Consider the following 137,148-nt stretch of genomic DNA (forward strand, 5'->3'; position numbering starts at 1 on the left):
TTTATGTGGGATTCCTGTAGTTTAGTCTTTAGTTTTCTATGTTGTGTCTTTTGTACTTTTATTTTACTGTTTGTCGTTTTATTCTTTAGCCATGGCGTTGTCAGTTTTATTTTCGATCTATCAGTTTGACTGTCTCTCTGCTACCTTCCACCCCTCTACTATGAAGATTGGTTGTAATGGTATAACGCAGGTGCTCGTCAGACTCCCTTAGCAGGTAAGTACAAGCCGAATATCTTACGATATCTTACCAGTTGAAGCTATCATCATTAAATACGATGAGGTATTAAAATAATACAGCGGATCTTCATATATTGTTGGGCTATCTTCTAAATGGTCAAAAAAGCTAAAAATATATAATTAAAGACAATGCTTCGAATCTGTGATTTCTGTTGATTGCGTATAACATAACATATTCAGTGATATATTTAACCTAATTCCACTAGTATTTTTTAGAAGCATAATTTTTAAAAGTTGTTAATTGTGTAGGTTAAAATGGTCGAGTCTATAAAGTAAAATTAATAACATAACATATTATTTTGAATATATTGTTTTCAATTTGGTAAACTTCTCTATTCATGGATAGTGATGACATAGAATACGACTGATTACTCTTCACGATGTATGTCACTAGTGGAGAGGAAACTACCCTAACACCGGAGTTTCTTCGTATATTATGTTGGAGATTTGTGATTCTAAATCTTACTGTGTCTTTTATGGAATGTTTTTCATCTGTTCGTCGTCTCTTATGTGTTTCTCTCAGTTGTAGTTTCTGACCCGGGTTTGTATTATGACTGTTGCACAACAGCATACTACTGCTGTCTTTTTTTTTTCTTTCTGGTTGTTAATTCGACTTAAATCTGAATATTTGTCAAATTAATGAAAACGTTTTTTTTTATATCTTCCATTTGCGTTAGCAAATATTGCATGTCACTGATAGTTATACGACAGTGAGTTTATGTACTGCGCTGTCATCGCCAAAAAATAAACATCGGTCTTTAAAGTGTTTGTGAGATTTACGAGCAGTTCGCGGTAGGACTTTTCTTTTGCTGACACATTGTATTCAATATAATGGAATTTTATGCGACTGGCATACAAGTGAAAGGTTAAGCAAGATATAAAACAAGATTTTATCCATCCTATTCTACTTAAGGAAATGTCTGTACCAAGTCAGGAATATGACAGCTTTCCATTTGTTTGACGTCTTTTAACTTTTTGATTTTGCCAATTGATGGATGACTTCCGTTTAAATTTTTCATGGCGTTCTGTATTTTTATTTACTTTTTTTGAGCTTGGATACATACATAACATTTTATAACACAAACTAACGTTTGTTTCAACCGGTGAAAATGGTCTTTAAATCTTATTTATATATCATTGTTTGATAATAGAAACATAAAATAATCAAAATTCTGAAATTAAATTGCTCTGTTATCGATATATATATAACATGATAAATGGAATACTTGTTACTATGTTTATATTGAAATATCGTAAATAATTCTTTTCAAAATGATTGCTATTTTTGTTACGGCACAGTACAATATAATTATTGACCCATAATCCCGGTTTAATGTACGAAATATTGAACGACTGTTGTTAAAAAAAATGGAAGCAATATAAGTACAAAATATATTAATGCGTTATAAATATGAACAATGCTTTGTGTAAGACACGCTGGGTCGGATTTTTAAAATACTAGTTCATCAGGTTACCGATGAAATAAATGTCAGTATAACCGAAACATTTTTCGGACTCTGTGTCGACCAGCATTTGCTCTAACTCCTTAATGATGCTGAGTGCTTAGCAGAGAAGCAGCAAATACTAGTTTCAAATCTATGATTTGGCCAGCTCACAACTAAATCTGTGATCTCCTGTAGACCTCCTGTATTTGAGATGAACACGCTACAAAATTACATCCGAGGTGTTTTATTTGTAATGAGGAACGACCTTTATAAAACATGTCTTTCAAAGAAAATTCGAATTATTTAAAACCAATAAACAAAGGATAGATACAATGAAATACGCACACAAACATATACATATATAATCACTAGAAATGTCCTTAACAATTTAAATCAATGTGGTTTAAGTACTATATTAAGAAGATTTGCAACTGTTATACACGGCCGACACTCGGCTAACCGAGAGATTGGTCGGTTAATCTATATTGAGTATGCGGCTATATCGGCGGTTGGTCTGTTAATCGGGTTGGTTATACGTCTTTTAAGAGTAAAACGCACATTTTAATGTTAAACTCTGTTAAATATACAAATTTTTTGCATATTATAAGAACCAAATCAAAAAAGAAAAAGTGTCTGACAAAATTATATCTTTCATAGAATATTTTCCACCTGTTAAAAAAATTCATAGTCGGCGCATTTTATAGTAAAACTAAAAGGCGACGCGCAAGTATGTAGTATTTATGCTTATACGTATAGCATTTTTTTAATAAAAGGCGAAACAAACAATTGTATATATCATTTAAAGGACACAAAATAGTACTTTGGTTCTAAAAAAAAAATTGACATTAGTAAATATTTCATAATTGTAATATAACGTGAATAAAACACCGTTTTAGTTAAAACTGTAGGAATAAAGTCTGTTAATGGGTTGGACAATTAAAATTGTGTCAGTTAAGAGTTATTTAGCCACGACAATAGTTTTGCTACCTTTATATTTCCCCATTGAACAAGTTAAGAATGAGATGTTCTTCAGTTAGAAAAAATAACAATATGGTGCAACAGTATCCTTCTATTCAGAGCATATTAGTTTTGACCTTTTGTGCATTTTATTGAAGAGTGTTTCACTTTAATATAGCGTGATATGGATTGGCCGCTGGAATATGCATTAATTTATTATTAACGATTCAATCAGCCTTTATTTTTAAGTCTGTTCAAAGTAGTACTATCTAAAATCCGACTGAAAATGTCTTTCTAATACAACACTGTATATATTGTTATCATATGCACATAATATGTGTCTCTGGATGTTTAACCCTAATTCGACTGGTTATTTTCTTCTATTACTTAATCATATGTTGTTTACAAATCATCCTAAAGAAGTTAATGGAAAGAAGCGAATGCAACTACATTTGGTTATTTTAAGTTTTAATTCATTTTATTCCGTTTAGTTCCTTTCTACATAAGTGAAGAGGAGAACTGCAGTTGTCCGCGTATAAACTTCTCGTTTGAATTGTTTCACATTATTATTTCGGGGCCTTTTATAGCTGACAATGCGGTATTGACTTTTTTCATTGTTGAAGGCCGTACGGGTACCTATAATTGTTAATTTCTGTGTCATTTTGGTCTCTTGTGGAGAGTTGTCTCATTAGTAATCATATCACATCTTCTTTTTTCACCAATTTGAGTACATCGCAATCCGTTACTGTTTCAACACCCAGGGTTTTCTCTTTTTTAAGCAACGCATCACTCTCTACTATCCTTAAAATAGATATAGGAAGATGTGGTGTGAGTGCCAATGAGACAACTCTCCATACAAATAACAATTTAAAAAGTAAACCATTATAGGTTAAAGTACGGCCTTCAACACGGAGCTTTGGCTCACACCGAACAACAAGATATAAAGGGCCCCAAAATTACTAGTGTAAAACCATTCAAACGGGAAAACCAACGGTCTAATCTATATAAACAAAACGAGAAACGAGAAACACGTATATATTACATAAACAAACGACAACTACTGTACATCAGATTCCTGACTTAGGACAGGTGCAAACATTTGCAGCGGGATTAAACGTTTTAATGGATCCAAACCTTCTCCCTTTTTCTGAAACAATAGCATAACATCACAACAAAGAAAAACATACGATAAAATATCAATTGGCAGACTTAACTCAATCAAAAAACGTATGATTAAACAATGAACGAATAAATTTGATCTGCATATTGTCTTTTATTCTCCAGATTCTTCGCGTGTATACCATGAAGGTCCGGATTGGGGGTGTTTTTTTTATTTTTGTATTCTTTAGATTGTTATGTCACTTTTCTCTACATTTAATTTGATACTCATTTATTCTTTCTCTTTTCTTTATATTATGATCCCAATATATTTTACTTACTGATGTTTAGTTACATTACGACGTTTATCTCTGATTTATATACTGGTTACCAATGTAGATGACAAAGTGGTATCATTCATGACAATTTAACAGAATCTACATGATATATGGGACCATACTTGAATGAAATTAATATTACTTTAATATTACATTTTTTGAAACCATTTTTATCAAATTTCAATTTCCATTGTCTAAATTGTTCATTGTTCATGTGTTGTTTGCGTATATTTTATGTTTCATTCTTCATATGTTTTTTTCCATATATTTTAGCCGCTCTTCTTGAGCCTACCCATTTGATCCGATAACACCCCATATAGCAATAAAATTATGCTTTACTGCCATTCATTACTCTGAACAGACCAATTAACAGACCTGGTTTTATACATCCGACCCATTAACAGTCCAGGTTTTAAATAAAAATTGATTAATGTCACCAAAAGTCAGATTTTCGTGTAGATTTTTCACACAATGATATTAATGTAGTTAAAAAACATAATGCCTGTCTTTTTTCGATGTTCAAAATATTGCATGCAAGTAAATTCAACCAACATGTCTTTTTGTGTACATTTTGTGTGTATTAAATGTGTATGAATTTATTGGCGAGTAACCCGCCTTTTCATTTAATAGATCGTTTATCGAAGCTAGACAAAATATAATTACATCACTGGATTCAGTACATTGAATTGTTTTGTCAGACATGAATAATTTTTATGATAAAAATATATTTAAAAAGTTATATAATAAAACATACTGAACTTGCAATGATTTTCTCGATAACACCTGATTAACAGACATTAGCCAACCCGATTAACAGACCAACCGCCGATATAGCCTTATACTCAATATAGATTAACCGACCAATCTCTCGGTTAGCCGAGTGTCGGCCGTGTTATAACTATTTCTAATTAAATGGCCATTCAACTATTGTTACGACCCGTTTTGTTCTATTCTGTGTGAGCCTTTATAACAATATGATTTATCTGACCTACTTTGATTATTATTTTATATTTGGATTATTCCAATATAAAACAGATTTTCTTCATGCAAATAATATAACATTGTCAGGGGAATGATAACACAATGTTGAAAATTTCAAAGATTTTAAAACAAAATCAGTAGTTTTAGTTGTAAATGTATTATATTTATATAAAAAGGCAAATATAAATGATGGGTGCGATTTTCTTCGGCGAACGTTCTTAACCGATCAATATCATAATTATCTAAAACATGATATACAGATTTAATTTTGTATATAATGGCATACTGTTGCAAGAATCCGAGAAAGACATTTTTTTACAGTATATTAGTTATTATAAATCTTACAAAGTTTTGCATGTTTAATTCATTCTTTTTTAAATGATAAGGAATCTATTTTCACGTTCTGCTATTTTTTTCCTTTCTATTAATTGTCTTCATGCTATTAACGTTGATCTTAAAAGACCATCATAAGTGATATTACAAAATTATTGAAGCACCATGACAGCCGCCTGTATCTTTTTTTTTCGAACCGATGACAATCGGTTTGCATTGTGTCAATATGAATTCATTTTCTATAGGGGATATAACTCGCGCTGAACATACCTCATTATACTCCAAATACCAACCAACAATCCGTGTAGTAACGACACAGACAGGTTTCTCCATAACCACGAATCATACACTGAAGATGATGATGACTTCGGTGTTCCATAATGTTTGATTAATCTATTTGTAACTGCAAAGAAAATTACAACAAGAGCAAAGAAAATATACGTGTACCAGAATTCGAAATCTCTAACTCCTTGTTCATGACCAATGTCGTCATCTGACATCTTGTTTCGAATAAACACTGTATTTACACGTTCTTTTCCTGAATCCATATTTCATATAATAAAACACATAACAGTAATACAAAAATGGCTTGTAACAGGATTTACATTTTCACGGTTGAAACACCGTATCGCTACACATGACCAACTGTTGTATGAACATGTTATAATATAAATGTAATCTTATTCCTACATATTGGTTATTTAAAGTATTAGAATTATTTTCTATACAATTGATAGCCACTGTGATTTTTATGGATAAAGTTAATACGATAGTACTTTGTTGTTGACTGACCTGATGGGATACGTAAATTTGACAACAATGCAGACATTTAAATACATAAAGTATATCAGTGGCGGATACAGATCGTACGAAAAGTAGTTGACTGGTTGAATTAGATATGTAAATTCGACTTTCATACACATATTTAAATATAGAAATATCTATTTATATATCGGTAAGTATTCTTCTAAGTATTATCACATGCTGCTTTACTATAAGTGTATCGCATAGTTATATGAAACATAAATCCAGTACACATGTACGGAACTAGGTATAAGTACATGAATGTATAGTTCGACAAAGGTTAAATAACAATGGTACGTGTGTTAATTTTTGTTACCAGTATCAATAAATTTCTTTACGACAGGTCTATAGAGAAAGCATTGCAATCCAAGTTTAAATTCTAGTTTTGTTTGGAATAATTATAAATAGAAACATGGGATAACTATAACATGATTTTCAATTCAGTAAATGTATAAATAATTGAAAACATTTGCATATCAAGTTTGGAATATGATAAAGAATCAAAATAAGGCTTATTAGTACGTCATTTCATGTGATTAAAAATATTTTTTTAATATGCCGAACATTTTTGGGGTTAACATCTTAATATCGACTCTTTGTTCAATTTTTTTTTATGTTTAACAACCTTACTTAATACAATATATTCTAGTATTGTGTCTGATATAAAACAGGCTGAAAAAAATAATTTTGATCTTTCATTTCCAATTTAAATTGCTTATTTATCAGTCGTACAGGAGTAAATTCAGTAAAAAATCTCCCATTGACTTTAATGCTAATCTATGTATGGAAATAAATTTATACCTGATTTACTTTTAGAAATTAGAAACTTTCATATATCATTCATGAAAGTACAAATGTAGCCCTATCTTTTGCAACAATAAAAACATAGGATCATGCGGCATTTTTGGGCATTCACATGGCCTTGTTTGCAAACAATGTAGATTCACACTGAATTCCTATAGTGACCCCCATTACTTTTCAACCCTGTAGGGGAAAAAATTAGTACATTCAGCATTTATTTTTAATTTTTTTTCAACTCTAGTTTTGAACCATCTACCAAAAAATATTTATTACAAACATTATCTACCAACCAGAAGAGCACATGACTTCAGTTTTGTACAGAAAGCTCTCCCCTAAATGGACGGTCCCTGATGACATCTATTTATTTACTGAATTTACTCCTATAAGGAACTTTTTTACTTCTTTTCCCACTTTTTTTGTAATAAACATGTTATGTATCCAATTTTTAATTTCCAGTTTCAATACAACATTCATAAATCCTGAATTTGTAAAGATGGAGTAAAATTTATACTAAAGCCCATACCGCGGACAATGTATATTTGGTATATAAAGTTGCACATTGACTATTTTTAAAAGAATGGTGTAAAATACTATGTGTAATAAATATGAATTGTTTTCTGTGTTTGCTTTGACCAGTATTGCAAGTACATCTTAAAACTAAAGTTTTGGTGTACTCTTAGTTAAATTTTTCCTTATATGGAAGTTTTTCATTAAATACCATGAAAAGACCACAAAAAGACTTTTCAAAGGCTTTTTTAAGCAGTTTCATGCCAAATAAAACAACAATTATGTTTCATTCTACTACATCTGTGTTTTAATTACTTGTAAAGTTCACAAAATGTCATTGACAATCACTCTGCAGAAATTCCTGTTACCCCAACATCAGGATGGGTTCTTCGCCAAAACTAGACGGCCAGAACTGAAGTAGAAAAAAGTGCCAAATATGAAAAAAATTAGACTAGATATGACCAAACTTTGCATTTGGAAGATTAAAGTAACAATTTAGAATATTTAAAAGCAATTTTTTAACATAAAAATCCAATTACAAAGATTTCAACACTAGTTTCATAGATGAAGGACATGTAATCATGAAAAGTTGTCTAGTATATCTTTTAAATAAAGAAACACAATGCGTTATGTAAAAATAAAAGAATACCTTCATACGGTCAGATTACTTGAGTGTTAAAATACTAGAAAAGTGCTTATTTACCACTTGTTCTACAACTTAACAAGGGGAACACAGCTAAAAAAAAACACTATGTCAAAGGGAGGTAATCCATTTTTTTCATATAATTTTATACATTATGAGGAGAAATATGTGCAAACTGTGATGTAAATTAGGAGAATATTTATGCCTTTCATTGATATCATAACTCTCAAGTGTAATTTCTATTGTTTCTTTCAATCTGGACACAAAAACTGATTTTTACCATATACCCCATGCTTCTCTCACGGGACACTCAGTGCATCCTGGATAGCCGCAGTTAAAGATAGAAATTTGTGTGCATATTTTCCTATAGGGGTAAATTCAGTAAAAAATCTCCCATTGACTTTAATGCTAATCTATGTATGGAAATAAATGTATACCTGATTTACCTTTAGAAATTAGAAACTTTCATATATCATTCATGAAAGTACAAATGTAGCCCTATCTTTTGCAACAATAAAAACATAGGGTCATGCGGCATTTTTGGGCATTCACATGGCCTTGTTTACAAACAATGTAGATTCGCACTGAATTGCTATAGTGACCACCCATTACTTTTCAACCCTGTTGGGAAAAAAAATAGTACATTCAGCATATATTTTTAATTTTTTTTAACTCTAGTTGTGATCCATCTACCAAAAAATATTTATTACAAACATTATCTACCAATCAGAAGAGCACATGACTTCAGTTTTGTACAGAAAGCTCTCCCCTAAATGGGCGGTCCCTGATGACGTCTATTTATTTACTGATTTTACCCCTACAGCGCATAAGACTTGTAATACATTTTAGTACAAGTCTCATAGGTCAATATAAAAAATGCGAAGTAGTTGTCGTGTGGTTTTTTATTTAAATTATTTCCAAGTTTTCTTGATAACCATAATTGCTCATGTCCATATTATTAGTTTTGTTATGACTAGAAAACTTTTCGCAATCATACCACATATATCCATTTTTTCTTTTAATATATTTGTTAAAACCAGAACAGATTATATTAATATTGATTTAATAATATATGTGTACTTCTATTTGTCCTTATCTATAGATATGCATGTTGGTCAAGTGCAATTAGAAATATAGTGCAAATACATTTAATTCCTGTTGAAACTATTTTCATTAAATAGGATTACATTTTAAAGTACTAGCAATATATTAACATTTTTGTGATTACCTACACGTATTAAAGTTCACTCCTAGTTCTCGGTGTATATTAAGTGTTTTTCTTTGATTTTGATTTAGTGTAGTTGTCTTTCATGTCATTTTTCTTCCTTTAGCCTTGTATTGTCCGTATTAGGAAAGGACATTCATGGCGAATGTGGGTTTACATGTATAAGTGCATTTCGAACGCAAGATGTTTTTGTAGTGTTGCTTTTCTTTTGTTTACCTTTGGTTAGAATTTTACTGAATTTATACTTTATCAATTTGTTTGCATTTTTTCAGTATGATTTTTGTTTATACAGTTTTTGCTGCTGCATCCAAATTATAATTATGTTGACCTTTTGTATAAAGTAATATAACAAAAAAATACTGAACTCCGAAGAAAATTCAAAACGAAAATTCCCTATTCAAATGATAAAACACATCAAATGAATGAACAACAACTGTCATATTCCTGACTTGGTACAGGCATTCTCAAATGTAGAAAATGGTGGATAGAACCTGGCTATATAGAACTAAACCTCTCACTTGTATGATATGTTTGGATTGCTCATACAGTCTTGGCACTATAAAGTAACGCTTATGATAAATAAATGTCATATACATGGGTGGTTTAGCTAGTTATAAAAATCAGGTTTAACCTACCATTTTCGTCGGAAAACGCCAGATCTAAGTAAGTTATATGACGGTTCGTTTCGTCGGTTGATAGGCTCTAGTTTGATTTTGACAATGTGTAAGGAATATTCATTTCTGAATTTACTTTGGCGTTCGGTATTTGTGTTTTACTTTTTTATTCAATATATGACTTCGGGTTGCCCTGCTTGGGTTTGTCTCTCTCATTTTTTAGACTAAAAGTTCCAAGTTAAACTTATCTAAAACAACATTGATAACCTTTATAGACGTATGTTTTCTCTGTAGTGTTAATAAGGTAATAAGGATCAAATAAAAAATGGGGGTCATGTGGCAGTGAGTTTATAGACAACACCGTCATCACCTAAATAAAAAAGGCATGTTTTAATAGTTTCGGAAAATTACCTTACAGTCCATACTATTACATTCGCATTGGGGTTACATGAATGGTTTGTTATATTTACAAATATGCATATACCTATAAAACTATATAAAAAGTCCGGGAAAGGGAGTTAAAAAAGAGTAAATAGAGAAATAGATTTTTGTTTACCTCTTATGTCAAATTATTTGAAATACTGATAAAAATAAAGATACCAAAGATATACGCACAAACACACACATAGGCAACTTTTATATGGCAGTTGTTATTAAATAGTTCGTTTCTATGTATTATGTAGCATTCAATTTGGTGTTTGTTTTTGTAGTACCAAGTCAGAAATATGACAGTTGTTATCCATTCGTTTTAAGTGTTTGAGCGTTTGATTATGAACTTTCCTTTTTGAATTTTCCTCGGAGTTTAGTATTCTTGTGAAATAAAATCAGTGTTTCTGTTGTTCCGGTTTTTTTTTCTTATAGTTGATGTGTTTTCCTTGGTTTTAGTTTGTAGCCCGGATTTGATTTTTCTCACTCGATTTATGACTTTTTAACAGCGGTACACTTCTGTTGCCTTTATTTGTAGCCGGCTATATTATATATACGGTATATTTTTTCTCATTGTTGAAGGTCGTACGGTTGCCTACTATTGCTTACATCGACTTCATTGAACTTTGTTGGATAATTGTCTTATTGGCAATCATGTTTAAAAATCCTTAATTTTATAAAGAGGAATTTATTATTGTTGTCTAACTTATTACGATTGATATATCTCTGGTAACACAAAGCCATATGACAGTTCTTGTCCATTCGTTTTTAATGTGTTTTGTCATTTGATTTTGCCATGTGATGAGGGACTTTCCGATTTGATTTTCCTCTGAGCTCAGTATTTTTGTGATTTTACTTTTTTCTAAATACGTTTTTAACTCCTACAAAGTCATCTGACCAGTAAAGTCATTTCACAGGTTAGAACGATTTAAATTAAAGGATTTAAATTATTAATAAGTGTGGATGTGATTAACAACGCCATTGAAATGGCCATAAAGCAATTGGTATTATTCGTACATTAATTCGATCAGTCACAGCTTGCTCTTTAATTGTATACAGATTTAATTTAACCTGACCTTCTTTTGTAGGTCACAACAAAGCGTATACCCCATTTTAATATCGATTTAAGTAATAAATAAAACAGATTGTTATAAAAATACAATTACAAATACAAAAATGTATACATATATCTCATGTAAATCAAGTAATGGACGGGATGGTTTTCGTTCAACTGTTAAACATTAAAACCCTTTCAATAATATATTATCGACCGTGCATGCTCTGACTGTTTTCATCTTGTCTTTTGGTCTCTGTTGGATAGTAGTCTCATTGGCAATCATCTCGCATCTTCATACTTTTGGATTTAAATTCATTTCATCTTTGTCAATATCCCAACGTAATATTTGGTTTATGTGTATGAAGTTATTTCAAATCTTTTGTACATGGACCGATAAGAGAGTATTGTTGCTGATGTTTCGTGATACATTACATTATTGCAGGTACCTCTTGGAGAGAGTTATTTATCGACCAAATTACACAAATCGTAAGCTCGACTTTAAGCCTTTTAAATGCTCTTACTTGATCTAGTACCAGAAGGTTTTACATCTGCCCTGCCAAAACATTATATACTCGGCAGTCAAACTTATGTAGTATAAAAATGCTCTATAATTATCGTCAGCAAGTATTTGGCACAATTTTGGGGAATTTTGGATCCTCAATGCTCTTCAACTTTGCACTTGTTTGGCTTTATAAATATTTTGATATGAGCGTCACTGATGAGTCTTATGTAGACGAAACGCGCGTCTGACGTACTAAATTATAATCCTGGTACCTTTGATAACTATTATAGAAAAATAAACAACAGAAATGTTCTGTAATAATCTTCGAATTGCTATTAAGGCATCGAGTATATTTTAAAGTATTGTTTATACAATATATATGACTAAAAGTAAATGAATACTGGACTGATTAAACTGTATCCAGAAATTTGGTAAATATTATCATTTGCCAATGTTCCGATTGAAACATATAGTAATATGTCATTTGTGTTTCCTGGAGCTATTGCGTCGTATAAAATCTGTATTTAATAGTCTGACAAAGAATCCGACATTAATTAAAAATATGACTATCACGGATATTGAAAGGAAACAAAAATACGCAACATGTCTTCGCATAAGAAAATATTCTGGATAAATCCTTGTGACGCAAAATCCTAGAGGTATTAAACGGAATATAAAAAATGCAACCACATTGATAATTGAAAGGATGCGGGACTTTAGTGAGTCCGATGAAAATCTAGTTATACGTAAAAGTTTCCTGGCATGGAGAAAGAAGCTGCTGGGTTCCGATAGAAGGCATAAATGTGTATATCCAATTCCATGTCTATCATGCCATAGATATACAAAGGAAGTAAAGATCTGTAAAAAAAATAAAAAATAAATATCAAGATCATCTCACAAACATTATATTCAATTCAATTCAAATCAAATCTTTATTGCCATATAAAACTACATATTAATAGTATGTGACATAACATAACAAAATGAAAATAAAAATAACAACAACTGAACAAGATCATTAATATACATAATAGAAGTAAATATTTCAAGAATTCCCTGTCCTAGACTGTTTTAAAAAGGATTCTAACTGATTTACCTGATTGTGTGATCTAGGGTTGAGTATATATGTAATTTTATCTATTTCATTAAAGACTTCGTAAAATTCTGTTCTGTTACAATAATAAAAACAGTCTTATATTTCGTTAAATCTTGTTTTTTTTTTAAACAAAAGTTCTTGCAATTATATTTTGAAGCACTGCCAGGTTCATAAATTTTGATTCTCTGAAATATTTCAATTTTATCTAATTAGACTTACGAGAAAATGGTGCACCAGTACTTCCTTATTTTTCTTCCACATATTTCTAACTAAAATGTCTAGTGTATCATAAAAGAAATAAGCTGAAACAATGAAAAAAGAGATAAATAAATAATCAATAAGAGTATAATATACAGTTTGCTCCTATGCTGTTTAGAAAGAGAGTGATCGCTCACAAATATGTTTTAAGAATTGAATGCTTTTTTTCTTTAATTTATTAGGGTGTAAAACCGTTGACCGAAGTACATTTTGTATGATGCGCGGAAGCGCTTTATTCTAAAAATGCGCGCACGATCAACGCTTTTACAACCCTATGAAATTACAAAAAGAAGCATTTAATACTTATAATTACATTTTTTATCTAAGATCATGAAAACACGGTCTCTTTCAAGTTTGTTTTTCTAATTTACCTGTGTACGTTATTTTGGAACCTCGTGTCATCATAAATGATAAATTTCAATGAGTAATAAATGTCAATTTCAGAAGGACGAAAATTTGCTCTTTGCCAATCAAAATAACGTAATATAATGATCCATACATGCAAATGTAATTATTAAAGTATGATCATTCTATACATGCATGTTTCCGTTCAAATCTTGGAATCTGTAAACCAATGATTGTAGAATTATTGTCAAATTCTTCTATTCAGATCTAACAATAATATATTTTTTAAATATTATTTTCAGTTGAGGTCAATTATTAAAATTAGCAAATAAAAAAATGGCATCACCGACTAATGATCACGAAAAGTTAATTTCCCCGATTTTTTTATGTTTTATGTTGTTTTCATATAAGTAATGGACAATTCAATCCCTATTTATTCGCTGTTTTGCTAGTTGTGTGTTGTAAATAAACATTAATATACACATTCAAAAGTCGAAAACAATGCGTTATGCGATCATCTAGAATAAAAAAATTTGATAATAATTTTTATGTTTAAAAAAAAAAGAAATTCGATTTTAAGCATCGAATTCTTTTTATATATATAATTATATGAACAGCGAAATAAAAGTACAAATTTTATGAATATTAACTACATAAATAGTAAAAGCAGATCCAGTGTCAAATAGACTGTATGCAGAATTACAAGATGGACCCTAGTTAATATACATACGTTGTATCTTAAACTGGTCTATGTATTTTCAAATCCTCTGCAATTATGCTAGCCTTTTCTTTTTAAAAAATGTGACAGGCAATTGACAAATATACTATAAGAATATAATTCTTCAAAATATGTTATGAGTTTGGACAATATCTCATAGTTAACAGTCATGTTTTCGTAGAATTTTGCATCAAAAGAATACAATTCAGTTAAAGTATATCTGAAAGACAAAACAGGGCAATGCTTTTGATATGATTTCAGTTTTGGTTAAGAATGTCAGCTCCTTTTCCTTTGGACGATTACTACTTAAAATTAACCGAATTCTAACATAATTGCCGTTATAATATTATCACATGTTTAGAAATACGCTGCACTGTTGCTATATTCTCAGTGATATACACACACATTCGCCTGTTATACTTTGCTTTTATTCCAATGACTTTAGCATGAAATAGATTACATAGGAACCTAGTCCGACCTATATTTTATATGATCTTATATATACTCTCGTAATTGATATTCATTCCTCTGTTCTTCTTTTCGACAACTTTTGAACAAAGACACGTTCATGTTTGATACACAAAACTGTGCACATTTCACCTGAAAATGTTGATGTGCCATTTCACAAGCGTTTAACTCTGCAAATCGGAACAGGATGGTTACATAATCAAAAATAAAACCGGAGCATTATACGACCATGGTTGTGTTCAATATCGTAACGGCTCCGTAGTGATTCATAGATTTATCACTATTGAACGTGTAGCTAACCTAGCTGCTAAGTAGATATTGATACCAGGGTTGCGTTCAATATCATAGCAGCTAAATAGTGCTACGTAGATCTACATAGATTTTTGACTATTGAACGAGTAGCTAGCCTAGCTGCTATCAATATCTAACTAAACGTAAAATAGTCATAAATCTACGTAGCCCTATGTAGCCGCTATGATATTGAACGCAAACCCAGCTATGCTAACTACTCGTTCAGTAGACAAAAATCTACGTAGCACTACGTAGCCGCTACGATATTGAACGCGACCCATACAACATATTCCGTTTTTTTTTTCTATGTAGCAAAATTCCTAGATCGTCTGCAGATGCACAATATGTTTCCCATTTGGATTAAAGAGCTTGATTTTTCAATCATGATTTTCTTGATCCTTACCTTAGTATTATTTTTTTTTCTGATCTTAAAATCAATATTCATAAAATTATCTATCAAAATATATTGGTTTTTTTTTTTAGTTTCTCTTAATATTACTTTTTTAATATGCAATTCAAATGTCAAAATGATTACAGTTTCATAAATACTATGTTCTCTACGTATTTTTACTAGCCTTACCTGTTGAGACTATCATAAATACTATGTTCTCTACGTATTTTTACTAGCCTTACCTGTTGAGACTATCATAAATACTATGTTCTATAAGTATTTTTACTAGCCTTACCTGTTGAGACTATCATCATCAAGAATGAAGATGTATTGAAAAATAAAAAGGGATCTTCAAAAAGCCCCGGATGATCTTCATAATGATAAAGGAAGCTGAAAATAGTAAAAATTTACAAGTATGTATTGTAATGAGTAATAATTTATGACTAAAATAAACAAAGACCCATCGAAACAACATCTGATACAAAAATTTAATAACAGTTTTAGATATTTGATGAATATATTGGCTCTCAATAATGACGACTTCAGTATGTGCACTAAAGAGATTTATCCTGCTGAACTGACTTTAAATAAAGCTAAAACTAACAATGAACACTACCCTTTCCTGGATCTTCATATCTATATCTTTAACGGGAGGCTTAATACCAAAATTTACGATAAAGAGATGATTTTTTATTTCCTATATTGTTAATTATCCATTTTTAGATGGTGACGTTCTCTTGTCGCCATCTTATGGTGTTCATATATCTCAACTTGTTCGATTCGATCGTGTATGTAACAAAGTATTTGATTTTAACGAAATAAATTACATAAAAATTATTACAACAGGGTTTCAGATATCACAAACTAGTCAAAACAGTTATTAAATTTAACATCGGTACAAGGACATCATTCGTAAATATGGAGCAATGTGCAGGCATCTTATACGTTCAGATATTTACGATACTGTTATGAGTTTAGTCTGACATCCATTTTTACATTTTTATTTGTTCCGGGGGCAGCTGAAACCCCACCCCGGGTGCGGGATTTTCTCGATGTGTTGAAGACCCATTGGTGGCCTAGTGCTGTACTATGCTCTTTGTCGGGTTGTTGCCTTTTTGACGCATTACCCATTTCCATAATCAATTTATTTTATGAATATAAAATAAGAAGAGATGTGTTGGATTGCCAATAAGACAACTCTCCTACAGAATCCAATAACTCGGGTTAAATAAATACTAATACTCTTATTTTAGCGATTTACTCTTAGTATACATGTTGGTACATTCAGTCTGTAAATTAAAAAAATGTGTAACTGAAAAAAGCAAACGAGGAAGATAAACTGTCAACATTCGTCTCAACTCGGCCGATTCCGTACCTTCATAGAAGGAGAGTAGCGTATTCTACCGAGGATTGCCGAATGAAACTGTCAAATGAGTAATAATTATTATTGCAAATATTATTTTTACATCGGATGACCGTGAGTGCATTCCGGTGTATTGCTGTCGCCTTTTTTTCCATTACGAAACTTTCGTGTTGGGGATGTAACCGATCTATAAACATGAGTGCAAAATAACATTCCTTATTGCTTGTTATTAATTCGTTTTTTCAATGGATAGTCCTAAAAATAGTTTTTTATAACTTAAATTAATATTATGTTTTGTCGTTAGAAATATATATATTAAGTAAAAAATCCTTAAAATCTATGCACACGTACAGAAAGGTAAAATGTGCATCACTTTATCAGTGGAAAGTGAAATTAAATATTGCAAAAATTGTCAATGTGAAAGCATTGGTTATAGTTGATTTAACTACAATTTTGAACAATGGGACATAACTCAAATTTTTAAAGATGACTTTAACAATAAATCATTTATATTTTTAAAACAGATAGTTGATTCCTGTACCTTGCACAAGTTGTGTAATTTTTTTGACAGGCTAGTGTAACATTGTTTTAAATATCTGAGCATATATATATTACACTGAAAAATATCTGGAAATGTTCATAGATAGGATGTATAGAATGTTTTAATCAATGTACTATATGTTGTGTACCAAAAAGGTAGTGGTAAGCCTTGGAAAATTTATTTATCAAGTCAGTAATTATAAACATAGGGTTTTGATTGCATTTCAAAATGTGCAATATTGTCAGATTTATGGCACTGCAGAAAAAAAAATAAAAGATTACCGTCTAGTTCTTCATTATTTCCACTTTTACTATAATTAAGACAAAGGCCATGTTCATTTAAATTAGATAATTCATGTTTTAATGGGCGTTTGATGAGTTACTGAAAATCTCCGTGCATAGGCTTGCCTTTTGCTGTGTGCATCGTTTTAATTATTCAAACGACAGGATATGTAATGATGTATAGACATCTTGAAATCAAGCTATTATCCTTCCCGAGCAACTGCTCTCCATTTGACGGACATTGCACCGAACGAATATTTGACATGTGGGCAAAAAAGATGGACTTCATTAAGATGATATACTTTCGCATGCTATATGGTTAAACCGCGTGTATGACATGACGGGTGCATTAAAATTGATATTTTATGGTTAATGTCACTCCATTTAAATTCCAAATATCCTTTTAAATCAATGTTATAACAAAATACCAAAAACAATCAAAGTGCTTGTAGGCACTGATGGGTAAAGATTGCTTTAATTTATCCAAGGATTTATATAGTAAGATCCTTGATTTATCAGTGGGAAGTAAAATTAAATATTGCATTGTATAAAGCATTGGTTGTAGTTATGGACAAAGGAAGATAACTCCATCTTTTAAGATGTTCTAACAATGGCATCATTGATATTTTAGAACAGATATAAAGATTCCTGCACCTAGCAAAAGTTAAGTAATTTTCTTGAGAAGTATATCATTTTGTGACTTGAATATCTGACATATATTTCCTTGATATATTTCAGGAAATGTTCATGGATAGGATGTATAGAAATGTATGATCAACGCACTATATTTTGTGTATCTCAAAGGTAGTGATAAACCTTGGAAGATTTAGAAATCAAGTTAGTCATAGGGTTTTAGTTGCATTTCATGCAATCTTTACCAATAAAAATGATATCTTTGAGTTACTGTAAACCTACTTATTTTCACGAGCGATTTATCTTCATGACTTTAGGGATTAGAAAAATATAAATCGTCGCGAATATTGCAAACGTGGATCTTTTTTATTTAACTAAATTAAGTAAATTTGAAAATCGGGAAATTAAATCGCCTCAAAATTTGCTAGATTAAGGCTAAACACGAAATAAAGTATACGCGAAAATAAGTTGGTTTACATTAAGTATTTATGTCACTTTTTACACTTAGGGCTTCTAATGTCATTCTAGATTTTATACATTGAACTTTTTTCCATTCCAGAAACTACAACAGTCCTCACAAAATCACAAAACTGTAATATTTAATACTGTGTTAAGTGACTTGGTCCAATATGTATGGGAGATTGGATTTGGTCAAGCATTAAAGTCGGGGCTGGCTTTATTCAGACTGTGGAATATATATAATCCATCGTACGAATGATATAATAATGTGGATTCATTTAGTTTCGTGGGAACCAGTTTTCGTGGATTGAGGAAATCTTGCATTTCCGAGGATATTTGATTTCGTGGTTTTTCAAAAATTTGCATTAATTCCTATACAAAATTTGTAATTTGTTTGACATTTACAACGAAATCCACGAAAATTCGTATCCAACGAAAATTAATGAATCCACAGTTATCGTGTCTTTTTTTTTAACTACAATGCATGATCAAAAGGAAACACTAAGCAAACTGACCAAAATATTCTCGAGCATCCAACAAAAGTAATAACAAAAACAACAGCAAATTTAACCATACTAGTAAACACCTTTAAAACTTATGTATGTTTAACATATTCAACAGTGTAGTTTTCTTTTAATATGAAATGTACGGTTCCTGCATTCAAACATCGTGTTTCTGTTATTGTCGTAGTAATAATTGCAATTGGGTTTTCTTTTTTAAATGTTTTCACATTTTGTTAATTCGTGGGTCAGTAAACGGCGTGGGGTTTGTTCATTTTTGACGTCCTTACAATGACTCCCCCTTTTTCAAATGGCTAGATCCGCCCCTGGTATTCAAATAAAGTGACATAAAAAAAAACATCGTTTCTGACTTAACGTGTTAAATCATACCTTATAATGCTCCAAATACCAACAATGAATCCATGGATTAGTGATACACATAAATTCGCCCATAACCAGGAATCGTACACTGTATTCGATGTCTTCGGTGTACCATAACGTTTGATTATTTGATTTACTATGAAGAAGAACACAATAGTAAAACCAAACAAAATATATGTATACCAGAAATCGAAATGAATAATTCTTTGTTCATGTAGAAAATGATCGTCTGTCATATCCTTATTCTAAGTATTCCTTTCTCTAATGTCTTGTATATTCATGCAATTCGTCAATATTTTTTTCTTTTATAAAGTCAATTAGTGTACCGTATACAACGTTCACGCTTGACATACAAGGTCATTTTGATCATACACCGTTGCATCTTTAAAGTATTCACGGTCTAGATCTTGCACACATCACCGTCTGACTGAATTCAAGTGAATAATAAATATTTTAGATTTTTTTGTTAAATGAAGTGAATTATTTAATATTGGACAAATTATATCAACCTCAAGAGATGGATAATTCTATGTTAAGAGGGTCTATAATTCAGTTTTACAGATCATCAGACATACTAATTTTTTACCTTTTAATCTGGACAAACTACTTTTCTTCAAAATACATTTTATAATATTTTGATAAAATTAAATATATATTTAGAAAGTTTAAGATAAAATTTGCACTTTCGAAAATCAAAGGACGATAACTGTGTCCTGGCTCAGACCACCTTCATAATGTTGCCGAAGTTATATATGTCTTTGTTGAATATATTGATTTAAAAAGAATCCACATTCTTGTATATTTGTTTGCAACAAAACGTTTGTAATACAAGGGTGGCTATTGGGAAAGGTGGATGGGAGCGATCGTCCTGCTGTATATCTGGACTCCTGTTTTTTGTTTTTAAATCTGGAAAGTGTATACAATATTTCTGTACAGTGTCTTGTCAATATTGCGATGTGTCTCTATTGTTTTAATTACGGTACCACCTCTATTTCTTTCTTTCTTTCTTCAGACTTTGCTGCACTCATATATATCTCATCTATAGATACTATTAAACGAGAAGACCTCATTTTTTGTCGCTTCTGTTCCTTCCACGATCAATTAATCATAATGCCTCTGTGTTCTATATGTAACATGCATAGTCGAATTTGTCATCCATTCTTATGATTATTCAGATTGAGTTATTTTTGGAGAAAAACGACAAAAAAAGAGTCCGGATATTGATTCCGTCATCAGACTGACTTTTAGTCATAGATAAGACTTCCGGTTTGAAACATGCACAAGTGCAACCAATCGTATGATAGATAACAAAAGTGAATTATTACTATGATAAGCCAATCAGAGCGTTCTCGATATCATGGTGTTTAGAACGCAAGAACCACAACTATTATACCTCCTTAGAGTGGACAATTATTTTTCGCGTTTATCTACATGTAAACTACGATTTTACTACTTTTATATATATAGAGAGACTCTCTGTATTCTGTCTACTGTTTTCTTTGAAATGTTTACTATCTATAAGGGGTCATACCAGTTGCATATATATTAAAATAAGTAAAACATGTGGAAACAAGAATGTGTCCATAGTACACGGATGCCACATCGGCAATATATTTAATAGGTTTCGAGTTGATTGGACTTCAACTTCATCAAAAACTTCATCGACTAAACACTTTAACCTGAAGCGGGACAGACGGACGAACGAACAAACGCACGAACGCACGGCGCACGGATGTACAGACTAGAAAACCGTGATAATGCCCATAAGGCAGCAACCATTTGATTTTCGGGGGGGGGGGGGGGGCTATGGTATTTTTTTCTGTACAAACTTTTTTCTTCGCCTTCGAAAACAATTTTTTTTCTTTCAATTTTAGCATTACATATAGTGGCAGCTGAGGGGGTAACAAACAATTGTTGAAAGTGAAAGTAGTAATTTGGCAAAAATGAAAGTAGAAAGAGTATTCTGTTCCACATTCTATGTTTATTTCTTGTTTTCATTTTATCCGGAACAAATTGAACTGGACCGATTTCTTAAATCACCGTATTTATCGACCACTTTTAATTTCTGTGACACCGTCCGCATCAATATTTCAACACATGGAAAATGGACGACATTTCTACTTTCTGAGGAAATCGTGACATACCACTGTCAAGTACGTTTGATTCATTCATAAACTGTGATAAATTAATTTGTTTAACTCCGATATTTTTGGATAAGTGATTTATAAATACATACGAACTGTAAGTTATTTATTTCCGAGAAATGAACTGTAAATTCTACTTTCGTTTTTGACTCGATTAATAATCTTGTATTTAACTTTCATATTTAATTCGTACACATTGTAAAATATTGTATTTTTATTTCTTTCAGTTTACCAATCTACTGACTATTATGTAACCCTTTCTGGTGGAAGTTATAATTACAATTTCAAACAAGTTGTGTTCGTTATATCTTCATCGAGATTGCGATTGCAGTCACCTGGTTAAGCTAGTTGAGTCCGGCTCAGCATAGTAAATTGACAACAACTTGTCTACACATCTCCTGATCAGGAAATACAACGGAGCATCGTTCGTAGCTGTTACATCGACACTACGCAACACAGCTTGTGCGTCCTAGGCAGCAAACCAACAACGTTGAACAATAATTGCCGATTTACATCATGGATCCCAGTCACGCGGAACAGCAAGAAGAGGTTCAGCCCCCAGAGGGAGATGTCACTGAAGAACCTATAGAGAATCCGTCTATAACCACACATATAGATGAAAATCCCGAGACGAGGCGAGTACGCGACCTCACAGAAAAAGGTAAAGGAGTTTACACAGAAAAACGTAACAAGTTCTGTGAGGAACTAGAGGCCCTTTGGTCAGATATAACAACCCAGTTATTGGAAATCACCACACCTCCCAATGAACTTCAGCAAGTCTTAACAACTCAGGACAATCTTGTAAAAGCCTGTACAAATTATCGTAGGCTCACAGACGAGTATCTGGACTTCCTAAAAAGGACCAGAACGTTGGACAGTCAAAAAGACATCGACGCATGTAACCTCACATTGGATCTTCGTCTGTCCAAAGTGGAACTGGCCATGGAATCTCTACACGAGCATCGCCTTGCCCTCACTAAGGCTAAATCAACTAAAACAAGGACCTCAGGCTCAAAGGGTAAGAAAACCTCACACAGCGGTAGCTCTAACGTATCGGATATGTCAAGCCTAGCACGGAGGAAGCGTGCCAAAGCAGAGGCCGCTAAATCAAAAATAGCCTTTGTTGAACAACATTCACTTATCCTACAACAAGAGGCAATGATAGAGGAACAAGCCCTGTTCAGACAATCTGAAATGGAACAGGAAGCAGCGCGCAAAAAGGCTGAAATGGAACAGGAAGCCACACTTAAAAAGGCTGAAATGGAACGGGAAACCACACTTAAAAAGGCCAATATGGAACATGAGGCAGAACAAGAGGCCATACGCAGAAAAGCGCAAATCAAACAAGAGGCTGCACGTGTTAGCCGAGAAAAAGCCGAGCTGAAGGCCCAGTTAAACCTTCTAGAAGCACGCAGAGAGGCTGCAGCCGCAGAAGCCGAGGCTCGTATCCTGGAATACGACGACAGCCAAGCGTTTAGCGATCTCCCTAACGAAAAGGAAGACCCGCTCCAGCGTGTGCAAGATTTCGTAAATAAACTTCCTGTATCAACTGCTGTAAAAGAAGTAACAGGACCTCAAAAGAAAAAACAAATTCCTGTTCATATCGAGCTGAGTCACGAAGCACCAGCGTTCGTGCCATCCGTGGCACTGAACTTACTGTCACAGACATCTGCTGTCTTGCCTTCCGATACTAAGTCACCGGAAGTTACCTCTATCCCAGATCTGGGATTAGTAACTGGCATGCAAAAACTAGGCCTTTCAGATGAGATCCCTGCTGAACACCAAAAACAGGGTGTTAAAGAAGCGATCCCTGTCTTACGCACAAAACAAGACGTTATAGAAGAGATCCCTGTTTCACACCAAAAACAAGGCGTAATAGAAGAGATCCCTGTTGCACACCAGCAACAAATCAACCCAACATCGGAGATTACTAGATTTCTCTTGCGTAAGGACCTGCTTTTCTCCCGATTAACAAGCTTTAACGATCGGGCAGAATCCTTCCATACATGGAAAGCAAGCTTTAAAAACGTGACAGACGAGTTACAAGTATCTGACTCAGAACAGATTGATTTATTGATCAAGTGGCTCGGTCCTGAGTCTGCCAAACATGCCATAAGCATAAGAGCGTCGAACGCCAATAATCCTACAATAGGTATACAAAGATTATGGAAGAGGCTTGACGAGCGGTATGGTGCTCCAGAAATGTTGGAAGCCTCTCTCAGGAGTAAACTTGACAAATTCCCAACCTTGACGAATAAGGACAACGCACGTCTTTATGAACTGTCTGACATTCTATCAGAAATAGAATACCACAAGGAAAATCCCAAGCTGGGATGTCTGCTAGCTTATTTTGATTCACCGACCGGAATAAACCCTGTCATTGAAAAACTACCATATGGACTTCAGGAAAAGTGGATTACAAGGGCGTCTAGATACAAATCTAAACACGGTGCTGCCTTTCCTCCTTTTACAGAGTTATCTGCTTTCATCAGTGAAATCAGTAGAATTAAAAACGATCCTGGATTCATCTTTGGTTCAAAGGTCACACCAAATACAAAAGGTGCTGCGCCAAGGTTCACATCTTACCCCAAGACTAAAGTTGGTACTCATAAAACAGCGGTTGAACAGCAATCCGGAGACGCCAGCAAACAAGGTCTTTGTATTCTGCACAATACAAAGCATTCCTTAAATGAATGTCGAGCGTTCCGAGCCAAATCAATAGAGGAACGCAAAGGTCTTTTGAAAGAAAACAATGTCTGTTACAAGTGTTGTGATTCTACCAAACACAGAAGCCGGGAGTGCAATGCACGCATAAGTTGTAAAGAATGTGGAAGTAAACAACACACTACCGCACTACACATCACTAGACCACAGCAACCAGCAAGTTCTCAGTCTAGCTCACCTAAGCAAGCCTACGGCGGGGAGCCTACAGAATCGGCTGAAACTAAGTCAACCTCAGTTAACTCTATCTGTACTGAGATCTGCAAAGATACATATAGCGGGAAATCGTGTGCTAAAATACTTCCTGTGAATGTTTATCACAAAGATAACCAGTACAAAGTTATTCGCATGTACGCCATCATTGATGACCAAAGCAACCGGTCACTAGCATCGCCCGAATTCTTTAATCTTTTCGACGTCAAAGATAAACCGGAGAACTATACTCTATCAACATGCTCCGGCAAAGTAGTCACTTCCGGGAAAAGAGGAAGAGGTTTCGTCATGGAATCAATCAATGGTAATGACAAGTTTGATCTTCCTGTACTGATTGAATGTGATCATGTTCCCAATAATAGGGACGAAATACCTACTCCTGAAGTTACAATGCATCATCCTCATTTAAGAGAACTTAGGGCTAGCATTCCACCAATAGAGGAAAATTGCCAAATTCTTCTTTTAATTGGCAGAGACCTTATAGAGGCACACCATGTCCTTGACCAGCGCATAGGACCACCCAGAACTCCATATGCACAACAATTGAAACTGGGTTGGGTAGTGATAGGAGAAACTTGCATTAACAAGCAGCATGTGCCTCTTGAGTTAAATGTCAAAATAACTAACATTTTACCTACAGGACAACCTTCAACGTTTCAACCATGTACAAGCAAATTTGACATTCGGGAAAACTACACAGACCTCGTTAAGAAAGATTTACAATCGCCACTCTTTGAAAAAACAAAGGACGATGATAAGCCTGGAATGTCATATGAAGACAAAATGTTCATGAGACAGATGGACAACGAATTTGTCAGAGACTCGGAAGGAAGTTGGGTAGCACCGTTACCGTTCCGAGTGCCAAGACAGCCATTGCCAAGCAACAAACCACAGGCTCTTCATCGTGCTAACATGTTAGACGCCAGTCTAAATAGAAACCCAGTAAAGCGGGAACATTTTCTTACATTTATGAGTAAAATCTTAGATAATAATCATGCAGAGCTCGCACCACCGTTGGGCGAACATGAAGAGTGCTGGTATTTACCATTGTTTGGTGTTTATCACCCGAAGAAACCCGATCAGATTAGGGGTGTGTTTGATTCTTCCGCCAAATGTAATGGAGTTTCACTCAACAGCGTTCTGCTAACAGGTCCAGACTTGACCAATGATCTCTTGGGAGTACTGCTGCGTTTCCGGAAAGAAATGGTCGCAGTAACTGCAGACGTTCAACACATGTTTCACTGCTTTGTAGTGAGAAAAGACCACCGAAATTATCTGAGATTTTTATGGCATAAAAACAACGACCTACAAGAGAACCTTGTCGAATTCCGCATGAGAGTTCATGTTTTTGGAAATAGTCCGTCACCTGCCGTTGCTACGCTTGGACTCAGAAAAGCAGCTCAGGCATCAGAACAAGAGTTCGGCAGTCACGTGACTAGCTTTGTTACAAGAGACTTCTACGTTGACGACGGTCTTACGTCATGTCCTACCAAAGAGGAAGCTGTTAAGCTCATGAAGGACACACAGCAAGCATTAGCAAAATATGGAAACTTACGCCTTCACAAGTTTGCCTCTAATTGTGCGGAAGTTATGTCTGCATTTCATGCCAGTGATTTGGCTTCAAATCTTAAAGATCTAGACTTAGAATGCGACAGCAAACCCTTACAACGTAGCCTTGGACTCAGTTGGGATGTAAACACTGACAATTTCTTATTTCAATTATCATCTGAAAACAAACCAATAACTCGGAGAGGAATTTTATCGACGATAAACAGTCTCTACGATCCTCTTGGATTTTTGGCTCCGGTGATTATAAAAGGGAAACTACTATTAAGGAAAATAGTATCTGAAACCGTCGACTGGGACCAACCTCTCTCTGATGACACAGCAGCTGAGTGGAAATCTTGGAGAGATACTTTAAATGATATCGAAACATTGCGCATGCCACGTACTTACGTGCCGTATCTCAGCAAAACAACCACAAAGGAGTTGCATGTCTTCTCTGATGCATCAGAAAAAGCCATAGCAGCTGTTGCATATCTACGCACGACCAACAGTAGTGGTGAACCTAACATAGGGTTTATTCTTGGGAAAGCTAAAGTTGCACCAACGAGCGGTCACACTATTCCACGACTTGAATTATCTGCTGCTGTATTAGCAGTTGAGATTACACAAACCATTGTGGATAATTTAGATTTACATATAGACACCGTGAAATTCTACACAGACAGTAAAGTTGTCTTAGGTTACATCAGTAATGAGACAAGAAGGTTCTTTATCTATGTCGCCAATAGAGTAGAGAAAATAAGGAAATTTAGCTCTCCAAGTCAATGGAATTACGTACCAACTAACCGTAATCCCGCAGATTCGGGAACAAGGTCCGTACCAGCCCACGAAATTCATAGCAGTGAATGGTTATTGGGACCAAGACAACTTCTTTCCTCAGAACAGAAGAATTCTGAGGACATATATCAGCTAATAGATCCAGAGAAAGATGGAGAAATTCGTACAACTGTTAATGTTGCAAAAACATTTGCAACACTTGAGCATAAAGGTATCGGAACTGAAAGATTCAACAGATTCTCAAACTGGACATCACTTGTGCGAGCGATAGCCTTTTTAGAACGTTTCTCCCGTTTACACAGGTCAAAACAGGCAGCACCAGTGACCTCTCTGGAAGGCTTTTCGAATGCCGAAAATTTCATCTTAATATCTGCTCAATATGAAGTTTACGGCGATGAAATAGATTGCATTAAACGTCGGGAACAAATTCATAAGCGGAGCCCGATAGCTAACCTCAATCCGTTTGTGGACGAACGAGGACTATTACGAGTAGGAGGCCGTATTGCCAAATCTGACTTAAACCTCCGTGAAAAGAAACCATTGATCGTCCCTGGACGCCATCATATAGCGACATTATTAGTTCGACACTACCACGACACGATAAAACATCAAGGTCGCCATTTTACAGATGGAGCGATTCGTTCCGCAGGATTCTGGATCGTCGGAGCTAAACGCTTGATCTCTTCTATCATTCACAAATGTGTGACATGCCGCAAACTAAGAGGAAAAACTGAGATTCAAATCATGTCTGATTTGCCAGAGGACCGTCTTGAACCGTCACCTCCGTTTACCAACGTTGGAATAGACACATTTGGACCTTGGACAATTGTTTCACGTAAAACACGTGGTGGATACGCAAACTCAAAACGTTGGGCAATTCTTTTCACATGCTTAGTGACTAGAGCTGTTCACATTGAACTAATCGAGGAAATGAGCTCTTCAGCCTTCATAAACGCCGTCAGAAGATTCGCCGCTATAAGAGGTCAAGTTAAAATTTTCCGATCCGACCGTGGAACAAACTTTATTGGCGCAATCGACGATTTAAAGATTGACTCAATCAACGTTGAAGATGGACCCTTCAAGAACTTTCTGTACAATTCTGGTACAACTTGGATCTTCAATCCGCCACATTCGTCCCACATGGGTGGAGCGTGGGAGAGAATGATTGGTATCACCAGGAGAATTCTTGATTCTATGCTTCTAAATGCAGCCGGAAAAAGCCTTACGCATGACGTGCTCAACACACTAATGGCAGAAGTTTCAGCAATAGTGAACTCTAGACCTCTGGTACCGGTTTCAACAGATCCAGAGAATCCGTTAATATTAACTCCGGCTATGTTATTGACACAGAAAACCGACTACATATTCACCTCAGATCATCTTGGAGAATTCGATAAACGAGATCTATGTCTTGCCGAATGGAGACGAGTACAGGCTCTTGCCAGTGTTTTCTGGTCCCGTTGGAGGAAAGAGTACCTGCCGTTACTACAACGAAGACGAAAATGGACCGAAGATCGCCGTGATCTCATCGAAGGAGACGTCATTCTTCTAAAGGACAAAAACCTTTGTCGTACCCAATGGCCCGTTGGAATTATAGTGAACTCATTTAAAAGTTCAGACGAACATGTCCGAAAAGCAGAAGTGCGAGTAATCGTTAATGGAAAAGCCACAACCTACACACGCCCTATCGTGGACATGATTCTTCTCATCGAGAATGACTGTGTATGATAAATATTATAGTGATACTTTGGATTTATATAATCAGATATTTTAGTGTGTGATATATTTGAAATAGTGATATCAGTTAGACATCAGACGGGGAGTATTCTGTTCCACATTCTATGTTTATTTCTTGTTTTCATTTTATCCGGAACAAATTGAACTGGACCGATTTCTTAAATCACCGTATTTATCGACCACTTTTAATTTCTGTGACACCGTCCGCATCAATATTTCAACACATGGAAAATGGACGACATTTCTACTTTCTGAGGAAATCGTGACATACCACTGTCAAGTACGTTTGATTCATTCATAAACTGTGATAAATTAATTTGTTTAACTCCGATATTTTTGGATAAGTGATTTATAAATACATACGAACTGTAAGTTATTTATTTCCGAGAAATGAACTGTAAATTCTACTTTCGTTTTTGACTCGATTAATAATCTTGTATTTAACTTTCATATTTAATTCGTACACATTGTAAAATATTGTATTTTTATTTCTTTCAGTTTACCAATCTACTGACTATTATGTAACCCTTTCTGGTGGAAGTTATAATTACAATTTCAAACAAGTTGTGTTCGTTATATCTTCATCGAGATTGCGATTGCAGTCACCTGGTTAAGCTAGTTGAGTCCGGCTCAGCATAAAGAGATTATAGAGGGAGGCAGGACCTTTTTCGAAACGTCGGGATCGGGTGTTTTTATGCTTAGGGGGATCCGGGAATATATTTTTCGATTTCGGGATTTCGGGATATGAATTTCTTTAAATTCTGCATCTCGGGATTTCATGTTTTTAAGCCCGGGATTTCGGAATCACGATCCCTCCAACCACCCCTCAATCAGCCTTAGACGGTCTTAGTCATTTATACAAGATTCATAACCTACCATTGGCATGTTAATAAGGCTCTCAAAAGAAAAATCACTGATGGGTGTCCCAGAAGCATATTTTATTAGACTACTAATGGTCTATATATAAGCAGTTACATTTATTGCATGTTTGAAACGGTGCAATTTTTTAATTCAATTTGACTTTTACCAAAAGATGCATTGTAGCAAAGGAGAAGAATAATTATTGTGGTCTGAGTCCAGAAACACGAAAATAATTGAATTTAACAGAAAAGAAACAAATATCGGACTTTGGAAAAAGGGAGAGGGCTTTTGATAACTTTTATGAAATTCTCCATACATAATATGTTTTACAAAAAAAACCATCCTACAACAGTTCACAAGCTGTAACTGCCCGCGATTTCGCGAGTGTGTTCTAGTCTGATTTAAAATTCAAATTAAAATTCTATTTATTACAAAATCCACACAATCAAACGTACGCCTCAGTTTGGTACGGGTTTGTTCCTGAGTGTCTGAGAAGTCTAGGGATTGCCTATTTCTAGAACTTGAACAACCATTAGATGGTATAATTCAAAAAGTCACCACGACCAATATTTACATGACTTCTTTCTTAATCAAATGCCCCTGGTATGTCTGCATTTAACAAACAAAAACAGTGATCCATATTTTCAGTTGTTATGTTTGTGATAAGATAACAAAGAAAATATCATTACACAGTACAGAACTATGTTTATTTTCAATCTATGAGTTTGAATGTCCCTAGCTCTGGTATCTTTCGTTCCTCTGTTGATCCAAATACTGCAAATTCAGAAAGCAAAACACTTTTTAGCAGTGTTGCAAGTTAAAGAATGACTAGATAAATGTCAAAGCAGAATTAATAGTACAGGGATGTCATACTCGCACTATCAATAATGTGTCCCCAGTACACGGATGCCCCATCCCCACTATCATTTTCTATGTTCAGTGGACCGTGAAAATGGGATAACAAGAATGTGCTCATAGTACACGGATGCCCCACTCGCACCATCATTTTCTATGTTTAGTGGAACCTGAAAGTGGGTTAAAATCTCTAATTTGGCATTTAAATTTGAAAGATCATATCATAGGAAACATGCATACTAAGTTTCAAGTTGATTGGAATACAACTTCATCAAAAACTATCTTGACCAAAAACTTTAACATGAAATTTGCACTATCATTTTCTATGTTCAGTGAACCATGAAATTGGGATCAAAACTCTAATTTGGCATTAAAATTAGAAAGATCATATCATAGGGCACATGTGTCCTAAGTTGTTGATTGGACACAAAAACTACCTTGACCAGAAAATTTAACCTTAAGCGGGACAGACGGATGAACGGACGGATGAACGAACCAGACCAGAAAACATAATGCCCCTCTACTATCGTAGGTGGGGCATAAAAATCTCTAATTTGGCATTAAAATTAGAAAGATCATATCATAGGGAACATGTTTACTAAGTTTCAAGTTGATTGGACTAAACCTTTATCAAAAACAACCTCGACCAAAAACTTTAACCCGAAGCGGGACGAACAAACGGGAGAACGGACGGACGAACTGACGGACGAACAGACGGATGAACGGACGAACGAACGGATGCACAGATCAGAAAACATAATGCCCATAAATGGGGCATAATAAAATACGTATTAGGAGTCAATTGAAATAATACAAGTCAAAGGCAACCCCAACAGCGAGACATCGAACGATAGTACAATACAATAATACATTACAAATATTTTTATTATAATAACATTGTGCATAACAAGAATATGTGTAATATTGAAATATTTCAATTGAATGACACCCGGCCCAACGGACCTATTGCTACAAGTCACTTTGAATAGATACTATTATTCATACAGTTTTTGAATATTTTTGTGACTTAAATAATTTATAATTTTTTGAACATATTTTGATATCCTATGGCGTCGTATTGATTGTCTACAGTTTTAAACCATTTTAGTTTTATATGTTAATATCAGTCATTGTTGTTTCTGTCTTCTAAATGTTGGTGAAAATGGTATAAATCTTGTGAAAGATATTCTTTCAAGAAGGCGAGTGATGGCGGGTATCTCATAAACCTCCGCTGAATCTTCTGTTTCTCCCATTGGTTCTCCACATTCTTCCTCTATCCCTCCTGTAGCCCAACCCACCAGGCCTCTCTCTTTCAAAGTTCCTTAAATTAAAATTTTCTTATAGTGATTTGTACATTCATCATTCAAACTATAATTTATAGTATAAACCTTATTTTGCATGTTAAGTTTTGCTAATAGATATAGGAAGGTGTGGTATGAGTGCCAATGAGACAACTCTCCATCCAAGTCACAATTTATAAAAGTAAACATAATTACACTCTCCACAATCATATACTAGAATCTGTTACATCTGCTAAGTACTTAGGCATCACATTACAATCAAACCTTAAATGGGACAAACACATAGATGACAATATATCAAAGGCCAACAAAACTCTCAGCTTCCTTCGAAGAAATCTGAAAACATCAAATCAAAACATCAAGAGCCAGGCATACCAAGCACTTGTCCGTCCCAAACTCGAATACTCTTGCTCAGTTTGGGACCCCCACACTTCAGAATCTATTTCAAAGATAGAGATGGTCCAAAGGCGAGCTGCTCGGTATGCCTGCAACAGGTATCATAATACTAGTAGTGTATCAAACATGCTGAACACACTAAACTGGCCTATTTTGACACAACGCAGACTGCGTGCACGACTGGTTATGATGTACAAGATCACACATCAACTTGTTGCTATACCATCTAGCACAATTCTCATTCCATCAGACTCAAGAACCAGAAAACATCATCCTCACACCTTCAGACATATTTATACATCAAAAGACTCGTACAGATTTTCATTCTTCCCATACACAATAACTCAATGGAATCTTTTACCAACCACAGTAGTAAATACACAGACAGTCGACTCTTTCAGAGATCAGCTAACATATGCTGTTCTCTCCACTATTATTTAAAAAACTTCATCTCATGTACATAGTTTTAATCACTACATCTGTTCTTTGCACTGTTTGTAAATATAACTTAATTTTAATAAATAGGCCACGTATGCACCAGTTATTAATCATCTTTATTCAGATGGAAAACTGGAAAACTTAAAGAAGAAGAAGAAGAAACCATTATAGGTCAAGGTACGGTCTTCAACACGGAGACTGTATACCAATCTTTCAATTAGATAGTCTTCGTGCGTGTGGCCTTCAACAATGAACAAAACCCACACCGCACAGTAAACTATTTATGTTATAAAAGGTCCCGAAACTGGTCAAGGCCACTATGAAAACATTGACTGATTAACGGATATTATCCCCGGAGAAGTGTTTTTTTTTTATGTTTTTCGTATGAATTACATTTGAGAGTATAAATTGGATTTACAGAATAGAGACAAATAGGATTAAATATAGAATAAAGGACCTGAAATATTATCAAAAGAGAAAACTGAAAATAACCAATAATGAATAAGGGATAACGGGGTTCTGAAGTATAAAGAATAGAGAAAAATGGCGAAAATGAACAAAAAATAGAAAATGTGATGGTCTAAAATTTAAAGAAAAAACACGAAGGACTCCCAATCCAGACTTCTCATATAGCAAATAATGGACACTTATACTCACCAGGAACTGTGTTATCAAGGAAACATGCTGTAAATCCACCAGAAAGATTAGGATTGCTCAGTACCATTTCCAAAAATTCATCAAGCTCTTGAATTCCTGAAGCACAAATAGGAAAAATGTTCACTCGAGTAAAATATATAAGAGTATGATATAAAAATGAACATGCATGAGCTGAAATACAGGAACAGACAAAAGTCCGAATATTTCAAAATGAATCTCACATAAAGATAGTCGTTATAAATTGAAGCATTTGATGAATTTGAAGACTATGCGAGTGAAACAAAATTCAGTAAAATTTACTATACATTTTATTTTTAAACACCCACTTATAGTGCACACCTACAGTTACTAACCTTCTATATAGTTTGACCTCTGGTGGAGGGTTGTCTCATTTTAAATCATACTACAGAGTGGTGTGTTTAAAATATGTAGGTCTCGATGTAGGTGCGCTACTCACCTGTTTTTATAGAAGCCACGTTATTTGAAGCCCAGAAAGGTATCATCAATCCAATCATTATGGCAATGCCAATAATAGACAAATTCCTACTTGAATTTATGTCTATATACTGTACATTTGACATTATTAATCCTATAAACATTCCAAATCCTAAAACTTGCACTCCTCCTAATACTGGATAAGGTATAGTTATAAACACAGCAGCGAATTTACCAACTATCGCACAAACTATCAACATCAGAGCAAATACCTGATAAACAAAACGACTGGCAACCTGGAAAACAAAAAAAAAAAAATCATTGTCAAAACTAATAGGTTTAGCCAATCTTTTTCTTCAGATAATGTCTATCAGGAATATGACAATTGTAAGTATGCATTCGTTCCATTGGTTAATATCGATGATCGTTTGATTTTGTCTTGTTTAAAGGACTATTGATTAGTTCTCGTCCTGTACATGCATGAAATGTTTGCCACTGGACGATAATTAATCATTAATCAATTAAATGGATTGAAATGCTACTGTTTTTCGGTCCAACTGTATATTGCTTCCTCAGACAAAACTCATTTATTTTCTCACAAATATTCTTTTAAAATGTTAATTGAATAAAACCTATAGTGCTAAGATATAAAAATGACATCAAACATCATATCTTAACAGGAGAAGAATAGCACTAAAAGGATATAGATAACCTTCTCATGCCTGACCCATCTCAATCTTTTATGGAATAACACTTTTTTTTTTAAAGCGCTTAAATATCTTTTTCAAATTGTAACGATTTAATATAGCTGTTTATTTCTTGTTCATTTTTCCATTATCGTTTCTACGGACGGTATCCAAGTGCAAGTTTTATTTACTCTACCCTCTCTACCTACTCCTTTTTGTACCCACTTAACATAATTTATACATAATTATCATAATATAAATTCATGTAGTTTATTAAATCGAAAACAATTCTTTTATAATGGCCATCAAATTGGTAGCCTTATCAAAGCAAATACCCGTGTTATACCAATACAGCCGATGTGAGACCCAAATGTTGTTGTTCCATGTCCAGTTCCGAAGATTCCGGAAACAGCACACATAATTCCTTCTACACTGATTCCTCGATTAACTGCATGCACGGGTGGAGGAGGGATATGTGACATTTTGGCACATGCGTAATAGTCTGCAATCGAGTCTACTACCGATGTAAATGTTGCAGTTAAGTATGCAACGAATATTCCAGAATTAAAACCGATGCCACCAAATTGCCCTGTAAGAAATAAAAACACTTAAATAAGAACATTTAAAACATACTATGGAGACTTAAACAGTTCTAAAGAGGACAGTTGCCAATGTTGAATTTGGTGTCGTTATATTGTTTTGATTCGAGCAAAAAATCAATAAAGCAACGGAATATCTTATTATCCGCCTAGTTCTTAAAAAATATTGAAGATATATTTGTTTTCTTCATTTTTAAAAGCCATATATAAGTGGTATGTTTCAGATAACATTCAGATAGCGCGCAATATATTCCTTGTGCATTATCTTTTTTTTTTTCCCTTAGCCTAACTTCTAAATTAAATTTCATCGTAAAATTAGGGCAACATTAGTTCAATTATCAAGAATTAATAAAGATGAAATACACCCAGGCAAACAAAAAAATGGAGCTAGACTGCATAAGTCACCAAGGCTAGCGTCACCTATACCATGCCTGCTTCGCCTGCCGTATGAATCATGACTCAGTCAAAACTTTCCAATCGAGACAAGAGAAAATCGGTTAAATTGCAATCTTCCATTTTCTGTGGAATGTTTTCATCTTTCTTTTTTCCTTCTTTTCTTCATGGTGCTTATTGTCATTTTTTCCTTTGTTTCTTCAAGGTTCTGATTATCTTTTACCTAGTTGTTTCCATGGTGCTAATCGTCATTTTTCTTTGTTTTCTTCGTGGTGCTTATTGTCCTTTTTTCCGTTGTTTTTCTTCAAGGTGCCGATTGTCCTTTTTCGAGTTTTCTTCATTGTGCTGATTGTCTTTTCCTTGTTTTGTTAATTGTTCTGATTGTCAGTTTTCCTTGTTTTCTTCATGGTGCTAATTGTCATTTTTCTCTTGTTTTCTTCATGGTTCTGATTGTCATTTTTTCCTAGTTTTCTTCGTAATGTTGATTTGTCTTTTTTTTCGACTTATTATTTTAACCTCAATCTTTGTCGTTATTGTTGTTCTTGTGTTGAAAGTTCTTTTTCATTTCATTTCAATGAATGTTTTTTTTTTTAAATGTACCTGGATGGGGCAAATAAAACCAAGGCGTTGTTTCAATAACATGACTTCTAGCATCTGTTCTGGCTTCGTATTCTTTCTGGGTTTTATCATTTGATAGGACTCCTGCTGATGTAAATATTGCAGCAATGCTCCAGCCTACCAATATGGCGATCAACATCTGCATAATATAACAGACTAATTTAGAATTAATTATAACATGATTGAGATGGGATGTGAGAAGCAATCAAAACATAACTTTTTGTCTTACAAGTAAACTTTGAGACGACAACACACAACAAACAAGCAGAATACTTCAGTTTTTAATATTAATTAATTATGGGGAAAACCTGTTTTCTAATTCGACATAGAACTTTATTACATAGGTAACAAGCGTGGACACAGATGAGTGTGGATAGTATGTTTGGATGTTTGACAGTGTCTTATGACAAAAGGAGTTCTATGTTTTTCCTATATGGTGTTATTAACTGTGTTGCATGATGACAACTAATCTGAGCATAAGAAGTGTTGTTTATTTAATAGTTAGTTTTTATGCTAAAGACGGGCATGGAAGAGACAGTAATTACATTACTTACCAAATGATTATGATAGAATATGTTCCACATGTTTGATTTTGGATACATTTTGTAGCTAGGAGAGCAACGCAAGATAGGTTCATTTGTTCATGTTTTTTTTCTTAATGGGAGATGATACCTAGATTTTTACATGGGTAACAAAATTAGTGTCGGTATCATATGAAGAGTAAATACTAAGAAAATACATTCAAACGGACCTATCACATTATTATAATAATTATTTGTAGATTTGTGAATCAAATGACATAAAAGTTACATACAGATAAAACTTGTTGTAACGGATATCTAACGATGTGAAATCCTCTGTCACTTGTCCAGAAAGGTAATGGCATTCTCCATCCAGCTAAGTATAAAGATGTGATCAAGGAAATTATCACTGACCTGTAAAACAAAAGTGCGCTTATGTATTTATTTTTATACTGCAATTAGCCAACTATAGTACACATGTACCACATTTATACATACAAATTGGAATTGTACAAATAGAGCCTCGATCATGTTTGCCTACTTTATTGTTTAGCGAACAGCAATGTTAATAGGCTTTAGTTTACGATGTTTTGTTATATTTTGGATGAATAAATATCAAAATTGCGCTGTTGGACTATCTTCAAGCTTTCCTAATTTGGTGATCTGTTTAGCAATCATTTAGAATGTTAGAGTCTACACAATAAACTGTGACACTGTAATTTGAAGTGAAGATTGGAAGCCTCTTTGAAAATGACATCTGCCTTAAATTTCTTGAATATGATCATTACTGAAAAGATCTAAAACTTGACCATTTTGGCATTTTCCACCATTTTAATAAACTATTTTAGTGCGTATACTTGCTTTTTATGTCAGCTTCTTAATATGTGCTAGGTTTTTGCTGTTTGTAATTATTTATTTGCATGCCAGACTTTATTTTATTTGCTGCTGAACTACAACCAGACGCTCCAAATAGCTTTCCATAGACAGTTGTGCCATATAGGCCGTTGTTTGAGATTAGACATAAACCCCAACGTAAGAGGCTCCGTGTAAACGTTCATGTCACCGTGGTCGTGGTAACCCTAGTAGAAACTTGTTGGATATGTTATTATTATACTACTTTTTGTATAAGTTTTTATATTCGATACAAAAAAATCATTTGACATCATGTTTGATATCATGCCGAATTCACTGAAATTCTACCATATTTGAAATAGGTATTTCTTAGAAAACCATGGTCTCACCCTGAAATCTTATTCAAAACAAGCAAATATATAAAATCAATCCAACAGAAGTATTTATCTTACATGCTAGATATACCCCAGTGTATAGCACAAAAGTTCGCCATTATTTTAAAAACGGCTAAGGCAATGAGCAGAATGGTTGGAATGACTGTGATTGGTCCAATAAATCTCATCAGAAATCCTACCATTCCTGTTAATCCTAAAAATGCGTGAATACATCCTGCTGCAATTAAGGATCCTGAAAGCTGTAAATAATAAAACATTTAACACATAGTCGGTCACTGCATGGTCAAAATTATTTTTTTTAATCATTTTTTATACAAAGCAAGGTCAAGAGACTAAAACTGTTTACAGAGTGCTATTAGTTTTGTCTATTAGTGTTTTTAAGGAAATGCACGGCTTTAAAAAAATAAAGCTATTGTTTGTTTTACTAAAATTATCTTATGTTTGCTGCTTATAGAGTAAGAGTTTGCAGATCTAGAGAGAACATTGTTTGTTCATAATGTTTATTGACAATGCATTGTCATCTTTGCTATGCTCTTTTAGTAATTCAAGGAGGGTTGAACAGAGCAGTTCCAACGTTTGATAATGCTAGTGGAAGACATGCAGATAACGGATGCATCTCATTAACTTCAATCATCTTACTAAGTATGGTTTTTGGCTATCTACTTTGTGTATGTTGATATTGATTTCAATTAACCGTTCATATTTTTCAAATTCAAAATACCACATTCATTATGTATACTCACAATTGTAAACCTTGGATATATTATCGTCTCTCGTATATGTTCTTTTGTGTTGTTAAAATATGCAAAACTTTGGTTTACTAAAAAACAAGACATTTTTCAATTAAAATAGTTGATTTGTTAACAAAATATTATTGTTTTGAAGAAACTTAGATCGAGTTATTTGTGAATTTTTGTCAGGATTTAAAACAAGGAATATTAAAACATTAAAATGTATTGTTCTCGCAAGGTTTTCAAACACCCAATGCATAAATATCAATTTAAGACAAACTTATACATAGGAAAGACATATGTAACCACTTTTTAGAATCTATATTAAAAGTGATAACAAATTATATAATAAGGGTGTTTTAATACTGTACTCAGCCACGTTCGGTCTGGTTTTCAAATGCGTCCATGTGCGTAAAAGATGGATCTGCATGACAGTTTAAACTTTTGATCCTGTATATTGAAAAAAAAAACTATATTTCAAGTGGCAGACACAATTACCCTCTCTGTATCTGTGTGACTATTTTTTCAGATTCTATGACATGGGTTTTCAGGACGAAGTCAATAACACAGCCTTTGAAAACTAAAACAGCCATTGAAAACTAAAAGAGTAAAAAAAAAACACAATGCAAACTTATATTTAGAAGCAGAAGCAATAACAATCAATTTAGATCTAAAGTAGAGATAAACCTCCTGCAGTCCAAAAAAGGCACCCGTATTCGTTGCAAGTAAAAATTAAAAGTTCATGCATTAAATTATTCAAGTTTACCTTTCGATGGAGAAAAATAACCTACCGCCTGTGTTGTTCAGAAAACTATTGTGATCTGAGTTACATTTCCACTCTTCTAGGTTTGTTATAGCTAGTAGCGGTATAATGTAGGATGTTGTTGGTCCTTGATAAACAGGCATTCTGAAAGTGTAATGAGTAATGATAATTGAATCCATCAAAAGTGGAAAGCAATAGGGATATCAGAATAAGTGTATAAAGGAACAAGCTTAATAAATCACAATAATCGAAATCGCATCATCGATTCCCGAATAATTAGATTGTTAGACAGTTTTGGAATGGATCCATATTGTTGTAGGTTGTAATTGCCATATACAATATGGGTTTTGGTCTTGTTAAAGATTGGTACCATATACGTTGTGAGTATATTGGTGTTTGTTGTAGGATGTTACAATATACAGTATGGGTATTGGTCTTTGTTGAAGGTTTTAACCATATACAGTAGGGGTATTGTTCTATATTCCGAACACACAAGAATAAAGTGGAACTCGTCCTAAATACATTGACTACATACTAATGATACTTTGCGTAAACGATTCATTACGGTTACATTCAGCTAATTACCTTACACCAAATGTAACTTGTACAAATGTTGTCAAACCACTCAATAAAATTGTAGTTGATAATAATCTAGCTTTCAATTCGTCATCATCCCGAGCACAAGTTACCTCTGCTACCAATATTACAAGTGTCAGATTCCATGGCAATGCCAACAGTGTGTTCTAAAAATACAACCAAAGCTAAAAGATGATATATGATGATGTCCAAAAATGACTTCGATCTGTTTACGGGAATCCAAGAAAATTCGCCATCACGTCACAAAATTGCAATGATTTAACCTGAATTCATCCACTTTACTTTTGTACAGATATAAACTTTACTCTTTGTCTTTTAGTAGAGTGCACAAAGAAGAAAAATATCTCCTGATTTTGCAGATAATTAAGATAAGAAGCTTATTTTCAATCTTTAGTTAGTTAATTTACATATAGCTACCTTTTGATTTCAACATGCTCGCAAAACGAGTATTGATAGATCCGAATCACTGAATTCTTAATTCAGATAAGTCTATTTTTCATTTTCCCCCACAAAATGATTCATGTGTAGTTAATTTTTTTACTATCTTAAACTAGAAAAAATGAAACTGTCCAGCAAAACAGTGGTTTTGATTTGTTATCCGTTAATGTCGTTCCAAGTTCATAGCAGGATTTGGTGAAAATATAGGACGAGGTATGTTAAATCTAATTCTGTGATATAAACTTTTTTCAAGGTAATTGAACTTAAACTTCTGTGACCATGAATATATATCCAATACTAACATCACAGATGAAACAATATGATTGAAGGTCACAACAATACTGCATCATGGTCACAGCAATACGGTATCGGTTTTGTTTTCTGATATGTTTTAAAAGAAAATTTCCCTCATGCAAAGCGCTGATTCCTTTCACGGATTTGGCTATACTTTTTGGACTTTTTGGATTATAGCTCTTCATCTTTTATATAAGCTTTGGATTTCAAATATTTTGGCCACGAGCATCACTGAAGAGACATGTATTGTCGAAATGCGCATCTGGTGCAAGAAAATTGGTACCGTTGATTTTATTTTAAAACAAACTCTTTATAGGTGTTCAATACTGTTCGAGACCAAACTTCAATTGTTATTCCCAAAATAAATACATTTGTTATTCCCAAACTTCATACAATTGTTATTACCAAAATAAATACATTTGTTATTCCCAAAATTCATACAATTGTTATTTCCAAACTTTATACCATTGTTGACTGAACTTGTACCGGCATTAAAGTTGCATGTGCCATGCAGGTAGACCAGATGTTGAAAACTTTAGACATACACACGACAGCACAAATTTACCTAGAAAAAATGTAAACCACACCACATAGCCAAAACGGAAATATATATAGTCGCAAAACAATAAACCATTGCAGAAAAAGTAACAAAATTGATACGGAAAAGTATTGACAGGGAAAATGTTCATAATTTATCAAATAAATATCATTTCGGAATATACATACTCTGTACAATTATATGCACAATGAGTATATATAGGCTCAGGCATTTTGAATTTAGAGCTTTTCATTTAAATATTATTATAATAGTTATACTTATAGAAATGGGTATTAAAATAATCGAACTATATAAAGATTCTCACCTGAAAAGCAAAGAAAAGGGTGGACTGCAATGCCGGTCTGTCGCTTACTTTATACAACAACTTAGCTGATTGGTCTTCTATCACAACAGAGTCAGATTCAGGGTCTTTCTTTTCCTTTAGATTTGAATGAATAAGACAGTACTCCTCTTGGTTTTCTGAATCACAGTTCTCTATTGACCGCTCTTTGGTCATTTGGAGTTGCTCGTTTTTTAACCCCTCTGTCATGTCTTTAATCTGAGTCTTATAGATTGGTGCAATTCCTTCACTGTTCTTTATCATTCTATTATCTATTTTATGGACATCATCATTGAATAAGTCATTCTCTGATGTCATTTCGAATTACAATAGTGTATGCTTATTTACCTTATGTAAGACCAAATACTATTATTAACACTTCTTACTGTATATTTGTTTTCGGTAGCCATGTACTCAAGTTATCAAGGAGTGATAGTGAATATTTTTTCTACATTATGCATAGATCAAGGCCAAATCTAGGTTGACTTTAAGCATGTTAAGCCATGATTTGTTTACTAGTATATGGTTATGGTAATTTAGTGCACCGATTTTGACCCTGTATGCTGCAAATTAAAAGTGGCTAAATAATGCAATATGATTTTGTTTAGATTAAAATGCCGTGGCACGAGTAAAGCCACCATGTTCTAACTGTTTTTAATGGGAACAGTGTATCTAATTATATTTCTGTTCCTGGTATTAAATTAAGCTTTTGTTTAGATAAAGAAAATCTGAATAAGGTGTTTTGTGTCAAACTGATTTATCTTACCATTACAACCATTTTACAGTAAGAAAAGATAACATGTAGACTTTATAGTGAATGTACAGTAACACGCTGTGTTTTATAATTGCAAGCCAAATGTTGAAAAAGAAAAAAAAATAATACCAATATACCTTGGGTTGTACATGTCAAGTTTAATACTTCTATATATATGCTTATTTTATTATTTTTTATGTGAATTGAACAATTCTTATATACTCGGTCCGTGTAACACTTATCAATTCAAACTTTAAAAAAGTTTTGAAATTTTAGATTTTTGGAATTTTGATCAAAGTTTTAAAATATTAAAATTTCAAATTGTGCAAAAGTTTTGAAATTTTGAAATTTCAACCAAATAAATAATTAAAATATCAAAATTCTAAATGTCGTTTTTAAATCTGATAGTTTAGAAATTTGATCAAACTTTTAAAATACTAAACCTAACGGTCCGTGTAACACTTATCAATTCAAAGTTTTAAAAAGTTTTGAAACTTTAGATTTTTAGAATTTTGATCAAAGTTTTAAAATATCAAAATTTCAAATTGTGTAAAAGTTTCGAAATTTTGAAATTTTAACCAAATTATTAAAATATTAAAATTCTAAATATCGTTTATAAATTTGATAGTTTACGAATTTGATCAAACTTTAAAAATACTAAACCTAACGTGCAATTTTGATTATTTCACTTTTTGAAAGTTTGATTTTTTAATTTTTGATTAAAATATCAAAAATAGAAAGGGGTTAAAAGAGGGGTACCTGTAAACTCTGATGTAAACACGACTCTGATAACAATCATTCTTAGTTATAAATAAATAACACGAAATATATCAAATCATTTTTAATTACAAAATAAATAATGGAAAGAAGAAGCCCTTTTATATATATATATATAAAACATATTAGACATCACATGGGATAACAGTATCCTGAAATTTTAAGGTTGTGCATCTATCAAAAAAAAAATTGTTAACCCTATTTAAACCATAATTAAATAAGTTGATTTAAATCTCTTATATAAAGTTAGCGTTTGAGATAAATAATTCAGAGCTATTTGGTGTTCCCAGTGCCCAACATTTAGAAGTAACAGTGAAAACTGACCAACTCACAGTAAACCAAATAGTATTATTCGCCTTTTTGACGTTCCTGATGAAGGTAGTTCCAGAAAAAGCGCTTCGGTCGCATGCAACTTTAAACGTTTTGTTTTCTTTTTTGTCGATTGCATGACGATAATATATTGCCTTTTTATGATCTACTTCAGTTCCAAGAAATAACACGGAAGGAATACTTTTAAAATGTATAGCTTCGCAATGAACGTTGTGCTAGGCGCGCTTCAGCTGGCCCCTAGAAAAAGTGTATTGGTTCAGTGATTATAGACGTCATACTAAACTTCGAAATATAACAATAAACTAAAATTAAAATCATACAAGACTTAAAAGGACAGAGGCTCCCGAATTGGGACAGGCGCACAAATGCGACGGAGTTAAACATGTTTCGTGAGATAACAACCCTCCTCTACACCTCTAGCCAATAAAGAATGAAAAACACATAGTAATACGAACAGTTAAACGCACTTGAAAAGGAAATGCAAGTCCTATGTCAGAATAGGAAACAAACGAAACTAATCAAAATGACAATGATAACAAATTAACAAAGGACTTAGTGTATTATATATAAAGCTAGCAGTTACTGTCATACGCCAGCTCCAGACATCAATTAAACTGATTGAAAGGTTATGTCTTCATTAATTTCTATGCACACTCTCTCCCTGTTGTATTTATTGCTAATTTGTTCCGGAACATTCATGAGATATGCGTCACTGGCAACAAAAACTCGATAATTTAAAATAGGTTGTTTACGTACAAATTACGAAGAAACTAAGAATTCAACTCCCTCGGACAAAGTAGCCCTTATAGATGGATTTTGATATGCGTTAACTCCACTTTGGCCACACACCTCTTCAATTTTTTTCGGTTCTTATTTTTCTTGACTTTCAAATTTCAGTTTTCAGCGTTCCGTAGTTGAATTCTTTACTTAAAATTCAGCGTTTTACATTGTACTGGTTTTTCGAGAGCAACATTGGTGTATGGCCAAAAATGGAAAAATCCATCATGCAGCTGACACTGTGGCTTCTCTTTACACGCCCCATTCTGACTGGATGTACCTGTGTTCTTTTAGTTTGCTAAAAGTCGATTGTCGTACGATAACTTAAAAATGTTCAAATAGCAAAATGCAAATAAGGAACAATAATATCCCTTAATAAAAAAAAAAATCCCTTTCCTTGTATTTACTATTTAAAAACAGTGATCTAGGACCCATAATGGAGCTACATGTACGTATATGATAACCAGTCCAAACGTTGTCTATAAGGGAGCAACCATTTAACTTTAAAAGTGGGGTGTTGTTGTTTTGTCGAAGCGGTAACAATTTTGTTAAGTATATCGCTGATAAAAATTTTAATTTGAAAAGAATTTTCAATTTTCAAAATGCTGACACCTTCAAATAGATAGATGGGCGCTTAATGTAGTACAGCGGCAACTATTACATACATATGAATGCTGAAAATAATGTTTATGGTATACGTTTATATATGATATGAATGGTTTCAACTTTTACAAAACCAGAGCTATAAGTTTGATATAAACGTTTAGTTTATTTGGCCTTTTTAATTTTATTTGACTTTATTTGAATCGAGCACCACTGATAAGTCTTTTGAAGACGAAACGTGCGTCTGGCGCAAAAACCGGCAAAATTTATATCCCGGTATCCATCTATGATGAGTTTATGTAGATACCTTGTAACAGTATCTTGGCTCCAATCTACTAATATTTGGTCTGAGTACTCTTAATTTCAGCGTAAATAAGATAAACATATCAAAAACCTCTCACATTGTTGACTAGCACAACCTTAATTGGGACACCATGCATTCAGTATTCCTACCGTACCAAAAAATATTAACTGAAATCATTGATACAAGGCAATATAATTATGATCGTCATACAACCGATAAAAATGAAAACATAACGTTAAAAGTTACGACCGAAGCGCTTTTCTGGATCTACCTTCTTAGGGAACGCTCAAAGCTGAATATTAAGGGCCAACAACTTACAAAGAACAGATTAAATGATATATTCTTTAGCCAACATGATTGCAGAAAGTAAGAAGTCGTAGAGCAAAACAGAAAAAAAATGAAATCAAAAGAGATAATACACCGTGTATTGAGCCTTTCTATTGCTAAGAGCAATTATTTCGTTACGCATTTTACAGGTACCCCTCTTTTTGCCCCTTTTCTATGTTTGATATTTTAATCAAAAATTTAAAAAATCAAACTTTCAAAAAGTGAAATGATCAACATTGCACGTAAGGTTTAATATTTTAGAAGTTTGATCAAAATCCTAAACTATCAAATTTAAAACAATATTTAGAATTTTAATATTTTGATAATTTGGTTAAAATTTCAAAATTTCAAAACTTTTACACAATTTGAAACTTTGATATTTTAAAACTTTGATCAAAATTCCAAAAATCCAAAATTTCAAAACTTTTTTAAACTTTGAATTGATAAGTGTTACACGGACCCCTAACGTGCAATTTTGATTATTTCACTTTTTGAATGTTTGATTTTTTAAATTTTTGATTAAAATATTAAAAACAAAAAAGGGGCTGAAAGAAGGGAATATGTTAACACGGCTCTGATTATAATCATTCTTAGTTAGGAATAAATAGCAAGAAATATATCAAATCGGTCCGTGTAACACTTATCAATTCAAAGTTTAAAAAAGTTTTGAAATTTTGGATTTTTGGAATTTTGATCAAAGTTTTAAAATATCAAAGTTTCAAATTGTGTAAAAGTTTTGAAATTTTGAAATTTTAACCAAATTATCAAAATATTAAAATTCTAAATATTGTTTTAAATTTGATAGTTTAGGATTTTGATCAAACTTCTAAAATATTAAACCTTACGTGCAATGTTGATCATTTCACTTTTTGAAAGTTTGATTTTTTAAATTTTTGATTAAAATATCAAACATAGAAAAGGGGCAAAAAGAGGGGTACCTGTAAAATGCGTAACGAAATAATTGCTCTTAGCAATAGAAAGGCTCAATACACGGTGTATTATCTCTTTTGATTTCATTTTTTTTCTGTTTTGCTCTACGACTTCTTACTTTCTGCAATCATGTTGGCTAAAGAATATATCATTTAATCTGTTCTTTGTAAGTTGTTGGCCCTTAATATTCAGCTTTGAGCGTTCCCTAAGAAGGTAGATCCAGAAAAGCGCTTCGGTCGTAACTTTTAACGTTATGTTTTCATTTTTATCGGTTGTATGACGATCATAATTATATTGCCTTGTATCAATGATTTCAGTTAATATTTTTTGGTACGGTAGGAATACTGAATGCATGGTGTCCCAATTAAGGTTGTGCTAGTCAACAATGTGAGAGGTTTTTGATATGTTTATCTTATTTACGCTGAAATTAAGAGTACTCAGACCAAATATTAGTAGATTGGAGCCAAGATACTGTTACAAGGTATCTACATAAACTCATCATAGATGGATACCGGGATATAAATTTTGCCGGTTTTTGCGCCAGACGCACGTTTCGTCTTCAAAAGACTTATCAGTGGTGCTCGATTCAAATAAAGTCAAATAAAATTAAAAAGGCCAAATAAACTAAACGTTTATATCAAACTTATAGCTCTGGTTTTGTAAAAGTTGAAACCATTCATATCATATATAAACGTATACCATAAACATTATTTTCAGCATTCATATGTATGTAATAGTTGCCGCTGTACTACATTAAGCGCCCATCTATCTATTTGAAGGTGTCAGCATTTTGAAAATTGAAAATTCTTTTCAAATTAAAATTTTTATCAGCGATATACTTAACAAAATTGTTACCGCTTCGACAAAACAACAACACCCCACTTTTAAAGTTAAATGGTTGCTCCCTTATAGACAACGTTTGGACTGGTTATCATATACGTACATGTAGCTCCATTATGGGTCCTAGATCACTGTTTTTAAATAGTAAATACAAGGAAAGGGATTTTTTTTTTTATTAAGGGATATTATTGTTCCTTATTTGCATTTTGCTATTTGAACATTTTTAAGTTATCGTACGACAATCGACTTTTAGCAAACTAAAAGAACACAGGTACATCCAGTCAGAATGGGGCGTGTAAAGAGAAGCCACAGTGTCAGCTGCATGATGGATTTTTCCATTTTTGGCCATACACCAATGTTGCTCTCGAAAAACCAGTACAATGTAAAACGCTGAATTTTAAGTAAAAAATTCAACTACGGAACGCTGAAAACTGAAATTTGAAAGTCAAGAAAAATAAGAACCGAAAAAAATTGAAGAGGTGTGTGGCCAAAGTGGAGTTAACGCATATCAAAATCCATCTATAAGGGCTACTTTGTCCGAGGGAGTTGAATTCTTAGTTTCTTCGTAATTTGTACGTAAACAACCTATTTTAAATTATCGAGTTGTTGTTGCCAGTGACGCATATCTCATGAATGTTCCGGAACAAATTAGCAATAAATACAACAGGGAGAGAGTGTGCATAGAAATTAATGAAGACATAACCTTTCAATCAGTTTAATTGATGTCTGGAGCTGGCGTATGACAGTAACTGCTAGCTTTATATATAGTACACTAAGTCCTTTGTTAATTTGTTATCATTGTCATTTTGATTAGTTTCGTTTGTTTCCTATTCTGACATAGGACTTGCATTTCCTTTTCAAGTGCGTTTAACTGTTCGTATTACTATGTGTTTTTCATTCTTTATTGGCTAGAGGTGTAGAGGAGGGTTGTTATCTCACGAAACATGTTTAACTCCGTCGCATTTGTGCGCCTGTCCCAATTCGGGAGCCTCTGTCCTTTTAAGTCTTGTATGATTTTAATTTTAGTTTATTGTTATATTTCGAAGTTTAGTATGACGTCTATAATCACTGAACCAATACACTTTTTCTAGGGGCCAGCTGAAGCGCGCCTAGCACAACGTTCATTGCGAAGCTATACATTTTAAAAGTATTCCTTCCGTGTTATTTCTTGGAACTGAAGTAGATCATAAAAGGCAATATATTATCGTCATGCAATCGACAAAAAAGAAAACAAAACGTTTAAAGTTGCATGCGACCGAAGCGCTTTTTCTGGAACTACCTTCATCAGGAACGTCAAAAAGGCGAATAATACTATTTGGTTTACTGTGAGTTGGTCAGTTTTCACTGTTACTTCTAAATGTTGGGCACTGGGAACACCAAATAGCTCTGAATTATTTATCTCAAACGCTAACTTTATATAAGAGATTTAAATCAACTTATTTAATTATGGTTTAAATAGGGTTAACAATTTTTTTTTTGATAGATGCACAACCTTAAAATTTCAGGATACTGTTATCCCATGTGATGTCTAATATGTTTTATATATATATATATAAAAGGGCTTCTTCTTTCCATTATTTATTTTGTAATTAAAAATGATTTGATATATTTCGTGTTATTTATTTATAACTAAGAATGATTGTTATCAGAGTCGTGTTTACATCAGAGTTTACAGGTACCCCTCTTTTAACCCCTTTCTATTTTTGATATTTTAATCAAAAATTAAAAAATCAAACTTTCAAAAAGTGAAATAATCAAAATTGCACGTTAGGTTTAGTATTTTTAAAGTTTGATCAAATTCGTAAACTATCAAATTTATAAACGATATTTAGAATTTTAATATTTTAATAATTTGGTTAAAATTTCAAAATTTCGAAACTTTTACACAATTTGAAATTTTGATATTTTAAAACTTTGATCAAAATTCTAAAAATCTAAAGTTTCAAAACTTTTTAAAACTTTGAATTGATAAGTGTTACACGGACCCAAATCATTATAAAAAATAAAAAAATAAAAGAAGAAGTCGGTTTTTCTTTATTTTAACCAGAGACATATGATACAATTTTGTATTATATGTCTCTGTTTTAACATATTAAACATCACATGGGATAACAGAACTGAAATTTTAAGATTGTGCATCTATTAGAAAAAATATTCAAACTTTTACACAATTTGGAATTTTGATATTTTAAAACTTTGATCAAAATTCCAAAAATCTATAATTTCAAAACTTTTTAAAACTTTGAGTGTCACACGGACCACACTCCATTTTTTTCTACTCATATTTGTTTAAGTAAAAAAAAAAAAGCGTGTGTAAATTTCAATTATACGGAAGTCCATCTGATTTAACTTAGCTTTACCCATCTTAAAAGTACTTAAAGGGAGATAATAAAAAGCCGACAACATGTCGTATTCAGAAAAACCAAATAACACTAACAATCCCGTTGTTTTCTTTGATATTTCCATTGGAAACACAGTACGTATGGTCATTTGAATATCTTCAATACACAGTTACACGCGACCGACATGTTATAGTTTAAATAGAACATAGTGACGATTTTAGAAAAAAAGGGGGGTAGTTTTAAAACTTATAATTTTGCCGGAAATTTTTTATGGAGGTTCTAAAACAACAGAAATTAACACGTGGAGGTGAATGGGCACTCTTTAAATACATAGACGTCTCATGGATTACTTCTTTGTTTAATGTATCCCTTTTCAGGCTTAAACATTTGAGGTTTTTATTCATGATTCTTGTTCTTTGCCAAAATGTTTGCTGTTAGCATTTAGGATTCATGTCAACTCGTACTCAACCAACTCGTACCCTATTTAAGCAAGGGTACGAGTTGGTAAAAATAGGGTACGAGTTAGTTGAGTACGAGTTGCTGAAAGTACAAGTTGTCGTGTACCCTAGCATTTATAGGGGATGAACTTGAAGTACAAAATGTATGATTTGCCAATGAGACAACTATCACAGTTACTAGTATTAAAATATAAGCATTTTCACACTATGACTATAATCTTAGTTTATCATAACAAATGGACAAATATTATATGGCTGTATTGTATTTACACCTCAAAATCTACTCTGCGTACAGAATTACCTGTCCAGTTGGAAATGTTTTAATGCCTGGCATACACTAGATATATGAAAATTAAATCCATTTTTCATTTCAGAAAGATTAAATCTTTTTTTTTGGGGGGTTTTAATGTGCATTTTTTTTTCCATTCCTGCACAAGGTGTAAAAATAAACATAAACAAAGTGATTTTACAACTTGGAGATGTTCCCACTCAGGTATAAACAACTCTTTTTATACGACCGCAAAATTTGAAAATTTTTTGGTCGTATATTGGTATCACATTGGCGTCGTCGTCTTTGTTGTCGTCGTCAGAAGACATTTGGTTTTCGCACTATAACATTGTATAACTTTAGTATTAGTGAATAGAAATCTATGAAATTTAAACACAAGGTTTATGACCATAAAAGGAAGGTTGGGATTGATTTGTGGAGTTTTGGTCTCAACAGTTTAGGAATTAGGGGCCAAAAGGGCCCAAATAAGCATTTTCTAAGCTTTCGCACTATAACATGTATAACTTTAGTTTAAGTAAATAGAAATCTATGAAATTTTGACACGTTTATGACCACAACCAGAAGGTGTGATTGATTTTGGGAGTTTTGGTCCCAACAGTTTATGAATTAGGCCAACTAAAATTAATTAGTAGATTTTCATCCAAATTTTTGAAAAAAATGGGGCAGGTGGGCAATGGTGGGAGGATTTTATTTTTTAAATTTTATTTCATTTGAAACCTTCTTGTCACGTGTTATTTGATCATATGCAATTGTAAATAATAAGCTTATATCATATAAATACATCCATTAGGTATCATGTATAAGACAGTAACAATCAAAACCAAGGAGTAAGCAAAGACTCATAAAACCAAAAGACATTTACACCAACAGTTACAAATAATAAGTAGGAAACAACACAAACTCCACTAAAAACCAGGAATGAAATCAGGTGCTCCAGAAAGGTAACCATTTCCTACACTGTATACGGCACCCATCATGTTATTTGTTTGTTCAGTTCGATAATGATGGAAGGTTGTTATGACTGAGGAAGAATATCACTGAGATATGATTTCTGACACACTTTTGTCATAATGGCCAATCAGCTCATGATGGCAACCATAAAATTGAGTGATGACCTTTATTTGATGATTCATAGCCCTGTCTTAGCAACTTTTGAGAAAGCAGTATTCCTCGTTCAACAAAATCAGCGTACATGTACTTTGAGCTAGCTCTAGAGTAACATTTTAATATTGAGACACATTTACTCCATATGCTGGTACCGCTTTTTCAAATTCGTAAATATATATCTCTGATTGGCAACCACTGTTCTTCATGTAATTGCAGAAAGTACAGAATAAAATGAAAACTCAAACAGTGTTGAAATAATAGGGTTGGTCCTTAATATGCAAGGTGCAAATATAATTAGTATGTAGAACAGAGTTGTTTAATGACTCTATCGTGGGTATTGGGACAGAGGATGTTTGCTGTTTTTTTTTTTTTTTAAACGTAAGGCATGGCTAAATTTATTTCTAAGAGCTTGCTGTTAATTAATAAATTATAAATGCGTATGTTTGTCGATTTTCTGAACTCAATATACGGTCATTAATCTAAAAAGTTCATGCTTGTGTCAATTTCTTTATTCCTGTCAAATGTGTTCCATGATTCTGACGCTTTTGGGTTTCCTTCACAGTCCAAATTTCTTGACACAACGTAATTGTATAAATAAAATAAATCCAAGGTGTTTTACTCACAAACATTTGTCATTTGTGACATAGTGTACGGCGATTTGCGTTCTTGGACACAGCGAATATTTCACGCCCTTTTCTTAATCAATCTCTTTGTTTATTCTCGGTAAATGATGTTGTCATCATAGATCAGCAGAATATATTGACTTAATCATCCAGTTAGAATACTCTGAGAAATACGAAAACCGAAATTTGCAAAAGATAGGGAAGATTTCATAGGGGCAGGCGGGGATAAAAATCTATCAATTAATTTTAATTGGCCTAACACCATACCAATTTCACTGACCTGAGTGTAAACATTTTCCATTTAGTGATGCAGTCATGACAGTATTAAAGTTTGATTGTTTTCTTCATTTGCATGAATTGTTTTATATTGTAAATCGTAAGCAATGGTAAGTTGATAAAACTTTTAATCAATGTATCAGTGCAGACATATGAGTAATCTGAAAGTATAAGGGGTATGACCATGATGACTCTACCTCCGAAATAATTACCCTGTACATGTACAAAAATGTACCAGGAAATAAATACTTGTATAAGTATTCATAACCATTTGATAACCGTGACTGATAGAGCATCATGATTGAAATTTAAATATAACATTGTCATGATTGTACTGTAAGATGAAAGCGATATTTTAAACCAAATTCATATTTAATTGTTGTTAATTTTACAATTTTGTTGTAATTGTTATAGGAACAAGGAAGATTGAAGATTGAACTATTTGCAGATGTCGTACCAAAATCGGCAGAAAATTTCAGGTGGGTTTTAATAATAAATTTCATAACAAATTCTGTAAACATACTGTAAATTCAGCATTTATTGCATGCATTTATTATTGCTATTTTGTCATTTTAGGAACAGGTGTAATATTGAAAAAGCCATATGATATTCTCTATTTATAAATAGAACAGCTCGAGATCTAATGCAAACCTTTTGTCTCATGTAATTTATGTATGTATCAACATTACACTTATTAATTTACTTTTCCAGACAGTTTTGTACTGGGGAATACAAAAAAGATGGCATTCCAATGGGATACAAAGGATGTACATTTCACAGGTAAGTCTTATAATTGTGTAGTTGATTTTCTTGAACACAGGGAATATTGTAATATCATAAACATAAAAAAGGAGATGTACAATGCAGGCCTAGGGTATACATTAATGAGCCATCAGCCTTATAACAATGTACAACAAAAGTAACCAAAAGATATCTAGAGAGAAACATGCCTTCAACAATAAACAGGTGTTCATACCTATCTAATTGTAATTGTCTTAATATTGGCTTCTTTACTGATGAGTAAAGTTGAGAATGGAAATGGAGAATGTGTCAAAGAGACAACAACCCGACCATAGAGCAGATAATAGCCGAAGGCCACCAATGGGTCTTCAATGTAGCGAGAAACACCAGCACCCTGAGGTGTCCTTCAGCTGGCCCCTAAATAAATATGTATACTAGTTCAGCATGTTCAGTGATAATGGAGGTCATACTTACTCTGAATTATACTCAAGAAACTAAAATTTAAATCATACAAGACTAACAAAGGCCAGAGGCTCCTGACTTGGGACAAGCGCAAAAATGTGGCTAGGTTAAACATGTTTTTTGAGATCTCAACCCTCCCCTATACCTCTAGCCAATGTAGAAAAAATAAACGCACAACAATATGCACAGTAAAACTCAGTTTAAGAGAAGTCTGAGTCCGGTGTCAGAATAGGTAACAAAAGAAAATAAACAAAATGACGATAATACATAAATAACAACAGACTACTAGCAGTTACTGACATGCCAGCACCAGACCTCAATTTAACTGATTGAATGATTATGTCTTCATCATATGAATATCAAGCACAATCCTATATAAGATCATTGCAAACAGTATATATTTTCAAAAATATAATCTTTTGTAAGGAAAGCTTGAACATATTGAAATAGATATTGATTAACCTAATTTTAATCTTTTCATGTTTCTTCCCCTTATTTTTTAGAGTGATAAAAGATTTCATGGTGCAAGGAGGTGATTTTGTAAATGTAAGTATACATATGTACTGATGTAAATGCAAATTAAATGTACTTCCAGTTATTTCTACACATATACCATAATGCATATATATTGTGAATTCCGAAATTATTGCAATGTTTTTTTTAATGCAAATAATGTGACAGACATGACAGTGTGAGTAATTGTATAATTAATATTAACTTGCATTTCAATATCTGATGCATATATCAGCATGATCAGAAGGCAGGTTTCCTTGATATCACAATAAATATTCATGCATTTTTGTCAACTCCTAAAAATCCTTGGAAAAAATATAAGTAGAACATAATCAAAACAGAACAAGCACCATACTCATAGCAATGATGAATCAATTCTTACTGTAATCCTTAAGAAACAATTGATACTAGCAGAGACTTATATTTACAGGGTGATGGAACGGGTATTTGTAGTATATATGGTGGAATTGCCTTTTCTGATGAAAACTTTAAAATGAAGCATGTTGGACCTGGTATTTTATCTATGGTTAGTATGGTTCAAAAGTAGTAAGTTTTTACTCTATGGGTTGCCAGGTATTAATGTAGAAAAGGACTTATTGACAATTTGAAAGTTTTCTTTTTATATATATATATATATATATATACATAAGTACGTCTGAGTCAGTGACAACCCTACAACAGATGTATCCATCGGATCGCCATCAATGATGGTGATACATGGCTGTGTACATAATGTATATACGAGTTGTATATATATATATATATATATATATATATATATATATATAAATCAAACAGGAATGGAGACAAATTTGGGACTTGAGTATTAAAAAAGATAAATCTATTTTTTTTTACAAAATGCTGAATTGAATGTTGAATATTTGTGCTTACTAAACCAATCATATTTAAGTTTAAAATACTGGTACTTTCTTTGCATACATGATACACAATAAATAAGATCAAATAAGTTTGCCAAAATAGAGACAATTTCACTAAGATGTTAAAGAAATAATATAGAGTACAAATCTTCCCAAAGTTGATTTACATATGTTATATAAAGTGCATTTTGATACACCATTTTGTACACTAGTACTACTTGCAAAAATAAAATGTTTGGTTAGTATCTATGTATTTTTGTTCTCTGGAGTTTCTCTGGAGTTTAAGAAGCTCCATCTTGCAATTAATGTTTTCATTATGTACAATTTATATTGGTCACATTAGTAACTCTAATTGAAAATATGCAAAAAGAATTGTATATGACTCAAGCAAGTCATAGAAACTTTATTGGCAATGATCTTTTTGAAACCTTCATTTACATGCAGGTATAAAACACTTGACATAATTGATTGCTCTTTTTGATACTGTTTATACAAATAAGTAGACGTGGTTTGATTTCAAATGAGACAACTCTCCACCAGAGACCAAATGACTTAAAATAAGGTCACTGTAAATGTCTTCATCAATGAGGAAATCCTAGACAGCATAGCGAGCTATAAATAGCTACGAAAAATTGTATTCAAAACAAGAAAACTAAGACCCAATAAATGCACAAAACAATAAAAGAAAAAAACAAGAATGTGTCCAAAGTACACGAATGCCCCACTCGCACTATCATTTTCCATGTTCAATGGACCGTGAAATTGGATAAAAAATATAATTAGGCATTAAAATTAGAAAGATAATATCATAGGGAACGTGTACTAAGTTTCAAGTTGATTGGACTTCAACTTCATCAAAAACTACCTTGACCAAAAACTTTAACCTGAAACATGCACTTTCATTTTCTATGTTCAGTGGACCGTGAAATTGGGGTCAAAAGTTTAATTTGGCTTTAAAATTAGAAAGATCATATCATAAGGAACATGTGTACTAAGTTTCAAGTTGATTGGACTTCAACTTCATCAAAAACTACCTTGACCAAAAACTTTAACCTGAAGCGGGACAGACGGACAAACAGACAGACGGACGAACGAACGGACAGACAGACAGACAGACGAATGGACGCACAGACCAGAAAACATAATGCCCCTCTACTATCGTAGGTGGGGCATAACAAATATGATATTCATCAACAAATAACAACCACTAATAGCAGGCTCCTGACTTTGAACAGGCACATGCAGAAGGTGGCGAGTTAAACATCTTGATGATGCTGAACTCTTCACTAACCTGAGACAGTGATGTAACAACACAAGAACAAACTATTAAAATCAGTCAAAAAGGCTTAATCGTCATATCAATACAAAGCACAAACTCACAAACTACTGAAGCTTATTCAATGCAAATATTACAGGTAACCTATAAAAAAACTCCTATATTATATATATATTATCTAAGACTTAAATCAAAATCAGCACACCTTTTAAGGTGGTACCCAACACCTTGACTAAAATTTATTTGGCTTGTTTAATTTTCATAAAATTTTGACAAATTATTTACTTTGACCCTTTGACAAAAATATAAAAATTAAAAAAATTGAACCAACCAATTTATCAGAAAAAATACACTGGTTATATAGCAGTTGACAAACACTAATTTTGATCAATGAGAAGCTTAATATTCCCTTAACAACACAATGTAATTAAAACGTTTAGCTGATTTTACAGAGTTATCTCCCTGTAGTGTTAGGTACCATCTTAAGAATAATTGAAATCAAGGTATTGTAAATTGAACTATTATAAGTATTATGGTATTTCTAAAACTAAAACTCTACATACATGTATTTTATAATGACTGCAAATATATTAAAATTTTGGAATTTATTTCAGGCCAATAGTGGAAAAGACAGTAATGGTTGTCAGTTTTTCATCACATCAACAAAATGTGACTTTTTAGATGGAAAACATGTTGTTTTTGGTAAGGAATTTAAGTACCGGTCTTTGTAAGAATCATGCAGGTTCCTGTTGATGGGCGATTCATGACCCCTCTTCAAATGTCTTTATATTTTGTTTATGATGAAGGTATGGTATGAAAATAAGTTTTCTGTATTAATTTTATCTTTTCAACTTTGGTTGCCATGGAAACCATCCTTACAAAATTTTGCCTAAATACGTCCATAAGTAGCCTTTGAAAATTGAAATATAATGGATTTTAAAGAACCATAGAAATAAAGTTAATCAATACAAACAATATGTATATTTACAGTATTGACAAACACAACCCCAAACTATACAAAAACGTTAAAATTTTGAATTTACTAAATGGTTTGTTTCCATAGCAACCATTTAAAAATGTGTTAAAATTCGAAAATGAAAAATTTCAAAAACTTTAAAATTTTAAATCTGTTTATCTCCCAAGACCAACAATACCATGACATGTCATTGACAAATTTTGAAAGACCACATTCTATATATTCAGAAAATAAAAAGAAAGTCGTGTGTTTTTTTTTCTTTAAAAAAATAATTTTAGTCAAAAATTGTCAATTTTCACCAAAATTCAGATTACCAAACAGATGAATACTGAAACATTTTGAACTTAAAAAGCTAAAACATTCCATTTATGCGTGCATTCCTGACACAAATTTGGTAATTATAAATGAGAAAATATGATTGATAGAGATATTTTTGTAGAGGACATTTTTTCTTTCTGGGCCTCGTGCCCCCCCCCCCCTTTTTTTTCAAAATTCAAAAAATCATTAATAAATTTAAAAGATGGAATTCAATTGTGAACATTTTGAGCATTAAAACATGAAATTTCTTCAAAGGGTGAGGGCAATAATAGAACCCCCTACACCATTTTTATATATTAGATTTTTTTTTAGAAATGGGGAATGTGTCAAAGAGAGAACAACCCAAACAGAAATTTAAAATCTTTAGATTCTGTTTCATGGTCTTTAAAATTGACTCTAAAGAACCTGAAGCGATCACCTGTAATTTTTGGTTAAATCTTGCATCAATGATTATTTGTCCCTTCAATATATATCAATGAGTGGCTTAACAATTCCATTTAAATGTTCTTTGTATCTGTCTTTTTTTCTTCAAAAGCAAAAAATGAATTTTACCCCTATGTTCCATTTTAGCCATAGTGGCTAAGTTTCTTGAAGTACAAGGAAATAAAAAACTAAATTTATACAAGATTATAACTCCCAAGTTGGGCTGAAATTGATTAAGCATATTCAATATCAAAAGAAGATTTTTTTTTAAAGGAAGCAAACTAGATGAACAAATTGTGAAAAATTTCTTTAAAGGGCTATAACTCCATACGGATTCAATTGACAATTCTGGTCATATAAACTTATTTGTAGATCCTACTTTGCTGAAAGTTGTGCTGTTTACAGTTTATTTTTGTCATTAATAATATTCAAGATAATAACCAAAACTGCAAAATTTCCGTACAATTAACAATTAAGTGGCAGCAACCCAACAATGGGTTGTTAGATTCATCTGAAAATTTGCTCTTAAAAGGCTTTAGTGTTTGAGATATGAGCTACACACTGCATTTTACCCCTATGTTCTTATTTTACCCATGGCGGCCATGTTTTTTTACAAAATAGAAAATAGAACACAAACTTAATTCTAGATATCCTAAGGATCATTCAGTTTATAAGTTTTACTGGAATTGGTTAAGTAGTTTCAGTGGAAATGTTTCAAATATTTTACACCGGACAGACGACAACGGAAGCAAAGTGATGGCAAAATTCACAGTTCCTTTGAAACGGTGACCTAAAAAAACTACGTCCGTTCTATCAGAAATAAACTGAAAATAAAAAATAAAAAATTTGTACCATCGAGAGCGCTAACAAGGCAACTTTCCATAAATTTTAATATTTTTAAGGGTCATAACTCTTTTAAAAAAGTCAATTGTCCATGATTATAGAACTCATCCGAGATATTGTTGATATTAATCTAGTGTATAAGTTTTATTAGGGTCCCGCCAAAGGCGGTCCCCTATAGTGATCAGTCTGTCCGTCCGTCCGTCCGTCCGTAACACTTTGTGTCCGCTCCATATCTAGAGAACCATTATGATTTCATACTTTATACTTTACATGTTTATTAACCACCACCAGAGGGCGTGTCATGATGTATGTACAACTTCCTAGGTCAAAGGTCAAGGTAAAAAAACTTTGGTTTCAGTTGACAACCCTGTGTCCTGTGGTGAAGATCGTGTCCGCTCTATATCTTGAGAACCGTTATGATTTCAAAGTTTATACTTGACATGTATATGAACCAACACCAGAGGGTGTGTCATAATTTATGAACGACTGCCTAGGGCATAGTTCAAGGTCAAAAACTTTGGTTTCAGTTGACAACCCCATGTCCTATGGTAAAGATTGTGTCCGCTCTATATCTTGAGAACCGTTATCATTTCAAAGTTTATACTTGACATGTATATAAACCAACACCAAAGGGTGTGTCATAATTTATGTGCAACTTCCTAGGTCAAAGGTCAAGGTCAAAAACTTTGGTTTCAGTTGACAACCCCATGTCCTATGGTAAAGATCGTGTCCGCTCTATATCTTGAGAACCTTTATCATTTCAAAGTTTATACTTGACATGTTTATAAACCAACACCAAAGGGTGTGTCATAATTTATTTACAACTTCATAGGTCAAAGGTCAAGGTCAAAAACTTTGATTTCAGTTGACAAACCCATGTCCTATGGTAAAGATACAATTTTTTAATGCACATTATTCACAGCGGGGCCCACAGAGATGGCTCCCATCTCAATGATATCTAGTTAAAAATCTGGCAAGAATTGTACCTGTGGGAGCGTTAAAGGGGCTATTTTCCATAAATTTATTATTTTCAAGGGTTATAAATGTTTTTATTAAAGTCGATTGACCACCAATATCTAACTTGTTCGAGATATTGCTTATAATAACCTAAAGTATTAGTTTCTTAAAAATCTGACATAATTTGTACATGTGCGAGCGCTGCAAGGACAGCCAGATGGACACAAGGACGGATGGCAATCAAAATTTTAAGCAGACCATGTTTAAACGAAAAAAATTAAGTTCTAATTTCGATTTTTATTAATTGAAAATTTTTTGGTCGCATATTGGTATCACGTTGGCGTCGTCGTCGTCCGAAGACATTTGGTTTTCGCACTCTAACTTTAGTAAAAGTAAATTGAAATCTATGAAATTTAAACACATGGTTTATGACCATAAAAGAAAGGTTGACATTGATTCTTGGTGTTTTGGTCCCAACAGTTTAGGAATTAGGGGCAAAAAAGGGCCCAAATAAGCATTTTTCTTGGTTTTCGCACAATAACTTTAGTATAAGTAAAAAGAAATCTATAAAATTTTAACATAAGGTCTCTATGACCACAACAGGAAGGTTGGGATTGATTTTGGGAGTTTTAGTCCCAACAGTTTAGGAATTAGGGGCCAAAAACAGGTCCCAAATAAGCATTTTTCTTGGTTTTTGCATAACTTAAGCATAAGTTATTAGAAATCTATGAAATTTTAACACAAGGTTTATAACCACAAAAGAAAGGTTTGGATTGATTTTGGGAGTTTTGGTCCCAACGAATTAGGGGCCAAAAGGGTCCAAAATTAAACTTTGTTTGATTTCATCAAAAAATTAATTATTGGTGTTCTTTGATATGCCAAATCTAACCGTGTATTCAGATTCTTAATTTTTGGTCCTGTTTTCAAATTGGTCTACATTAAGATCAAAAGGGTCCAAAATTAAACTTAGCTTGATTTTAACAAAAAAAGAATTCTTTGGGTTCTTTGATATGCTGAATCTAAACATGGTCATAGATTTTTGATTATGGGCCCAGTTTTCAAGTTGGTCCAAATCGGGGTCCAAAATTATTATGTTAAGTATTGTGCAATACCTCTGCGGTCGTATAAAGCTGCGCCCTGCGGAGCATCTGGTTTATTTATAAAAATACTATTTTTGATATAACAAAAATAAAAAAATAAAATATTTTTTTTGTCTTAAATCAGTGGTTTTGATAAGATAATAACACTCTGTAAAGATTAGACAAATGGGACAGTTTTAATCTTGGTACAGTGTTTCCAATTTCATTATCTATGGAAAATACATTGCCTTGCATCGTTTCTTTTGTGGACTAGTATACTATTGCACAGAGTCAGATTATGTACACATAATGGCTGTTACTATTTACCTCCCATGTAAATCGACATGTATCGAAACCTTTATGCAAACACTTATTTGTCACTATGTCGATTTAACTGTGCTAAAATTGAAATTGAAGAAGAACTACAGAACCTTTCTTTTTATTCTAATATATATATAATAATCTAACTTATCTAAAAGATTTGAAATAAATGCGGAATGTGTCCATTGGACACAGATGATGCTCCCGCTTCCATATCATAAAAGTCATAAACGGACATGACTGAAGACACTTACCAATTGTGTACTAACTTTTATGGTGATAAGAATTGTGTAAAAGTTTCGTAACATTTGGTTGAGGCAAACTAAAGAAAGAAATACAAAACAAAAAATTCAGCAACTTTTTCCCTCTATAAAGAGGCATTGCATAGAACAGTGAAAGTTACACCACCAAAATTCAAAGTTGATCTGCATTTGGTGGTTTTAAGCATTGTGTATAATTTTAATAACATCTGGTAAAGACAAACTAAAGTTAGAGAACAGAAACGGAAATTCAACAATATTTCTATTTGTAAAGGGGCATAACTCTTGGACGGTTTAAGTGACACCACCAAACTTAGTCTTGTTTGATGGTAATAAGCAATGTGATTAGGTTTCATAACATTTGGTTGAGGCAAACTAAAGATAGAGAACAGAAACCAACGTTGGGACATACTGACGGACGGACAAGGGTTAACCTTAATGCCCCCTCCGCCACTGCGGGGGCATAAAAATATGTAAATATAACAATTGATTAAATTAGGCAAAATTCAAGAATGGCCATTGCACATGGTTGTCATAAAGGTTTGAGAATCAAAACAGTATACAATAGTTCGGACCAGCAAATTTGCCTCAGGGCCACAAGGATAATATTTTTGAGAACCATAAAAAAACGCGATTATTCTGCGGTATACAAATAATAATTCAGTTAGGTTTTAAAAAAAATAATAGACAAGCTGTCCTTTTCCAACATATACAATAGAAACATTGACAAATTCTTGCACAATTAATGTAGATCGTTGGTATATATTTCCTCAGATAGAACATGTAGAATTTGTATGCCCCCACTGTAGCAAAGGGGGCATTAAGTTGTACCCTTGTCTGTAAGTACGTCCGTTCCAGAGTTATACCCTTATACAAATGGAAAAAAAATGCTGACTTTTTTGTTTCCGTTCTCTAACTTAAGTTTGCCACAACCAAATGTTTTGAAACTTATACACAATGCTTATTTCCATAAAATTCAGAACAGTTAGAATGTTATTGGTGTAACAGGTACTGTCAATAAGTTATGCCCCTTTAAAAATGGAAAAAATGCTGAATTTTCAGTTTCCGTTCTCTTTTTTTCGTCTGTCTGACATAGTTCATCTTACCCTGACCTCATTTTCTTAGAACATTGATAATGTTAAGTTAATATGATACTTGTATTAAAATCTTTACATAACACTTACAGAGTTTCAAAAGTAATTCAATTATAAATAAAACCAACCAGACATTTCACGGAGAGTGTTCTTGTTTAGCAGATCTTAGTCTAGGGTTAAAGTTTTTAAAGCATCAATCTGTTTCAAAAACCAACAATGAGTTGCATTAAATTGTTACTGTAACTTCTTTATAGCCATTTTGAAAGAGAAAGTATCCTGAGCTATTTTTTTTTAAATGTTCATTAAGATTTGTTTTATAGATAATCATGTTATGCTCATTGTTGAAGGATATACGGTGATCTGTGGTTGTTTATTTCTATGTCTTTGCTCTCTCTGGTTGAGAGTTAATTGTCTCATTGACATTTACAACACATCCTCTTATCTTTATACATAGACTTACTAGTAATTAAGTTTTGGATTCAACTTTATTCTTTTTCACTGACAGCATCAGTCTTAGACACGACAACGGGTTATGCGTATTACCATTTTTTTTTTAAACTTCTGAGAAATCTTACATATAAGATTGAAGGGAGGGGGTACATATGCTGCCCTCAACTTTAGAAGTTGTGTTATGCTTAAATTCTTAAAATACTTAGTTCACAAGTAAACACAATGAGATACCACATTTCTTTCAACAAATTTTATAATTTTGAAAAAAAAAAAAAAAAAAATCGAAAAAAAAGGAGGGTGCACCATACCCAGAGTGATGATTTTTCATTTTGTACAAGTATATCTTCATTTATCATATATTCTCCTTTAAAATTAACAAATGTGTGTCAGAATTGCATATATAAATGGAATGTTTTAGCTTTTTAAGTTCAAAATTTTTGATTATTCATCTGATTGTTAATCTGAATTTTGGTGAAAATTGACAATTTTTGACTAAATTTTTTTTTTTAAAGAAAAAAAAAACACACGACTTTCTTTTTATTTTCTGAATATATAGAATGTGGTCTTTCAAAATTTGTCAATGACATGTCATGGTATTGTTGGTCTTGGGAGATAAACAGATTTAAAATTTTAAAGTTTTTGAAATTTTTCATTTTCGAATTTTAACACATTTTTAAATGGTTGCTATGGAAACAAACTATTTAGTAAATTCACAATTTTAACGTTTTTATATAGTTTGGGGTTTTGTTTGTCAATACTGTAAATATACATATCCTTTGTATTGATTTACTTTATTTCTATGGGACTTTAAATTCCCTTATTTTATATTTTCAAAAAGGGTCTTTTTTCACATATTCAGGCAAAATGTTGATTTGATGGTTACCATGGCAACGGGCATAATACAGGGAAAATAAAGACAGAATTTTGACCATCTACCAAAGTTCTTATGATATAGGGCAAAAAAAATTACTTCTGTGACATGCCATGAATCACCTTCTGCATGATTTTTACAATGACCGGTACTTAAATATTTGAAGTATGTTCAGAATTATCTGAGTAATGGTTTTACTTAGATTAATTTTCACTGCCTTGGCCATTTTTTTTTCATTATTTTTGTCCCTCGCTAAGGGTCTGGATAAAAATGGAATATAATCTGCTCAGGCTATGTGAAAATTTCCAACAAATCTATGACTCACATGAATTATTTCTTTAACAAAATATTACTGCAAGAAGTCAAAAAATGTTTAGCAAAAAATATTTGGCATGAATCAAAATATTGCTATTACATTTGTATTGTCTTCTTTAAGTTGATAAGTTAATACCAAAGTTGGCTAATTTCAAGACCCATGTAGAAATACGAAAAGGTCAAGCAGTAACATGAAATTAAGACAACATTGTTCAGAGATAATGTTTATTTACCTTCAAATGCAACTATTGTATACCACTATAACTGAAAAATAATTTAAAAATTTGGAGGCCAAAATGTTCAATGAGTTCATTATTTACATGCATGGAGAAAGCTCAGGTACTTTAATATTTAGAGAAAAGATTTTATTGTCATAGGAAACAATATTGGTCATAAAGTGAAATTAATTATTTTCATCCTGTTTTATTTATTACGCATGATTGACTTTAGCAAGACTTTCATTTGTTTACTTAGATTTGACAAGTCCAAAATTCTAAACATATTTTCAACATACATTTGATTTCTATAATAGACTTGTTTACTTCTATGATAGACTGTAGTTGCTAACAAAATCATAAGTATACAGTATTGTCTGATTTGATCTTGTTAGGGCTATTCCAGAAAAAATGTATAGAGGAGGGGAGAGTTGGAAGGCACATTATATTAATAATACATGGAGGATGGGTATCAGAGCAACTTTTCACACTATAATGCACTATAATTCTCAATTACAATTGTCTGGGTGGCGGGTGCTGACAAAAACTGCCTTCCAACCTCCTCCATATATTTTTTCTGGAATAGCCCTTAGCATAAACTAACATTTTTTAATGAAATTTCCCAAGATAAGTAATAAAGAAGGAAAAGTTCACATAATTTCATATGAAACTTTATTGTTCAATGGGAGACAGAATACTACCATGAATACCTGGATGATGTAATGGAAACTTTTATTATAAATTTAAAATTACTTTTGTTTTTTATGAAACATGTTTTATATAATAGTAGTTCTGAAACTAAAGTAAATATGAATATTCTTTCTTATTTTTTCAGGAAAAGTGGTAGATGGACTGTTAATTCTGAGGAAAATAGAAAATGTTCCAACAGGACCAAATAATAAACCTAAAATAGCAGTTGTAATAACACAATGTGGAGAAATGTGACGATCAGAAACAGGAAATAACCATGACCATCAGTTTTATAGACAACATTGTCTGATTTAATTCAGTACACATGTATATGGATCTGTTTCTATGTTGTTGGTCAGATACCGCAGGAACCAACCAAAAGACCAAACAACAGACTTACAAAATGTTTTACTAGTACTGGTGCTTATATTGGAAATGCAATCAAGCATGAAAGATGAAGAAGCAGAAAATTGTTTTACTAGTTGATGCATATCTGTATTATAGAAATAAAAGAAATATCTGTCTTGACGGAATATATATTTTTATACCCAATTCTGTGGTTTCATTATTACTGGTTGAATACCCATTTTTCGTGGATACAGGTGAGCTCAAATTCAGATGTTCAGCGAATTTCACATTTTCTTTAGGCTTTGTAGAGATTGGCAAAAATACGAAATAAAATACCTGCAAAAATGCAAGTTCTCCTCAATCAACGAATCGATACCCACGAAAATAAATGAATCCACAGTAATATTCAGGACAGTATCAGTTGGAGATTGAACCCTTTTGGGATATGGGATATTGGGGTACACAAAGTTGGGATATACAAACTAGGGGCATAAATACTGTTGATACAATAACAGGAAAAGAGAAGGAAAAATTTAAACAAGTGACAGGTTTAGCTAGCTGTAAAACCAGGTTTAATCAACCATTTTCTAACTTTAAAAATGCCTGTATCAAGTCAGGAACGAATTGTTATCCATTTGTTTGATGTGTTTGGCTTTTGATTTTGTTCAGTATTTTTGTGATTTTACCTTTTAAAACAACTGGAAAGAGAGATGGAGGGACATCTAAAGTGGGTGAATGAGCGTATCAATACATTTTTGGGGAAAATTAATATGATGATAGATGGCTGTTTAATGTCCAGTAGAAAGTTTAATGCATATGTAGGGCGAGAATGTCATATTGAACCCTGTGTTGCGCTCTCTGTTTAAAAAATACCTACAATTTAACATAAAAGAAAAATACATTTGCAATTCCAATCAAAATATTGCTTAAATTGATCCACTCCTTTATACAATGCAAAACTGATAAAAGAAGACATAGGTGTTGCTCATTATATAAGGTAGTATGGTGTTTAAGGTTTCCAACTTATGTGTAATATGGTTTCTGCTAGAAAGTTGTTTCATTGGCAATTGTACCGCATTTCAATTAATAATGAGTCGTTGACACAGCTTCTCTTTTTGTCAAAATTGAGTCCTCCAACACTTAATGACTTACATTCATAAATCTTGATGTAAATAATAAATAGGAACTTAACTACTTTTGATCAGAGACTCATTTTACTTGTTTATCGCTGTCAGTATTCATCATATTTCATTGACTCTGATCAACATCTCTTTAGTAACTATTAACACATTATCATGTTTTGAGGTATTTCTATACATACAACTGTTGGTAACCAATATCCAGTGAAATTTCATCATTAGTTGTATTTTGTTACATTTTTGGGTATTTAGCTGAATTGTCTCAGAACCGTAGATCTCTATTGAATATCCTAACGTCATGCAAAAATCATTACTTAATTATGACTTTCAATTTTTATTCAGAAAGCTCAACATAGGGATAGTGATCCGGATGCGTAAGCTACTTTTTAAAAGGTCTATATTTTAGAAGGTGGAAAACCTGGATGCTTCATACTTTGTATATTGATGCCTCATGCTACGAAGTTTCCCTCTGTCACCTGTCCATTGACCTCATTTTCATGGTTCAGTAACTTGAAAACCAGGTGCTCCGCAGGGCGCAGCTTTATACGACCGCAGAGGTCGAACCCTGAACAGTTGGGGCAAGTATGGAAAAAACATTCAAGCGTGATACAGCTCTGAATTTGGATTGTGATCAAATTTTTGACATTACATAGGTTTTTTTACACAAAACAAATGTCAAGATTTTACAAATCAATTAAAGATTTTTTCTTCAAACTTATATAAATCTAAAATTAAATAGTTGACACAGCATAGGTTTCTGACACAAAATGAATGTGGTCTAATGAACTTAAAAATTTTTTTTTGCCTTTGAGCAATTCACTATGCTGTTGAATATTAATCCTCTCAAAAAAATGTTTGAAGAAATTTTCTTTTTATTTATGAAATCTGAAATGAGAAAAATTTAATCCCCCCCCCCATTTTTTTTTTCACATCCCTGTTTCCCTTTTTCCAAAACTGATATCAATTCAAATTTCTAATGGAGTTTGCAACAATAACTACTCTTTTAAATACATCATAAAATATTAAAATGTAAAATAAAGTGCTTGTTATCACTGAATGGTAAAGATTGGTTGGTAGTAAAAGTGAATATACATTGTTTATTGTATAAAACAATAAAAAAAACTTCATCAGCAACATTTTATATTGGCAAATTTCCAATGAAGTTATTTACATAAAGTTATTGGCAAATAAAAATAGAAAATGACATCATAGTCATGTCTGGCAAATGTCCAACATACATTATCTAAAAACATTTTAGATAAGATAAGGAAAAAAAGCTTCATCAGCAACATTTTATATTGGCAAATTTCCAATGAAGTTATTTACATAAAGTTATTGGCAAATAAAAATAGAAAATGACAACATAGTCATGTCTGGCAAATTTCCAACATATATTATCAACTAATATTCTATACAAAGAAAGATAACTCCAATTGAAAATTAATTGCTATTGCACAATATTGTGCAATTAGATATTTCTTGCTATTGTGCAATACTGTGCAATTGAAAATTTCTTGCTATTGCACAATACTTGATATGGAATCCTGATTTGGACCAACTTGAAAACTGGGCCCATAATCAAAAATCAAAGTACATGTTTAGATAAAGCATATCAAATAAGCCCAAGAATTTAATTTTTGTTAAAATCAAACTTAGTTTAATTTTGGACCCTTTGGACCTTAATGTAGACCAATTTGAAAACTGGACCAAAAATTAAGAATCTACATACACAGTTAGATTTGGCATATCAAAGAACCCATTTATTCAATTTTTGATGAAATCAAACAAAGTTTAATTTTGGACCCCCATTTGGACCAACTTGAAAACTAGGCCAATAATTAAAAATCTAAGTACATTTTTAAATTCAGCATATCAAAGAACCCCAAGGATTCAATTTTGGTTAAAATCAAACTAAGTTTAATTTTGGACCCTTTGGACCTTAATGTAGACCAATTTGAAAACGGGACCAAAAATTAAGAATCTATATACATAGTTAGATTCGGCATATCAAAGAACCCCAATTATTCAATTTTTGATGAAATCACATAAAGTTCAATTTTGGACCCTTTGGGCCCCTTATTCCTAAACTGTAGGGACCAAAACGCCCAAAATCAAACCCAACCTTCCTTTTATGGTCATAAACCTTGTGTTTAAATTTCATAGATTTCTATTTATTTATACTAAAGTTATGGTGCAAAAACTAAAAATAATGCTTATTTGGGCCCCTTTTTGGCCCCTAATTCATAAACTGTTGTGACCTCAACTCCAAAAATCAATCCCAACCTTCCTTTTGTGGTCATAAACCTTGTGTTTAAATTTCATTGATTTCTATTTACTTATACTAAAGTTATTGTGCGAAAACCAAGAATAATGCTTATTTGGGCCCTTTTTTGGCCCTTAATTCCTAAACTGTTGGAACCAAAACTCCCAAAATCAATCCCAACCGTCCTTTTGTGGTCATTAACCTTGTGTCAAAATTTCATAGATTTCTATTTACTTAAACTAAAGTTATAGTGCGAAAACAAAGAAAATGCTTATTTGGGCCCTTTTTGGCCCCTATTTCCTAAAATGTTGGGACCAAAACTCCCAAAATCAATCCTAACCTTCCTTCTGTGGTCATAAACCTTGTGTTAAAATTTCATTGATTTCTATTCACTTTTACTAAAGTTAGAGTGCGAAAACTAAAAGTATTCGGACGACGACGCAGGACGACGACGCCAACGTGATAGCAATATACGACCAAAAAATTAAAATTTTTGCGGTCGTATAAAAAGTTAAGATTTTTTGTAATGTTAATTTCTCTCTTATTATGAGTACAGTGTAACCTGCCTAATCCGACACACTGAGGGACCAGAAAATGTCAGATTAAGGAGGGTGTCAGAATACTCAAGATTTTTTCTACAAAGATAGGCATATTTTGTGACCATGAAAATGTGTCGGTTAAAGCAGGATGTTGGAATTCTCTGTCAGATAAGGCAGGTTACACAGTAATAGGATAACTTTATTTGGTATTTGAATACCTTGCAAGGACCTCATGCCTGTCAGACAGTTTTCACTTGACTTCGACCTCATTTCATGGATCAGTGAACAAGGTTAATTTTTGGTGGTCAAGTCCAGATCTCAGATACTATAAGCAATATGAATAGGTCTATAGTATTGGTTGTATGGAAGGATTGTAAGGTGTACATGTCTGGCAGGTGTCATCTGATCTTGAACCCATTTTCATGGTTCAGTGGTCAGTGTTAAGTTTCTGTGTTATGGTCTGTTTTTCTTAAACTATAAGTTAGTATAAGCAATAGGTCAACTATATTTGTTGTATGGAAGAATTGTAAGCTGTACATGTCTGTCTGGCATGGTTCATCTGACCTTGACCTCATTTTCATGGTTTATTTGTCAATGAGTCATTTTCTTGGATCATGTTAAGTTTATGTGATAGTTGTCCTAAGCTTTATACTTGGGGACTATCAACATAATATCAGTGATTAATAAAGAAGGCGAGACATCTCAGTGTCTGCACTTGTTAAGCAAACTGTAACATTTTCATACAAGTGTATCTACTTCTACTTCAGTCCTCAGTTTTAATCAGTATGAGAATTTTATTAGGTTTGAGACAATTTGAGGATTAAAGAAAACTTGGTAATAATGGATAACCAATTATTTGGTAAGGTTCATGTCTTAGACATTGGCAATCATTTAAGATCTCCTTATTCTTATATTTTAGTTCCGTCTTGTTAAATATAATTTTAACCAAATGGACATACTTACAGACTTACAGAACAAATGAAATTACCAGACTCAACTTTTTTTCTTCTTAAATATCAAGACATAAATAGATAACAAAGTACAAAAAACAACATTTTTATTTTGTTTAACAATTGAAAGTACAACAATAAATTAGTGAACAAAAATAAATATTTTGATATATTGATAAATGTACAGTAGCACCTTGAACTGGAATGTACAACTATCCTTTCAAAAGTCAATAATGTTTGGTTTTTTTTGGTTGAAACTTCAATATTTCAAACTATATTGAAAAACAAAGTCTATAATCATTTCCTAAGCAGTTTTACATAAACTGTGTAGTAAAACATCATTAAAGGTTGGATTTCAATAAATATAACATATTACACAATGTTTCAGCAAGGAAGTTATATCTCATATACCTCCCTGGTTTCAGAAACAATATTGTTTTCCCATACCAACATTATTCAAATTATTACTATTAAAATATCCAGGGAATAAAAATCATACTAATAATCATTTTTTATTTTCAATTTTTAGTTATTTTATAAATAGTTGATTGATATTAGAAATTTTGGTTTGGGTTTAAGTCTTTATAAAATTGCTGATGAAATCAGAATTATATTTTATTATTGCATTACCACGTTTTAATCATCACCATAAACCACCAAAAAATTTCTTACAATGATAAAAATTTTAAGAAATCAGAAAAGAAAAAGAAACATTTATAAAATATATTTTAAATAAACATTACAATAACTGACTGTGTGTTATCTATAAATGTATGAATTACCAATAATCATGCATGTTTTTTTTAAATTTTGGTTAAAGAATTAAGCGCATGAAAAATAGGAGGCACTTTTGTTAGTCCCTAACCACCCAATAAATAAAAATATCATTTACATATAATTCTTACAAACATATATGAGGAAAATGCAACCTTTTTCTTCAACTTTTTGCTTAATATTCAATGGGACTTCTTTGACAATGAATGAAAAGAAATTTACCCCAAATCAAATAATGAAACATGCACAATTATGAATCATGTTTTTTTTACCTATAATTTTTATTGTTACCCTGAATGATGAAGGAGAGGAGGAAAATGTGTCAATGACTTTTCTTTTTCAGCTTTTATATGCAAGGCTTATAATGCCTTATCTTTAAAAGGATAAAAAAAAAAAACAATCAATAATGTCCAAGAAATCAGTAAAAACAAATCCAATGACACCCCCTTCAATATTTTTCATTGATTTCATGACTTTAAATCTCATTTTTAAATAAATTTCTGTGGACATTTTTTAATGAAATCACACTTATATATAGAAGTGAATTAATGCATATATGTTATGTCTATTTTTAAAAACATTCTATTCATTGAAATGCCTTCCCCAATCTTTATTCATCAGTATCTTTTGAAAATAATGCCAATACTATATATTTTTTAGGTTTTCAGATGTAGTTCAAATTTCATCAAAAACTGAAATATTGCCGATTTACATAAACTTTTCCTGAAGAAAAATATACTTATAGTTTCTAACTCAAAATCAAAATTAAAAACTTCATGCCAAAAACAGGCACCATTAAAAAAAAGTCCCTGAAACTCATATTTTACAATATTCAAAGTACAGGTAAAACTATATACAGTTACAGTTTTACTTAATAGATAGGGCATAAAAGGTTGTTCAAGGTTTAAGTCTGAACTATCAAAGCACTCTCTCTAAAGTCATATATAATATGTGAGATAAACTCATAAAAAATGATAAAAGCAAATTTTAATCAAATGTAAATGGGACTAACAAATACTTAACTACCAAAGTATTTAAATTGCAAATTGTTTAGCATACACCACAAATGTAAATACATACATACATGTATAGTTTTTCACAGGCTCTGTATTAAGGATTTTGTTTTTATATTTTACATGGATTTATTACTATTTTAGATAGGTGGGATTACACACAACTGCATATTCAACTGGTATAAATTCTTATGTCTCTATATTACATGATAAGCTTCAACTATGTCACAGAAATACATTTTCATAGATTAGGTTAAGCATGTTGTTCAGAATAGTACATTTAAAATTGTATCATTTACCTATTCTGAACAATTCCATAATTATATTCATGCTGTATAAATATAAATACTTCACAGAAGTACAAAAGATGGATAAATAAATATGATTTATAATCCTGTATATTCCATAAACTATCTACCTCAATTTACAAGTATAACAATCAACAATAATGCTTATGAATATTTTCTGTATTTAGGTAGATCAGGTGTCACCTGCCATCTTCAAATGTGAAACACAATGTCTGCAATCAGTCTAAATCTTAATAAAATCTACAAATTATGAGACAGGAATGAAATTCATTTGTGAACTTTATCTGAAATGAAAACATTATGTGTTTATTTGCGACTGTTTTGAAACATTCACAAACATTTTTGAATGATTAAATTCTTTTTAACTTTGCAATCTAAGTGGAGATAACTAAGATAACCTTACTTTTAAAAAGGAAATTGTAGGGAATTTACCTCTTGTTTTGAAGCAAGAATACAAATCATGTAACCCCAATTTTTATTTTTATTATTTTTTGTGAAAGCATTATACACATTATAAAAAAAAATTCTCATATTTATCTTAAAATTCAATTGTTTAGTTTCCTTTCTACCACACAAAATAGGGTTGTCCATGTATATGATGTATAAACTATACAGCCTGTAGTGTGAAAATATATGTGACCCTTACTTTTTATTGTATATTAACTTAAAACAAAAATGTGGTCATAGTAAATTGATACCCCACATGCACTATCATTTTCTATGTTCAGTGGACTGTAAAATTGGGTTCAAAACTTTAATTTGGTCTTAAAATAAGGAAGATAATATCAAAGGGAAATGTGTACTTAGTTTCAAGTTGATTGGATTGAAAATTCATAAAAAACCACCTCGACCAGACTACCTCGACCAAAAACTTTAACCTGAAGCGGGACAGACAGTGGAACAGATGGATGAATGAACGGACTGCACACCAATAAACATAATGCCCATATATAAATAGGGCATAAGAAAGCATGATACAAACTACATTTTGGTAACTTATTAAACATTTCTATCATTTTCATTAAAATCCTTGATTTACCCAATCAGCATTAGGCATCATAATCAGTATAAATATATATTTTAATACTCTTATCACAGTATTACATGGCAAAGCTGTATACAACAATTTAAAAATAAGAAAATTATCTGTTATCAGAAAAGTTAGCATATGATTTAACAGTTATCAATATGCTAAAATCGAAATGCAAACCTTAATCAACCATTGTATCATTATAAGTGAAATACAGTTTTAACGTACGCTGTACAATAAAAAGTAAATGAAATACATTTCAAATAGAGGCTTACAATCAATCTATGCTGTTAGTATTCTACATTTGATTATTGTATATCCAGATTTTGGGAAATCTAATTAACATATTACAAAAAAGACTTTATAACTAAGAATTTGATTAATTAATAATAGATTATAAAGTATAAAAGATCCTGAAGAAATTATAGAGAAAAAGGGAGAAAATTTTACATTGAAAGATTGGCATACTAAATATATACTGTTTTTAATACCTTCTGAACCTGATTTCTGTAGGAACATTTCAAAGTAAATGTAGTTAATTAATCGAGAAATAAATATAAGATTAAAAGTAAATATTTAACCTAAAAATTTAAGTTATCAACATTTATCACCAATGAATGGTCTTTTTATCAAAATTTGATTTGATATTAAATACATTTGTACATATTGCTAAAAATAAATACATATATTTTTCTTTCACAATAACTTGTTTTTAATAGCAGTGAGAAAATTGCAAATTATAATAGTATATACTTCATGTATTAGGAATATATATCTTCATGTAAATTGGTCAGTTTTCAACCTATCAGTTTCAAATAATAGTTATAATTGTGATTAAAAAAAAACAAGGGTTTCTTATTTATTTTACTGACACCAATCAAGTTTGTGCCAAACTGTTTTAGGGTTGTCTGACCTAAAAAAGAAATTTGACATTGTTCTTCTATATATTCAACTAAAGATTCTGAAAATTTCTGTCTGACCGAATGACTTTTGTCTGACATTTTGTCTGACAGACAGAGTTTGGGATACACTGCCAATTACAATCAAAGTTAACAAGTCAACTCTTTCTTAGATAAGACAAACAATAAATCTTCTAAAATAAATTAATATCACGATTTCTTCAATTAAAGCACCAAGATGATTTTAAATCTTTCAATAAATGAACACCTATAATGAGCATACCCAAATATCAAAATCATTTTAAAAGATTACTAAACAATAGAATGCTCAGCCCCTGACCGAGCAGACTTCACCCATTTCAGTCTATCATTCTTCAGTGTAAACCGAGACCAAATAAACAGCTGTAATGAGGCACATACAATTGGAACATAAACAAGCATGTTAAAGATTCCACGTCTTTGCTGATCCAGAAATAATGGGTTTGGACTGGTTATTTCTGCATTCAAACCACTAACACTACTTCCTTGCTGAAAAATTTCATGACCTAAAACAGAAATAAGGAGATTTGTTATAACAATTATTAACTATCCATCAGAAATGAAAGGTTGATTAATTTTTGGTGTTTCACTCCACTATCCACACTTATGTCTATTTTGTGACAGGCAATGTTTATTGGCTAGGATTTCCTTTGATAAAGTTTTTTAATTCCTGATTAACTAAACTATGTATATAATAACTTTTCAATTGTATTACTTTGTATGTATTAAACTGTACTAATGAGGTAAAAGACGAAAAACATGTTTTGTTAAACTGTCCTGTATATTCAATTATTCGTAATGTTATTTTTAACCATGCTAGTCTTGTTGATGTCTTGTTTACATATATGTTTGATAATGAAAAATTTATATATATATACATGTATTTCTTTTTACGAGTGAAAATATGTGTGTTTTTTTTAATTGCCAAAATCTGCTTTGAAATTTAAATAAAGCAAAAATGTATTTTACACTCATGATAGTTGACTTGTATTTGTATTGTGATTTAAGAAAAAAATGTTTGATAGTCTCTCATAACTCATTATAGAGTGCACGTGGCTCTTGATGTTAACTTGTGTTTTAAAAAGCTGTATATTTTATATATAACAAGTGTTGAGACTTTAATGAAGTATTTTTCTTGTCTATCTTGTCTTGTCTGTATAAATATATCAGAATTTTAGAAATCATGACAGAAAACTGTTATTGACAAGAAGGTTCTTAGCTCCCAAGAGAAGAAAAGTGTGAACAACAGAAAAATGCAACAATAGGGATCTTGCATGTGTTTTGCATAGTATGCAATAGAGGACACTATTTCTAAAGCTACAAACTGTACATGCAAAAATGAAGCAATGAAATTGCAACCCTTAAAAATGTTGTTGCATACTAAAACCTATATGGTGATTTTCAAAAGTTTACTCGTGATAATATTACCTGTTTGTAAAGCTAACAGCCATGTACCAAGCAAAGGAGCAAACGTCTGTCCTGGTTTAGAGACGAGTGCAGCTGTACCAAACATTAACGCTGACACAGCCTTTTTACGTTTATGTAATACAAAATCTTCATCCACCAAATCACTGATAACTAGATTTAATAATTTACACGTCCCCTCTGTGAACACTCTGTTACTGTAAAAGATAAGTTGGTTTAATTAACTATTCAAACATTGTTAATTTAACAAAAGAAATGGGCCATTATGATATTTTTTATTGTTTATTATACTTTCCAACAGTAGATTTAGTTCAAGTGATGAATGAAGAAAAGTTATATAAATTACCGTTTTTCAATGCAGGGTTAATTGGACTTATAAGAAATTTCAAGATTAGGAGACTGACAAGTTTATATTTAAAAATTGAATGCTTCTTTTTATAATCTTATTGGGTTTTAAAGCACAGAAGTGCTTCATATTAAAAATGTTTCCACACTACAATTTTTTACAACCATATAAAGTTATGAATAAAAGCATTCAATTCCTATAAATGTATTTTTATGCCACAACCATGAATTTGAAGGTTAAATAAAGTTTTTTGATGCACTATTCTAACATTGTCACGGAAAGCATGTGCATTAAAATGATTAAAGGGAAATAAAATATGATATTGAAGTGTTTTGCTTTTGTTGTTATAAGTCAAGCAAAATTACAGAATCTAATGAAAAATACATGTAACGTTATTATTGCAAAGTAAAGGTTGAATAATGTTATATTAATTTCTACAAACCTAGCTACAAACAGGCATAGCAACCATATATTTTTTGGTCCTGCTACAAACATTGTAATACTGATCAACAGTTTGACAAAAAACAGCAGATTTATCACATTATAGACTCCAAACTTTCTACACAGGGACAGGAAATATAAATTGTTGATATGTGGTGCTAGAAAGGATATTCCTGAAATTAGAAGAAATAAATACTGCAATTCAAGAAATTAATATTCCATCTTCCAAATAAATTACAATTCACAAAATTCTACACAATTTTATAATATTCCCAAACTCAAATCAGGATGAAGTGAGATACATGCATGTATAAGCTTGGCAATCAAGAAATAGAAAAAATCACTGCATGTTCAGGTCTCTGTACAATGGTTTTCAAAACTTCGATATTGTGGAATACAGTTACTTCGAAACTTCTCTTTGTCTCACCAATAGGTATAATTTAATGTTCAAACAAATTTAAATTTAGCTGAGATGAAACTTATTTTGAGTTAAATGTGTACATAACATTGTGCAAGAACAAATACTATTTAAGCTCAAATAAACTGACCTTATCAATTTAAGTTCAAAGTTTTCAAAACTAAAACATCAGATTGTCTTCTAAGCAAAGTTCTAAGAAATTTAATATAACCTTCAGCCATGATATTGTTTGTTTACATACCTATAAGGAAAGCTCCCAAACCAGAACTATAACCACCTAATAAGTTCTCTAGGAACAGTGGGAAGAAATTGCTGTTGAAATGACAATGGAAAACCTACAAAAAATATAATCAAACACCTGTGATTATTGAATGTTACCAACTTACATTTGTACACACAAATGGCTCAACATGTTTAGTAGTTGTTGTTTGTTGATATGGTTCTTATAAGTGTTTCTTGTTTTTTTTTTATATAGATCAGATTGTTGGTTTTCAAGTTGGAATGGTTTTACCCTAGTCATGTTTGGGGGCCCTTTATAGCTTGCTATTCGGGGTGAGCCAAAGATCTGTGTCTAAGACTATACTTGACCTAATAGGCTATAATGGTTTACTTTTACAAACTGTGATTTGGAAGGAGAGTTGTCTCCTTGGTACTCATACCACATCTTCTTATATCTATAAGTTGCTGTTCAAATATTTCATGTATAACTACAAATGTAAATTGCCTTTTATATTATCATAACACATATCAATTGAAAATCTGTACCTGTATTAGATTCATCACAGAAAAATATTTAAAATTCTTGTGTTTCATAAGCTGTTTGACAAAAACCAGTATAGACTTGCTTTGTGGTATAACTGCTTCTTCATGTCTGAAATAAAAATATAAATTTTGTTAAACGTGTTAGATGAAGTTATTTCTATGATTATCATGATTACCTTCTACCGTAAACGTAGAAAACGACAATTTTACTTCTTATCATTTTTTCCCAACAAAGAATGCCATTTTCTGCATTCATGCATAAAAAAACCCTGCAGATTATATGTTTGCTTTCAAATAAGTACAGTGATCTATATCTGTTAATTTCTGTGTCATTTGGTCTCATGTGGAGAGTTATCCCATTTTCTTTTTTATATATGCAAAATGTATCAATATGTTTTATGCATAATAATGTTAATACATTTATGTGTCTGTCTACAATTTAAAAGCTTGGATCTATTTATAATGTACCTTTCATGAGACTCTGTCTTTCTGGTTGCCATCGGATGTTCTTTGACATAGGACTGTTTCATTGCACTGGCCATCACAGTAAATCCAAGTAAGGAAACAACAGATATACAAACACAGTATATCCTGAAGGAGGTAAAATTAGATTTGTCCCATAAAATGTAAGACAAGAACACAGAGGCTGACCCAAGAGCGCTGAATAATGAACTCTTGGCATTTAACTTAGTTCTGGCTTCTGACGATATTGCAAGATCGGCAAGTAAAGCTGAGTGATGGAGATCAATCATGGTTAAAAACGTGTCATACAAACATAAACAAACAATAAACTGTAACCATGGATATCCCCATGGAAACCAAAACATTAAAAATGTCAACGTAAACAAGGGACCATTTATAGATAATTTATTTAGCCGTTGCATAACAATGTCTTGAGTTGTGGAAACAGAATTGCTGAGATATTTACTATCACTGAGCCAACCAAAAAGTGGATCATTAAATGAATTCCAAATCAGGAAAACCGTTTCTCCAATCCAAAATGAGGTTTTGTCGATTTTGTAAACTGTAACAAACATATCAACGTGATATAATAGAAAGACATTATGTAAAATTGTTAGGAACAAGGACATAGACCCGTAACAAAGGTCCATTGGAATTCGCAGATTTATTATACCCATTTTTAATTATTGTATATTTCTTCTGGTTTCTCTTGATTTTACTTTGATACTATGTTGTTTATTTGAATTGGTGTACAGTATTCAGATTTGTTGGAATCATTAGTTACTAGCATCACAGAAGTTTAGTGGAAGCTCCTATGAACTCATATGCAAATAGTTCTTGTTTGGAAATGTATAAGATGTTTTAAGTCAAATCCATATTGAGTATAAATTGTCACATGTCTACAGTTCTTCATTTGTAATGGGTGCTGAAAAAGACAAGGATAAAATTATTACAAGAGTTTTGTACATGTGTAAATGTATATATCTGTACATGTGGATAAAATAATTCCCTATAAATAGCAACACTTAACATACATATCATTAAGTGTCCAGAATAATCAGTACAAAGCTTGAAAACTGCATGTACATGTAGTTTAACTCCGCCAAATTGTGTATGTACCTGTCCAAAGTCAAGAGCCTGAATTGCAGTGATAATGGTTTGTTGCTCTACATTTTTATATCATACATGGTAAATTGTAATTCTTTAGCAGGGATCAAAATAAGCAGTGTTCAAGTGGTCTGAGACCAGTAGAATTTGCTTCAGATCAGTAGATTATGTCAGCTAGAGGTCTGGTGGACCAATAGAAATATGTGGATAAAAATCACTGATTGCATTGCAATGTTGATTTGTTAACAAAAAAGTTTATGTGCAAAATCAATTACAAGGTAATGAGGGGTGCTAAGTATTACAATTGATCAAGTTAATTAATATCTCGGGTAAGCTTCCTTCACAACAACACAAGATGTGGAATTTTTGGAAGGTGTTACATCTCAGGTAAGCTTCCTTCACAACAACACAAGATGTGGAATTTTTGGAAGGTATTAAACAGAAAAAAAGAACTTAGGTGTACATATAAAACATGTGATTATAGAAATAGTCAAGACCGTACATCATTGTACATGATGTCAACCATGTCAACAGCATGGTAACATATTTTTCATCATTTAGTCTTCTGAAATGCAGTTAAGACACACCATCATCTTTGTCATAGGTTTAAAGTCTGTATGAAGTGGTTATTTCAGAGTCAATATACATCTTATTTTTTTCACCAAGATACAGAAAACTTGTGTCAAAATTTTCAAACGATATGATACATTGTACATGTAGATATATTTTATAAATGATACTGGAACTTGAAGAACATTTTTTTGTTGTTATTTCAAACAGATATGACATGTATGAAAACATTGTGAAAGGCTCTCCTTAGTTTTTTTTAATTACCATAATTACATTGCAATTGTCTGCCTTTGATTTAGATTTGATGTACATCATTGTCATGATTGTACATGTAAGCAATGGTTTTCTCAAACATGTCCAAAGTTAAACAGGTTGAGAACAACACCTCAAATGTTGGGTAACCCCTCAATGTAATGACTACCCCTTTTATGACATGTATGAGCATGATGAGGGATTCATTTCAAGTGATACATTTTTTTTCAAAACACTTTTTAGTTATAGTACAAATTAACAATTTTTTATATTATTTGAAAAAAAATCCAAAAGATGAAAGAACTTTGCATCTATCCATAGGTGCTTGAGGACAGGATCCTGTTATGAGCCCCCCCCCCCCCCAAACCAGTATACAATATTAGTATTAATATATATGGTATAAATAAGTGATATATATTTAAAAAATCTGAGATTTATGATAATAAGGGGAGAGACTATGGGGGGCTCATAACAAGATCCTGTCCTCAAGCCCCTATGCATCTATCTGGTAATAATTACAATGTACATGATCAAAATATGTCCCCCTTCTTGTCTGTGGGAGTCCCAGACAGTCCTTCATTTAAGGGATATCCCTCACCTGTTAAAACAATATATAATGTAGCAGGTGAAATATTTTCTGAAGAGACACACATTGAAGTAGAGGGAAGGAGTGGGAATGTGTAGTTACCTTAGTCCAAATAATTATGATGTCTAGATAGGCTATTTTAATTTTTTCTGGGACGCCTTCCTACTACAGACACAACTGTATGCATTCATAACAATGCATATAAATTGTAAAATAAATATTCCTGACTCCTTGAGACACAATTTATAGTCTGTGACACCTTACCCATTGTTGGTGTTCTGAATCAATATAGGAATTTTCTGATGAGGTGGACAAATCAAAAATTGCTCTGAACTCAGTATCCCAAAATTATGCATTTGAATTAGGATAAATAGTTGAAACTCCCAACTTTATCCTGGGTATTGAACTCCCCTTTTAAAAATGTCTGGATCTTATCTTAATTAAGACTAACATAATTCCAGCTGTTAGTGGTTGTCAGAATTTCAGAAACAGTTGCCGGTAAACTTTTATTTAAATTTTTTAGAAAAGACAATGGCATCATTGTTACACCCTTTTGCGAGAGAGGATATGCTTTGTTGCCACAAAAGATCAAAATACATAACCTTATGGCTTATAACTATACACACCAGAAATTATCAAAGAAAAATTTGTCAACAAATCAAAGCAGGAAACGAGTCATTCCCGGAAGCTAAGTGAAGTGTCTAAATAAATGAAAGTTAGGACCAGACTAGAGAATTTTCCGTATTTATTTTCATTTCTATTTTTTAACAAAATTCCAGTTGTATCTTCAATGAATATACGTTGTGCTATTTAAAGAACAAAACAATTTACAAAGTAATTTCATAGGCTGCAACTATCAACCCAAGGATTTATTTAGTAAGCTAAGACTATATAAGGGGGCCATTTCTGCCTGGAACATTGTTACTAGTTTAATACGTAGTACAATGTATATATAATAGTTCCATTTTTTATATTCTTAATTTTGTAGGCCTTTTTTAATTTTTTATACTCTTTGGGTATTATTCTCTATTCTTTATAGTTTAGCACCTCTGGAATATTCTCTATTATCTGGGACTAATATAGTCCCAGCTATAAGGGACGACCATTTGATATTCTGGGAGGGGGGGGGGGGCAGGAGGATTTTGAAAATAAATAAGTTAACTCAGCCTTGATAATCACAAAAATAAATGGTTTGTTCTGTGGTAGTTTGAAAATAAATTACCTGACTACAGCAGGTCTAATCGAAAGTATGAGATGGTACCAGATTCTTCATAAATTCATCTTTTTTTCAAAAAAAATCGCCTTGGCAAACACTGCCCAAATTGTTTAATAATAAATAAATTTGGTGTATTTACTGTCTTCTGATTGGTTAAAATTATTAGTTTTATTTTCAATGTTGTCAATTTTTATGGCGACACGCCCACTCCGCTGACGTTGTGTATTCATACACCAACATGTGTGTACGTTGTTATTGTTAATATAAATAATATAAAAAGTTCTTTGAGCTTTATTTTTGATAGAAATTTATTTATAATGAATGGCAATAATCTATTTTGAATTTATTGAACCATAAAATTAATTTTTGACTCTTCACATTTTACATAATCCGCTTCGCGGATTATTCAATGTGAAGAGTCAAAAATTAATTTTATGGTTCAATAAATTAAAAATAAATAATAGCCATTCATTCAATAAAAGTATAAATATTATTTAAATATACTTGAAATGTCTGTTAATTGGCTTCATTTAACTTGAGGTATGTTTTCTCAGCAACACTTACCTCACTTTTATTTAAGAGGGCCGTAACTACATTGAGGCAAATGCGTCATGTAGAAAATTTCAAAACCAAACGCTTGTCTCCATATCAAATTGTTTTCACGTCGAGTGTCTTGCAAGAAGCAAGTTGAACTGTCCTCCCTAAGACGTAGCCCCTGATTTTTCAGGATCAATGTTTCTTATTTATTTGTCTTTTGTATATTGATTGCCCTTCTGTATTCTGTTAGTGTTACATTCCTTTTGTAATTTAGTAATTTTGTTATTAACTTGATCATGAGTTTAAAAAACAGAAGCCAAAGACTTCAACTATGTGAATTACATTTTTGCTTTATCATGCATATTGGTCTATTGATGTTGTCCCTAAAAACTTACGTCTTACACTGAATGTATACATTTTGCTTTGAGACCAAAAATAAGAAAGGGTCTGGGGAACACTCAGAAAGCATGATTTTGCATCATTTTTTCTAAAGCTTCTTGTGCCTTCAGTGGCTCCAAAACCCTTAAAAAAAAAATTGCCTCGCTCCGCTCGGCGTACCATGTTTTGCCAATACTTTTAAAATAGGCTAGATACAATCAATCTTTAATATAGTGTCTTGAAGCAATACATGTATATGCAGTTCGGAATATAGAAGTTTCATTTCTGCAGAGGATGATGATTAATTCTGATTAAATGGTACATGATGACTTAACTATACATGTATTATTTAAAATTTATTAACAAATAATTCAAAAATTGTTTTCGAATATTATAATTATAGTTGTGAAAATAAATAATCAGTCCCTTGCTTTATTGAAAATGAAAAATCTTGCTTCAATAGTGCAGAAAATAGATAACATGTCCTCTTAGTTTACAAAAATAAATAACCGTCCAAAACAAATCCTCCAAAAAAATTGGCAGGACAGGAGTTTTGAGTAAAAAAAAAGGGCAGGATGAGACACCCCCCCCCCAAAAAAAAAATCAAATGGTAGCTCCCTAAACAAAACAAGGGAAGATCTCATGTGCTCCGGAAGGGTATGTATTTTCTGCTCCACATGTAAATGTGGTAATTGTTGAGGCCCTCAATGTTTCATTAATGTATATTGTTTGAATATTCTACACTCAGTATGCATTGTGCCTATATTTTTCTTTATTAAATAATTTCAGTGCAATACGAAATCTGTCAATAGCAATAAACATGTCACCGATGACATAAACACTTCATACCTGTATATTTAATAAACTTGTAGAATCAAATACAGGTGAACCTACTTTTGTTATCTTGTTTATGAAATCTTGAATAATAGAAAACAACACAACGACAATAAACCGATAAAACAAGAATTAAACTCGTCCTTAAGATAGTTTTACTACAGTAAAGAAGATAATTTACACATTTTTCAGACTATAGATATCCATCGGAGGCTTATCTGGTACCAGTTATATAGCTTTTCTAAAACGCTTACCGTCTAACACCGACATTCTGTATTCAAAATATCCGGGGCAATTGTTTTATCCTATACTCGGTCCATGAGTCCCACAAAGGGTGTGAAACTTATAAGGCTTTCGTCTCAAAACTTCAGTTTTCAAAATATAACTTTTATATTATGCAGAGTTTTATTTATTCATTTTTTTTTTTCAATTTCACTCATAAATGAATCGGCATAGCACTTATATATACTAAACCCTATGTAATTTTAAAATTGAATATCTACTGGAAGAACTAATTCCTTAGTAAAATCAAAACACCTTCAAGTCTTTATCGAAATATGGAAAAGTTAAAAGAAGAGTGTTCGAGATATTAACCCTTATGCATTTTAGTGTTTTTTGCATTATCCACAAAAATGAAAATGTTATACCTCTAAGATGTATAATGACCGTTTCTTAAATTTGAGCATGGAAAGGGCTAGTCTTAATAGTGGGAACTATAAAAGTTGAAACATTTCAAACATTATTCGAGATAGTACACATATTTGTAGTCGCCAAACATTTCCTCTAACCCGTGACAGTGGTATAACGACACAAGAACAAACCATTTTTAAAAGTCAGTTGATACTGGACTTATCAGACCGACACGTAGCACACAGAAAAACAATGACCTGCTAGTAACAAAAAGACGTTGCTACTTAGGACACAAATTACAGAGTACTCACAGCTACTTATACTTAAGCTAAAAATCACCAAAAAATACAAGAGCAGATTTGATTTTATCTGAATCCTTTATATTTTATATCAGTTGTATTATATCTTTATGTGAAGATTTATCTGAATAAATATTATTTTAATGAAACATCCAAACATACTATCCACACTAACCTCTATCCGCACTTGTTTAAATAAAAACATTAAAATCCTGCATCTAGGATTAACATAAAATCGGGACATATGGATTCAGTACAAAGACTTCAAAACAGGCAGATAAAAACATAATATATTGTGAGATGCCAAATACATATAAGAATCATTTGACCGAATTTTTGAAGGACTGCATATAAATTTTCATGGCTGTGTAGACAATTCAATTCAAGTCAATATTTATTGGAAAGAGCACAGTAGAAGCGTGATACAAATACAGACAATGATAGTATCAAAACGACATATTTATAAAGAAAGATTATAGCAATAAAATATTTTTTTTGTACCGATAAAAAAATATCAAAAGGATCGTATAACAGAGTTCTACTGATAACCTTTCAGAAAAACATGATTTTCAAGGATCGATAAGTTTACTCAGATCTAAAGTTTACGGGCTCTATAAATAATATCACTGTAAAAATGTTGATGTGATATCCCGTTTTGTAATCAGATTTCTACAGGTCTTATGTAGTATTTTGTTTGCCTTTTAAATTATTTTTATTTTGCCTATATATAGCGTATGCTGTAGTTGTCTTTTTGCCATTTCTTTTTTGTTTACTGGGTTATATATACTTTAGTTGTCTTTTTGTTATTTCTTTCTTGTTTACTGCATGGGTTGTATATACTTTAGCTGACCTTTTGCTATTCTTTCTTGTTTACTGGGTTATATATACATAAGCTATATTTTTGTTATTTCTGTCCAAATGCAATGCATTGGTTCTCTGTTTGATACGCCTGTCTATTAAATTTGGATTAATGCTTTGGTAGTCATTTTGTTAGTTATGTCTGATCTAAATACATTTGTATCTTAAAAGTTGTTTTGTCAAACATATGCATTTATGAGATTTGTGATTTGGATATACGAGACTAATAGACTATTATGGAATAATATATGGCAAAGGATATGATAAAATTTTGAAGGTGATATTCCGGTCCTCCTTTTCTCGTAATGATTTACCCTTGGATGCGAATCATCTCTAAATTTCATTGGTCAAGAACAACACTTCGGGTGCCATTTGGGGATTAGGAACTGTTCCCTCTATACCCTCTACCATAATTCACATACTAGTAATTCTGTGTGGATATTCTCGCTACGTTGAAGATCCATCGGTGGCCTTGTGCTACCCTCTGGTCTTTGGTACATGCAATGTATCCATTCTCAATTTTATTCAAAACAATATTCCAAATGAATTTCACATGTAAGAATTAATTTCTGTTTACACATAATTAAAATGTCAGTCGTTTACTTAATGGTGAAATGAACCAAATACTGTATTTTTAGTAGAACATATTTCTGAATGAAATATATTGTGAATGGTAATTCTAAGATAGTACTTGAAATAACTGAGGGTAATGAATTACGCATATTTAGACAGAGGTAATGATGAAAACACAACAGCGATCAATTGGATGTCTAATTGACTGAAAACAATTATCAGTTCATACTTATATTAAAAGAATTTAGAGAAAAGAGAATATTCAAAGTGGACGAAATTCATTACAAATAATCAACGACCTTTAAATTGCGATGTAACTATCATATCATTACTTTATTACCGCTAATGCAAACTTGTTTCAAGATGTGGTATTGTCCTACCGAATAACTCAAAGATAAAAACACCTTTCATTTGAACTAGAGCGTTGGGATTTCAACTATTGGCAGGTTTAGTTTTGGACATTTTCCACGTGTTTTTACGGTTTTTGTTAGCAGAGGTTTCGCTAAAATGTCAGAAAAAAAGTCATACGAATATGATAATGCAAAGAATGGAGATACTAAAATTGTACACTCAGGCGATGTCGAAATTCAGTAAGTACTTTAAAATTTGTTTATGCAGTTTCTTATTTTACATAATGCTCATAAATTTGGGAGGGGGAGGGGTCCTTAATTTCTGTATTCTTTTTACGCTATGCTTCTCTATCCTTAACGTTTATTCTGAAAAAATCTAATTTTACTATTATTTTTTTTGTGATGAATTGATTTCTGTATAATTTACATCGTTCATTTCTTTATTCAGTGTTGAATAATCCGCAAAGTGGAAATGAATTTATATTAGTTGCAAAACTTGTTTCCCAATCCACTATAGATAAACCCTATTATTTTCTACTTTTTGTGTATTTTGCTCATTTTTCACTTGTGTTTTAATTTAAATTTTACTTATTTACAGACATGTAATGCTAACCAGTTATATGAAAATATTATCATGTGAATATTTTACAAAATAATGGCGTTTAAACATAATTTATATTAACAATACAACAGAAAAAAACTATATCTATTTCGAATGTTTTAATAAATGGCAAAAATTCATTGTCGTTTCTGTGTTAATAAATGCAAGCAACATAACCCACGATATGACTGATATTATTATCGACAAGATTTTAAATGATTCGGATAATAAAATAGTCAGCAAAAGAAACGATACAAGGCAATGTTTTTACCATAAATTATAAAATATAATACATTGTACAATGGTAAATAATTGTCCCAATTGCTGTTATTTTTACAGAGTGTTATTTTGAATGCCTTTTCAGACATTTGAAAACTTAATTCGCATCTTCGAAATAAAATGCCGACTTTTAACATAATTTTCCGCAAAATAAATTTGACCCCTGTGTTCAATAACTCGATAATATTTGGTCAGATTCTTTTAATAATATGCATTTGCTTTGTTAACGAATGCTTTTCATTGGATAATTTAACAGTTTTTCCTAGTTTATTATATTTTTTGATAAATTGGAGTTTTAACTTGTGTATCGTTTCTTTTGTTGACTAGTATACAAGGATTATATATTTTAAAACTCTTTGTATATATAAAGGCACACATATATCAATAAACTGCATTGAATCAGTACAAGATACTCACATTCTCTGACATCTGTATCAATTTTTATTTTATTGAATACATGTACATCAGAAAACAATTGAAATTATAAGAACATACGTAATTGTGGATTTTTTTAAACTATTTTGTCAAATCAACAATAGCATCCATCGCTAGTTTTGATAATGATAAATGAAATATGTCTGTTTTATTTGATTTGATTTGACTTGCGTGTTTTGTATCGTTTCTGCAATCAGCATCCAAACACAAATATAAACATGAATAAAAGATCAAATTAAATATATAGAGAAAACTGATTCTGGGTGCTATTTTGATGCCCGATTTCGCAATAAGATTGATAAAAAAAAACAAAAAAGAAAATATTTTACGCATTTCAGATTCTCGAAGATAATTCGTAACATCGTAAATGAAGGGTTTATTCAGGTGTTAGTATATATAACAGGAGCGTTACAGATATGAATACCACTATCCCAGTGCCCTACATTTGCTAATTTCTCTGTTGCATACATCAGAGGTATTTTACATATACCTGATGACAGCAATATTTGTACATGGACAATTTAGGACATGGACAATTTAGGACAGAGATTCTGGTTATTCAAAACTATATGTCCTCGTTAAATGACTATAATTTCATATCCAAAAAGGGACAATACTGACTTAGTTCGTTGTCACAGATCCGAAACTAGTGTTGTTCATATTAACATTCCATTGGATTCAGTAACAATTTTACCACAAATTACTTAAAACCTTAAGCGTTATTTTTTCCTAAATACACATATTTGGTTTGAAAGTTTGTCTATATACCTGTAGAACACTGGATATCTCAACTATTTTTTACGGGATGTTGTTTATAAAGCTTGCATATTTAGAAACGATCCTTGTGAAATTATAGATCCTTTTGTATTGTGGTATTTTATGGTACAGACATTGATTTTTGTTATCAATTAATTAAAACATAATATGTACATATTATTGCTGTCCTGATACACCTTTGATATCATATTTGATTTTCGTTTTCCGATTTGTACATATTTAATCAGGCCATCTTTTTCCCCATTTCAATTATTAAAATAATTCAAAGTGAAGCCTTTTATAGCTTGCTATACTGTATAGGTTTTGCTCATTTTTGAAGGCCGTACGGTGACCTGCAATTGCTTAATACTTTTACCTCATTTTGGTCTTCCTTTTGAAGTTCATATAATTGGCAATCTTGTTATTTTTATATTTAGAAAAAAATAACTAGATTAATTAAAATACAGAGCTGTGCCATGAACGCATGATACGTCCGTTTCATATTATACTAAAGTTTGAACAACCTATTAACATACTTGTGTCTTGTCTATAAAATACATTCTTTTGTGAATAATGTAGATAAAAAGTATACCTAATGTACACTTTCCCCCTAGAACTAAAGTCTGAGAGCTTGTTTTAATTTCCCGACTATGTGTAAGTTAGCCAATAACGTGTTCCTGTTTGGGAAAGGGGGGTGGGGGTTGCATTGCAGTCTAACATACTTAACCCAGAGCATTTAAATCCAACCAAGTTAACGGACACGGCAAAATTTCAAAACTACATTTTTAAATATTTTCTAGTGTAAATCCTGCAAATTACATCATGATTTTTGTCGGTCCAAAGCAGAAACATAAATCATTTCAAATTGAATAATATCACAAATGAATTACAATTGTGTTTAGATATGTTCATGGTCAATATCAATCGCTCGTAGATTTAATTTATGACCACCGATATTAGGAAATATTTATTTGTTCAGTATTGATTCAATAGATTTTCAAAATAATGTTATCATGTCTATGCGAAAGATATGACCGGGCTACCGTCTTTTGTCATAATATACGGCGCCGTTGTTTTCTTTCAACCACATACACTAAGTAGACTTCAATAAATTTTGTAATACTATGTTATCTTACAAGTAGATACCAATTCACAGGTATAAATTGTATATGTTATATGTATATGCATGCTTTGAATGCAATTTTATTTTGAGTGTTCATAATTATCTAACTAAAGCACATCGTCAAAAGGTCGATTTTGTTACCACATTACTTTTCGAACTTTGAATAAGGGAACGACCATTTATCTTAAAATACGACCAATTTGATGAAAAAATATTCTGGTCAAGCAGATGACAACAAAAATATTTCTGAATCTAGATTTACCCTTATACACCTTATGGTGCTAAATTTTGAAGAAGAAAACAATGATTTGATTTATAACGTTGAAAAAATAAAAAATAATATTCCCGCGTTGAGTGAAAAAAAATCTTACTTAAATTCGACAAAAAAATCATACCAACCCCATCCCCGGGGTCCGTTTTCAGTTAAATGGTTGCTCCCTAACTTTCTTGTAAGGAAACAAATAATCAAGTACAACTTTAACATCTCAACATCACATTTAGATGTTACTGAAAGGTGTATCCTAACGTGTTTTGCTTGTTTTTATTATGTTAAGCTCTAATCATCGAAAAATAAAGATAAAGAAGATTGAAATTGATTTGACAGAAATAATAAGATACATGATTGATATGGCAACCCTTCGATTACATCATTTCCAAAATATCATATTATCTATACTAGAAAAAATAAATAAGTTGCCAATTACTATCATCTTTATCGAATGATTTTGAAGAATACAAAATATATCAGTTTTGACGTTCTAAAAGAGGGGCAAAAGATACCAGAGGGACACTCAAACTTACAGATAGAAAACAAACTGACAACGCCATGGATTACTAAAAAGAAAAAGAAAAACAGTAAAACAATAGTACACAAAGCACAACATAGAAAACTAAAGACTTAGCAACACGAACTCCACCAACAACTGAGGGTGATGTCAGGTGTTAAAACCTAATTTAACGTTGAAAACACAATGAAAATTTTTAAAACGAGATATTTAATAAGATATTGGTCTAGATTTTAAAATGAATTACAATAAACAATTAAAATTTTAAAAACCAAGAAATTTGCCGTTTTTTTTATGTTAATGAAACATTGCGGTAAAAAGGTGTCAATGTTCAAAATATCAAAACAAAAGTATAATTTCAAAATCTGTGTAGTTACATGAACTTATTTATACAAACTACAACACTTTGGGTTTTTAGAAACTCTAAGGGTTTTTTACCCTAGGAATATATCACCTCAGCTATTTTCAGCTTAACTCTTCGGAATTGTGGATCTTTTTAATTGCTCTTTACTTCGTGCTTTATTTGGCCTTATAACTTTTTGAAACGGTAGTCACTGATTAGTCTTTTATCTATACGAAAAGCATTTACTTACTTACTTAGTCCTTGTTATGCCTTTTGGCACATAGGGCAAGGACAAGTTGCCGCCACTCCTCTCTGTTTTCTGCTTTTTTCTCAATAGTTCCCCAGGTGTAACCTCTCTCTTTCATCTCTGTTTCTATTGTTCTACGCCATGTTGTTTTTGGTCGTCCTCTCTTCCTTTTTCCCTCTGGTGTCCATCTTAATGCAACTTTGGTCATATCTCCGAAAAGCACGTCTAGCGATATATACACGTTTGGGCCTGGTATCTCTGAACCACTCCACCACAAAGGCTACATGTATATATATCTTTCTTTTAGTTGAGGAATAAGGGAGTTTTTTTTAGACGGTATCTTTATATTTGTAGATTCCAGGACAAAAGTAAACGAACAGCATTAGAGAAGATTCTTATTGCTGTTGTATTAATGTGTGTTGTTGTTATTATTGTTTTGGCTATTGTTGCAGCAATCAGGAAAAATGATAAAGAGTCGGGTAATTATTATAATTAAGTTGATTCTACTTTTGAGTTAGTGGCAGATCCCGTAATGGCGCGTAGAGATAGCCACACAAAATAATTGTTTCTCGCTATTTTTTTATTTGTTAGCATACAATCGTCCAACATATTCTTGCGTATTACTATATTATCAGTTTCATGGAATTACGCCCCTTTTAATAACCTCTAAGTTTTTTTTATATTTGAACAATGCAGGATACTAGTAAAAAATATAAGTATTTGCGATTTGATGAAAAAACGAAAACATTGGGAAACATGAGTGACGCCGATGTTTTAACTGTGACATTTCTCATACATAGGTGAATGTATGATACATGCATTACTATTATGATACACTACTGAACTATGCTTCAGAATCGGAGTTTTGGTCTTGAGACAAATATGTTATTTGTAAGGCCAGGATACATATAAAAACTTAAGTCCGCACATAAATTATATATAAGCTAAAACACTAGATTCCTTACTTATCCTAGAAATTAAAATACATTTTCAATATTATATTCAATTTGATAAAATATTCTGAGGCAGCCGTAGACAAAAAAAGTTCTTGAACTTATAGGCATTACTACGTTTTCTTGATTGGATCTGAATGAACTCTAAGTCTTTTAATAACCATGCTTTATCTACACCATCGAGAACGATCTGTATTGTTTTTAGTTCCATGGTAAAATAATTTCTGTAGATCACACTGATTACACTATGTCTTTTCAGAAACAATTGGTGTGTGTACGTCAACAGAATGCACAGTGGCAGGTGAGTGTCGGGGCTAATTGACTGGTTTTTATTTAAACATATACATGTAACACAAAACAACATATATAAGTTACACCTGAAATTTGAAAATGTCGTTCAAGACAAGAGCAAAATAAACTAGATTTGTAATTGCTACCAATAACGGATGGCACCCTTCCCTCATAGCCAGGGTAACAACAGCCATTTTGAAAATTCCAAAGTCAAAGAGTGCATTTACACATGTAAAATATCATTTCCGTGAAATTTCTAAAAGTTTGGAGCATTTTGAAATTTTGGACATTTTTGCTGTTTCCATGGTAACGGTAGCCATTTTGGAAATTCCAAAGCCAAATTTCATAGCAGCATATGCCAATTGATATGTGTACGAAGTTTCATCAATTTTGGAGCATTTTGATATTTTGGACAGTTTTGCTGTTTCCATAGTAACTGCGGCCAATTGAAGAGCAAACCCCCAATTGCAAATCTACACGTGCTGAAAAATAATAGAAGGAACAAAAGGAAACGTAGAGTAACAATATGTCCCCCAAACTCCGTTGATGGTGCCATAATAAACAAGCAAGCTGATTTTGCACAAAACAATGTTGCAGCATTTAGTGTAATGCATCTGGAAACAATAGATAAAGACTTATATCATATTATACTCAACGAGAGACCCAAATAAGTAAAGAAACCGGAAAACACGCGCATAAAACAAATACAAGATCTCACATTGGTGAGCACTTTCAAAAATTGTAAATAGTGCAGACCATTTATTTGGCTAATAATATTGCGGTATGGGATTTTCATTTTCCATTTTTATCAAAAGAAACATTCCAAGTAGGAGGTAAATGAATACCATTTAAGATATATCAAAAGCAGAGGCAATTTACACATAAGCAACACGACGGGTGCCACATGTGGAGCAGGATCTGCTTACCCTTCCGGAGCACCTGAGATCACCCCTTGTTTTTGGTGGGGTTCGTGTTGTTTATTCTTTAGTTTTCTATGTTGTGTCATGTGTACTATTGTTTTTCTGTTTGTCTTTTTCATTTTTAGCCATGGCGTTGTCAGTTTGTTTTAGATTTATGAGTTTGACTGTCCCTTTGGTATCTTTCGTCCCTCTTTTACACCAGTTTCCCCTCCCTCCAAAATAAAAAAGGAAGAAAAACGATTATGTACAAATTTAAAGATATTTTGAAGTTTTGATAAACTAGAAAAAACACAACAACACAATGATATCGAACACAAATGTAACATGAAGATTAGAAATAGATAGAAAAGTAATAACACTATGTCTCTCCATCGTAAGTAAAAGTAACAACATGTTTTTGTTGTCATTTCAATGTGTTATTGCTGACCGGTTTGATTCTGATCCTACTTCTATTCGCGGTACATAGGATCTAGTGTTTGACAGTGAGCCATCATCCACTGTATAAATAATCACTGTAAAGATAAATTAAAATTGAGAATGGAAATGGAAATGGGGAATGTGTCAAAGAGACGCCAACCCGAACAAAGAGCAAAACACATACATTTATAGGTTACTTCTGTAAATAAATTTTTTTTTTAATTTTCAGCTGCTAGAGTCACTGCTGCTTTAGACGAGACTGTTGATCCCTGTGACAATTTTTACGACTTTACATGTGGGACATGGATAAAGAAGACCATTATATCGGAGGACCGGTCCAGTATAGATATGTTTGGGGTTGTCCGAGATGAAGTAGAGATCACGATTAAATGCAAGTATTGTCATTGAATTAGAAAATGACTTTTTTGGGGGAAATGGAAGGGGTGGTTTTTGAGGGGGGGGGGGCGTGAAATAAATAACCTTGCTTGACTATAAAGCGAATTTTCTGCAACAAATCATGCAAGAAATAATTATGTTAAAAAGTGAAAATATATTTTGCGCAGTGAAGCCACCAAAAAAACCGCAAGGCGTGGCATTAGACGAAAATAATTATTCAACACGTAAAAAGTTCTCATGCCTCACTCCCAGAATATAAATTGATTATACTCTTTACCCAGTTAAGTATTTACATGTACGTATTCCAAGGTAACGTTTATATATTCATTCAAATTTGTTTCGCGTTTCATGCATGTCAAATAATTTTAATCTGAAATTATTATAAATTTAGTTTCTTTCATATGTTTCTTATGAAAGGTTATTTTAATTAGAAACTCGTGGCCACGAATTAACGAGCATTTTTTGTATTTTGTATACTTATGTTGACCGAACATAAAATCGATAAATAACCTTAAGTAAACCATTGGACCAGTATAAATACAACCTGATATAAATTTGCGAGGACTGTCTAGCCAGTCAAAAACTTCCATCATCTTGATTGCCAATGAGGTACCGCCAATGAGACAACTCTGCTAAAGAGACAAACTGACATTCAAGTTAACGACTATATATACAAAAGAAGATATATGTCAAACTCATCGTACGGTCTTCAACAATGAGTAAAACCCATACCGCTTGGTAAATGAAGAAAACAAATGGAAACACTCAGTTGAACGGCGACCAGAACTTAAGCGGTACCATAAAATACATACTTGTTTGACGGAGCATCGTTTGTTACGACTAGCGGTAACTTATTCATCACTAAATTCAAAATTTATGACGCTTTTGAAATTAGGAGCCATAGCTATTCAAACAGGCAAATGCTCCTTGTGTAACTTATAGACGTTTTGTTTTTGACTCTATTTCCTATGTAATTATGTAACTACCTATAGACTTTTTTTTTTATTGCTGTTTGTATACTTTGATGTTGTTTAGAATATGTAAATATGTTAGTGTTATGTTCTTGATTCTGTTCTTATAATATAAATTGTAAAATCTTCATATTATGGAGGAAATAAAGATAATCAATCAATCAATCAACTACAAACGACCCCAAAATGGCAATGTGAAACAGTTCAAACGAGAATCTTTATATTTAAATTAACCGATGTAAAACAATTTAAACGATACAACTAACTACCTGATTATAGTACAAAACAAATAAACGAAAAACAAATATGATTACCAGCAACAAACGACAACCACTGAATGACAGGATCTTACCTCATTCTTGTGAACGTTTACAATGAATACAAAAGCTAATTTTGTTCTACGATGAAATCAGCAGATAACTGAGATTTTATTACCATCAATTAACTTTAGTAATTCAATTTATTGTGAATGTGTAAATCACGGAAGAATATGTCTTGAAATTGACAAGTTTATTATATCTACAAATTCATAACGTACGAATAGGTACAACATAGTTAAGTATCACCAATTAGCAGGCACTTGTCTGCAGTCTTGATTATTATAATGAAAAATGATAGCTAAAATAAATGAAAAAACGTTTCTTTCATTTAATAATACTTTGATTATAATGTATTTTTACAACGACTACGACAAAAATACCATTGATTAATTTGGGACAAAAAAACAGTAAATATGCATTTTCAATTGGAAATATTTATGAAATTCGGGGAATTTAGTATTTTTAGCAAGTTTGTAATAGTTTCTGCTACTACTGGGGTTTTAAACGACTATCACTATGACTTCCGTAGTAGAGGGTCTCGCACGGTTGGTAAGGTAGGTTCTGTCTATGTACCTTATGGTTTTATGCCCCACCTACGATAGTAGAGGGGCATTATGTTTTCTGGGCTGTGCGTCCGTCCGTCCGTTCGTCCGTCTGGTCGTCCGTTCGTTCGTCCGTTCGTCCGTCCGTCCGTCTGTCCCGCTTCAGGTTAAAGTTTTTGGTCAAGGTAGTTTTTGATGAAGTTGGAGTCCAATCAATTTGAAACTTAGTATGCATGTTCACTATGATATGATCTTTCTAATTTTAATGCCAAAATAGAGTTTTTACTCCAATTTCACGGTCCACTGAACATAGAAAATGAAAGTGCGAGTGGAGCATCCGTGTGCTATGGAAACATTCTTGTTTCTAGACTGACCCGAGGGTAAACTAATAAAATAGCTTGACATGTTGTTAAAAATTATATTAATTGTTATATAGGTACACTTTTTGTAAGTGTGCTAGTGGATGGCTGTCGGTTACTCAACTTTTCCCTCTTATTCATTTGAATAATTCGTTAACTAGGTTCATAATAACTTTTGAAAACACTTCACATTGGTCTCACTTGACTTTAGTATCTGCATATATCTTATATAACGATATATTCAGTTGGTCGACTTGTAATGTATTATTTGTATGTACCATAAGTAATGTATAAAATTTGATATATATTAAAACTTTGTTTCATTTTTACAGATCTTTTGGAAGAAGACAGTCCTGACAATGAACCCGAAGCCGTTACTAAAGCAAAAGACCTTTACAAGTCTTGCATGAATCTAGGTGAGTAGCCGTTACTAAAGTATCATGCCTGTACCAGTATTGAGTGAATCAAGGTGAGAAGCTGTTACTAAAGTATCATGCCTGTACCAGTATTGAGTGAATCAAGGTGAGAAGCTGTTACTAAAGTATCATGCCTGTACCAGTATTGAGTGAATCAAGGTGAGAAGCTGTTACCAAAGCAAAATACCTGTGTACCAGTATTTTTTTCATATTGTTTGGTGGAAAAATTACATTTAGATCAATTACCATGCAAACAGAACGACAGCATTATATACAGATATACAGCGTTTTCGTATATGTGCTGTTGATCAAAACTTCAACAAAAATTGCTAGGTTTTGAGAACCTCTTCGGCCAGTTTAAGAGAACAATGTCTCTTAAATTAGGCACACAAAGTATTTACTAATAGATATATGGGTTGGGCCCGGGGTTGGTCCGATTTTGATATAAATGTAAAAAAGAAGATGTGGTATGATTGCCAATGAGACAACTCTCCACAAGAGACCAACATGACACATTTAACAACAACAATTATATGTCACCGTATGGCCTTCAATAATAAGCAAAGCCCATACCGCATAGTCAGCTATAAAAGTCACCGAAATGACAATGGAAAACAATTCAAACGAGAAAACTAACGGCCTTATTTATATAAAAAAAAATGATCAATTTGATATAGATTTTTCCTTTCACATCAAATTCTGGATCCACCCATAAATACAATTTCTTTGTTTTAGAATTGATAGAACAACACGGTGCAGCAGTTCTAAAAGATTTAATGGCTGAACTTGGAGGATGGCCGATGATTGGTACTTTCCATGGTGTTAAATGGAATCCGGATAATTTCAACCTTACCAACCTTTTGCTTGGCCTGTTGAAATACAACAATAGAATTTTAATGGATATGTATGCATACACAGACAGTAAAAACTCCTCAACAAGAATTCTTTTTGTAAGTCTGATATCAAATGAATATTAATTCATTATCATTAGTCGTTTTGCCAAGAGTATCACCATCCCAGAAGTCGTGTTGACATGAATTTCATTGGTATGGTCATAATTATAAATTATCTGTTCGTTTACAAAACTTATTGAAATACTTAGGCTTTTCTAACTAATAAATAGATTACCTCTTATAGTTGATGTGTATATCTCAATTTTAGTTTGTAACCGGGATTTGTTTTCTCTCAATCGATACATGACTTTCGAACAGCGGTATACTACTGTTGCCTTTATTTACCTTAGCTGTATTCTGCAAAACTTTAAGGAATTTTTGGTCCTCAATGCTCTTTAACTTCGTACTTTATTTGGCCTTTTTAATTCTTTAATCAGAGCGTCGCTAAAGAGTCTCTTGTAGACGAAACGACCGTCTGGCGCAAATACAAAATTTCAATCCTGGTATCTTTGATGAATTTATTTGTGGCCAGTAGAAAAAGCTTCATTGTATTTGTAAAGCCGAATATAATGAAGATTTTGAATTCAACTTATTTCGTGCAAAACTAAAACAGCAATGGTAAAGAGAAAAGTACAAACATAGATAAAGGAAGATATGGTATGAGTGTCATTGAGACACCTCTCCATCCAAATAATAATTTATAAAAGTAAACCATTATAGGTCAAGGTACGGCCTTCAACACGGAGCCTTGGCTCACACCCCTTACTTACTTGGGACAGAACACGTTAAGAAGGGGTGGAATTAAGCTATTTGTTTTCAATATATTCATTTGTTTTTTTCACTTGATGCAAAGTGTTAAAACATTATCAATAAAACGAGATGGATTGCAACACATATTTTCTTGTTATGGTTTTACTTATGGTCATTAGACCGTTGGGTTTCCCGTTTAAATGGTTTTACACGAGTATTTTTGGGGCCCTTTATAGCTTATTGTTCGGTGTGAGCCAAGGCTCCGTGTCGAAGGCCGTACATTGACCTATAATGGTTTACTTTTATAAATTGTTATTTGGATGGAGAGTTGTCTCAATGGCACTCATACCATATCTTTTTATATCTAATTACCATCTAATCAAAGTTTGTATTAAATTTTGAATTTAAATATTTTGGCCCCAGTATCACTGAAAAGACATAATTTATCGAATAACGCATATATAGTGCAATACAATTTGATAAAGATGTGTTATTATGTGTTTTGTTATTTTAGTAACTAGTGCTTTTGTGTCTGTTGTATGCTTTTGACTACACAGCTTGAATAAAGTTATTACCAAACCGTCCTGAATTAATTGATGCGTACTTTTTGAAATTGTAAATATACAATACCACATATTAAAAAGTCACTAAAGCTGGGGTCACACATTCACGATTTTTACTGCCGTCCTTGACAGGACCATTCCCGATTAAAATTTATTAAAAGTCTGATCAAGATCCTATGAATCGTGGATGGAAATTCAAACTTTAATTAAATTTGTAAAAAAAATAATTTAATCACGACAACAATCAGATATTGTTCAGGAAGCGTCGAATTTCAACCGTTTCCAAGCGAATTTATCCCGATAATCCCGTTCTAAATCCGCTTCTTAATCCGATTTGTATCTTTCGCCAGGTAAAATTCGACCGAGTCTGTCACGACTGCGTCCCGATTCTACCGAATGTAATCCGACAGAGATCATATAGTGACAAGACATTGAACCGACACGTACTGACGGAAGTTATCCGTTCGAAAACTGTCGGCATACTCGGAATGATCAGGTACTGTCGGAACGTAATCCTATCACGGTCCGCTCTATCGCATTGCAAACAGCTTTGTCTGGTCTCAGTCGTATTATATTCTGTAATTGTCGGGACTCTGACGTGGGTATCATTGACGAATTTAGAATTAATAACGGGACTGTTTCGGAACGGTTTCGGCAAAAACGGTTCGCAATCGACAAGATCTGGATGCAATCTGGACTCAATCGGAAGAAAAACAGCAATGAAAAATTTCTCCAGATCATTCCCGTTCCACAGGACACCGTCCCGAATACACAGAACATTGTTAGGGATTCGATCCGATAAGCAGAATCTGCCACGACATAGGCACGACTGTAATCCAACTAGACAAAATCGGTTGAGTTTCCCCGAATGTTACGGGATGCACATAACTGTCGGGGTGCTGTGCCGAACTATTCGGACCCTTCCCGACCAGTAGGAATCTGTTACGAACTAGAACGACTGCGTTCAGATAATAATAGGACATTCCAGATAATTGAGGATACTAATCCGACTTTTTCTTTACCGTTGACCTGTCATGTTTCAAACAATCTCGTCTCCTGCTGTCCAGTATTTTTACCCATCTGAGAGGGATTAGGACCAAATAATATAAAATCTAATAACTTGGATAAAATAGTAATAAATTTCCATAACATGAAAACCGGTCAAAATATAATTTTTGTTGACTCATATTAGGCACAAATCGAAAAATCGTTCATTTGTATTTGCAACTATTTTTGTTTGTATCATCGCATATCAAGTATGAAATTGATTGATAAGTTAAAGTTAGTAAATTTATGATCATGTTTTTTTTTAGATTGACCAAGCAGATTTTGGTATGCCTGGGAGGAAATATTATTTGAAAGAAAGAAACGATACTATGATAATGGCATACGAAACTCTGGGAAAATCTATAGCCATACAACTTGGAGCTGATCCCGATGTTGCTGCTAACGACATGGAAAGAGTGGTGGACCTAGAAATAGATCTGGCTAAAGTAAGGATTTCTTTTACAAAATGTGACTTGGATGGAGAGTTGTCTCATTGGCACCCATACCACATCTTCTCACATCTTTACACCTAGGTCTCGGTACTATTAGTTTAATAAAGGAAGATAAACCAAATGTTTGTGAGGATCTATTAACTCATTGTATGACACATGCGTGATATCCCACTTTTCGTTTTTTGAAATGGCATTGTAAGTTCGACTTATGAGTTTTCATATGCCTTAGGAATCTTCCGCTTCTCTTCTGCACATGACTGGTTATCTTTGTTTAACAAGAACAAGTACTCATCCAAATCACCTTCGTATACCAAATTTCTTAAGTCAAATTGTTTATCTCTTGACGTTTCTCGATTATTTTGTCTATCTTTCGATCTTTGCTTTTTAGCTCACCTGGCCTAAAAGGTGAAGATCTATCTGCCCTGAACCTTTCAGATGAATCGGAGTACCCGTTGTTGGGTTGCTGCCCCTGAATTAGTAATTTTAAGGAAATTTTGCTGTTTTTGGTTATTATCTTGAATATTATTATAGATAGAGATAAACAGTAAACAGCAATAATGTTCAGCAAAGTAAGATTTACAAATAAGTCTACATGACTGAATTGGTCAGTTGACCCCTTTAGGAGTTATTGTCCTTTATAGTCAATTTTTAACCATTTTTCGTAAATCTTAGTAATATTTTACAAAAATCTTCTCCTCTGAAACTACTGGGCCTAATTAATCCAATATTGGCCACAACCATCTTTTGGGTTAGTAGTTTGAAAAATGTGTCCGGTGACCCGGCCATCAAACCAAGATGGCCGCCATGGCTAAAAATAGAACATAGGGGTAAAATGCAGTTTTTGGCTTATAACTCAAAACCCAAAGCATTTAGAGCAAATCTGACATGGGGATAAAATTGTTTATTAGTTCAAGATCTATCTGCCCTGAAATTTTCAGATGAATCGGACAACCCGTTGTTGGGTTGCTGGCCCTGCATTAGTAATTTTAAGGAAATTTTGCTCTTTTTGGTTATTATCTTGAATATTATTATAGATAGAGATAAACTATAAACAGCAATAATGTTCAGCAAAGTAAGATTTACAAATAAGTCAACATGACTGAAATGGTCAATTGACCCCCTTAGGAGTTATTGTTCTTTATAGTCAATTTTTAACAATTTTCATTAAATTTGTAAATTTTTACTAACATTTTCCACTGAAACTAATGGGCCAAGTTCATTATAGATAGAGATAATTTTAAGCAGCACTTAGAATGTTCAGTAAAGTAAGATGTACAAACACATCACCATCACCAAAACACAATTTTGTCATGAATCCATCTGCTTCCTTTAATATTCACATAGACCAAGGTGAGCGACACAGGCTCTTTAGAGCCTCTAGTTATATCATTATCTCTTTGTTTCCCTTTTGTGAACACAAGTAACGATTCAACAGACACACATAAAGATCAAAACAGAGGCGGAGATACTAAAGGGACATTCAAACTCGTATGACGAAAATTAATTGACAATGCCATGGAAAAAACTGAAAAAAACTCATCTACACTATGTTGATAAAGACGACGATTTATTTAGTTTCTGACATTGAACAGGTGCAAATATAAAGACAATTATAGTATGCCGCTGTTTAATAGCCATACATTGATTTAACTGAAACAAATCCGAGTCGCAAACCAAAACCGAGGAAATCCCGTCAACTATATGAGGAAAACAGTGGAACAACAGAAACACTGAACAAACAAACGCCAACATACATAGAAATGGACTATTTGATAAAAATTGCCATATTCTTGACTTGGTACAGAACATTTTAAGAAAAAATGATGTGTTGAACCTTGGTTTATGGCTAGCCAAAACTCCCGATTATATGTAAATGTTAAAATACCGCTTAAATGACAAAATTACGTGGCAGGAATTCAGTACAAATAAATGAACATTCAGGAAGGGGAGGAATACACAAATAATCAACATAATAGTATGTTTTAACATGTGAACCACAGAATAACAGCAAAAAAAAAACCCAATTACCTAGCATGTCAGAGAAAGGTGCTACAGTAATAATTAACCTGGCCCATTTTTAATAATATTATAAAAAACCTCATTTGTTTAATTTAATTTTTTTCGGATAAGAGTTCTTTATCATTTTGAATTACAGACTTTTCTCCCTTACGTTTACCTCTGATTACATGTCGAAGTTTGACTTTACGCTTGTGTATTTTGAATTTATAAGCCCTCTATCGTTTGTACCAAGTTTTGACCTTTCCAACATTTTAGTTTCGATAATCACGGAAGAACCATTTTTTTGCCATAATACGCATCGGTTGATTAAAATTTGGCACCGATAATGTTATATCATGCAATGTGTAATTTTGCCGCATTTTAACAATATACAAGAACGTACCTCTATTTCATTTAAATATAGAAATGAGACCTAGATAGGAGGCCAATTTTAGTACTAGATTACTAGTATTTGCTTAAGCTATAAAATTAAGTTTAATCCAATATTTTCTACATAATAAAATCCATGTTTCAAGTCAGATATTTGACAGTTGTCATCCATTCGTTTGATGTGCTTGAGCTTTTGATTTTGCCATTTGATTAGGAACTTTCCGAGTTTTCCTGGGAGTTCGATACTTATGTTATTTTACTTTTTACATAGAAATTTCAACAATCATAAGTGCCTATACAAGACAAAATTCAATAATAATGCAGGTTTTTAAGAGAGTCTGCACATATGTTTTGGGCGTAAGAGATGCAATAGATACAAAAAGACCTTTGAGGTTATTTGATCACAAATGGGCTCCACTGATGTGTCCTCTGCATTCGGCGTACAAAAATATTAGCATTGTATCTTTGATAAGTTTATTATAACACCAACCTTGTTCGTCTTCTCTGTAACACTTTCTTCATATTATCTTTCATATTTTAAAGGAGATTTCTTTCGTACGAAATAACTACCCATTTTCTTTATTTTCCCTAAAAAATCTTATCTGGACTTTTTGATGCCTTTATAATGATTATTTAAATGTGTCTAAACTTAAACATGATAAGAGATCAGGTTGATTTTTATAGATAACTGTACCAGAAGAAGATCGTCGTGATAATGAGGCATTATACAACAAAATGCCGCTTCATGACCTGCCTAAAAACTTTACAACTGCAAACGTAAGTTATCATAACGCAATTATTGTTATAATTGAGGTGATATTTATTTTTGAAAAACAGGTTCGAGGAAATACAGATTATATAACCCTATCAAAAATTAAAAAAAGGTCAACTTTATCTTTTGCAATAGAATACAATGAGTTTGTTTTCAATTTTAAACAGGAAACTACACCAGTTTCAGTTAAAAAATTGAATCAATTGTACTTTGTATGCAAATGTTAAAAGACGCTATTTAATTTTAAACAGGAAACTACACCAGTTTCAGTTAAAAAATTGAATCAATTCTACTTTGTATGCAAATGTTAAAAGACGCTACGATAATTGATAGATGATTAAATTAGTCAATTAATGATTTTTGAACAAATCATTACGCTATATCCTCTAGGTACATATGTATATGCTTGCTGTCATTTAAATGCATACTGAATTATGATTTAATATGATAAATGATTCAGAAGATATATTGTTGGGGCTAAAGGGATGTCCTAGATCCAGTGAAGATCTCTGAAGTAATTTAATGACTCCCAAATGTCAAAGCTGTAGACAAGTTTGTGATTTCTGTTGTATTGTTAAATTCACACAAATATATATTTAACTTAAATTGTTTTATCTGGTTAAAGTTTGTTGATATTTATTAAATTACACAATCTTTTTTTATATATATAAACAAATAAGGGAATGCATACTTTCAAAGTAAAACAACGAAATTTCATGAAGATTATTTCCATACGCACGATTCCATAAATAATACAAGCAGAGAGCTAAAGACGATCAGGACTTCACCCTTATGGTCAAGGTATTGATACCACCATGTCCGTGCATTATACACCTCAAACCTCCCCCTGTTGTAGGTCAATCCATAAAATGCACGTTCTTTAGAATACATTTTTTTTTTGTTATTACAAACATATGTACATACTTAGAAATCAGTAACTGTTATGTATTACATAATTTTACATTTATTTGTAAAGTTGCCATTCAACTGGATTGACTACGTACAAGGAGCATTAGGGTCGGAGATGGTACAAATAGATATACCTATCGATGAACCAATAATTGTACGAGCACCTCTCTATTTTGAACGTCTATTTAGCACACTCAGTAAATATGATAATAGGTAAGTCAGTGGTAATCATGATTGTAATTACTATTTTTTGTCGCAGGAAGTATTCATAAAATTTAGATATCATGATGTTTTTGGAAAGAGTGTTGTATCTGATATATGATAATACGGGAAATTTCTTTGCTCTCTAAATATGCCGCAATATCTTAGTTATTGATACAATAGGTTTACTATATGTCTTCTGATCTTTCATTGACTATAATGTATAAATAAGATGTGGTACGTATGATTGCAATTGAAACAACGCTACTCCAGAGACCAAATGACATAGAAGTGTACAACTATAGCAGTACACATTTGAGTCGAAAGAGAGGAAATATGTGATTGAAAATTTGTATTAAAAAACTTTAATATTTATTTCACATTGTGTTTTTATAATAATTTCGGGCCAAACTGGTTCCTGCCGCTGCTCTCCTAATTCAAATATGTCCCAATCAACGAATAAGTACAAATAATGTAGCAAAAACAAAATGATTGGTCAACTATGTAACATCTTTCAAATTACAAGTCGTATTTCTGTTTCAATAAAACCTGAACTACCTAGAGGACATTTGTAATGACTTTACTCTTATTTATTTTAAAGGACAATTGCAAATTTTATGATATGGAGAATAATGCAGAACAGAGCTAACAATCTTTCACAGCGTTTCAAAGATCTCATTCAAAATTATAATCAGGTTGGTAAATTTATATAGGTGAATTTGCTACCACTTACGCTCCAAATGACACTTAAGTACCATTCGCTCAGGAAAACGAGAAGAGAGTATTCAGACTCAACTTACTACTCTCTTTTATCAAAGAAAATTAGAGGAAAACAAGACTTGTATTATCTTTTCTGAAAAGCAATTAGCAAAATATTCAAGGTTCTACGCAATTTTTTTTATAACATTTTTGTGTTCATATTCGATTAAATGACTCAAAGTGAGCTAACAAAAAGTAAACAAATCGTTTTCGACAGGTTTTTTTATTTTAAAACCCAAACCACAACAGAAGTTGCAACGTCTGAAATGTCGGAATTCATTAGTCGTCCTTCGAACTCGGATATCTGCATTGATTGTGTTGACTTGTAACAAAAACCTTACATACCGGACGAATAATATGATAACTTACAAATGAAATCAATTTTCGGTTTTATAGACAATCCCGTATCAAATGGTTATAATCAACTTCAGCGTTTAATTTTAAAGTTCCTACCTTTTGTTTCTCACCAACAGATTCTTTATGGAACCTCAACACCACGTGCTCGATGGAGAGACTGTACATCGTATGTGAATACTAATTTTGGTCTGGCAACTGGTAGACTCTTTGTCAAAGAATCATTTCATGAATCAGCTAAAAATGATGTAAGCTTTCATAAGAGGAAATAGTCTTACAAGTATTTACTTTTTTTTATTTCGAAGGAATCCACTTTTACTTTTCGGTTATATTTTTCGGTTATATTTTCTGTTATATTTTTCTGTTATAGATGTTTATGGCTGTTTATCTAAAGACAATAAGAATATTGAGTCATTTGATCACTTCATAGAGAGAAAAATATATAGATATAAAAGTTAAGTTGAGATCTTTATGGAGAGTTTTTTTTTTGTAAAGCAAAAAGCGTTCCCAACAAAGAAGAAAACCACATCTTATGTTTATTTTGTACACAAAATTTGATACATTTCAGACCTTACAATTAATTGGTAACCTCCTCGAGTCTTTTCACGAACTATTAGAACATGCTGATTGGATGGATGATGCTACACGCATTGTTGCTCGAGAAAAGGTAAGATTTTAGTGAATGATGTTTATTGTTAGAAATTTTACCATCCATAATAATTATGAGTGTACAATATCTATTTCTTTGGTTTTGAAATTATTTGGATGCATGTTATTTTTTCCTTAAAGAAGGATACATGACTGGCATAATATCACAGTATATATTAGCATATATGTATTTTGAAAAATGTTGACCATGATTTTTCAAAATGAATAGTGTAATAATTTTGTGTTTCTCAAAAAACCTTGCTTTTTATCAAACTGTTTTTGAGTTCCTAGAATGACACAGTTCTTTTATATGAATTGATGTATAGATCAGTATTTGCAAAGTCTAGTAATGGATTGCCTGGAGGAAATTATGTCCTGCGTTCTGAACCATTCGCTACATATACTTTAACACATATATTTTTGTAAATAAATTTTCCATTGATCATATTGATAAATCAAGAAATTTTTAAGAAATTTAGGTTAGAACTCGCTCAAGCAAAGTTGACATTCGAGGGATTTTTACTTTGTTTGTATGTCATTGTGTATGACCCTCTCGGCCAAATACCGCTTCGTGTAACGAAGTACTTATGCATCATTGGCTTTCAAATTTGGGTTCGTGTTTTACTGGTGGAGTATAAACTAAAAAAAAAAGCGCTTCGGACTAACAAACGAATATACAAGTAGCGTTATTTGCATTCGGTTTATATACAGTCCGCCTAAAGTAAAGCACCATCTATTTTTATTGCATCGATTGTTTTTTCATTTAAAAAAATCAGTTTAACTTTGAAAAAAGAGAAAATTTTGCTAACATATACCATAAACAAATCATAAACTTAAGTTTGGTCACTTATGCAGGTTCTATGCATTTGAATTTTGCATTCAATGAAACAGTGAAAATTACCGGATTTGTAATCACATAAGCAACACGACGGGTGCCACATGTGGAGCAGGATCTGCTTACCCTTCCGGAGCACCTGAGATCACCCCTAGTTTTTGGTGGGGTTCGTGTTGTTTATTCTTTAGTTTTCTATGTTGTGTCGTGTGAACTATTGTTTTTCTGTTTGTCTTTTTCATTTTTAGCCATGGCGTTGTCAGTTTGTTTTAGATTAATGAGTTTGACTGTCCCTTTGGTATCTTTCGTCCCTCTTCTTTTACACAAATCAGAAACGGAATTTAAGTTTCACAGTGATACTTTTTTTTATATATTTAACACATTGATTTTTCTTACATAGGCTGATTTTATTCAAAAGAAGATCGGATACCAAGATGACATTATGGATGATGAGATATTGAATGAAATTTACCAGAACGTAAGTTATATCAGAAATGGAACATTCAGCACATATATGGATTGATATGACCGGCTTATTCAAAGATCTTGAATTTTATTCTTGATCAGAGGTTATGGCTTCTAAATCATATAGTAGGATAAACGAATCTATTACATTATAGGTATAAAACCTAATCAAAGATGAAACACCCCGGAAAAACAAAAACCAAGACAAAAACGTACTTATTTAAACAGACGTTACTCTCAGGTCATAAAATCTTCGTAGTACATGTCTATCTTTACCATTCATTTCAAATTCAAAACCAAAGTACTTTTGTAAATGTTCAAACATATATATTAGCTCTCTTCCATATCGCTGTTATCACCATTAGAAAACGTTAAAGACTGTAATGTTTTTTCTTTGATTATGACAGTTTGTTTTAAACTTGATTTTTTTAAAGCTGAATGCTTAGTATACAAATTGATATATTTTCAGATTACCATAAATGCTGACACATACTTGGCAAATGTACTGAATGTAATCAGTTCTATATCTGCTGACAGTTTCTTATTCCTACGGGAGCCTGTCAATAAGAATGTGTAAGTATGATCAACTTTTAAAGATGCAATTATGCTGTTAAAAAAGAGCTCATATCTAAGGTTGCTATAACTTACACGAATAAGCAAGATAAGGCAACAATAGTTTACCGATGTTTCGAGTGTGTAAACCAATTGCAAATCCAGACGCAGTAACAAGAATTTGGTTATGACAAATATCACGATAGGTATATCCGACGACTATTCTTGGGTCTTTAGATCTAACAACGCGCATATATATGTCACCCGCGAGGTGAACAATGAAAATGGTGTAATTATAATGTGCATTGTAAAACTTGTACAGTCATTTTGATGTTAACTCAGTGAGGTAATTCGTGCGGGCATACTTCTGTAATGAAGTACATATTCTGAACACGAATTCGTGCAATTTACCGGTAGATTGGTTGTGTAAACTTAATATTATTGAAAAGAGTGTATGTTACAACTTAAATTGGAAAGTTGACAATTTGAAATCGCAATTATGTTTGTTTTATAGATCCTAGTTTGAGGTCTTCCCTTTGTGTCAAATTCATGAATGAGATCCAGACAAAAATACAGTTTAATTTGAGTTGTTTTTCGGTAAACCATTAAAATAAGATGCAAACACAGTGCCTTGGTGACAGGTCCTCGAATAACAAAATATTCAAACTAAACTTAAATAAATATGGTTAGATGTTTTTTTTTTTTGGTTTAAAAGAAGGATATTTATAAATTTGACTTTATTTGTATTATTGAATGTAAATGTAATTTCTTCAAACATGTTTATTTTGGCAACAGTAAGTTTAGCGATGTTCAAATCACACCTATATAGTCCGATATAGAAAAGGCACACTTTGCAGAGGAATTTGAAGTTTTCAAACAAAAACATACCTGTAATAAAATCGTATGAAGAAACAAAGAATAATTATCTCATGTATGTGCACTTTTTTCAACCAGACATGCAATAGTGATATACATGCAAAAAAAACAAATGTTATTGATTTCATATATTTTTTTTTAGTAAAGGATGTTGATGTTTCAGCAAACTCACAACTCTTTCCGTTACGAATCATTGTACGGGGAAAATATTTGCCTTTGACATAGGTTTTGTTTGATCCATTCAACCATGTAGTTTCGATAAGTAAAATGTAAATACATTTTTGCTCAGAATTTAATATTATTTGAAGAAATCATGTGTGTTATTTCAAATGAACATAACTGAGAATCTTTTGTAGGTGGAGTACTGCTCCTGCGACAGTGAATGCATATTATAACTCGGTTTATAATAGAATAAGTAAGTGTTGTAGTGTGTCACGTTTCATATTTAATTTTATGAACATTTTAGACATTTAAATCACACTCGCTTGGAAAATCAAAGAATTCTAAGCAAGTATCATACTCAATTCACACGAAAGAAATTCAAATGTTTTATCTCAGCAACATGATTTGTAACAGAAAATACTTCTTTAAAGATACAGGAACAATTCCTATCATTTTTGTTTACCAGTTCAGCACATTTGGTGATGGTGCAAAGTGAAGAATGAATACAATTTATTTCAATTGCTTCCATGACTGTGGTTATATATACATAGCTATTTATTGCAAAAGATAAAAAATTTTAAGAAAAGATCATTGATCAAAAAGTATGTGCAAATGTATTATGTATATGTTAATGTTTATGCTCTAAATCATAACATTTTTATGCATATTTACAGTGTTTCCAGCAGGAATACTTCAGCCACCATTTTACAGCAAAGACCGACCAAAGTGAGTGTAATTCGTATAACTATTTCCACTATTTGCTCGATAGTTGAAGTCAAAGTACAAATCTAGCAAACGTATTGTGCAAAATTACGAATTATTTTCCTACACAGATCATCTTAATGAAATGTGTAGCAATTAAATATATTAAGTATCGAAAAGCAATTATGATTGTAATTGAGTCTTTATTCAAAAGTCTGTCTAAAGAAAAGAGGGGCGGAAGATACCAGAGGAACAGTCAAACTCATAAATCGAAAATTAACTGACAACGCCATGGCTTAAAATGAAAAAGACAAACAGACAAATAATAGTACACAAGAAACAACATAGAAAACTAAAGACTGAGCAACACGAACCCCACTAAAAACTTGCGGCGATATCAGGTGCTCCGGAAGGGTAAGCAGATACTGCTCCACATGAATCTTCTTTCAAATTTCTTTGTTATATATTTTAGGTAATTTAAATTCTGATAATTTTTTATTTTTTTATTTAGATCCTTAAACTATGGAGGAATAGGAGTGGTCATTGGTCATGAAATAACACATGGTTTTGATGATAGAGGTTTGATATATAGTAGTGATATTTCTTTTATTTTTTTCCTGATCATGTTGGACAATGCATTTGTTAGCTACATGTATTATCATTAGTTTCAGTTGTTTGAAGTTATTTATCAACCTTTCAAATTTGATAACTTTAACACACTTTTAATTGGTAAATTGGTAAAAAAAATGGTCGGAGTCGTACTTGAAATTGTTACCTTAAAATAACTTGTTTCCCAAAACTAAATCAATGGCGTAACTTGAGGCAAGACAGATGTATAATGAAAGAATGAACGGAACATGTCACGAAAATGATAAAATTGCATTTCAAGGAGATTTAATCACTAATGAATCTGTTGTGTTACTATCCCGTGTTTATTTCGCTCAAGTTCAGCATTTGCTGATTGGTATTAAATAAATGATTATAGTTAATTGTCTACATATTTCATTGAAGCAATTTGATAATTTTTGAACGATTTTCCTACAAATTTTGTTAAATTGTTTAAATAGGAAGACAATATGACAAAGATGGCAACCTTGTACAGTGGTGGTCGGATGAAGTGATAACGAGGTTTGATACACAAACACAGTGTCTTGTAAACCAGTATAGTAATTTTACCCTTCCAGAGTTGGTGGATGAAGGTTTAAATGTGAGTATTAGGTCAATTTAGATAAGTATTAAAATAAGGCAAATGTCTTTCGGCTTTTATTGATGAGCCAAACAACCACCATTTTTTATTTTCAAATAGAGATTGATATTGATGTTTAAGATCATGGTCGGTTATGCTTTTTATATTTTATTTAATAAAACATTTTAAAATTTTACGACTATTTGTTTTGAAACATTAAAATCAGAAATATATATGGTAGATCACTCAAATAAAGAATTATTCGTGTATTTACAGGTGAATGGTATAAACACTTTGGGAGAGAATATTGCAGATAATGGTGGTTTGAAGCAAAGTTTCAGGGTAATCACAATACGATATTCCGAAATAATCTGATTTCCAATATGAGATCTTAGAATGACTTATTACGGGAAAACGTTCACATATTTCAGTACAGTATTCGTTCGATGCAACAATCTAGTACATTTTAGCTGTTTGCATTCTGAAGTTTTGTTCTAAAAACAAAACAAATAAAAAAATCGGAAGTAAAAATTCAATCCCTTGCCATTTGCCTCTGAGTTCAGTATTTTTGTGATTTTACTTTTAGCATGTTATAAATAAAATTGTTAACATGGGAAGATTCTGGAATTTTAGAATATCAGAGTTCCTGACGAAGGACAGGTGCAAACCAATGCAGCGGGTTTAAACATTTTAATATGGACCAACCTTTACTCTTAACTGAAACAATAGTGTAACAGCTTACAAATAGAGAGACAAGATATATAAAGGCAACAGTAGTATACCGCTGTTCAAACTCATAAATCCATGGACAAAAAGCAAAATCGGGGTAACAAACTAAAAGTGAGGGAAACACATAAATATAACAACGACACAACACTACAATGTAACTAACACACACAGAAACGGACAAGCATCAGACAAAATCCTACGAGAATAACAAATATAACATCAAAACCAAATAAATGCATTTGGGATAGACAAGTGACACGTCTTATCGCAATGTCAATTTACACTAAAAAATAAGAGAAAACAAACGACGCAACGTTAAATTCTAACACACACAGAAACGAACTATAATGTAGCAATGGCCATATTCCTGACTTGGTACAGGACATTTTTAAAGGAAAACATAGTGGGTTGAACCTGGTTTTGTGGTATGCCAAACCTCGCACTTTAATGGCAATGTTAAATTCTTGTACAGTTGAATTAATCGTTTACTATGTAAATTATTTTGTACCAATAAACTCCAATGATGCTTTTATATTAATCCGAATAATGCATGGCGGGCTTTCAGCAGGATTGACTTCCTTTTTTCAACTAGGAGTCTGGTATTGTAAAAGCTCTTCAAATCATAAACTGTTTGTCAGGTTTTTTTTTAAATACATTTTAGGTTTCGAGTATCACTAAAGACACACGAACACAAGACATAACGTCCAGTGTCAAGTATTTCATGCATTATTTCAACGATATCATGTTAGCAAAAATACATTTGTCCTTTCGGGGACTTTTATAGCTTTTTATGCGGCATGGGCTTTACTCATTGTTGAGTTTGTAATGAAATAGCAAAATGAGTATACGTTAATAAAAAAGCAATAACCAATTAACATATGTATTTATGATATTGACATGAATGACATTTCCAGTAAAAAAAAATATGGACACATTTGGGGGATTGGACACGTTTGGGTGTTTATTAAAAAAGGACACGTTTGGGCGTTTATACAAATGACATGCTTTGGCGCTGTTTTACAACTTAGACATGGTTTGCAGTTCAGTAACGTCATGCGGACACGTTTGGGGAAATCGGACACGTTTGGGGGAAAGGAAACGTTTCTGAGTGTTACATATATATACCATTTTCATTTTTATATCAATACTTCAGAACAAATACGTTCATTTAGAAAGTCGGATGTATGGAAGCACTTTGTTAAAGTTAAAAGTTGTTCAATAAAAGTCTGGTATGTTTGTATAAATATAGGCATACAAAAGATGGGTAGCTGAAAATGGTGAAGAAAAACAGCTTCCGGGATTGAAATATAATCATGACCAGCTTTTCTTTATTGGTTTTGCTCAGGTAATGGCGGATAGTTAATACACTGCATTAGAATACCTTCTACATTTCGATAATGAATAAACCACCTCAGTGGTCACGTGGAACCGAACTCGATTTGAGAACGGGATAGAGATCGAAGGTTCGATACATTATTGGATCAAACCAATGAAAAGTTCTTAGTTGCTGCATTAAAACTAAGCACGCAGCATTACATAGTACTAGCAAAGCTTGATTGGCTAGTAGTCAGATCAGTTGATAGTGGACATGTCTTCCTGTCTTCGGTTATCGCGTAAACTATCAAATACAAACCCGACCAGCTTAATTATCTGATTACTTATTATATTTATAAAATCTCAGAGCAATTTAGTCGAGGGTATCAACAGTTTTTTTATTATCTATTACTTAAGATAAAGAATATATTAACGCAATCTTTTAACGTCGCAAAATTATTCAAAGCTACTTATAAACTACAAAGACACATGATATTATTTCATTTTTTTTAACATATCAAGTTGACTCATCTTCGTTACCTATTCATTATTGTCAGGTTTGGTGTGGAAGTATGAGACGGGAGAGTGCAATCAATAGAATATTAACTGGGGTACACAGTCCAGGGAGGTTTAGGTAAGAATTGATATACTAGTAAAATTGAGAATGGAAATGGGGAATGCGTCAAAGAGTCAACAACTCGACCATAGAACAGACAACAGCCGAAGTTCACCAATGGGTATTCAATGCAGCTATAAACTCCCGCACCCGGAGGCGTCCTTCAGCTTGCCCTTAAGCAAATATGTATACTAGTTCAGTGAAAATAAAAAAGTATTTTTTATATTTCGATATATCGTTTCTTTCGCTCTGACCAACCGTTCAATTAAGGGTTTTACGACTTCTTCATCAAATAAACTTCCAAATGAATAAACAATAATATCTGAAACAAACTTGTGATAATTCAATATTATATAGTGACGAACAATGCATTTAAATGAACTGTTCCAGGTAAGGGGAGTGTTGGAATCCCGCTAACATGTTGACCCCGCCACATTCTGTATGTATGTGCCTGTTCCAAGTCAGAAGCCTGTAATTCAGGGGTTGTCATTTGTTGATGTGTTACATATTTGTTTTATGAATCTCGAACATCGGTTCACTACTGTTGCCTTTATTTCGTTCATCTTTGTACACAAATTAGGCCATTAGTTTTCTCGTTTTAATTGTTTTACCTTTGTTATTTAGGGGCCTTTCGTACCCGACTATGTGGTACTGGCTTTTCACATTGTTGAAGGCCGTACGGTGACCTATAGTTGTTAATTTCTGTGTCATTTAGGCTCTTGTGGATAGTTGTCTCATTTAGAATTATATAATACTCTAGTAAATTGAAAAAAAAAACACTTTACAGACATGCTTTCTGGGTTTTCTGCAACTGACATCAAACACAACCTTTTAAAATTCCAGGTATGTACATCCACCTTGAAATCCATGAACTATATGACCAAAAGTGATCTAAAAAGAATAACCAAATTCATCTTATGTCAATTTTGTGATTAATCATCAAGTAGAAACGTTGGTTTTGCAGGATGATGAGGAACCAACATAAGATACTGGTATATAATGTATACAAACGGAACTGAGAAAAGGATAAGTTATGAATGAGTTTTAACAGAACGACTTGTGCCACATGGGGAGGGGGAGAGAGATCTACTTACCTAACTCAGTTCAAGCTGGGTTATTTTTTTACTAATTTCGTGTTGCTCAGTCTTAAGTTTTCTATGTTGTGTTTTGTGAACTGTTGTTGGACTTTTAGTGAGGTTTTTTTGCCACATCATTATCAATTTGTTTTCAACTTATGAGCTATCCCTTCGGTATATTTCGCCTATCTCTCTTCCTACATTTGTCCTAATGCTAGTTAATATATCACCATAAAGCGCATAGATACAGTGATAACAAATATTTTCCCTCAACATTAATAACTCAACATGAAAATGTATATGGCTACGAGACTCTTTTCTATGAGTACCGACCTGTTATTGAAAAATAATGCACATCCAAATAAAAAAATCATTGTTTTCTAAATTATCATTTCATTCTATAAAATTAACAAAATAAGAAATATTAGGGAAAAAATTGAAATATATGGACCAGCATAGGTCTAAATCAATGCTACGGTATTGACATCATTAAGAACATGACTCTCCTAGATCTTCCGTAGATATAGTTTAAAAATTGATAATTTTAAACTTCATCAGGTAAGGTTAAACATTTAGAGTATGATACTGTTCTTTTTATATTCCTTTTGCACGTGTGTATATATCAAATTTACCTGACGATATCTGAATATGGGTATTTAGTCGGATCTTAAAACGTACTTGTGATTTGTTTAAAACCGGTTTTAACGAAGAAATGTCGAAATGTTCAAAACTGAATTAAATCTGTTTTTGGGTAAGATGGTGCAAGCATACGAATTTTATTGCGTCTTACACTTTGAGAAGCGAATAATCTTTAGCTACTTTATATAAATATTGTGTAAAAACGTTAATTATGAGCTATGAAAGTCAAGTGGCTCAAGCATTTTACTGAGGAAGTTTTAAAAAAATGCAAAGAAACATTTTAACAGTGGGTTAGATTTCATTAGTCTTTACTACTTATAGATTAACAACTTTTGGTTATATTTATAATTTAGAATCATCATTGAAGGTGGAGCGCGGTTGCACAGTTAATTAATTATATTGATTTGTCATTTGTATGCAAGAGTGACATTCCGTTGTATTATGTGCCAATTCGAAAAAGTTATACGAGTATTGTCTCCCTTTAACAGGTTCATTATTTTATAATTAGGTCTTTCCACTTTTCCGTGGAAAGACCTATTGGATTTCTTCTGATTATTTGGTCTTTCCACTTTTCCGTGGAAAGACCTATTGCTTTTCTTCTGATTATTTTTTTTTTTTTTCTTCCGCCTAATTTTTTTCCTTCGCTGTTTTTTTGTTTTCGCAAGATGTCGCTTAGATTTTTGGAATATGATATCGAACAGTTTATACGCTTTTGAAACCAACTCTGCTTAACCGAATACTTTCCCTTGTAAGAGTTATCTCCCCGAACACTGTTTTCCTTGTTATCTCTAAGGCTTCGCAACCGTATAAGAAACCGACAAATTTATTTTTCGAAATTGCTCGTTATATCCTCAGGAAGTTCTGTTTTATTTTGACCGAAGCCGTATATAGATTCCATATGAGAGTTTTCCCCCCTTTTATGTTTGATATAAGAATATGCATGTTTAACTGGTAAACCATAAGTGATAGAGACCTAGGGTCTTTTGATTTAAGATCCTTGGTCCAAAAAAATGAAAATTAGGTCAAGGTCAAAGGTCAAGGTCATATTCTAAATTTTGATTTTGGCTTATTTTCACTCATTTTCATTAACCTTATAAGATATTGACAAATTATTTTTACTAAATTGTTAGTTGCGACATGTCGTAACTTATAAATTTTGGTTGAAAGGGTGCATAAACAATAAATGGGAGTTTTCGCCCCTCTTATGTTTAGAATTATGTAGAAAGTAATATTACTCATGAACCATACATATTAAGGAACTAGTGTCTTTAGATTTGAGATCCTTAGTCTATGACCTTGAAATTGAGGTCAAGGTCATAGGTTAATTGGACGTTTCAGATTTTGACCTTTGCTCCAAATTCATATTTAGACATCATAAAGTCATAGGAACTGACATTTCAACTGAATTTTTAATATTTTCACATCAAAATAGGTTATAAGTGGTGGAAAGACCATCAATGGTTCTCTGAACAATTGGTTTTTAATTAAGTTTAGGTTTCTTATATAAATTTGAATAGTTACAAAATGTATCAATTTAATATAATTCAGTTTTTGTTATTGGTGTATCACAAATATTGATGTACGAATATAATTTCATAAATTTGAAACGTTTAAAATGATTACATACCAATATAAAGAACCCATGATATATTGATTGGGAAATGAACCAGAGTTATCTAAAGGTAATCACAGAGAGGGACTTGTAAGCAATTTTTAAATGTAGCTTATTTAACGTTAAAACTACTTTCCACTATAAACAAATGTTACTTTATACAAATATATAAGGACCTTGTTAGCTAAATCTACAAATTTTATTAGATATTATGAATTTTTATAACAATAGATTAATTTACTAGTGTATAGCTCCTCACGTTGTCTAGTTTCTGTACATCGTCTGATTTCCAATCCAATGTAAAGCTGTGAGCTTCATATTTACGACAAAGACAAATCCTTCTCTATTTCTAACCTCGGCACTCGGAATAAGTTAAATGAATTAAATTTAGAATGGAGAAATATCACTTACAACTGTTTGTTATTCATACAAATATATATGATGTTATTGACAGAAACAAAGGTGGTCACATGGGAAATCAGAAGTGATCATGCTACATGTACTTTTTAATTATTTTGTGATAAAGTTGATATGGTTGCATATTTGATATCTGGATAACAATACGATTTAAACTTTCAAAAATATTTTCAGAGTTATAGGAACCCTTCAGAATTCTAAAGACTTTTCTGATGCCTTCAGCTGCAAACAGGGAAGCTACATGAATCCTTACAAGAAATGTTATGTATGGTAAATCGATTGTTATTGGATGATTGTTAATGTTATGATATTTGATGACTTGTTTATTGAAAATATGCAAATGATTATTAGGAAATACGGAGTATTTTAAAAAAATTATATCAGGAATAAGTATTGATTTGTTGTAAATTATTGTTTGTAAAATCATTGAATTCCATTGAATGTATTTTGTATTATTTTATTGTGATTTTTAGATATTTTTATATATACAAATAAAAGTGTATACATTGTTTTTTTTTGCAGTTGATCTCTATCAATATATTTTATTGTGTTTTTTCTTCATTCAAACAACACAGCAATAACCATGGATTATAACTAAACCATCATTATTGCTTTGATGTTGGTTGTTTTTGTACCTTGTACCTATCTTTTGAGTTACGTCACTTTCTACTGATCATTCCATTTTGTTTTTATGTTGTTCTGTTACACCACTGTCCCATCTTAGTGGAGTGTTGATTGAAGACACACATTTTTCAACCTGCCTCATAATATATGTGCCTGTCCCACGCCAGAAGCCTGTTGTACAGTGGTTGTCGTTGGTTCGTGTCTGTCACATTCGTTCTTCGCAAATGTTATGAAATACAACGTTGGTTTGCCTTTTTGAAATGGTTCATATTTTCCACATCGAGGTCATTTATAGCCGAATAAATGGTATGGGTTTTTCTCAAGGTTAAAGTCCGTACCCTTATTTTAAATTGCTCACATCCACTTCACATGTGCTCTAGTGGATATTTGTATCATTGACAATCATACCATATCTCTTTATCTTTATATCCCGACTGCATAAGGTCTGTTTAGCACCAACCTACGATAGGGGCCTTATGTTTTCTTGTCTGTGTGTCCGTTCGTTTGTTCGTTATCCCGTTTGTCCCGCTTCAGGTTAAAGTTAAAGTAGTTTCTGATAAAGTTTAAGTCCAATCAACTTGAATATTAGTACATATGTTTACAAAATTTCACACGGGCGTTGAAAACGCATTTGACTTCGGCTGCGCCTCAAAGTGTATATATTTTTAGCAACGGTGTAAAATTATGTACACTTCTGATTACACCAAGATACCTAATATTAACATCAAGACAAAAAGTATATATTTTCTGTGAAAAACGCATTTTACATATTTAAGCCGCTTCTCACATTAATTGAAAGTACGTCTCAGTTCGACATGTCTGAGCTCACTTAAATATTGTTACCATGTCGAAATATTTACTGTATGAAATCAATATCGATACATTAGCATTAAGATTTATACAGCATAATCAATTTGGTTTTACGTTGTCTCGTCCTTTAAAAACAAAGTACTTCATTCTAACATTTTCATTGTTTTTAAACATAGATATACTTAAAATTGAGAATGGAAATGGGGAATGTGTCAAAGAGACAACAACCCGACCAAATAAAAAACAACAGCAGAGGGTCACCAACAGGTCTTCAATGTAGCGAGAAATTCCTGCACCCGGATGCGTCCTTCAGCTGGCCCCTAAACAAATATATACTAGTCCAGTGATAATGAACGCCATACTAATTTCCAAATTGTACACAAGAAACTAAAATTAAAATAATACAAGACTAACAAAGGCCAGAGGCTCCTGACTTGGGACAGGCGCAAAAATGCGGCGGGGTTAAACATGTTTGTGAGATCTCAACCCTCCCCCTATACCTCTAACCAATGTAGTAAAGTAAATTGCATACTACATTTTAAACCATAGGAATTATGTTTTTACTTTGAAAAACAAGGACACAAACAACTAAACAACTATTTCGTGTATATTTGTGACTGAACGTTTCTTCAATGTATTCTAAGATTCTATTAAAATTGTTATAAGCTTGTTTTTAACATACTGGAAGCCTCGTTTCGTCTATGTGCCGTACAGATATTTGTCATGCATTACAACGTTCAAGGTGGAAAATAGTAAAATCACAAAAAAAATACTGAACTCTGAGGAAAATTCAATAGGGAAAGATCATAATCAAATGTTAAAATCAAAATCTCAAACACATTCAACGAATGGAAACAACTGTTAAAACGATTCAACGAATAACAGAAGTAAGAATATAGCAAGGTTTTGTCGACCAATGACTAATGTCTAAGAAACGGGTTGTCCGATTGTTATTCCAATTCTATGTTCAACTTATCCTGTGCAAAAATATTGGAAAACGTTGTATAACAACGGAATATGCATATTTTGCATCATAGTTTTACTTTCTTAATAACAAATTTGAAAATGGGACAATGTACATGTTTTTAAACTCCACTTTCCAAGAAAATAAATGTCTGTCTCTCGTCATATATTTTGCGAATACAACTATTATAGTGTTAACATATTTTAACCGGTTTATTGACCATTGAAAAGGGAAAAAAGATAACAGAGGGATAGTCAAAATCATAATTGAACATAAACTGACAACACCATGGCTAAAAATTAAAAAAGACCCAGACAAACAATAGTATAGAAGACACAACATAGAAAACTAAAGACTAAGCAACACGTTCCCTACCAAAAAAACTGGGGATGATCTCAGGTGTTCCGGAAGGGTAAACAGATACTGCTCCACATGTGGCACCAGTCGTGTTGCATATGGCTTGTTCGAATGCAAAGTTTATAGACATGATTCCAACAGTAGACTCTAATGTAGACTCTAATGAAGATATGAATTCAATAAGAGATCCTAGTTTAAGTTCTCTCTATGCAAATTATGACTTTTACTTAGACATGGTGAAAGTGATGGGGGTAATTGTCCTCCTTTCAGTGACGAGTGCAACACTAGCCATTATTAACAATCTACATGTTTGTGAATAAACAAGTCACACAATGCTACAGATTGTATTAGATTAACACACCACCCAGTAGATTCTATAAGACAATACAATTCATCCATATGTGACTTTTTTCAACAATTTGAACTCCTGCAGGACTACAAGGCTACTGTGTGTCGATATCAGAGAGAAGTACGGATTGATTTTAGACAATTTATTAGTGAACACCCAACAACCAAAGGACTTTATTTCAATACAAGACAGTAACAATATGTAAAGAGACTAATACCACACATTGACAAGTCTATCACTAAAGCACTGATTTAAAACAATCCATCATATTTGTGATTTTTTTCTCTCAATAAAGCTGTGTTGAATTAGCATTGTATATCAAGTTGTTTGCTTATTGTCCATTTATACAAATGGATTGCTTGTGATTTTATCAGTTATGTGAATAATCACTAGGTTTAAATGGTCAATCCAGCAAACCTTATCTGATTTTAAATGACCGATCAAAGGTTACAATTTATTCATTCAATATGACAAAACCAATGTGTGAAAATCTTTCTCATGATGTTTAAACAAAAACAACTTATAAACAATTTATTTCTAGATTTTTACGACAAAAAAAAAGACTCTTTTCAAATAACAATTTTAATATCATAATATCAAATTAGCCAACTGCTATATATATATATATACATACAAACAAATTATTCAACATTATCAGTAGAAAATATTCATTGTAAAAAGTGCTAAAACTTGCATATACATATCAATTGAGAAAATTGACATTACATTTCCCATAAAAATATGAAACAACAACAGTATTAATCAAAAACAATTTTACGCAAAAGTAACAAATCAGCTAACTGCTGAATATATATATATATATATCACCATCACAACCATGATTAGAAAAGATTTGTTTGTAAAAATATACAAAATTTATCTGAACAATTCTGATTTTAAATTACATCGACTAGAAGGTACAACCATGTTGGAATTATAATATAAGTAAATATCTATTAGAAAAAAAGAAAAAAAAAACTAGACTTTTGTCGGTTAAATAATTATACCTTTATTTAAAAAGACAGAAAAGAAACCTTACAAGATGAATAAGAAAACAAAACAGATTTTGCAATCAAAATTTAAAATACTGAATTAAAAACCAAAAAAAATAAGAAAAACTTACATATATTAATCAAGAAAATGCAAATTACATTATCCATAGAAATATGAAACGCCAATAACATAAATCAGATAAATATTTAGCAGTAAATCAGCAAATTTTTGAATATATATATCACCAACACGATCATTAGAAAATATTTAAAATGTTCAACATTGAACTGGGAAAAAACTCACCAGATGCACAAATATAAGAAAACAAAACAGATTGTGTAATCAAAATTTATAATACTGAATTAAAAACAAACAATAATAATAAGAAAAACTTACAAATATTAATGAAGAAAATTCGTCTTTCAATTACCAATAAAAATATGAAACATCAATAACATAAATCAGATAAAAATTTAGCGGCAAATACACTTTTTTTTTTAATATATATATCACCAACACGACCATTAGAAAATATTAAAAATGTTCAACATTGAACTGAGCAATACTTATTTAAAATGATACCGACTCAGTGCAACCAAGATAAGAATGATGATTTAATTAAAAAATTTGAAAAGAAAAAAGGGGTGTCGGTTAAATAATTATACCTTTATTTAAAAAAAAAGACAGGAAAAAACTCACCAGATGCACAAATATAAGAAAACAAAACAGATTTTGTAATCAAAATTTATAATACTGAATTAAAAACAAACAATGATAATAAGAAAAACTTACAAATATTAATGAAGAAAATTCCTCTTTCAATTACCAATAAAAATATGAAACACCAATAACATAAATCAGATAAAAATTTAGCGGCAAATAAACTTTTTTTTAATATATATATCACCAACACGACCATTAGAAAATATTAAAAATGTTCAACATTGAACTGAGCAATACTTATTTAAAATAATACTGACTCAGTGCAACCAAGATAAGAATGATGATTTAATTAAAAATTTGAAAAGAAAAAAGGGATGTCGGTTAAATAATTATACCTTTATTTAAAAAAAAGACAGGAAAAAACTCACCAGATGCACAAATATAAGAAAACAAAACAGATTTGCAATCAAAATTTATAATACTGAATTAAAAACAAACAATAATAAGAAAAACTTACATATAACAATCAAGAAATAAAAAGCAAGAAAAACTAACATATATCATGTATATCAATCAAGAAAATTGATATTACATGATCCACAAATATGTGAAACAACAAAAGTATTAATCAAAAACAATTTTACACAAAAGTAACTAGCAACTAACAGTTGAATATATATATCACCAACACAACCATTAGAAAAGATTTATTTTAAAAATATATAAAACGTATCTAAGCAATACTGATTTCATTTAGAAAATAAAATTATTATCAAGATTTGAATATTGATTTAAGTCACATTTTGAAAGTAGTTTAATTTTTAAACTTATCTGAACACTAACTTTATTAACGACATTGACAAATACAACCAAAATTGAAATATTGATTTAAGTGCAAATTTAAACGTAGCCTAAAACATAAAACAATGAGATAAGAAAAACATGATAAAGGTTATTGATGATATTTCAAAATAAACTAAAACATTTGTTTTAATCAAGAAAGTTTACATCATGAAAAATATAAAACATCGAGTCTAAGTGTAAAGTAAAATTAATTAAATTGTGAAAGGAGTTTCAAATAAATTCAATTGAACAAAAGAAAAAGTTATGCAGATTCATTTTGATTATTGAATTAAGGTTGGATGGAACCTACTTCCAATATGTGAAGTACATGAGGAAGATAACAATCGAATAAGAATTGAACACACTGTTTAATATATCTAATACATTCCAAACATAAATGTTCTTATCTCATAGACATTGTTATAACAATAATATGAAATCTTTAAAATATCTAATTTATAGCTATACATAAACATATAAAAAAAAATGTCAAATAAGAAAGGATTATATGATTTGTAAATTTTGTAAATAAAGACAACTTCAATGCATCAAAATGGAGTATATGTTTTACATGAGAGACTTAAAAAATGTGAACATTGGAGAATGAAAAACACCATGATCTTTGTAAACATAATAACAAGAGCAATGTAAAGCATCATTATCATTATAAATAAAGGAGAAAGACTCTTGTTTACTTGATAGATTTAAAAAAAACTTATTATTTGACAATGAAAAGTCTATTATTTAAATGTTTACAAGCAACAACAAAATATATACCTTCAATATTTCAATTAGTGTGTTACTTTCAGCAAAGCAATACAAAAATAATATAAATTGTTTAAAATCATCACCCATAAACCCATGTATCACAACCAAATATATAGACCTTTTATTTTTTAAATGTATTTTAATTTCACAGTAAAAACCATTTCTATACGTTTAATATGACCACTGTCCAAAGGGGAACAATTGTTGTATTATGTACAGTGTAGTCGTCGTGAAACTAACGTTTAAAAACTTTACGTAGAAAATACGGTACAGTCATCGTGAAAAGTGTTTTTGAACAGATTTTGGAAAATATATATGACGAAATCATGATCAGTATATTCAAACACTGTTTGTAACCGCATTATTTAGTTATTGAAAATATAGTGTTGAAACTGTAGATAATTACTTCAGTTGTTGTTTTGTATGTTAAGGGGGGGGGGGGGTAGATTTATTCAATTATACCCGATATATTCTAAATACCATCCATTCATGTAACAACGATGAAATACATATGTTTACTTCTAAATTTAAGTGAATCATTGGGTTGTTGGGCACACTGAGAACTCATTAACCCTTTGATGTCTGTGTTTGACTAGTTTTCACTGAGTGGTTAACAAAAAACCATAAACAATGGAACACAATGCACTATGAATTGTGAAGGTCTAAATAGTTAGAACACTAGATATTTAGAAAACATTTCTCCAAACTTTGATAAGAAGCATGTCTATCATTATAGGCATTCATTGAGCATACTGATAAAATCTGGAAAAAAGCACCACAAACCTCGATCATATTTTCTCAAATTTCAAAGCGTGATTAAATGATAATCAAAAGCAGCTAAGCTCATATTGATTAACAAAACGGGCTATTTTTTTTTCTCCATCAAGCACTTTGTCCACTAGAAGGTGGTCTTCTTTTCTATGACTATAATCAGCATCAAAGAAAGAATATAGATATGACAGTGTGAAGAGGAATTTAGAAATTAGAACCATGTTTGGTAGAAACATGGCTCTTGTTTTGACAAAAGTCAACGGGTATAATTATGTCAACTTATACAACAATAACCCGCGCAACCCATGCAGGTGTTCCCTATGGTGTGATGAATTTATTGAGATGACCGCAATGCGTAATGTGTTGGAGCAGCTGCATTCTCAATTTGAGGTAAGTTGTGTATTTTGTTAAGGTGTATTATGGTACTGCTCAAAGTTCCTTCTTTTTTCATCTCTTCAACTTTTAAGTTATTTTTTTTTAACAACTGGTGTGATGTTTTTTTGTTTGTTTAATTTTTAAGGACTCACAACAACAACCAAAGGAACAGATGTTCACTACTCCAACACCACCACCACCCTTCATTGCCACACCAATAGTAACACCCGGGGGGAAAAGACAGCACGACACGGTCGGGGAAGAATCTCAACCGAAGAGACAGATTGTTTCAACAGATGGAAAGTTTAACCCCCTAGAATTTTTTCAGCAACTGCAGCAGTTTGAGGGAAAATAGTTGTTTTTATATGCAGTATATATATAGACAACACAAAGACGAATAGACAATATACTTCTTTATTTATAAATGTTTTAACAATAGATCGAACAACATTTTTTTACATTTAATATTCTAAAATGTCCATATTAATAACTGTTAAATGAGTTTTTCCAAAACCTTTTATCGTCAAAGTTACATAAACCAACTTTTCGAACATTATCAATGTATAAAGTATGATTTTCACTTCGTATTAAATCCATATCATTTATTGTCATCTTGTTATTAACTAAGCATTGTTTATAATGAATATGTCGTATTTGTTTATCAATAGCGCATATGGCAACCCCCTTTGCAGTCCGCTTTTCCTTTTCTAATAACTCTTCACCATTCTTTATGTCATTTATTAGACTATATATCTTTGGAAGCAAACCTATAAATTCTTTGATTGGAACTCCTAAAATTACCAAAACGTTCATATTAATAACATAGTAACAAGTAATACACTGTTCTTAGAATTTTTTATATGAAATCAAAGGAGTTGTAAATGTTTTTAAAGGAAATGATTAATATGAATTTATTGTACAATAGCAATATTCTAGAAATAAAAATTTGATACTTAAAAATAAATATTTACCAGCCATTTCATCTTTTATTTTTCCGGGTACTTTTTTGTATATAGTGGAATACAATTGGTCACTTGATTGATAATTTGATGTATCAAAAATCAAAATAGTTCACGAAACTATTCATATCATCATACACGTCTTCTGTATATATTTCATAGCACAGACTATCCGTATCAGTGAAAAGAAGATTTAGGTTCCCACCATATTTCACTTGCATAACGTTGTAATGAAAATCATACATGATGATTTTTGAAAGTTCTAAAATGACACTTCCTACATAAACAGGTTTGTTTAGTAGTAGATTAATGTGTTTGTTCTCAACACCCACCAAATCTTCATTGAAGATTTGAAATATCTTAAAGGAAGACCGGGAAACATACTTTTTAAGGCTGGATTCGTTGTTTACAAGTTTTATGTTTACTCTATTTCGCAAGTTCTCCATTGTTTTTCCAAAGACGGAATTACACATTAATTTGAAGATTTGTTTTTCAAAATCATTCCTTTGCCTCCTGCTTTCTGCTTGTGTTGAATTGAATATAAGTAGCCAACCAAGGAGACTGGTGAAATTCCAATATTCTATGGACTTTATTAATTTTCATTCCCAAGTTTGTATACAGTTGTAAATTACGGTAATGTGTGATATAATTTTTCTTATTTTCTAATGTTGGTATCAATTTGGTGGTGTTTGGTCGTTTTCTGTGTTCACCATATAGATCTCGATACAGAAATTTGCTATAGCTTGAAAGTTCATCATCCTGCACATTTTTATGTGAGGGTGCTAGTGGATAGGAGTTATGCGAGTCGTGTAAGTCATGAGGATATTCCAGGTCTACTTCCAACATGTACCCTTTATCTGCATCTGTTGAAATGTTTTGCAAATTGAAACTTTTAATTTCATCTTCATCTAGCCAACACATTAACCCTGTTGGCAGAGGTTGTGATATTGCCCAACCATAGAGGTTATTAGTATCATAATACATTATATATGAATTTTGTTTCGCATCATCATATCCATCTATATATTTGTTGTTGGCTTTTGCATATTTTTTTGATATCATGCTTTTTCCCCCTCTACAGCCAAGCTCGAAAGAATTGTACATATCAGGACTTGTCAACAATTCTAAATTTACACCCGTCATTTTCAATGCTGCTTGCCATGCAACCCCTGGTGCTGTATAAAAATGGCTTGCATCTAGTCCATAATAATATTTCTAAATCGCTCAAATACATCAGTTAGTAACACTACATCAGTCAAAAGGTACAAATCATAATAGCTTCCAAGATTTGGCATGCTAAATGTGTCCCACACCTTTAGTGCGTGGCGATCATCTTGGTCGGAAATGTCTTCTCTCTTTAAACGATTATATAAAGCTTCTTTAGGCGGTAAGGAAGTTTCTTGAAATTTGTCATGATTTGTTACGTAATCATAGCAGTAAACATTTTTTCGCAAAAGTAATTTTGCAACCTCTTCAGATGGAAACGCTTTTCGAAAGTGATGGAAATGAGTTAACCCATCAATTGCTAAGTTCTCTACCTAGCGTTCTAAACTTTCAGACATAAATTGATAGGAATCTAAAAATCTTAAATTTCCAACTGAGAAGGAAATGTATTTCTCCATGATGTTGGGGATACATTTGATTTTCTTGTCTTTAAACTTTCCTGCTGCTTCAATCAATAAATGTGAATCAAATCCTCGAAAGTTGTGAAAAAAGGATGGGGATAAATGAAGGATTTTTCAAACTCAGATTGCAAGAATTACACGAAACCCCTCTAAAATTACTATAGTTTGGGGAGTTCATATTAATTAACGCCAAACTCACTAACTCCAATATGCGAGTGATCCCTCACTTTACCCGATGTTTTCGAGAACAATGTACCACATATATAACAATTTGTTGCATTTTTGAATTTCTTTTCAGTGTTGGTACTCATGATTAAGGGTTCAGCATCTGCTAATATATTTCTTATGTAATCTTCCTCTTGAAACATGCTTTCAAAAAAATGTTCGACAACGTTTTCCCCTCTATAGATGATTGGTGCTTTGGAATAATTTGCGTTTGTACAAACAACCTGATATGCATAACCGCATACTTCAAATTTTGTGTGATGAGTTGTTGTAGCAGTATTTGGATTGGGTGAGCATGTACAGTATCTAGTTTACATGCAAATTCCTCAAAATCGGCATATATAACAAACGGAACTTTCATTGTTTTGTGGTAATCCTTAAATCTCAAAATATCATCTTCACCCTCTTTTGGGTATTGTACTTTTTGAAAGTCGAATCGTTCACAATAAGGTCGATGAGCATCTAGCAGGTCTTGACGTATAAATCCGTGGAGACATCGATGACAGTAATGATGTTTTGTGTGTGATTTATTATGTGTATGTCCTAGGAAACGACTCAGATTTTTAATCAAACAGTAATGAGAGTTTTCATCATTGGACAAATACAGCAAGTCAATTTCATTAGAACCATTTGACATTTTAGTCGTGTATAATGGGAAAACTTCCCCATCTTCCCATCCAAACACGTTAATGGATAAGTTATTTTTTATTTAAATTTCTCCACTTTGGAAAGAGAAACAGGGAAGTCGATTCCAGTCAAATTCAGGGAATCCTCATATTTCATGTAATGAGAAACACGGTCGGGATTCCTTTCTACAGGATGTAGTGCAGCTAATACACTCCACAAGAAACATTTTCTATCTTCATTTTTGATGTTTGTTATAGAAAGAGAGGAGTACAACTTTGAAGGTAATTTCATGTAACTGGATCCTGAAATCGTTGAGTATTTTACAGTATTAACCTCCAAACCTAGAACTTTGTTAACAATCCAATTAGATCCTTTGTGTATAAATTCCTCCAAGGATCCATTCATTTTTTGAAACGCTTCGTTCAGGTTGTGATCATTATCATCATTTTCCAGGGAGGTGTAAGTTTTACTTAGAAAAGGTGGTGTTGTTTTTTTCTTTAGTTCCATCCTCAATATTTCGCACCATATCCACCCTTACATTTAAATACCATTTAACGTCACGAACGTTTTTTCGTCTTATATTCAATTCTTGTTCAACTTCCAATTTCATGTTCGAAAAAAAATGTAAAAGATCATATTTCTCTGCTTCTTCTGGGATCATATCAATCTTGTTCAACAGATCATTTAAAGCACCTTTTCGAATGCGTTTCAATTGTTTTCTCTTTTTACCTACTTCTTTGGAGGGGTCATCATCGGAAATTTTTAATGGTTCCTTTGCTAAGTCATTCGTTATCGTTGATACATTTCCTCCCTGTTGCAACGTTTGAATGTTTTCTTCATTATTTAATGGATGATTTTTTATCACATGTTGAAACAATACATCATAAGTGCAACATATTATTCCACAGTGTTTACATTTCAATTTGGAAGATGTTTTTATCGTAACACCTCCCTCACACCCTTTTTGGTGTTTCTTTCTATAACTGTTGCGTGAAAATGACTTTTCACATTTATCACATTTAAATGATGTATAATGTGCTTTCATATGTTGGATTTTTGTGAATTTGTTGAAATTTTTTTCCACAAAAGTCACATTCATGTTTCAATTTCAGCTTTTTACTGTAAGTTTGTTCAGCATTTTCAATTTCTCTAACCAGTTCATCCTCATCACAGTCACTGAATTCTTCATTATTCAATTTTCTTTTCAAATTTCTAATTTCAGATTCCAATGGTTCACCACCAGGTGGATACTTTTGTGTGAGACATTCAAAAAACTGATGCGCTTGCACCGATGTATCCATCATAAAATGAGTAGCTGCGTGAGGTTTTAAACTTTTATAGCTGGCTTCGTGGAATTTTCTTATAACTTGTGTGACTGGTGAGTTTATTTGATACAATCTTAAAAGGAATGTTCATTTTTAAATGGTTTCAAAGAAGTCACTTCAGCTAGTAGTCTTTGTTCTTGTTTGCATTAAAACAATGAAATAACAATTAATACGATAAAGAACAATAACACAAAAAAACAATTCAAATCTTAAATGAAATCCATTTCAATTTGTTACTGTCTTTTGTTTGTAAATGTTTTTTTTTGTGATCGGAAATCCTTTTTCACTTCATTCTTTTTCAATTTCAAAAATGTCTTCGGTTTCATTCGCACATATGATTCATCACTTTTTTTATTCACAGAGTAATCTTCATTTTTGTGATTTAATGGAATCTTATTTTGTATATCATCTTTTCCATCCTCTTCTCTTTTAGAATGTGTGGGATTTAACGTCTCATCCTTTGTTTTTACATTGTTAATCAATTGTTGATATTTTAGTTTTGGAATAAACATTAACTCGCGAGCCATAATGTATGCAAGCCTCAAAGAAAATAGCTAATTTTTTTTTAATTTCTGTAATTGTCGTCGTCTTTGATTTAATGTTAAGCCAGGACGTAGTTCTTCTCGAATGAGCCGTTTTCGCTGCATCAATGCAGTTTTATTCTTTTCTGAAATGGGACAAACACCCTTTATCACATTATATAAGATTTCTAAAATAACTTGGAGCTGATTTTTCGTTAGAGTTTTCAATATGTATGTTATTTGCTCTGTAGAACAAATAAAACAAAACTGTATGAATGATTGACGTTCCAATTCATTCATTTTCAGGTTGGTAGATAATTGTATCCTGATCGGGAAGAATGTCTGTGCGCAACTGATAAGATTTGTCGGAGTGAGGACTAATATCAACAACTGAATATCCATAGGATTTGGAAATTGATTTCTGGTAAGCATCCATAAAAAACTTTGTTCTACCGGGAAATATTTGTCTACCAAGAGTTTGTATTTGTAGCATATCTCTTCTGAAATAATTACAGTTTAAAGATGCCGTTCTCATTGATTTTCCTTTTTGAAAAATATTTTGAATTAGAAATATAATCGTTATGTTTGCATGGTGACTATCAACACACATGAGTTGCACCAGTTCCTCTGATTCTACTCCTTGCATCGTGAGGTTATCAAAAACAATTATTTTATGCCCCTCAACAGCACCCCATTCGTTTAATATATCCATCGTAGGTAGACCTTTGTAAAACTGAATGTCTGCTATTTCATTTTCCATTTCATTGTATATTTTTTGCCACATAGAATAACAAAAGAATATTTTAGAGATAGGAGTCTTAAACATTCGATTGGCGTGTTTTAAAATGTTCTTTGTGAAAACAGTTTTTCCTGATCCGCTGGGGGCGGCTATGAAAATAGATGTTGGAGATTCAAATTTCAATAAAACTTCTTTTTCCCACCATGTATCCATGTCGTGATCACTTTGTAGAATGAAAACAAATGGGTATTCTGACATATTTATGACAAAAACGACAACAACTAAAAAGCATGGAGTATATCATAGTTTATTTATACATTTACATATTTGATTATTAACAGAAGTGTTGTGTATGCAACAGTGAAACCTTTGTTCAATAAAATTATATACAAATTGGTCATTCCTTTCAAAATCATCGTTAAAAATGTCAAAGACTTCTTTTTGCGAAAATTTCTACAGCGACACATTAAGTAGAATAAACAATATTGCCCACAAACTTTCGTTTCTGAACTCTGTAGTCTCTTGTGATTGAATAAAGTTCTCTCAAACAAGTTCATGTACTGTGTAATGTATGGCGATAGTGTTTCTGGAGAGTTTCCATAGGAATCAAATATTTCTAAAATACTGTTCTCATCAACATAGCATGCAACCCAATGTCTTCCGGGAAGCTGATGTGGGTCAGTATTTGTGATGAATCCAAAGGGTGGTGTTTGAAGTTTTTGTTGTATTTAAACTGCTGCACACACTTTCATTATTTTATTTTTCATTTCCTTATCGCAATTAATGGCACACTGCAACTGGTTGGTGTTCATCGTTCCAAGATTACATCTCTTGCTGCATTTATTTCAAAGTATCCTGGATATTCAGCATACACGATACAGCTTATAGCATCTCGAAGTGCTGAACTAAACTGAACCTCTAAACGAACGTTTCCTTGTTTAAGTAAGTGTAGATATGACCCATCATCTCCAACATTTGGCTCGATCTCAAAACAATACAGTGCATACCTTCCAGCGAAATCGTTTCTGTTTAACTGGTTACCTGAATCACATGTCCATTTATCAGTTGCTTCAAACATGCTTTTGAAGGCTGGAACAATGGTACGACCACTGCTAGCATCAAAAATTCAATCTCATTAAATTCCCAGATACTGGTATGTTATCAACAAATACCCCGATTTTGATTTAAATTAAAATGCCGAAAATTAAATGGATTTTTCGTATAATCACCAGCAGCGGCTAGAGCATTGACAAATCCAACCACTACTCTGTTTGGTCTAATGTTTTGAAGTAGTTGGTCTTGTGCAAAATTCACTGTCCCTGCCGCTACAGTGATTTGCTTCACTTCTGCTTTGGTGAATGGGTACTTTGTATTCACAGATTTAAGTATTTTGGCATGTCCATAAATTACTGCAGGGTTGATTTGTATTTTGCAAGCTTTCAAAACGATGTCTTCGATGATCACTTTAAAATCTTGGGCTACCTCGTTCGTCATGAGACAAAATTCTGGCCTTGTTCTGGTTAATCTTACATTAATCGCAACTTGATTCAAAATATATCGATCCATGTGAAACATATCATGACAAAGAGGTCCTTCCATGTCACCTGTTTTAGATTGAGCAAAGTAACGAGAGCGGGTATTGAGGGATCTATTAGATTCACTATTAACATCGTTATCATCCAAGTGTCCTGCCACGTCTTTTATCCAGAATTGAGATGTCAGTTGGGAGGTTTTTGATTCGCTACCATGTGACAATAATGTCTGAATCATAGCTTTATAGGGATAATGGTTAGTTGTAGATGAAATTAGCTTGCCTTGCATTGTAACTTCCACTTGTGAAAACATTGATTGTAGGAACAAATTTATTTGTCCTACATATTCGTTTTCTGTTAAATTGCTGCCATCACCTTTTACAAGTTTAGCCTTAACATAAAGCTTTGATCGTTTAAGGTCAACATATTCCATGCCATGTTTTCCTGTAATCTCCATATCTATAATATTTCCCGTCAATTGGGAGTTTGAACGAACTTCCTGAAAATGCATGCGTTCTACTGCTGACTTTCTCCGGCATCCACTGATTATATTTATCAGGCCATCCATCAAATTTTAGTAACCATTGAACTTCACCATTGAGTTTGCGCTTTTTAATTTTCTTTTCTATAAACCATAAAGCATCTTCATTTTTGTTTACCCTCTGGTGCTCGCTTTCATAAAAATGGCCGCGAACTGGTTGATCCATAAAATCTATAATCACATAAACACAAATTGATTGCATTCTCATCCTCTGACTTATTTCAAAAATTTCTCTAGTGAAATGTTCATCATATGATCGATCAAATATCATATTTTTGTGCGAAAGTCTTACGAGATCATTGCGCTTATAATGGTATGGTGTAACTGTTTTCTTGCTTTTCATTTTTCTTGATTTTAAATACATGTATGCCCATATGTCGGCTTCGTTGACCAATTTAACATCTTTGGGTGCTATATTATTTAAACTTCTATGCGGCGTTGCATTGTAACTTTTTATGATGTCTGGTAGCACATCAATATAGCGATGTGTTCTTTGTTTTGTAAAATAGCGAAACATCATGTTCTTGGTAGTTTGAATTACTCGTTCAGCTATGTTGGCATTTGTTGATGAGTTTTGTTTGGTGAAGAAATAAATATCTTCACTCTTTAAATATTTGCGTGTAATATTTGAGGTAAATTCTGTTCCATTATCAGTTCTTAGTTTTTTACATTTTCTTCCTTGATTAAATATGCTTTGAAAACCTCTTATAACTTCTTTTGCTGTTTTATTTTTCAGAGGTTCCACCCAAAGATATTGAGAGAAGATATCTATAACAAAAAGAAGATGTTTCACATCTCCATTCTCTTTGGATAATGAGGATAAATCAGCCAAATCGGCATCGAACTGATCATCAATTCCGGCTACTACAACTTGTGCCTTTTTAAAAAAATTTCGTGCATGCTTTTGCAAACTGTAGTTATCTTGATTCTGCAACCATGATCTGATGGAGTGTTAACCAATATTCTTAACACCTCTGACTTTTAAAACCTGATACAGCTTGTCAGGACCAAGATATGCATCTGCTGTGGATAAATCGTAATAAATCTTTTTCAAAATGAAGTCTACTCTCTTATAATCCTGTCTTTTCACCATATTGATAATGTGGGGGAATTGTGATAATTGCTTGATGGCGAACTGTGAAATGACGAAAAATAAAAACGAATGAACTACTTATACATGTTGATACACTTTTTATTGAATATATGTACAGTTGTGCATAATGGATTTTTAATAAACAGATCAACTTCCATTTAGTATGTGTATAATAGGTTTTATTAAATAAGGTATTAAATGATTAAAAGATAATAACATTCTTCTTTTTCTTGCCATATCAATTCTAGAGCTGGCTAATGATCGAATTACAGTCTTGTATTGGTTTAATTTTTGCTGGTTGGCAATGCTGACTGTTATTCTTCCTTGTAAAATATATTTAGCAATATCACACAAAGTTTGGATATGTTCTTCCTCCGTAAATCGAACTAACGTCTTTCTTTCATTGGGGTCCACAAGGTAAATAGTTTTCAGAAAAACGGAGTTATGCATAATTTGTCTAAACATTGTCAGGTTATACAGAGCTGAAGTATAAAACAGAGGTTTATATGTTGAGTTGCCCTGCAAAGAACCTTTGAAAGAGTGCACAGAAGTCTTGAACGTCCTTGTATAGTCTATCTGGCTTTGGTAAATTTTTCCTACACCATTCAACATCGTCGAGTAGTATAAGAAATGTATTCCTAGCATGTTCACTTATGTCTACAGTGTAACTGCTTGTCCAATCGGATTGTTCTTTTTTTTTTCTTGCCAGTTTGTGCGAACTGCTTTGTGGTCGATGTGAGATAAGGCTTCTTCAAAATGCATCTCCAAATGTTCCAACTCGTTCCACATTAAACATGTATGTTGTATCTGACTGGGATGGTCTACAGCACAACCATAACAATATTTTATTGACAGTTCGACAATGTCTTCTCTCAGTTTAGAAGCAAACTTGACGTTATAAATACTAAGAATGAAGCAAATGTTGTTTTCACCTACATCCATTCTGAAGTTAAATGTGTCTATAGTGGAAAAAGAAGTGATCATACTCTTTTATATTGAAGAAGTAAACATTCCAAAGAAATTCATACCAAAACTATTTGAGGTATGTTGATCATATGATTGATATTTGATAAAATGCCATAGAAAAAAATATTAGCAATGTCTACGTCGAAAAATAATTGACGAATGGTACTTTATTAGTCACAATTTTTGCAAATAAACAATTTGGTTCCCATTTTTTTTGGTTCTGTTTCTACACAATCGGACGCTTCCCGCTGTTTTATGGTTATGTTGCAATAGAAACAAGTAACTCGACCTCCAATCCCGGTATAAAAGAATCCGTTTTGAATCAAGTGTTGTGGTTTCTGCACAATCTGTCTTGGCCAATTCTCAAATGTTTGTTCCCTATCGATGTAATACATTTTCATTGGGTGTACAGGATTAAATGAAAACATTTTTGAGCATAACGAGTCTGTTTCTATATCCATTTTTGTAAAAAGGATTGTCTTACTAGTATAAAGTTTATGTCGTTTGCTTTGGCGAAATTTTCTATGATTTGGAAATATGCTGTCCAATCTCCTCCTCCCAATCCACAACCGATGTGATCAGGTAGTCCAACAGTTTTAACGTTTAGTTCTTAAAGTTGTTCTAAGCACTATTTCTACATTCTTTACATTCAAAGCTAGCTACATTCCTCATGACCCGATTATATTGCTACATTCCTCGTGAGCACATTCCACGTGACCACATTCCTTACATTTTTGCTAATCCTTGCTAATCCTTGCTAATTATGTGCTGGTATGCCTATAACACTACTACTATGTACAATCTGTCACTTTTTTTCAAAGTGTTCTTGTTCTATGACATGAATACATTTTGACATTCTATAAAGAGATACATTTGCTCAATAGGGCTTCTGTTGTACGAAAATAGGAATTCATTGGTCGTTAATAATTTGAAAACTCCAAACCACTATAATATAACCTTTAAGTATGCAAGTATAATTTTTATTTAAAAAATAGAAAAGTTTCTGGTGAGTTCCAATTTTATGTACAACAATTTGTTTGTGTTTTTTTCAAATTTTTACTACTTAGTACTGTTATGAGCGGACAGTAAAATAAACATAACTGACGATGCACCAATGCAAAGAAAACTTAATCTGTACTTACCACATGCAACCGAATGATACGCTGATAATTCTTGACTCATTTCTAAAGCAAAATAGTAAGTTTATTATGATCCATTGGATTCGAGACATTACTTTTGTAGACATACATTGATTTACTATTTACTCTTTCGGAAATCATAGATGAAAATGATAGAGAATCACGACCAGATAATAAAAATATAACATTTTGGAAGACACTGATGTCAGATAAAGAGAACATAAATAAAACTAACGCTAAGGGCAACTAACTCGTTGATATTTTATACGCATCTAACACGTCGATATAGTAATCACTTTCTTGCTATGCAGTAGTCCGAAAGGAAGTTAGTTATTTTTCTTATAAATTAACTCTGTTTATGTAACAGCGCTTTTGTGTAATTAAATTAATTGTTTTGTTTAGACCGATTGTTTTATCGATATATACTTTTGCCCAAACTTGCTTTTTTATGTGCTTGTTTCATTAACAATAATCGAATCTTAATATAACATGCAGGTATTTGCATATAAAGATCGACAATGGCAAATATTTTAACTAATAATCCAGAACCTCACTAACAGAATTTGGAATAATAAGGAAGTTTAAAGAATACAGAATATCGTTCATGAAGAAAATTTTCCATAAAAAATAAATACTCCTGTTGTTCGCTTAAAATAAACATGAATGAAAATTTGTATGCACATGGCTGTACTTGCCATATATTTTCTTTTTTAAGGCTGAAATAATGTCATCTTTCTGCTGACAGTTCTCACATTCATTGCTTTTCATTGGTTGTTGAACTATCTCAGGCTGGATACCCGTGTCTTTGACTGAAATATTTTTTTACTTCAAATTATGATTCCACTACGTACTAATAACAGATAAGTAAAACTTTGAAACATTCGAGTGACAGGTTAAAACGGTATTATTCTATAAATGGTTTCAATATTAGAATTTTGAAATAACAC

General features: G+C 32.2%; 4 protein-coding genes and 3 long non-coding RNA genes across 7 annotated transcripts in view; 3 read left to right on the forward strand and 4 right to left on the reverse strand.

Annotated features, from left to right (window-relative positions):
* Positions 1–6,231, reverse strand: part of LOC143056027 (uncharacterized) — a 9,272-nt gene extending 3,041 nt beyond the window's left edge. Inside the window, exons 1-2 of the long non-coding RNA XR_012972211.1 lie at positions 5,660–6,231; positions 249–343 (exon numbers count right to left, since the gene is read on the reverse strand). This is a non-coding gene — a long non-coding RNA (uncharacterized LOC143056027). The remainder of the gene's footprint in view (positions 1–248; positions 344–5,659) is intronic.
* Positions 6,232–12,771: 6,540 nt separating this feature from the next.
* LOC143056685 (uncharacterized) lies at positions 12,772–19,975 on the reverse strand. The gene is made up of 4 exons (XR_012972460.1): positions 19,703–19,975; positions 15,831–15,925; positions 13,284–13,366; positions 12,772–12,826 (listed from the first exon to the last, which is right to left on the reverse strand). It is a non-coding gene; the product is annotated as an uncharacterized LOC143056685 (long non-coding RNA).
* Positions 19,976–21,657: 1,682 nt separating this feature from the next.
* LOC143057809 (uncharacterized) lies at positions 21,658–29,416 on the forward strand. The gene is made up of 2 exons (XR_012972822.1): positions 21,658–21,846; positions 22,065–29,416. It is a non-coding gene; the product is annotated as an uncharacterized LOC143057809 (long non-coding RNA).
* Positions 29,417–31,434: 2,018 nt separating this feature from the next.
* On the reverse strand, positions 31,435–41,932 carry LOC143056890 (solute carrier family 23 member 1-like). The gene is made up of 11 exons (XM_076230064.1): positions 41,545–41,932; positions 39,938–40,095; positions 39,381–39,496; positions 38,602–38,678; positions 37,916–38,097; positions 36,905–37,025; positions 36,073–36,229; positions 34,816–35,069; positions 33,817–34,090; positions 33,360–33,455; positions 31,435–31,888 (listed from the first exon to the last, which is right to left on the reverse strand). Exons 1-11 carry the CDS (start codon positions 41,875–41,877, stop codon positions 31,695–31,697), a joined length of 1,962 nt encoding a protein of 653 aa, XP_076086179.1. The 5' UTR covers positions 41,878–41,932; the 3' UTR covers positions 31,435–31,694.
* Positions 41,933–49,569: 7,637 nt separating this feature from the next.
* Positions 49,570–65,506, forward strand: LOC143057613 (peptidyl-prolyl cis-trans isomerase H-like). The gene is made up of 7 exons (XM_076230945.1): positions 49,570–49,677; positions 52,711–52,775; positions 53,008–53,076; positions 54,003–54,045; positions 54,443–54,538; positions 56,781–56,868; positions 65,124–65,506. The coding sequence occupies exons 1-7, from the start codon at positions 49,606–49,608 to the stop codon at positions 65,231–65,233; spliced, it is 543 nt and encodes a 180-aa protein (XP_076087060.1). The 5' UTR covers positions 49,570–49,605; the 3' UTR covers positions 65,234–65,506.
* Positions 65,507–70,309: 4,803 nt separating this feature from the next.
* Positions 70,310–81,337, reverse strand: LOC143057665 (transmembrane protein 180-like). The gene is made up of 7 exons (XM_076231020.1): positions 81,276–81,337; positions 78,141–79,059; positions 77,676–77,781; positions 77,152–77,245; positions 76,494–76,665; positions 75,709–75,902; positions 70,310–74,786 (listed from the first exon to the last, which is right to left on the reverse strand). The coding sequence occupies exons 2-7, from the start codon at positions 78,809–78,811 to the stop codon at positions 74,554–74,556; spliced, it is 1,470 nt and encodes a 489-aa protein (XP_076087135.1). The 5' UTR covers positions 78,812–79,059; positions 81,276–81,337; the 3' UTR covers positions 70,310–74,553.
* A 4,970-nt stretch (positions 81,338–86,307) lies between these two features.
* LOC143057872 (neprilysin-1-like) lies at positions 86,308–117,901 on the forward strand. The gene is made up of 22 exons (XM_076231324.1): positions 86,308–86,564; positions 91,248–91,372; positions 92,106–92,147; positions 93,704–93,865; positions 96,395–96,478; positions 97,214–97,428; positions 99,998–100,177; positions 103,256–103,348; positions 104,320–104,465; positions 105,055–105,148; positions 105,686–105,814; positions 106,135–106,233; positions 107,447–107,524; positions 107,981–108,084; positions 109,296–109,354; positions 109,776–109,827; positions 110,315–110,382; positions 110,871–111,010; positions 111,266–111,331; positions 112,968–113,063; positions 113,590–113,666; positions 117,567–117,901. The coding sequence occupies exons 1-22, from the start codon at positions 86,482–86,484 to the stop codon at positions 117,664–117,666; spliced, it is 2,292 nt and encodes a 763-aa protein (XP_076087439.1). The 5' UTR covers positions 86,308–86,481; the 3' UTR covers positions 117,667–117,901.
* The last annotated feature ends 19,247 nt before the right edge of the window (positions 117,902–137,148 follow it).

Source organism: Mytilus galloprovincialis, chromosome 13, assembly GCF_965363235.1.
Source record: "Mytilus galloprovincialis chromosome 13, xbMytGall1.hap1.1, whole genome shotgun sequence".
Lineage (NCBI taxonomy): Eukaryota > Metazoa > Mollusca > Bivalvia > Mytilida > Mytilidae > Mytilus > Mytilus galloprovincialis.

Bases quoted from the DNA above. Each gene is read 5' to 3' on its own strand.
- LOC143057872 (XM_076231324.1), top strand. From the start codon at position 86,482: ATGTCAGAAAAAAAGTCATACGAATATGATAATGCAAAGAATGGAGAT. The intron at 93,866-96,394 runs GCAAGTATTGTC...TCATTTTTACAG, and splicing joins AGTAGAGATCACGATTAAAT to ATCTTTTGGAAGAAGACAGT. The intron at 100,178-103,255 runs GTAAGGATTTCT...TGATTTTTATAG, and splicing joins TAGAAATAGATCTGGCTAAA to ATAACTGTACCAGAAGAAGA.
- LOC143057613 (XM_076230945.1), top strand. From the start codon at position 49,606: ATGTCGTATTCAGAAAAACCAAATAACACTAACAATCCCGTTGTTTTC. The intron at 54,046-54,442 runs GTAAGTATACAT...TTATATTTACAG, and splicing joins AAGGAGGTGATTTTGTAAAT to GGTGATGGAACGGGTATTTG. The intron at 56,869-65,123 runs GTAAGGAATTTA...TTATTTTTTCAG, and splicing joins TGGAAAACATGTTGTTTTTG to GAAAAGTGGTAGATGGACTG.
- LOC143056890 (XM_076230064.1), bottom strand. From the start codon at position 41,877: ATGACATCAGAGAATGACTTATTCAATGATGATGTCCATAAAATAGAT. The intron at 39,497-39,937 runs GTAATTAGCTGA...TTACACTTTCAG, and splicing joins CAAGTTACATTTGGTGTAAG to AATGCCTGTTTATCAAGGAC. The intron at 34,091-34,815 runs GTATTTGCTTTG...TTTGTTTTCCAG, and splicing joins GCTGTATTGGTATAACACGG to GTTGCCAGTCGTTTTGTTTA.
- LOC143057665 (XM_076231020.1), bottom strand. From the start codon at position 78,811: ATGGGTATAATAAATCTGCGAATTCCAATGGACCTTTGTTACGGGTCT. The intron at 77,782-78,140 runs GTACATTATAAA...TTTTTATTTCAG, and splicing joins AAGACAGAGTCTCATGAAAG to ACATGAAGAAGCAGTTATAC. The intron at 77,246-77,675 runs GTACAGATTTTC...TATTTTTTGTAG, and splicing joins CTGTGATGAATCTAATACAG to GTTTTCCATTGTCATTTCAA.